Here is a 121,965-nt window from a genome sequence, read left to right on the forward strand (position 1 = left end):
TAATGGGTATGGGTTAGTTTCCCAGAATTGTTTAAATTTGTACTTTTCTGATAAAAAGCTATTTAGAGCTATTTTATATGACTATAGATAGATTTGATTTCTTCTGAAAATTACTTGTTGACATCTTTTGACCACCATCAATTGAAAAATGACTCATATTCTTACAAATTTGACTCCATTCCCTATATATTTGAGAAATGAGGCCTTTTCACAGAAACTTGCTGTAAAATTTTAAAACCAATTCTTGCTTTCCTTTTAATCTTGGCAGCACTGGTTTTGTTTGTATGAAATCTTTTTAATTTCATGAAATCAAAATAATCCATTTCATATCCCATAATGCTACCTAGCTCTTCTTGGTCATAAATTCTTCCTGTATCCATAAATCTGACAGAACAAATTTTCTATGCTCCCCTAATTTGCTTATGATATTATCCTTTATGTCTAAATCATGCTCCCATTTTTATTTATATATATATATATATATATATATATACATATATGTGGCTGTGCATATATGGCACATACATATATTTATATAACATGTGTGGTGCATATATTCACACATACATATATATGGATATGATATGAGATGTTGGTTTATACCTACTTTTCTGCTGAGGCCATATTTAAATTAGGAAAAAAAATGCACAATATGTTTGATATTTTAGAAAATTTTTGAGCTAGAAGGATTTTAGTTTAATTCTGTCATTTTACAAATGGTCCAGAAAGGTTTTTGTTTTGACTAATGTCAAATAGGTAATTATTAACAAAGCTGGAATTTGAACCCAGGTCTACCTGACTACTAATCCAGGGCTCTTTTTACCATGCCACAATTTTGATTATTTTAGCAGTTGATTCAGAAAAACTCATAAAATTTATCATTGGTAGAGAATTCTCTCCAGTACTCTAAAATTATGACCTATATTGGGTCATATTATGTTGAGAGATAGAAAGGAATAATGCATGATGTATTGAGCTTAAATTAGAAAAACCTCCATTCAGATTTTACCTCTGACACTAATTGGGTAATTGTGATCAAGCCACTTATTAAACTCTAACCTTCACTTTCCTTCCTACAAAACAGGAATAATAATACCAATGGTACATATCTCTTCAGCTTGTTGTGAAGTTCAATTGAGATAATGAATATAAAATGCTCTGTGAACTTTAAAATGTTCTGTAAATGTCAGTGATCATTACAGTTATGACTTGTAATGATTGACAAACATACACAGTTTGGACTTGAACCTAAGAACACTAATTTAAACCATAAGCCCAACTGTAATGATGCTGAGGGGTCATGAAGTTCAGAGTAATTACCGAGATACTTGGAAGCTTTCTTACAGGACAAAGTTCCTATGCATATGAATTAGTAAGGCCCAGATCATTACAAGTGATTTTGCAAAGATCATAAAACTTTTCTGTTATACACAGGAGGAAAGAAGGAAGGAAGGAAAGGAAGGAAGACAAGAAAAAAGGAAGGAAGGAAGGAAAGAAAGAAGGAAAAGAAATGGAAGGAGAGAGGGAAAAAAGGAAGGGAGGAAGGAAGAAAGGGAGGAAAGGAAGAAGGGAAAAAGAAAGGAAGAAAAGAAGGAAGGAAAAGAGAGGGAAGGAAGAAGAAAGGGAAGGAGAGAGAAAGGAAAAAAGGGAGGGGAAGGAAGGAAGGAAGGAAGGGAAGAAGGGAGAGAGAAAAGGAGGGAGGAAGGGAGGGAGGAAGAGAGAAGTAGGAAGGGAGAGAAGGAAAGAAGTAAAGAAGGAAGGAAGGGAGGGAGAAAAGGAGGGAGAGAAGGAAAGAAGGAAGGAAGGGAGGAAGGAGAGAAGAAGAAAGGGAGAGAGGGAGGAAGGAGGGAAGAAAAAAAAGTAAATCAAATGGGCCTTTGGATAGGATTGCCAATGCTAGGGTATTGGCTCATTTCAGTCTGTCAGTTGATAGCATTTATTAAATGCTTACTCTGAGCCTGACAGTGTGCTAAGCATTGGCAATATGAAAAAAGCAAAAACAAAAACAAAAACAAACAAACAAAACAACAACAACAACAACAACAAAAAAAAACAAACCAGCATCTGTCTTCAAGAAGCATCTGTTTTAATGGAGAAGAAATATGTAAATGACTAAACATATAAATGAAATATACAGAGTAAAAGGAAAGTAATCTCAGAGGTGAATTCACTATTCTTGAAAGGAGGTTAAGATATAGGAATAAGAGGGCAGAACATTTCAAGTCATACTTCTTCTCTCAGTATTCATACTGGGCTTTGTTCTCCCTCTATTTTGGGTGATCAGGAGATAGCTATTGTAAAAATGTACCTCTGTGGGATACATTATTTGCTTCCATTATTTCCATTATGGATAAGTAGTTGGGAAAGTCAGGCAATTACAGAATTTGGGAAATATCATCTGATGTTCTTTGTCACCCCATTGGGAAAATTGAAATAATCTTGAATTATTTCTTCAAGTAAGCAAAACAATGTGGGATCTCAGAACCAAGAGTGAAAAAGTCATTGAAAGATTCCTTTTTTTTTTTAAATGATGGAGTATTTCTCTTCTCAATGAAACTAAATTACAATACACTTCACTGCATATATTTTATCATTTTCTGTCCAGTTATAAATGTTCCTTTATACATTCTCCAGAAAGATAGTGAAAGTAGAAGCAAGTAATGTTCAGTCAATTTAGCCTCTCAATTTTTTAATTAGTGGACCAGATCAGAATTCATCTTTGTATAAAATAAGAAGTTTGAATATTGATTTATTCAGAAGCAGAGTATTTTTTACAGCACTGGTTTTCTTTTTTAACCACGTAAGACTCTTCTCCCTTTTGATCTTCCAATATTGATTTACAAATGCCTTGTGGCATTCTGAATGGAGAAATGTTGACATTTTAGAAAGCTTAACAGGATAATCCTTAAAGATGATAATTTGCTGTAATTCTTGACTGCTACAAGGGTAGTAGTGAAATCACTCCTTAAAGATGGAGCAAAGCATTTTAAATAGAAATAGATTAACCAACTGTCTATATTGTTTTTATTCATGGGCATCAAGAGACTGGCAGTCACAAGAGCCACCTCCTGCCATGTCTAAACACTAGAGGGCTCCAGTGTCTCTTCTCTGAATTCACAAACATCAAAGCTGCAAATAAATTGCACAGGAAAAAAGACATGTGGTTTTTTGCAATGCCACAGTGACTGTGACACAGATGAGAACAAGTCTAGTGGAAAAGGACTCTATGACTTTACTGAATGAAGGTAGAGAAGGAAGAAAGAAGGGAGGGAAGGAAGGAAGTTTGGGAGGGAGAGAAGAAGGAAGGAAAGAAGGAGAGAGAAAGGAGGAAGAAAGAGAGGGAAGAAGTACTATAAACCATTACTATTCAAGATTCTAAAAGGAATAGAAAAGAATTATAAGATGTGGCACTATCTTCAAGGAGTTTATCATCTAGTTGGGGAAAAACAACAATTGAAGGGAGAAAAAAGGCTAATCTGTGTGGTGCCAACTGAGAATGCAAACAAGTGGTACAATAGACTTTGGGTTGATCTATTGAGTCAGGAAGACCTGAATTCAAATATGACCTCCAACACTAGCAGTATGATCCTGGGCAAGTCACTTAACCTCTGTTTGCCTCAGTTTTCTCAAGTGCAAAATGAAGATATTATTATTTTCAACTTGTCAAGTTGTTATGAGAATAAAATGAAAGAATATTTGTAAAAATGTTTGGCACAATGCCTGGTAAATCATAGGTACTATATGTAAAAAAGGATGAGCATTTTGTTTCCACAGTTTTGAGTATTAAATTGGAGAAATGAAACTTAAATTAGAAAATTGAAACCCCCCCAAGGACATCAAGAAATAACCAAAGGTGGAATTTATTTTCCCCCAAAACTGGGGACAGGGACTGATTTTTGTAGTCAGGGATGGTGACCTAAGATTTGAAAAGAATCTTTTATTCTTTGCCTTTAGCCCTCCTCTCTTACTGTTTCTTTTCTAGAATGTAAGCTCCTTTAGAGCAGAGTCTAGCTATGTAATGAGGGAGGGAGATTTATGTCTTGTAACTTCAGTAATATCCAATTAATGGGGAATCGGGGGAGGGACTTGTGCTTCGAGATAGAAAATAAAATGCTGCCTTTGGAGTTTCAGAGCTGTGTCTGCTCACCTTGGCACCCATTCTTGCAAGAATGTAAAATAAATCTTTCCTGCATTCATCAGTGAGTCAGTGGAGCTCGTGGTAAGATATTTTGTTTCTTCCAAATGGAAGCTCTGTCTGAGATCCAAACATGAGTTCAGAGTAGCCCTGTCAAAGCACAAGGAGATGTGCCCCATTGATTTCAATAGCCTTGTAGCTTGGCTCAAGCTTCTCTTATTCATAGACTCTCCAAGATCCAAGGAACACATTGGTAAGTAAGATCACTGATGAATCCAAGAATCAGGAAGGAAACTAGAGTAGGTTCTGCAGCAGCCAGGTAAACTCTGTACACAGAGCAAAGGTAAGACTGTGGACTAGTATTGTTTTTGGTGGCTGGGGCCATCTTACAGAGTCTAAGGTATCAGACAGGTTAGTAAGATGAAAATTTAATGACACCAAGGAATGGAAATTCCTAAGAGATACCTTCTTTATAGTTCTGAAAGAGAGAGGATGTCAAGAAATATTAGTGATCTGGGATCACTGGAGTGTGAGATCTCCACACTGGGATGTAAGAAGGATCTGCACAAGAAATGTATTTACAAGAAATTCTAGGAGAACTGGAGAAAAGAAGTGGGGCTCTAGAAAAGAAGAGTTTCTTCAGGAAGTAGGGAAGGAACAACTCTGTATTAGAGAGAAAGAAAAGGAATTTAAAAGCAGTTTGTGTTTGTGTGTGTGTATGGTTTTTCTTCTATGTTTCTCTCAGTTAGCTGTTATCAAAAAAAAAAAAAGTGGCCATTTTAGGATTTTAAAAGCTCATAAGACATCTTGATGCAAACTAATCTGAATTTTTCTTAAGCTTTCAAGCTTCTGTCTCTAGAGGAGAATGGGGATGATCAGAGCCCTTGTGTGTGGACTTATGTCCAGTCCAGCCTCTCCAAAAAACCCATGCTCTGGAGTCAAAACGCAACTGGAGTCAGTTTCTCTCTAGATGAGTCCCTATGTTCCCCAACCCATCCACAGTCCCAAAATAGTTCTCTGGAGACTGTAGTCTGTAAAATAGTGTACTATATCTCCACATAGCTTGGGGAAATCTAGGAGAATCCATTTTACACTTTAAAATCTTTCCTTTCTCAATACAGTGGTCCACATAGGGAAGAATACAAACTTTAGGAGGGAAAATAGGAGTCATTGACATTTTGTTCCCAGGGGCTTTGTTTTCCTCAGGTCTCAAATAGTTTGTTGTCATTTCAGAGGTTTTGGGAATTCTAAGAAAATGGATTTTTTGAGATAGAAGTTTTCTCCTAAAAATGTGATTTAAATTTCTGTGTATTTAAATTTAAATTATATGTGATAGAATTACTTTCAATTGTTGTATTTGGGGATAAGATTTTGGAAATATATGTACATTAATATATTTTTTATTTTTATATTATTATGGCTTTTTATTTACAAAACATATGCATGGGTAATTTTTCAGCATTGACTCTTGCAAAATCTTCTGTTCCAACTTTTCCCCTCCTTCCCCCCAACTCCTCCCCTAGATGGCAGGTAGTTTAAAACATGTTAAATATGTTAAAGTATATGTTAAATCCAATATCTGTGTACATAGTGATACAATTATCTTGCTGCACAAGAAAAATCAAATCTAGAAAGAAAGAAAAAAACCTTGGAAAGAAAACAAAAATGCAAGCAAACAATAACAGAAAGTGGAAATGCTATGTTGTGGTCCACACTGATTTGTGGTCCACACTCATTTCCCATAGTTCTCTCTCTGGATATAGCTGACTCTCTTCATTACTAAGCAATTGGAACTAGTTTGAATCATCTCATTGTTAAGTAGTGCCACGTACATCAGAATTGATCATCATATAATTTTGTTGTTGCCATGTTGTCATAATGATCTCCTGGTTCTGCTCATTTTACTTAGCATCAATTCATGTAAGTCTCTCCAGACTTCTCTGAAAGCAGCCTTGTTGGTCATTTCTTACAGAACAATAATATTCCATAACATTCATATACCATAATTTACTCAACCATTCTCCAATTGATGGGTATCAATTTCCAGTTTCTAGCCACTACAAAAAGGGCTGCCACAAACATTTTGGCACATGTGGGTCCCCTTCCCTCCTTTAAGATCCCTTTGGGATATAAGCCCAGTAGAAACACTGCTGCATCAAAGGGTATGCACAGTTTGATAACTTTTTGAGCATAGTTCCAACTGCTCTCCAAAATGCTTGGATCCATTCACAATTTCACCAACAATGAATCAGTGTCCCAATTTTCCCATATCCCCTACAACATTCATCATTATCTTTTCCTGTCATCTTAGGTGTGTAGTGGCATCTTAGTTGTCTTAATTTGCATTTCTCTGATCAGTAGTGATTTAGAGCACCTTTCATATGACTAGAAATAATTTCAATTTCTTCATCTAAAAATTGTTTGTTCATATTCTTTGACCATTTATCAATTGAAGAATGGCTTGATTTCTTATAAATTTGAGTCAATTCTCTATATAATTTGGAAACGAGGCTTTTATCAGAATCTTTAACTGTAAAAATGTTTTCCCAGTTTATTGCTTCCCTTCTAATCTTGTCTGCATTAGTTTTGTTTGTACAAAAACTTTTAAATGTAATATAATAAAAATTATCTATTTTGTGATCAATAATGATCTCTAGTTCTTCTTTGGTCACAATTTCTTCCTCTTCCACAAGTCTGAGAGGCAAATTATCCTATGTTCTTCTAATTTATTTATAATCTCATTCTTTATGTCTATATCATGAACTCATTTTGACCTTATCTTGGCGTATGGTGTTAAGAGTGGGTCAATGCCTAATGTCTGCAATACTAGTTTCCAATTTTCCCAGCAGTTTTTGTGAAATAATGAATTCTTATCCCAAAAGCTGGCGTTTTTGAATTTGTTAAACACTAGATTGCTATGATTATTGACTATTTTGTCCTGTGAACCTCCCTATTTCACTGATCAACTAGTCTATTTCTTAGTCAGTACCAAATGGTTTTGATGACCACTACCTTATAATACAGTTTTAGATCTGGTACAGCGAGGCCACCTTCATTTGATTTTTTTTCATTAGTTCCCTTGAAATTCTTGACCTTTGTTCTTCCAGATGAATTTTGTTGTTATTTTTTCTAAGTCAGTAAAATAGTTTCTTGGGGGTTTGATTGATATAGCACTAAATAGATTAGTTTAAGTAGTATTTATTATATTCACTCGTCCTATCCAAGAGCACTTAATATTTTTCCAATTGTGTAGATCTGACTTTATTTATGTGGAAAGTGTTTTGTAGTTTTGCTCATATAGTTCTTGACTTTTCCTGGGCAGATAGATTCCCAAATATTTTATACTATCAACAATTACTTTAAATGGAATTTCTCTTTGTATCTCTGTTGGGTTTTGTTAGTGATGTATAAAATGCTGATGATTTATGTGGGTTTATTTTGTATCCTGCAACTTTGGTAAAGTTATGGATTATTTCTAATAGCTTTTTAGTAGATTCTCTGAGGTTCTCTAAGTATACCATTATATCATCCGCAAAGAGAGATAATTTAGTTTCCTCATTACCTACTCTAATTCCTTTAATCTCTTTCTCATCTTTTATTGCCAAAGCTAACATTTCTAATACAATATTGAATAGTAATGGTGATAATGGGCAACCTTGTTTCACTACTGATCTTATTGTGAATGATTCCAGTTTATCGCAATTACATATGATGCTTACTATGGTTTTAGATAGATGCCCCTGACTATTTTAAGGAAAAGACCATTTATTTCTATACTCTCTAATGGGTATTGGAGTCTATTAAATGCTTTTTCTACATCTATTGAAATGATCATATGGTTTTTGTTATTTTGATTATTGATATAGTCAATTATGCTAATAATTTTCCTAATATTGAACCAGCCCTGCATTTCTGGTATAAATCCTACTTGGTCATGGTATATTATCCTGGGTATGATTTTCTGTAATCTTGTTGCTAATATTTTATTTAAGATTTTTGCATCAACATTCATTAGGGAGATTGGTCTATAATTTTTTTTCTCTGTTTTTGTCCTACCTGGTTTAGGTATCAGTACCTTGTCTGTGTCATAAAAGGAATTTGGTAGGAGTCCTCCATTCCCTAATTTTTCAAATAGTTTATATAGTATTGGGATTAACTGTTCTTTAAATGTTTGGTAGAATTCACATGTAAATCCATCTGGTCCTGGGGATTTTTCCTTAGGGAGTTGATTAATAGCTTGTTCTATTTCTTTTTCTAAAATGGGACTATTTAAGCATTTTACTTATTTTTGTAGGTATTCCTTCATTTCACTTAGGTTATCAAATTTATTGGCATAAAGTTGGGCAAAGTAACTCCTAATTGTTGCTCTAATTTCTTCTTCATTAGTGGAAAGTTCTCTGTTTTCATTTTTAAGACTAACAATTTGATTTTCCTTTCCTTTTTCTAATCAAATTTACTGAAGGTTTATCTATTTTCTTGGGTTTTTTTTTCCATAAAACCAACTCTCAGTTTTATTTATTAAATATTAATCTCTTTTTTTATTTTTAGAATTTCTAATTTAGTATTTGAATGGGGATTTTTATTTGCTTTTTTCTAGCTTTTTAAAGTGCACTCCCAATTCACTGATCTTCCCTTTCTCTCTTTTTTGCAAGTAAGTGTCTAGCTATAAAATTTCCCCTTATTACCACTTTGGCTGCATCCCATAAATTTTGGTATGTTGTCTCATTATTGTCATTCTCTTGGATGAAATTATTGTATCTATGATTTGCTGTTTTACCCATTCATTCTTTAGGATGAGATTATTTAGTTTCCAATTACTTTTTAGTCTATTTCCCCCTGGCTTTTTATTGAATGTAATTTTTATTGTATCATGATCTGAAAAGAATGTATTTACTATTTCTCCCTTTCTGCATTTGATTTTGAGGTCTTTATGTAATAATATATGGTCAGTTTTTGCATAGATTCCATGAACTGCCAAGAAGAAAGTGTCCTCCTTCCTGTTTTCATTCAATTTTCTCCAAAGATCTATCATGCCTAAATTTTCTACTATTCTATTTACCTCTTTAACTTCTTTCTTATTTATTTTGTGATTTGATTTATCAAGTTCTGAGAGTGCAAGATTGAGATCTCCCACTATTATAGTTTTGCTGTCTATTTTTCCTTGCAACTCTCTTAACTTCTCCTTTAGGAATGTAGATGCTATACCACTTGGTATATATATGTTTAGTATTGATATTGCTTTGTTACCTATGCTACCCTTTAGCAAGATATTGTTTCCTTCCTTATCTCTTTTAATTAGATCAATTTTTGCTTTTGCTTGATTTGAGATCAAAATGGCTACCCCTGTTTTTTTTTTTCTTTCTTCACCTGAAGCATAATAGATTCTGTTCCAGCCTTTTACTTTTACTCAGTATGTATTATCCTGCTTTAAATGTGTTTCCTGTACACAATATATTGTAGGATTCTGGCTTTTAATCCAGTCTGCTATCTGCCTCTGCTTTATGGGAGAGTTTAGCCCATTCACATTTATGGTTAAAAACTACTAATTCTGTATTTCTTACCATCTTACTATCCTCAGATTATACTTTTCTCTTTCCTTTTCCCCTATTCTCCTCCCAAGTATTTAACTTATGGGTACTACTTGCCTCAAGAAGCCCTCCCCCTTTAGACTCCCTCCTTTTTTTTATATCTTTCCCCTATTATTTCTGTATTCCCTTCTATTTAGCCTACCCCTTACCTTTTCACTTTCCACTTTTCAATTAGGTGAGAGAAGTTTCTCTGTAAAGCAAATATGTCTAATATTTTCTCTTTGAGCCAAATCTGATGAGAATAAGATTCACACAATGTTCATCCCTCTCTCTTCTTTCCCTCAAATACAATAGGTTTCCTTTGTCTTTTTGTGAGAGATAATTTCCTTCTTTTTACCTCCACTTTTCCCTTTTCCTGGTACCATCCCCTTTCCACCTCTAGTTCTTTTTTTAATATTATAACAGTAAAATCAAAGTGTGCATGTACTCTCTACATATATCCATAAAAGACATACAGTTCTCAAGAGTTCTTTTTATCTTTTTATGCTTCTCTTGAGTCTTCTATTTGGAGGTCAAATTTTTTTGTTTAGCTCTGATTTTTTCATCAGAAATAAATGGAATTCACCCATTTGATTGAATGTCCATCTTCTTCTCTGGAAGAAAATGCTCAGTTTAACAGGGTGGTTTATTCTTGGCTGCAGTCCAAGTTCCTTTGCCTTTCAGAATATCAGATTCCAGACCCTTTGATCCTTTAATGTAGAAGCTGCTAGATCCTTAATAATCCTTATTGTGGCTCCTCTGTAATTTGATTTTTTTTCTGGCTTTTTTCCTGGCTCCAATAGTTCTGAAATTTAACCATAATATTCCTTGGAATTCTACTTTTGTGGTTTCTTTCAGGAAGTGTTTGATGAATTCTTTCATTGGCTATTTTGCCTTCTGATTCTATGACATCTGGGCAGTTCTCTTTATTGATTTCCTGAAAAATACTGTCTAGGCTCTTTTTTCATCATGGTTTTCAGGGAGTCCAATAATCCTTAGATTATCTCTTCTACATCTATTAACAGGTCTCTTGTTTTTCCAAGTAGGTATTTAAATTTTTTCTCTATTTTTTTCATTTTTTTGGGGGGGTGGGGAGGTTGCTTGACTGATTCTTGATGTCTTATCGAGTCATTCATTTCCACTTATTCAGTTCTGATTTTTAACGAATTATTTTCTTCATTTACTTTTTTTTAAACTTCTTTTTGTATTTGTCCAATTAAGTTTTTAAAAGAATTGTTTTGTTCTATGGAATTTTTTTCCATTTCAAAAAAAATTTTTATGGAATTATTTTCTTTTTCCAATTCACAAATTCTGTTTTCTTGGGAATTCTTTACCTTTTCCAATTCACAAATTCTCTTTTCCTGGAAGTTCTTTTACCTTTTCCAATTTACATATTCTGTTTTTTAGGGAGTTATTTTCTTTTTCCAATCTATCTTTTAATGAGTTATATGCCTTTTCCAAACCCTCTTGCAAAGTTTTCCTTTCCTTTTCCCATTTTTCTTCTAGCTCTCTTTTAGGATTCTTTTAAATTTCTTCTAGAAGAGCCTTATGTGGTGGGGGCCAGGTTATATCATCCTTTGGGACTTCATCCTTTTGGGGACAATCTACTTTTAGTCTCCTCAGGGTTTGAAACCTGTTCTTCTCTTTCACTATAGGAGCTATCTATATGTAGAGTTCGCTTTGCCTTTTTTACTCATTTTTTTTAAAAGTTGGGATCTGCTTTTAGGGCAAGGAAGTTCCAAGCTTCCTCTACAGGTACCAGGAAGTGGCAGCGGCTGTGCTGGGATCAGGCTGAGTCACTCCCGGTGCTGGGTGGCCATGTCCAGGTCCCGTGACACTCCACGCTTTGGGGTACACTCTTTACCTTTATTGTTTGTGTTGGATGTTTTATAACTTCTCTGCTGCTCTACTGGCTTGCAACCAGGGCAGAGTAGCTAACACTGTGGTAGAGTCCTCCCCATAGATTCTTCATCCCATACAGATTGCATTTAGCCCTGGGTCTGCTCAGTATGTACTGGCCTCCGTGCTCTGTCTCCCTGCCTGCTTCTGGCCACCTTCTCCTGTGGTCACACCCCACCAAAACAGATCTTTTCTGGTGTTCTTTGAAATTATCTTCTGCTGGTAATTTGGTGCATTCCCAATATTCATGGATTTTGCCAGTCTAGCACAATTTCAGAGGCTGAATTTTGTAATTAGTGTGAATGAGGAGAAGTCAGAAAGAAATGTGTGTCCTCTCTGCCATCTTGACTCCACTCTATGTTCATTAATATTGAAGTATTGCTACTAGAAGTTTAAATCTGCATTTGATTTGGAGTAAAAAAATGGTTATTAAAACAAAGTTCTCTAATAACTTACCTAAAAAGATGACATGTTTGTATACTCTAAATAGATGAAATATGTTTCTTTCTAAATTGTATATTGAGCAAGTTTAGGAAATTCAGGGGCTCCTAGATATAGATAAACCTCACCCAGAGCCCTTGATGAATATAGGGGGTGGCAGCAAAGTCAATGAACTGGATTCCTGATAAATTCAGGAGCAGCCCAGTCATCAATCACACGCCTACCTCTGCTTTCTCCATCCCATACTCCAGAGGAAAAGCTGAAAGCACAGAATCTTAGAGCCCAGGAAGACGAGCAAGGGATTATGGTTCCTCCCCAATGGTTGAGAGCTATTGACCAAAGCAGGTATGAGGCAGGTTTTGCAATACTTGCACCAAGGCAGCCATTGGGATATCCATAACCTGTATGTTTTGATGTTCAAAACCAGGAGACTTCTGAGGCTTAGACCTTTTAAGAGCATCCAGGTAGACTTTATTGAGTTGACAGCAATAAGCCTTCTCAAATATCTGCTGGTCATAGTAGACCACCTAACCTTGTGGATGGAAGCCTTCCCCTTCCCTCAAGCTGCTGCTTTTTCAGTTAGCAAAATCATATTGAAACAGATAATCCCCAGGTATGGGATGGTAGGAATGTATTTCACTGCTAAGATACTCCAATTTCTCATGAGAGTCTTAGAGATTTCTTGGGAGTTTCACATCCCTTGTTACCCTCCTTCCTCTAGTAAGGTCGAGAGAATGAAGCAGGAAATCAAGAGACAAATAACTAAACTGCCCCTTGAGACTTAGCTGTGCTAGACTAAGTGCTTGCCATTGGCACTTATCAGAATAAAAACAAAACCTTGCAGGGACATTGGATTATCGATTCCCTTATGAGCGTGCTTTATTTATTTATTTATTTACTCACTCATTCACTTATTTGTTTGTTTATTATTATACTTTTTATTTTCAAAACATATTCATGTATAACTTTTCAACATTAATCTTTGCATAACCTTGTGTTCCAAATTTTCCCCTTCTCCCCACTCCCTCCCCTAGATGGCAAGTAGTCCAATATTTGTTATACATGTTAAAATATATGTTAAATCCAATATGTGTAAACATATTTATACAATTATCTTGCTGCACAAGAAAGATCAGATAAAATAGGAAAGAAAATGAATAAGAAAACAAAATGCAAATGAGCAATAACAAAAAGAGTGAGAATGCTATGTTATGATCCACACTCAGTTCCCATAGTCCTCTCTCTGGGTATAGATGGCTCTCTTCATCACAAGATCAATGAAACTGGTCTCAATCATCTCATTGTTGGAAAGAATTATATCCATCAGAATTGGTCATCATATAATATTATTGTTACCTTGTACAATGATTTCCTGCTTCTGCTCATTTCATTCAGCATCAGTTCATGTAATGTCTGTCTCTCCCACCCTCTCTAAAATCATCCTGATGATCATTTCTTCCCCTTATGAGCTTTTTTATGGACATCCATATTCAGGCATCTCTAAAAAATTGGAACCCCATCTTAGAGAGTAAAGATAGATATATAAGGGGGTTATGTAGCCACTTTGGCTAAACATCTGCATGAAATCCAGATTAAAGATATTATCACTCAGACACCCCTTCTAGGATTTCCTATACACAAGGTCAATCCAAGATACTGAGTTCTGATCCAGACATGGAAGAAGGAGAAGCTAGTCCCAATCTGGGAAGGCTCCTTCTAGGTACTCCTAAGCTCAGACACTGCAATAAGAACTCAGGAGTTTGCTTGGACACATGACACCATAGTGAAAGGACCACTGGATCCTCTGGCTGAATGGACTGTTAACCCAGAACAGTCCAAGAACTTGAAACTGCACTTCTGACACAATCCCCTCACTTGGGTGACCCCTCCATAACCCATAATTGGGGTTAAAACTATTGGGTTGCTTAATTATTGCTATATCTATTCTATTGACTGTATCCATGTTCAGCCTTTTTCTTTTTCTTTTTTTCTTTTTTTCCCCAATATTTTATCTATTTATTTATTTTTAATTATAATAACTTTTTATTGACAGAACCCATGCTAGGGTAATTTTTTACAACATTATCCCTTGCACTCACTTCTGTTCTGATTTTTCCCCTCTCTCCCTCCATCCCCTCCCCTAGATGGCGAGCAATCCTATACATGTTGAATATGTCACAGTATGTCCTACATATAATATATGTATGCAGAACCGAGCAGTTCTCTTATTGCACAGGAAGAATTGGATTCAGAAGATAGAAATAGCCCAGGAAGAAAAATAAAACTGCAAACAGTTTACCTTCATTTCCCAGTGTTCTTTCTTTTTTTTTTTTATTTTATTTTATTTTTTTTAATTTTTTATTTAATAATTACTTTATATTGACACTCGTTTCTGTTCCGATTTTTTTTCCCCTCCCTTCCTCCACCCCCTCCCCTAGATGGCAAGCAGTCCTTTATATGTTGGATATGTTGCAGTATATCCTAGATACAATATATGTTTGCAGAACCGAATAGTTCTCTTGTTGCATAGGGAGAATTGGATTCAGAAGGTATAAATAACCCGGGAAGAAAAACAAAAATGCAGATAGTTCACATTCGTTTCCCAGTGTTCTTTCTTTGGGTGTAGCTACTTCTATCCATCATTGATCAATTGAAACTGAGTTTGATCTTCTCTTTGTCAAAGAAATCCACTTCCATCAGAATACATCCTCAATCAGTATCATTGTTGAAGTGTATAATGATCTCCTGGTTCTGCTCATTTCACTTAGCGTCAGTTCACATAAGTCTTGCCAGTCCTCTCTGTATTCATCCTGCTGGTCATTTCTTACAGAACAATAATATTCCATAACATTCATATACCACAATTTTCCCAATCATTCTCCAATTGATGGGCATCCATTCATTTTCCAGTTTCTAGCCACTACAAACAGGGCTGCCACAAACATTTTGGCACATACGGGCCCCTTTCTCTTCTTTAGTGTCTCTTTGAGGTATAAGCCCAGTAGTACATGTTCAGCCTTTTTCATTTGTACATGCCATATCCTCTTCCCTAAGGAACTCCTTCTGTCGCTCCCCTAGAAATTGTAATTCCAACACCACATTATGAAAATTCTCTTGGTCAGTATACTTCTCTTTACACCTTTTATTCACTTGATACCCATCCCATGGCTACCCCAGAGAAAAAGTTTCAAGCAGCTAATGGCAAATATAGCTATAGCCTTTAACCTATCTAACTATTGGATTTGTGGGGAGCCTCAAAGGCTATCTCAATGGCCCTGCATGCCTGATCCTGAATAATAGGTCAACATTACATAATAGAACAGAATTCTGAAAGGATTGAGGGAAACTTTCTAGGTCCCTGTCAGAGTATTGAAGAGAATATTGCCTTAATCAATGGGAGGGGAAATAGAATTAGGGAACAGACAATGTCATTGAACTTATAGACATGGGCCAACAAACAGGACTATTAATTGCACAACATCCCTGTATAAACAGAACTGGACTTACATCTTACATCACCATCGATTAGGGTCGATATCGATCTAAGTCTTCTCTGGGCTAATATTTTACTTCATTTTGGAGTACACATTATCTGACTGGGATGGGAGAAGAGGAAATTGATGGAAGTGCTTGGAAAGTGAAGCAGTTTATACACCACCAACAAAATCCAAGAGCAAGAGATACAAAGAGAAATTCCATTCAAAATAACTGTTGATAGCATAAAATATTTGGGAATCTACCTACCAAAGGAAAGTCAGGAATTATATGAACAAAATTACAAAAAAGTTTTCACACAAATAAAGTCAGACTTAAATAATTGGAAAAATATTAAGTGCTCTTGGATAGGCCGAGCGAATATAATAAAGATGACAATACTCCCTAAACTAATCTATTTATTTAATGCTATACCAATCAGACTTCCAAGAAAATATTTTAATGATTTAGAAAAAATAACAACAAAATTCATATGGAACAATAAAAAGTCAAGAATCTCAAGGGAATTAATGAAAAAAAAATCAAATGAAGGTGGTCTAGCTGTACCTGATCTAAAATTATATTATAAAGCAGCAGTCACCAAAACCATTTGGTATTGGCTTAGAAATAGATTAGTTGATCAGTAGAAAAGGTTAGGTTCACAAGACAGAATAGTCAACTATAGCAATCTAGTGTTTGACAAACCCAAAGATTCTAAATTTGGGGATAAGATTTCATTATTTGATAAAAACTGCTGGGATAACTGGAAATTAGTATGGCAGAAATTAGGCAAGGACCCACACTTAACACCACATACCAAGATAAGATCAAAATGGGTCCATGACCTAGGCATAAAGAACGGGATTATAAATAAATTAGAGGAACATAGGATAGTTTATCTCTCAGATTTGTGGAGGAGAAAGAAATTTGTGACCAAAGATGAACTAGAGACCATTACCGATCACAAAATAGAAAATTTTGATTATATCAAATTAAAAAGCCTTTGTACAAACAGAACGAATGCAAAGAAGATTAGTAGGGAAGCAACAAACTGGGAAAACATCTTTACAATTAAAGGTTCTGATAAAGGTCTCATTTCTAAAATATATAGAGAACTGACTCAAATTTATAAAAAATCAAGCCATTCTCCAATTGATAAATGGTCAAAGGATATGAACAGACAATTTTCAGATGAAGAAATTGAAACTATTACCACTCACATGAAAGAGTGTTCCAAATCACTATTGATCAGAGAAATGCAAATTAAGACAACTCTGAGATATCACTACACACCTGTCAGATTGGCTAAGATGACAGGAAAAAATAATGATGAATGTTGGAGGGGATGTGGGAAAACGGGGATACTGATGCATTGTTGGTGGAGTTGTGAACGAATCCAGCCATTCTGGAGAGCAATCTGGAATTATGCCCAAAAAGTTATCAAACTGTGCATACCCTTTGATCCAGCAGTGTTTCTATTGGGCTTATACCCCAAAGAGATACTAAAAAAGGGAAAGGGACCTATATGTGCCAAAATGTTTGTAGCAGCCCTGTTTGTAGTGGCTAGAAATTGGAAAATGAATGGATACCCATCAATTGGAGAATGGCTGGGTAAATTGTGGTATATGAATGTTATGGAATATTATTGCTCTGTAAGGAATGACCAGCAGGATGAATACAGAGAAGCTTGGAGAGACCTACATGGACTGATGCTAAGTGAGATGAGCAGAACCAGGAGATCATTATACACTTCGACAACGATATTGTATGAGGATGTATTCTGATGGAAGTGGATTTCTCTGACAAAGAGACTTAACTGAGTTTCATTGGATAAATGATGGACAGAAACAGCTACACCCAAAGAAGGAATACTGGAAAATGAATGTGAACTATTTGCATTTTTGATTTTCTTCCTGAGTTATTTTTACCTTCTGAATCCAATTCTCCCTGTGCAGCGGGAGAACTGTTCGGTTCTGCAAATACGTATTGTATCTAGGATATACTGCAACATATTTAACATATATAGGACTGCTTGCCATCTTGGGGGGGGGAGGAGGGAGGGAGGGGAAAAAACGAAACATAAGTGATTGCAAGGGATAATGTTGTGTAAAAATTATCCTGGCATGGATTCTGTCAATACAAAGTTATTATTAAATAAAATTAAATTAAAAAAAAAAAAGATGAGTAAAACAATTAAAAAAAAAAAAGAAAGTGAAGCAGTAGCTGTGGAGATATAACTTTCAAAAGAGAGTGGAATAGTGGGAGGACCCCTAGGTTATGAGGACCAACAGTACTACCCAATTGTTAACAGTGGGTATTTACTGTCCATTTTCGATCATAAGCAGCCTAAATGCCTAAAGAGGCATTATTGGGTCTGTGACCTGATTGCCTACACACACCTCCCCATCAATGGATGGAGTCCTGTTACATAGGATTAATTTGGCCCAAGTTTTTCTTTTTACCAGGATTGGAAAGCCATCCAATTGTTCCAGAAGTTAAACAATATCAAACTCCATCCTACATTACATAGGTAGGTACGTGACCCTTACAGTCCCTAGAGTTTGGAATCTTTCACCCTGCCTTGAGATTGATCTCCAGAGATAAGGGGCTAGTATAAAACATTGCAATGGAAAGTTATTTTGGGAACAGGAGGAATTCACTCTCATGTTCTTCCATACCCAAGGGGAATGGTACTATCTGAGTATGGGGTAACCTGTAGCACAAACATAGAAATTGCTTTTTTGTTTGGACTCTTTACAAAGTACTTTACCAATTCTGTCCAGGCATTAAATCTTTGACTTGATTCCAAACCTTCCTAAGAGATCTATCTAAATGTCTCTTGTAGCAAATCAAAATTATTCCCAATTGGACAAGCAGTTTCATACAATCCTTTCTTTATCACAACACAAATACCTATTTTAACTATTTGTCAACTGCTAGTCAAACCTCCACATTCTATAATTTGATAAGCATCAAACTGAATTGTTTATGAGATATCCTTTTTCAGTAATATTAACTCAAATCTTAATCCAGTGTCCCCATCCTAAATCCCAAACACTATTGCAACAAGGGAGTAGCATTAATCCTATATAACTCCCCCTCCCCAGACATTGGATAGTTTAGGGTCCATTCACCAACCAATTCCAGTTCCTTCCCAAATAAATGGACCCCAAAGTTTTTGGGGGTACAAGGTGATGATCTCATCTTTTGAAACTACTTCTTGCTGAAAATGGGCATTGAGTTGGGCCATCCTTCAGGGTCGCATTTAAAGGGGCTTGAGCTGATTGAAGATCCAGTAGGTTGAGTGAGATCCCTGAAGCTGATCAATACAGCTATCTAGTGCTAATGAATTGCTCAAAGCCTAGAGGAAAACAAACTTAAGAGAACTATAGAGAGGGTAAGAGAACACTAAGGGCAGACTTACATCTTCCCTGAAGATTCTATAAATAGCTAGTAAAAATAAATAGGTATCATCTCTTTTAATAGAGACTATATTATAACCAACAGCAATTTTCAGAAAGGGGGAATCCCATTAGAATAATAGAAGTATTCACAAAATCCTTCCTTAACAGGTCTCATTTATCTGTCAAAAGCAGGATATTGAGATACAGAGATTAACCTAGACTACTTCATGAGGCATATGCCTTTCTGCCAGTTTTTGTTTTATTTTTTCCCTAGACTAGTAAACCCTCTTTTGCCAGAGTCTGTTGTAGGATGACCTGGGAGGGGCCAATTAGCCAGCAGCTTTTCAATATAAATTATTCAAAAGAAAATATATTTGTGTGTTCCCACATTAGTAACAAACTTAAATAAAAGTGACTTCTTTACATTCTCCATCTTTACAGTAAGTAGTTTTTTGATAACATGGACTATTTTTTTATTTCGCCAATGCCTAGCACAGTGTCTTGCACTTAGCAGACACTTAAATGCTTATTTTACTGGATTAAATTCTATTCATTGAAGCATATGTGTTTAGGAAAACCAAACTGGGAATACGATGAGAGTACTAAGGATTTTTAATATCTGATAAGTGAGTTTGAATTTAATATAATGTGTAAACAATAGGGGGCCATAGAGTAGTTTAGTAAAAATGATATTTTAGGAAATTAATATAATATCAGTACATAATATGAATCAGAAAGAACAGAAAATAATGAGGGAGACTAACTCTTTAAGAAATGTCAAAGGTAAAACAAAATAAAATCAAAGAATAATTGTGTTATTACTAAATTACTTATAACAACAAATAAGAATCTATTTAATTTTGATTATACACAAAGAAAAAGATCTGAAAAATATATACATGGTAGATATGTGTGTATTCGTATATACATACACACATATCAAACTTCTAAAAATCTTGTCCATTTTGAAATCCTTGAAATTTCATATTTAAGTTTCTCAAACACTATTTTCTTCACAACTGTTTTGTGAGAAGCTTTCTCAGATGGGATTTAATTGCGTTAAACAAAGTTTAAGTGCCATGAAGTTTGACTCTGGACTTCTTGTGTTTGTACAGTTTCAAAAGATAAATATAGTAACACCTCATCAATCCAGATAAGTTAAAAACTTTAACTATCTGGAGAACAGCCAAGAGCCTGGGAGTGGCCCAAAAAGTGCCTAAACATCAACATTTGTTTTTAAAACAGCCATTTGCTAAAATTTTTATAGTTCATTCATAGAAGAGGTCCTTCAATCCCTCACTGAGAAATTTTCTATTCTTATTTCACATACAGTTCTCACTATCTGGCTTATTTAGACTTCCTACTCTCAGGGAATTAGAAATAGAAAATCAAAAGAGAAATAGGACTACAGAGATTGCAAGAGACACACAGAAACATGTTCTATTGCATACAAATCCAGAGAATATAATAGCATTATTTTCTATAGCACCTTTTACATTTATAAAACATTTTATATACATTATCAAATTTGAACTTCTTGAGAACTTTATGAGGTTCTAACATTATTATCCCTACTTAACATATGAGAAATATTAAGTGATTTGTTCATAGTCTCTGGTAAATAAGTATCAGATCTGAGCATCTATCATTTGGAGAATGGCTTAACAATTGTAGTATATGAATGTAATGGAATACTATTGTTTTGCAAGAAATGATGAGAAATAGCATCAGAGGAACCTGCCAACTTTTTTATGTACTAATGCAGAATAAAGTGAGCAGAAACCAAAAGAGTAATTTTATTTAAATCAACATTGAAAAAAATTGTAAGACTTAAAAACTCAGATCAACTCAATGATTAACTAAGATTCTGGAGGACTGATGATGAAGAGTCTTACCAACCTTCTACAAAGAGGTAATACATAATAAGACAATTTTTTAAAAAAACATGGTCAACATGGGAATTTGTTTTGCCTGACTGTACCTATTTGTTACAAGAGGTTTTATTTTATTTTATTTGTTTTCAATAAGAGGAGATAAGGAAAAAAAATGCTTGATAATTGAAAAGCAATAAAAATTAATTTTTAAAAACAAGACCTGGCATTTGAACCCAAAAGTTTTCCTGAAACCAATTCCAACATCATTTCCCTCACAACAACTGCTTCATAGAAAGCTACCTAAAGATGGGATTTAATTGTTTTTACAAGGTTATAGATAGCATGCTGTTGATCAGGGAGAAGATACAAAAGTAGATGTGATAATTTTAATAGTACATAATTAGGCTATTTCATGTGGAGATGAAAAGTACCATACAGTTTAATGGTTTCAGGCATCAATAGCTAAGTTTTAGCACAATTGAATGCTTATAATGAAAACCCTGAGAACTCAAGCAAAGACAGGGTCTAATGCAAAGATTTACCTTTGGTGAAAATGGAGTTGGACTGGAATCAGAGAACCAAGATTCAAATCTCATCTCTGTCTTTTACTACCTGAGTGACCTTGGCAAGTCATTTCTCTCAGCCTCAGTTTCCTCATTAACAAAATTAGAGGGTTTGAGTAGATTGAAGGTTCTTAACCTTGTAGACCATGAGCCTGAAAGGGGGGAGAACATAGATATCAGGTAGAAAATTTGATTTTCAAACACAAGATTCAAAAGAAGCATAAAAAGATAAACAGGAAAATGAAATTATAAGGTTAAATTGTTTATATTCCTAAATGTGTAAATGATACTTGTAACTCGTAAGAACTTTATCATTATTAGGGCAAATAGACAGAAGGCATAGATGTGAGTTGAATATGAGGGGATGATATTTAAAAAATGAATTAAAAAATGTGTGAGAGAGAAATGCACTGAGAAAGGGAGAGTTACAATGGGGTAAATTATCTCACATAAAAGCTTTTACAATGAAAGGAAAGATGAAGGAAGTGATAGGGAATGCTTCAACCTTATTCTCAATAGAATTGGCTCAAAGAGGGAATAACAGACAGCATCATTTGGATATATACATCTATCTTACTTTACAGGAAAGTAGGATAGAAAGGAAATAAAAGAAGGGAAGGTGGAACTGATAGAAGGGAAGGCAGATTAGGGGAGATGATAGAAACAAAATACTTGAGGAGGAATAGGAATAGCTGGAGAGAGAATAGCATAAAGAGAAGGGAAATAGGATGGAGAGAAATATAATTAGCAATTATAACTGTGGGAAATTTTCTGAAGTAAGTTTCTGTGATCAAGACCTCATTTCTCAAATATATAGAAGTCAAATTTATAAAAATAAAAGCCATTCCCTAATTGATAAATAGTCAAAGGATATGAACAGCCAGTTTCCAAATGAAGTAATCAAAGCTATCTGTAGGTATATTAAAAATACTCTAAATTAGTAATGGATTGAAGAAATGCAAATTAAAACAATTCTACCTCACACCTAATAGATTGGCTAATAGGACAGAAAAGGAAAATATTGAAGAAGATATGGGAAAATTTAAATACCAATGCTTTGTCAATCTAGTTATGAACTATATTGATGCAACCATTATGTAGAGTGATTTAGAGTTATGCCTTAAAGGCTATAAAACTGTGCATACCCTTTGATCTAGAAATACTACTACTAGATATCTATCCCAAAAGAGATAAAAAAACAAAAATATTTACAGCAGCTCTTTTCTGGTAGAAAAGAATTGGAAATTGGATTCATGCTCACCAATTGGGGGATGACTTAACAAATTATGATATATGATTGTATTAGAATATTATTGTACTATAAGAAATAATAAGCAGGATGCTCTCAGTAAAACCTGGAAAGACCTACATGAATTGATGCAAAGTGAAATGAGTAAAACGAGGAAAACATTGTACACAGTAACAGCATATTATAAAATGATCAACTGTGAATACTTAGCAATTCTCAGCAGTACAATGATCCAGGACAACTCTGAAGGACTTATGATGAAAAATTCTATCCATCCCTAAAAAAGCTACTGAATAGAGATTGAAGCAAACTTAAAAAATTTTTTTTCTTGGTATTTTTGTCTGTTTTCTTTTGCAACATGACTAATATGTAAATATATTTTGCATGACTATATATGTATAATTTATACCAAGTTGCTTGCCTTCTCAATGGGGTAGAGAAAAAGGCCAGGAAAGAAAATGGAACTAAAAATTTAAAAACAAATGTTAAAATTTGCTTTTACATGAAAAAATAATCTACTAAATAATTTTTAATGAAATATATATATATTTTTAAAATACCATACTAGGGAAGTAAAAAGGCCTACAGAACTGTGAAGATAATTTTTTTTGGTAAGTATTTTCCAATCAGGTCTCCATTTCCTTTCTGGACAATCCCTAATTTCCTCTGGCCCTATATTACAAAGTGCTTACCTGTATTCTAATTATTCTTATCTCAATTCCACCAACTCAATACCATTCAAGTAGCCAAATCACAACTACTTCTAGATTGCTTCCCATTTTGGGGGCTTTAGGAAGGAGCCTTGCTTAGATTTGGGAAGGAGAACATAGGACTGATTGTGAGAGCCAGGCTAGGTGATGAAGTACATAGAGAGTTGGCCTGAAGTTAAAAAGACCTGAATTTAGATGAGACACTTACTAGCTGTATGATCTAGGAAAGTCACTTAATTGCTATCTGCCTTAGTTTCCCCATCTGTAACTGGGGATTATAATGGCTCCTACCTGCAAGAGTTGTTAAAAGGTTAAAATGAAATTATATTTGTAAAATTCTTTGTAGATCTTAAAGAATTATATAGATACTAGCTATTACTATACTATTAGAGTCCACAAAAAAGGTAGGTTACGGGAACTAGCCAGAGATCAGGATGGGGGAAAGTAACATCCTCCTTATAATTTCTGCCAAATTTTGTGATAGCCAAGGCTCTTAGTTTTGCTATCTGCTTCTCTACCTGTCAGGCTTTGGTAACACATGGCAGATAAAAGCTGGGCCTACTGAGAACTGGAACTAGTAAAATTAATTACAGATTGCATTTCAGTTACTTCTTTGATCAAAGTCCAAATAGTTTTTTATTCTCACCCTGGGACGTAGGTAACTAGTATAATTTTGCCCATGTAAAGACATTGATTCTCAATGATTAATAAACAATGATGATTTTAAATCAAAATTAGCAATTAATTTACTGTCTAACCCCTGGATCACATTTTTTTTTAAATTTTATTTTATTTAATAATAACTTTGTATTGACAGAATCCATGCCAGGATAATTTTTACACGACATTATCCCTTGCAATCACTTATGTTTCGTTTTTTTTCCCCTCCCTCCCTCCTCCCCCCCCCCAAGATGGCAAGCAGTCCTATATATGTTAAATATGTTGCAGTATATCCTAGATACAATACATATTTGCAGAACCGAACAGTTCTCCCACTGCACAGGGAGAATTGGATTCAGAAGGTAAAAATAACTCGGGAAGAAAATCAAAAATGCAAATAGTTCACATTCATTTCCCAGTGTTCCTTCTTTGGGTGTAGCTGTTTCTGTCCATCATTTCTCCAATGAAACTCAGTTAAGTCTTTTTGTCAGAGAAATCCACTTCCATCAGAATACATCCTCATACAATATTGTTGTGGAAGTGTATAATGATCTCCTGGTTCTGCTCATCTCACTTAGCATCAGTCCATGTAGGTCTCTCCAAGCCTCTCTGTATTCATCCTGCTGGTCATTCCTTACAGAGCAATAATATTCCATAACATTCATATACCACAATTTACCGAGCCATCCTCCAATTGATGGGCATCCATTCAATTTCCAGTTTCTAGCCACTACAAACAGGGCTGCTACAAACATTTTGGCACATACAGGTCCCCTTCCCTTTTTTAGTATCTCTTTGGGGTATAAGCCCAATAGAAACACTGCTAGATCAAAGGGTATGCACAGTTTGATAACTTTTTGGGCATAATCCTGGATCACATTTTTGCTCTTGCATTTGTAATTATCTTCAAGCAGTATTTATGAAATGCCCGTCTAAACATGGCGGAAGGTTAAGCTATTTCTAAGTATGTAAAACTTCATGAGCCTCATCTCTGGAAATGGATATAGAATTCTTTCCTCATTGTCCCTAACCTTTCTGCTCTGATGGAGGAAGTATCAAGAGTTCTCAAGAAAAAGAAAAAATATATTTTCTGAACTAAATTGTTGAGAGTGTCTAAAGTAATTACCAAGGGAGGATGATAGACCCTCCCTTAAGTATATTAAAAGATCCATGACTTCATTGTCATATGCACTCATTCTACCAACACAGAAATACTTACAAAAAGTGTTTTTAAATAAAATATATCTACTGTGTGTGGAATACTAGAGAGAGATACAAAATGAGATAAGTTACAATCCCTGAACTTAAGGAATTTAGAGTTTAGTAATGGAACTTGTAACTTACATACTTAGTTAAAATATTACATGATAAGCAAGATAGGGGATAGTCAAGTGAATGCTTTTTAAATTTTAGATTTTTATTGATATATATTATTTTAATTTTATCTTCATTTCCACCTTCATCCATCTAGCATTTTCTTAAAATGATTAAGGTAAAAAAGAAATTTTGCTAAATTATCTTGTGCATCTTTTGAGTCTGTTTCATACCTCTGCAAAAGTGTGACAAAAGTAGATTTTCTCATCATTAAATCCTGGTACTGTTGTTGAGAAGTGTCTGACTGTGGGATTTTCTTGGCAAAGAATGGAGTGGTTTATCATGTTGTTTTTCTAGTGGATCCTGTAGTCAGACAATCAGAGCTGATTTATTTGCCCTGAGTCACACAGCCAGGAAGTTTCTGAGGCTATATTTGAATTCAGATCCTCTTGACTCCAGTCCCAGTGCCCTTATCCACCTACCTTGAGTCACCACCTACCTTGATCCTGGCTCTACTACTTACTTTATGACCTTAGATCTTCATTGCCTTAAAGCTATTTCTTCACCTGAAAAATGAAGAGGTTGGACTAAAATGACCTATGAGGTTCCTTCTGGCTCTAAATCTCCGAATTGTTTGGGTCTTATAGATTTGTATCAGCTTTTTACATGTCATGGAGCTTTGTGAAGCAAAGGTTTGTTTTCCTCTTTTAAAAAAAAAGAATTTAGAATTTAAAAGAATTCAAAAGGGAGAACATGTCTAAAGGTAGTGGGAGAGGGATCCAATAAAGAGGAAGATCAATGGGGCTTTTGAGAGTTAGAAAATGGATTTCAAGCTCTCTAAAATGAGTTGCTATGTCCAAAAATAAAAATCAATCAACAGCTCACTGGTCCTCTGAGAACAGATACAGGCAATTGGGTTCATATCAGAAATCGTTCCAACAGAGTAGAACTCGCCAAACCTTTCATTCTGATGGCCATAAGCTTTGAAAATCCAGGCACTGATCATAGAAGCATCTGAGAAGGGTATTGATAGACATCTCAAGAAATGTTAAAAGAAATGGAGAGACAGAAAACTATGACATATTTTCCAAATTTAACATGAAATACTCAGATAGGTGGCTCAGTGTATAGAGTGTCAGGCCTGGAGTCAGGAGAACTCATCTTCATGAGTTCATATTTATCCTCGTTCACTTACTAATTGTGATCCTGAGCGCTTAACCCAGTTTTCCTGTTTTCTCATCTGTGAAATGAATTGCAGAAGGAAATGTAAAGCTACTTTGCTATCTTTTTCCAAGAAAATTTCACAGGGGGTCAGAAAGAGTAGGACTCAACTTAAATAACTGAACAACAACAAAATGAAATACCAAGAGTGAACCCATTCTAGTAGATTTATCACACTGTAAAAACCAGCTTCTTAATCTCTGGTTCATGACTCCCCAAGGGGTCTTGTAACTGAATGTTGGAGTTGTGAAATTATGATTTGTTATCAGCAAATGTTTGGTTTGTATACCTATTTTATATATCTATATACCTGGGGTCACATAAACATTTCTTGGCTGAAAAGAGATTAGGAATAGAAAAAATTTAAGAACCCTGCTGTAAAAAAGTATATTTTTCATTTGTGATAAAAACATATATTTTTATATTTGATCAGTCAATTAATCAAAAAGCATTTATTGAATACTGACTTTGTGCCAAGTACAGCGCGAAGTGCTAGGGATCAAAGAAAAAGCAAAAAATAATTCCTGCCTTCAAGGAATTATAATGAGGAAGATACAAAATATAGAAATCAGAATATACAAGATAAATTATAGTGGAAATTTCACATGATGTGGAAAATAAGGAAGATACTTTGCAATCATTGAACTTGCTGACATGCTCATCAAATTTTTGGAAGCCACATAAAACTGAGAGAGATGGGTAACATTGTATGATTAAGTCAAGTTTCAAAGAAATGCATGTACAAAATCTAATAAAATGAAATTCTGCAATGATAAATATAAAACCTTATACCTAGGCTAAAAAATAACATCACAGGGGGAAGCTTGGTGGCGCAGTGGATACTGCACCAGCCCTGAAGTCAGGAGGACCTGAGTTCAAATATGACCTCAGACATTTAAGTCCTAGTTGTGTGATCCTGGGCAAGTCACTTAACCCCAGTTGCCTTAGCCAAAAAAAAAAAAAAACTCACTTGTGAGATAGTATTAATTGAGATAAATAGAAATTTAATAGCTAGACACCAATTTGTCTGAAAAAGACCTGGATTTTTAATGGACTGCTATCCCAATATGAGTCAACAATATAATGTGGTGGCTAAATAAGCTATTATGATCCTAAAATGGATTAAGATAGACATATCTTATAAGAATAGGCTGTTGAAGCCAGGAATTCTGGTACACACCTATAATTCCTTTTCCAGGAGAGGCTGAAGCTGGTGGAGTTCTGACCTAGGGATGAGCCCAGCACCATGAAGATAAGTCCTTAGGTCTTGAGAGGTGGAGGGCAATATAAGCAGGCTGCTAACGTAGTGACAAACTAACTTCAAAAAAAGAGGTCAACAGTGGGAGTGGACTTACTGGCCCAGAGCTTTCAGTTATAATGAAATTGGGAGATACAGTCTCTAAAATAGAATAAAATAAGGAGTTCATAGTCAATCTATACTATGCCCTGGCTAATCCCATCTTGAGTATTTTATTTAACTCTTCACACTATAATTTAAGAAAAATATGATTTAAAAGGAGGATGACCAGGCTGACAAGGACTGGAATGTTTAATGTTGATAAGAGAGACCCAGAAGGGAACAAGATATATAGTTTCCTTCAAGTATGTGAGGGGCAGATTAGACTTGCTCTATTTGGACCAGGAATAAAGAGTGCAAGTTACAAAGTGGCAAATTTAGACTTCCTGTCTGGAGGAAAAAAGCAAAACCAAACATTAACAATGTCCTAACAAATAGAACTGTCTAAAAGTAAGGTGTGCTGCCCCAGAAGATAGTGGGTTTTCCCCCTTCACTGGAAGTCTTCAAGTAGAAAGGACAAATGATGTCTCAGATATGTTATAGTAGAATATACTTTGGGGATATAGATTGGACTTGATGACTGCTTAGGTTTCTTCCAAATATCAAATTCTATGATTAGATGATTTTAAGATTTTCTGACCTTTGCCTGGTTTCTTTCTAATAATTTCGATACTTTCAATCCTTGTGTTTTGGATTGGTTTCCATCCATGAGTTTTCTCTTAGTTAAATCAATCTAGAATTAATTCTTGACTTTCTCCCTATCTCCCTCCCAATCCCCATTACACCTTCTATTTTGTTTTTTTGTTTTTTTTTGTGTATGTCTATGTCTTTATTTCTACCAGTAACATCATAGGTCTAGTTTCTATCCTCTGTGTCTCTAAAAGCCTAGGAAAGGACACTCAACCAGATGTTTTCTGGTTAGAGCTTCAGAGCTTTGGAATTATTTTTTTTGAGAAAATAATTTGCACCAATCAATCACACAATGTAGCAACTAACTAAGTTAGAATTTCACAAATGCATCATATTCCAGACACCACCCTAATGTCTAGTTTTTTTTTTTTTTTTTTTTAAGGTAAGGAATGGAGTTGATCATTGAGGAAGATTTCAATGTAATCAATCCTCAAAATGCAGGTGTTGAAAACACCTGTTTCCTTCCTTTTACTCCCCCTACCCCCTTCCATTCCTTCATCTGTAGGTTAAAATAATTAACTTACCCTTTTGGAAGGAAAACCCATGAGAGTCCAAAAGACTGCTAAAGGCAACATGTCTCCTTTCTCTGTCCTGTCAGGATTAAGAGATCCAAAATAAAAAGGCTCATGGGTGGTCCTCAAACAGGATAGAAAAAAATCTTTTCTCCCCTTAAAAAAATAAAAAGACAACTCAAGTAACAAGGAGTGCATTGTCTCTCTCCTGCAAATCAAATGTCATGCCTGGCTTCAGAATTCTCCTTGTGCTTTGTGAGAGACAAGCCCAGGGTAGCTCAAGAATATGAAAAGCCCAATTTAAGGGATATTTGTGTAAAGAAATAAATCAAGAGGGAAGCAATTTTGCCTGACCTGCCTCTTGTGAGGACCTGGGACAACCAAACTCAAAATAGGAGACATTTGGGACTTATCATGAATTTTAAAAGATAATTGAATCATCCTTGAGAATGCAAGTCATTTTTGAAGAGTTTCAAGTGTGCCTTAAGTAAGATTTGGCCTTTGCGTTTTTTCATTTTTATTTCCAGTATTAGAGTTTATTAAGATTAGAACTGACTATTACCCTAAATAGGTGGGGAAAGCAGAAGGGACAAAAATTTTATCTTGAAAGTAGCTGGAGGTCTCTCTCCTCATCTCTGGTAAAGTTATAACATTTTGAGAACCTAAGCTAGAACCTCCATTAAAGAAAGCATGGAATAGCCTGAAATGATGGGAATGGGAAATGCTATTAATATTTCAGGAGTTGGATTTACACAAAAGATTGGGGCGGGGGAAGAGAGAGATCTCATTCTGCCCTGTTCTCATATGGATTGTGCATATAAAACAATTTAAAAATTAAAAAAAAAACAAAAAACGAATCCCATATACACAAGCTACCAAATAAGCAAGTCCTTGGTCTTATACCATCAATTGTTCTTTCTCACTGGACACCATGTTCTTTTACATCTCATTTTTTTCAATCACTGGATAAATATATCAATGTTAAAGTCAGTATTTCTACACAGATGCATTAAATTGGGAGGATCATAAATAGAAGCTGCCAGCAGATGGCAGAATGTGTATCCAGAATCCAAATTGAAAATTATTTGAAAATTGATGGATGAAAATGGTTTAATGAACTAAGGACATCTTAAAATTTGATTCAAAGTTAATATCTTTCATGTAAATGTTAACAAGAACAATAATTATGCTTCTTTTCAAAAGTAAAAATATAATTAACTTATTGATATGGAAAGTTTAAATCCTGACTGAATCACTTCCTAGTCACTAGGGAAATCTCAGTTTCCATTGGACTTGAAAAATCTGGAAAAGATTGTAGAAGTGTCCTAGTTCAGTTGCCTCATTTCTAGATATGGAAAGTGAGGTCCAGAATGGGTAAATGATTGACTCAAGTCTTTGAGCCTTAGTGAACCTTAGTTTTAAGATGGGAATTTTTAAAGTGGAAGTAATAATATCATCTCTGCCTATCTCATGTTGTATGGGAGGATCATATAAGTTATTCTACATAAAAGCACTTTGAATATGAATTTCTTACACAAAATATTATCAATATTTTACTCCCGAGAAATCTGTCACATAGATACAACATTTAAAAATTCAGATTTTCCTTTTCTTCTTGCAATGTTGTCAGGTTGTTTTTTTTTCCTAAATTAATTTTTAGATTTTTCTAAATTAATATTTAATTACTGTTGGTTTGAAATCATCCTCCACTACCCCCTACACACTAATAAATCTATATAGGATTTGACCAGATGCTACATTGGTGGCTAGATTGCATCTTTCTGTGCCTAGGATGGTCTTCATTAAGTCTTCATTGATTCAGTGCAGGTGTTGAAGTCCTCTCAGCATGGCATTCTGGTTGGTTAAGCAGCATCCTGTTTCCATGCCCAGGAACTGCTCCCGTCAGGTTAAGCCCCTTTCTGGAAGTAGGAGCAACTCCCACAGCTCAGCAGGATTCAGAGAGCCAATTTAAAAGAGCTATATCCAGGAGCCCCTTCCCTCTGTCTGCCCACCCATCAAGCTGTTTCCACCCCTTTAGACACCACTTACAATTCAAAAGGCCAACAATTTAAAGGGACTGTAGCCTTGAGCCTCTAAAGCCTCTTGTCTAACACCTTAATCACCTACCTCAGTCCCTCCTAGGTATTTGAAGAGAAAAGGGGGCACTTATACAAATCAACATGCATAGTTCACTTATCTGCCTGTCTTTTTGTTCATTCATTCCTTTACTTGTTTACTTATTCATTTATTTAGCCTGAGTCTACCTGTCTTATCCGGACATTCCCCCATTGCCTGTCAATGAAGAAGCTTTGACTCGCTTACTTTGGTTACGGGGGGCCATTTTGCCTCTTCCTAGACAGCTTGGTGGGCACAATTCCTTATCCCTCCTGGAATGAATTGATTGTGGACTTCATCTGAAGATCTTTTTGGACATAATAATGAGGCAATATCTGCCTCACCAAGTCATTATAAGAAAGATACTTTGCAAATTTTAAAATGTCTTCTTAATATGAGTTACCATCACAGACATATATATATCCTATGTGTCTATATGGGCATGTATTTGGACATGAGAATATTAATAGTAGTCCCATCTCTGCTACAATTTGTTATATAACCATATTTATTACATGGCAAGGAACCCAAGGCTCTTGGGGACTTGGAATAATGAGATTTTTAAGGTCTTTGAGATGTACTATTCTTTTTCTATGAATCTTTCAGTCAGCCTCTAAAACCTCAGGGTTCCCTGTTGAGGTCTGCTAGTAAATGTTTAACAATAGGTTTGAAAGAGGAAGATATCCATCAAATATTTTTAAGTTTAATATGAATTATTAATATTTTTCATCACTTTCTTAAATCTAGGCAATCAACAAAAGAGTAACTCCAATCCTGATTTTTAATTTACTGATTTCCAAGGTCTAAATAATCACTGAAAATTTAATGATCAGATCTCCTGAGTCAATGTAATTGGGCTTTAGGACACCCTGGGTCTCTGTCAATGTTTCTGTCAGTATTCTTTGTCAATATGGTTTGTTTGTTTTGGTATGGATCTGTGATTTTATCAGTGTAGGAAGTGAAAATTCCCTCCATAGATTAAGAACAGTAACTTATTAGGAATTTATAATTTTAGAGCAAGGATTCTAAATCGGAGGTCCTTTAAACTTTAAAAACCATTTTGATAATTATTTCAAAATAATTGATTTCTTTCACAATCTTAGTACTTTATTTTGCACATTAAAAAAAAATCACCATTATTTTGAGAAGGAGGTCTATGGGCTTCACCAAAACTGTGATAAAGGGGTCTGTGACATAAAAAAGATTAGCAACTTCTATCTTTGCTTTTCCTGGGTCAGTAAGAGCTCTTGTCCTTTGCTCACAGTCACACAGCTTAACATATATTATTATCATTAGAACTGAAATTCAGGTCTTACAGTCTGGGGTTCAGCCTTCCCATGACTATGTCACATCATCTCTGTTGTGTGGATGCATTTATATAAGAAACATATATACTCAAACTTGTGGAGCAAGCCTAAAATTCCTGCTCCTGAGTAGGCTGAGACTGATGAATCATTTGAATTTGGGAGTTTGTAGTTATACAATAGGATTAATGCCAATGAAGTTGAATGAAGTTCAGTACCAATTCTGTGACCCCTCTTCCCAACCCAGGAAGGACTGGAGGGCTTTACCAGGCTACCTGAGAAGGGGCCAGCTAGCTCAGGTCCCAAATTGAGTAGGTCAAATCTCCTGCATTGATAGGTATCATTATATCATTTTACAGATGAGGAAGTAGAGACTCAAAAATTAAATAATTTGCTTGTAGTCACAAAGCTATAAGGCATCAGCCAGGGTTTGATTCCAGGTCTTTCCTGATGACAAATCTTGTATTCTTTCCTGTGGCAAAAACAGGTGTCCCATAAGTTGTGGTTTTAAGCTATTAAGATTCAAAATATAAATTAACAAGCATTTACATTTTAACATTGTTATATATATCACTGGTATTTTATTTATGGTCACGGTGGATAGAGTACTCTCCTTGGAGTTAAGAAAACTTAAGTTCATATGCCCAAAGGACTATCAAACTATGCAGACCCTTTGAACCAGCAGTGTCTCTACTGAGTCTATATTCCAAAGAGATTATAAAAAAGGGAAAAGGACCCAAATGTGCAAAAACGTTTGTAGCTGCCCTTTTTTGTAGTGGCAAGAAACTAGAAACTGAGTGGCTGCCCATTAGTTGGAGAATGCTGAATAAGTTATGGTATATGAATATTATGGAATATTATTGTTCTATAAGAAATGACCAGCAGGATGAATTCAGAAAGCCTGGAGAGATTTACATTAACTGATGCTAAGTGAAGTGAATAGAACCTGAATATCATTATACACAGCAACAGCAGGATTATAAAATGATCAATTCTAATGGATGTGGCTCTTTTCAACAATGAGGAGATTCAGGCTAGTTTTGTGATGAAGAGAGCCATCTGCACTTAAAAAGAGGACTGTGAGGACTGAGTGTGGATCACAACATAATATTTTCACCTTTTTTTAAATTATTGTTTGCTTGCATTTTATTTTTCATTTTTTTCTTTTTGATCTGATTTTTCTTGTGCACCATGATAATTGTGGAACTATACATAGAAGAATTGAATATATTTGCAATATATTATATATATATAGTGAATATATTCATAAAGTTTTGCAAAGGTGAATGTTGAAAATTATCTATGCAGGTGTTTTGAAAATAAAAACCTTTACATTTTTACATTCAAAGGTTCTGATAAAGGCCTCATTTCTAAAATATATAGAGAATTGACTCAAATTTATAAGAAATCAAGCCATTCTCCAATTGATAAATGGTAAAAAGGATATGAACAATTTTTAGATAAATTGAAACCATTGCTAATCATATGAAAAGGTGCTCTAAATCACCATTGATAGAGAAATGCAAATTAAGACAACTCTGAGATACCACTACATACCTCTCAGATTAGCTAAGATGACAGGAAAAGATAATGATGAATATTGGAGGGGATGTGGGAAAACTGGGACACTGATACATTGTTGGTGGAATTGTGAACACATCCAGCCATTCTGGAGAGCAATTTGGAACTATGCTCAAAGAGCTATCAAATTGGCATACCTTTGACCCAGCAGTGTTTATACTGGGATTATATCTCAATGAGATCATAAAAGAGGGAAAGTGACCCACATGTGCAAAAATGTTTGTGGCAGCCCTCTTTGTAGTGGCCATAAACTGGAAACTGAGTGGCTGCCCATCAATTGGAAAATGGCTGAATAAGTTATGGCATATGAATGTCATAGAATATTATTGTTCTATAAGAAAGGATCAGCAGGATGATTTTACAGAGGCCTGAAGAGACTTACATGGACTGATGCAAAGTGAAATAAGCAGAATCAGGAGGTCATTGTACATGACAACAACAAGATTATTCAATGATCAATTCTGATGGACATGGCTCTTTTCAACAATGAGCTAATTGATGCCAGTTCCATTGATCAGAAATTCCCCTTTCTGGTCATAATATACTGGCTTTTCACCTCTCCTTCTGCCTTCCCTTAAAAAACCTTACTCTTCATCTATATCATGACTTCCAATCCCTTTTCCCCTCAGCTCTCTCCCAGGCCATTTCCCCTGTACACATTCCTCTTTTCCCCTAAGAATCCCTTGATAGATAAGACAATTTAATTGCCAGATTGAATGACCTTTTCTTTATCCTCATTCTCCTTGATCTCTCTGCAACCGTTGACCCTGTTGATTACTCTTTTCCTCCTTTCCTTCTCTGTAGGTTTTTTTTTCTCCTGGTTCTTCTCCCACTTACCTGACTGCTCCTTCTCTGTCCTTTTTGCTGGATCCTCATCCAGAACAAGCTCTGTAACTACAGGTGTCCCACAGGGTCATCCTGGTCCCTCTTTCCTTCTCCCTGTTAACTCCTTCTCATCCGCTCTCATGGATTTAACTATCATCCTTATGTTGGTAATTTTCAAGCTACCATCTTTCCCCAAACTCTCTATTGACTTCCAATCTCACATCTCCAACTATCTTTCAGACATTTTGAACCAAACATCTGGGACAACAACAAACATTTTAAATGCAATACACCCCAAACAGAACCCATTATTTTCCCTTCTAAATTCTCCCCCCTCCCACTTTCCCTGTTACTGCAGAAGGTGACATCATCCTGCCAGTCCCACAAGCTCACAGCCTAGGAGTTATTCTACATTCTTCACTGTTTCTCAGTCCCCCTATTGAAGCTGTTGACAATGTCTATTGATTTCACCTTTGCAACATCTCTTTAATTTGCTTCTTTCTCTCGTATGACACTGCCACTACTTTAGTATAGGCCTTCATCACCTTACACCCTGATGATTGTAATAGCCTGGTAGTAGGTCTGCCTACCCCAGTCTCTCTCCATTCCAATTCATCTTTCATTCAGCTCTTAAAGTGATTTTCCTAAAATGTAAGTCCAATCATGTCAACCCTCTATTCAATAATCTCCAGTGCCTTCTTATTGCCTTCAGGATCAAATACAAAATGCTATTTGGCATTCGAAGCCCTTCATAACCTAGCCCCCTCCTATTTTTCTGATCTTCTTGTATGTTATTCTCTAACATATACTCTTCAAATCGGCAACACTGGCCTCCTGCCTGTTCCATGAATAACACATTTCATCTCTAAGCTCTGGGGATTTTCTCTAGTTATACCCCATGCCTAGAATGTCCTCTCTTCTCAGCTCCAACAGTTGACCTCTCAGACTCCCTTTAAGCCTCAACTAAAATCCCATTTTCCACAGGAAGTCTTCTCCTATCACTCTTAATCCTAGTGCCTTCTCTCTCTTAATTATTTTTACTTATCCTGTATGTAGCTTGTTTTATATATTCTATATATTTCTTTGCTTACTGCTACATATACATATATACACACATATATTATCATTACATATATATTTGTTTACTTATTACTTATTGCCTTCCCTCATTAGATCATCAGCTCTTTTAGAGCTGATTTTTTTGTATTCCCTGCACTTATCATAGTGGTAGGCATTTAGTAAATGTTTATTGATTAATTAATTGATCAAGAATGAATGCCCTTATGCTCTGAGAAGACAAATCATTCCCCTTGTTGACAACTGTAAGGAGAAAGAACATCTCACTTAGTGGTATTTTAAGCAGGAATGTCCACTTCTGCCCTCTCTTTTCTTCCCATTTGCAGAACTTGTCAGAAGTATTAAAGTCTTTGCCTATAGGAGTAGAGGAGAGAGCTGGTGCTCTTTTCATGCTGACTAATCCAAATGGCAGCTCAGATCATAGCTAAAGTATATATCTGTAGAAAGAAGCTGGATTTTAGAACTTTGGCTGCTGCTTCTGTTTGTGCCTTTTCTTGGAATACAGGTGACTGAATATCAATCTCTAGGTGGACATATGGAGCGTTGGAGGCAGCCTTATGAGTTTAAGAAGTTGGGAGACAAAGAAATCATAAAAAAGGGAAAAGGACCCAAGTATGCAAAAATGTTTGTAGCAGCCGTTTTTGTAGCAACAAGGAATTGGAAACTGAGTAGATGCCCATCAGCTGGGTAATGGCTGTATAAGTCATAATATATGAATGTTATGAAATAGTATTGTTCTATAAGAAACGATCAGCAGGATGATTTCAGAAATGCCTGACGAGATTTACAAGAACTGATGCTGAGTGAAGTGAGTAGAACCAAGAGAACATTGTACAAGTACAAGAAAATTATGCAATGGTGAATTCTGATGGATGTCTCTTTTCAATAATGAGGTGATTCAGGCCAAACCCAATAGACTTGGGTTGGAGAGAGTCATCTGCATCCCGAGAGAAGACTGTGGGGATTGAGTGTGAGTTGCAACATAGTATTTTCACGTGTTTGTTGCTTTTTGCTTGCTTTCTTTTAATCTTTCTCATTTTCCCTTTTTTGATTTGATTTTTCTTGTGCAACATGATAAATGTGAAAATATGTATAGAAGAATTGCACATGCTAAACATAAATTGGATTACTTGTTGTCTAGGTATGGGGAAAGGAAGGAAAAAAAATGGAACACAAAGTTTAGCAAAGGTGAATGTTGAAAACTATTTTTGCACGTTTTTTGAAAATAAAAAGCTATTATTAAAAATTAAAAAATGTAAACAAAAAGAAATAAATTGTATAGCATAGATTAGGTATAGAATGACTATTTCATTTTACACAGAAGAAATGCTAAACCTAAAAGATAGAAGTGGACATAGAAAATTTAAAGTTTTTCTTTCTCTCCCTTTCCTGGGAAGTTGAATCTATCATGAAGCAGATTGGAAGACTACTGAAGAGATGCTTAACTTTTCACTTCAGTTCTGTACCATCTTCCTCAAAGTAGATGTCTTATAGCAAGTCAGCTATTGAATTCATCCCTCTGCTGGTGGACAGCTTCTCCTTTAAGAAATGCATTGATGGTTATAGAGTGGAGTCTCTATGTACTGACAGATTCTTAGAAACAGATTTTCCAGATTCTCCCAACTTTTTTGGAAATTATTATTATTTTTAATAATTATAACTTTTTATTGACAGAATCCATGCCTGGGTAATTTTTTACAACATTATCCCTTGAACTCACTTCTGTTCTGACTTTTCCCCTCCCTCCCTCCATCCTCTCTCCCAGATGGCAAGCAGTCCTATACATGTTAAATATGTCACAGTATATCCTAGATACAATATACGTGTGCAGAACTGAACAGTTCTCTTATCTCACAGAAAGAATTGGATTCAGAAGGTAAAAATAACCCGGGAAGAAAAACAAAAATGCATACAGTTTACATTCAGGAAATTATTTTTAAATACAATTTAGTACTTTTCAATTCCTGTCTTTTAAGGAGACATTAGACATGAACTAACTGAAGCATTAAGTGATGGGGGAGCTAGGATGGAGGTATAAATCACCGAAAATGAGGCTTATTCCTTCTTTTCCTTAACTTGGCTCCTCCAAGTCCGAACCTGATCAACTCTCACCCAAATCCTAAGCAGAAGAATCCCATAATGGAGGACAGGGCACAGGACCCCAACCCTTGAGCCCAGGCTATAGCATTAAACACTAGCATTATAGCCCAGACTATAGTATTTAACTATAGCATTATGGATACATATGATCTTCCTTTGCTCTATGATGGCAGGGGCCATTGTACATTTTTGCTTCACATCCCCAAGACCAAGATAGCACCTATTGCACAGCAGATTCTTAACAATGCTTGTTGCTTGATTGTTCTATCTGGTTGTCAATTTTCTTATACATGAAATGAGGGTACTTTATCCATTAATGTATTTCTTGGAGCTAAGAGATTTATTTTTCATTTTCTATCATAAGATCCAAATATCCATGCAAATTGCCCACTTAAATAGAAGATAACTTTTCCGATTGCATTCTTGACTGCTTGCACTATGCTGTTCCTCCTTGGCTTCAGTTTTTTTTTTTATTATAGCTTTTTATTTACAAGATATATGCATGAGTAATTTTTTAGCATTGACAATTGCAAAACTTTCTGTTCCAATTTTTCCCCTCCTTTCCCCTACCCCTTCCCCCAGATAGCAGGTAGACCAATACATGTTAAATATGTTAAAGTATATGTTAAACACAATATATGTATACATATTTATACAGTTATCTTGCTGCACAAGAAGAATCAGACTTAGAAATAAGGTAAAATTAACCTGAGAAGGAAATAAAAAATGCAAGCAGACAAAAACAGAGGGATTGGGAATGCTATGTAGTGGTTCACACTCATTTCCCAGAGTTCTTTCAATGGGTGTAGCTAGTTCTCTTCATTATTGAACAAATGAAACTGATTTGGTTCATCTCATTATTGAAGAGAGCCATGTCCGTCAGAATTGATCTTCATATAGTGTTGTTGTTGCTGTGTATAATGATCTCCTGGTTCTGCTCATTTCACTCAGCATCAGTTCATGTAAGTCTCTCCAAGCCTCTCTGAAATCCTCCTGCTGGTCATTTCTTACAGAACAATAATATTCCATAACATTCATATACCACAATTTATTCAACCATTCTCCAATTCATGAGTATCCATTTATTTTCCAGCTTCTAGCCACTACAAACAAGGCTGCCACAAACATTTTGGCACATACAGGTCCTTTTCCCTTCTTCAGTATCTCTTTGGGGTATAAGCCCAGTAGAAATACTGCTGGATCAAAGGGTATGCATAGTTGGATAACTTTTTGGGCATAGTTCCAGATTGCTCTCCAGAATGGTTGGATTTGTTCACAGTTCCACCAACAATATACCAGTGTCACAATTTTCCCACATCCCCTCCAACATTTAGCATTGTCTTTCCCTGTCACTCTAGCCAATCTGACAGGTGTGTAGTGGTATCTCAGAGTTGTCTTAATTTGCATTTCTCTGATTAATAATAACTTGGAGCATCTTTTCATATGGCTACAAATAGTTTCAATTTCTTCATCTGAAAATTGTTCATATCCTTTGACCATTTATCAATTGGATCTTATAAAGTAGAGTCAGTTCTCTCTATATTTTGGAAATGAGGCCTTTATCAGAACCTTTGACTGTAAAAATGTTTTCCCAGTTTGTTGTTTCCCTTCTTATCTTGTTTGCATTAGTTTTGTTTGTACAAAAGCTTTTTAATTTAATATAATCAAAATTATCTATTTTGTGATCAATAATGATCTCTAGTTCTTCTTTAGTCATAAATTCTTTCCTCTTCCACAGGTCTGAGAGGTAAACTATCCTATGTTCTTCTAATTTATTTACAATCTCATTCTTTATGCCTAGATCATGAACCCATTTTGACCTTATCTTGGTGTACAGTGTTAAGTGTGGGTCAATGCCTAGTTTCTGCCATACTCATTTCCAGTTTTCCCAGCAGTTATTGTCAAATAGTGAATTCTTGTCCTAAAAGCTGAGGTCTTTGGGTTTCTCAAACACTAGATTATTAAAGTTATTGACTGTTTTGTCCTGTGAACCTGACCTATTCCACTGATTAACTAATCTATTTCTTAGCCAATACCAGATGGTTTTGGTGACTGCTACTTTATAATATAGTTTTATATCTGGTACAGCTAGTTGGCCTCAGTTTTTTTACTTAAAGTGAGACCTATGTAAGACACTACTTGCCGCTTATTACTTTCCTTATTTTTCTTTTTATTCATGTTATGTGTGAGCACCTTGAGAGAAATGCAACTGTAGAAACCAATAAACAAAGCGTCATCTCTGTCAATCAACATCAAAGGATTTTAAATACAAAGAATATTTCAAGTATATGTGCTGAGATGTTCATTATTGCAAAACTGTATTTCCCCCAGTTTTTCTGGTGGTGACAACTAATGGCAAATGATGATGGAATTGTCTCATGAGAATCAGTTAACAAAAAACAATATGCTAGGCATTGAGAATGCAAAGAAAGGCAAAAGGATGTTCCCTGTCCTCCAGAAACTTGCATTCCAATAGGGAAGACAACATTGAAAGACACATATGTATGTTCATCATATATGTAATATAATATAATGTAATCTCAAAGGAAAGGCAGAACCTGATACTGACTTAGGTTGGGGACCATGAGGGTAACATACTATTTGTGATCAGATTCAGTTGATGTGTCGGTTCATTTTGCTGAATTACTTTTGTTCTCTTTTGTTATTTTTTTGTCAAAAGGCATGACTTTTGTTTTAATATGTAATAGGGGAAAATAAAATATTATTAAATAAAAAAAGGAATGACTTGCTAGGAAAGATAGGGGGAGAAATATAGATGACTATTGTGGTTTCTTAAATACTTATTCCTAAGTTGGTATCACAGTTTCAGGTTACCTAAATGTTTGAATTCAGAATAATCAGCAAATTGATTGAAGTTTAAAACATTTTTTAAAAAAATCAAATAAAACATAAAACATTTTTTTAAGAGGAAGAATGTCCAGACCTATCATTTTATCTATGTAGAGACTCCTGGTATGAGAATTTCTTCTACTGATAAAGATTGATAAGTAACATATAAGAGTAAATAATTGCCCATTAAAAAGTATATTGTCACAGGCCCAAGTCTCCCTGACGTTAAAGCTACTACACCAGGGATGCTTTTCATTTTTAAAAAAGAAATTTTTATCAAATAAAAAAAACATTTGATCCATGTATCCCTAATGTATATAAAAACAGTTACTAATTTAATTCATCACTTATACAGAGAATTCTCATAATTTTTACAAAAAATTGAATATTTGGTATCCAAATCTTCCATAATTGACAACATTGCCATATAAGTATTTATTTTTTCTGTGTAGTTAGGTTAGATGACCAAGTATCATTTGAGAGTCCAAGCAATGTAAATCTCATTAGCTATCAGTCCAAGTCATAAATCATAGATTTAGGGCTAGAAGGGCCCTTATAAGTAAGTAATCTTGTCCATTCACCTCATTTTTCTAATGAGGAAATAGAAGCCCAGAGTGTTAGATATGCAAATTAGATAGGCCGAGATTACACAGTTAGATTGTAGCTGATTCTAAATCCAGCATTCTCTCCTTGCATGATTCTATCATTCTATTATGATTCATCAAAGCAATATAGTATAAGTTCCCCAAAATCATGTTCTTTAGCTGGAAGAGATATCTAATTATTTTACAATTAAGACAATTTAGGACAGCTAGATGGCACAGTGGGTAGTGAATTGGCCCTGGAGTCAGAAGGGCTGAATTCAAATTCGGTCTAAGACACTTAGAACTTGTTTAGCTGTGTGACCCTGGGCAAGTCATTTAATCCCAATCACCTGGCAAAAGAACAACAATTGAGAAAACTGAGTCCCAATGAGGTTACAGATGGAAAGTGAGAGGAACAGGACATCTTTGATTTCAGAAACAGCATTTGGATTAATAAATTGTGAGTGTAATTTCTGGGACAAAATATATACCATTGCCTTCTGTTCATTTATTTAACATTCATAAGCATTGACTAGATGCAAAGCACTGTTTGACCATTGAGGTGATACATTTAAGAAGCAACAGAGGAGCTGAATAGAAAGATTTCAACTCAAACCCACTTATCTAAAGCCTAGCTTCTTGAACTATGGTTCATGACCCCATATGGATTCTCATAACTGAATGTGGGAGTCATGAAGTTATGATTTGTTATCAACTCAAGTTTGATCTGTATACCTATTTTATACCTATATATACAAGTCAGGGTTATGTAAAAAATTGGGAGATGTAAAGGGATCAAGAGTGGGAAAAGTTTAAGAAACTCTGATCTAAAGCATATAAGCTTCCAATCCAATTTTGTTAAATCTCCATATTGTCCCACACAAGCATATACATCTCTATACACGGCTGGTATGTCATTTACCCATCTGAGCCTCTGGTAGAAAATAAATATGAAGAGTTAACATTTTTGCAAACTGACAAGAAGATAGAGAAACAGGTATGAGATGTCTTTAATGAGGATGTTTCATACAGTTTTATTTATCTCAAAAGGTACAGTAAATGTTATGGAGGAAGAAATAAAGCCCTCTTTAGATAACAGCAAAATGATTTAGTGCATTTAAAACACACACACACACACACATACATTGTGGCTATTGCTAATTAATTTTGAGGGGAGATGTACACAAAAAAGTAATATTTTGACCAATTGTCTGAAATAACACATACTTTCATTGAAAATGGTTAATTAGGAATTGAGCTCTGAAGTTAATTTCTCGAAGGTCAGCTGCTGCTCTATTGGGCCCTGTGACCCTGTCTCAAGTAATCACAGCATTAACATACAAGGTTATAGCTTTCCTTTCAGTTGATGACATAATCTCTTTAATTGGTGTCAGGAGGCATGCTTATGAAAGAACCATGCAAAACACCTAGAGACTATAATTTTACTCTCTCCATTCACAGGGCAAATGAAACAAGCCTTAAGAATGTACTAGAGACTCATTACCACGCCTGAGGTTGTCAACACAAAGCCCTCACATTTCAACCCAGGGCATTCGGGATGATCAATTCTATTTACTTCTAACTTCTCCTGGTGAACTATTAACCTTTCCAGTCAAACTTGTGAATAGTAAATGTCAGATAATCCTTGCGGGAAAATGTACAAGGAACAGTTTAGGGAGGAAGGATTTGTGTGCAAAAAGGAACATTTGATTAAATATTGAGAGAGGAACCCTAGTACTTCTGTGTGTTCTCAATAGGACTCTCAGTGGATGTAGAAGAAGTTGAATATTTTTTCAATCAACAAGCTTTTATCAATATTGACTGCATGCGGAGGGCTCGGCTAGACTTGGGCAAGACAAAGACCAAACTGAAATGTTCCCTGCCCTCTAACCTTTTCCACATCCTTCTACATAATTGTGCTCAATAAAATCATTTACAACCAATCGCCTAGGTTCTGTATATGGCCTCAGGTTTTTATTTGAGAGTTAATATTTACCTTTGTATGAAGTGTACCTGCTTGTGTTAGGTCAAGGTTACTAAGAAAATGGAAGCTGTTTGCTCTGAGTTTCCTCTTTTCTCCTGCACTTCATCTCAATACATTCATGACATTCTCCTCTTTTTTCTCTTTTCTTTCTCCAGTCTCTGACAATGAAATGATCCTTCCACTAAGGCCAGTCCTTCTACATGTACTTCTACAGCAGCAAAAATCCCTGCCCTCATCTAATCTTCAACATTTTTCTATCTCCCAGTTTCTTCCTTGGTAACTTCAAACATATTTATCTCTTTGATCCTTAAAAGACCTTCATTAGACCCTACCATTTGTTTCAGTCAGAGTTCTAGGCTTCCACACTTATCGCCTCCACTTCTTTTCTTTACTCCTCATGCCTTTGCATATTGGCTTCTGACTTCATCACTCAACAGAAACTTTTGTCTTCACAAATTGTCTGTGTCTGTCTGTCTGTCTGTCTATCCCTCCCTCCCCACTCTTCTCCATCTCTCTCTCTGTCTTCCTCCCTGTCCTCCTGTCCCCTCCCCCACTTTCTCTGTCTCTGTTTCTTTCTCTCCCTGTTCCCACCCTCTTTCTTTCTCTCTCTTTTTCTCTGTCTTTCTGTCTCTCACTGTCCCTCTATTCCTCTTCCTGTTTCCTTCTTCTCCCCCGCCCCGTTTCTGACTCTGTCTCTCTCTGTTCCCCTGTCCCCCTCTTCTTCTCCCTCCCCCTCTCTCTTTCTGTCTCTGTCTCTGTCTCTCTATCTCTCTCTGACTCTGTCTCTCTTTTTTCTCTTTTCTTTGGCAGTGGGAACAGTGGCTTGCCCAGGGTCACACAACTAAGTATCTGAGGCTGGATTTGAATTCAGGTATTTTCTTACTTTATCTACTACACTACTTAACTATCCCTCAATGATTTCTAATTGTTAAATTCAATTTGTTCTTATTTTTATTACTTCTTGGCCTCCCTGCTGCATTTGAGTTTGTTGATGCCCTTCCCCTCTCTCCTCTCTCTGTTTTCACAACTCTTTCTCTCTTGGTTCATTTCCTTGTCTGTCCCCTCTTTCTCAGTCTCCTTAATTAACCATATTATACCCATAACAAAGGAGATACCCCCAATACTGGGTGAGTACCTCTTTGAGTTCCCTCTTCTGTTTTCTTCCTAAATTCTCTCTCTTGGTGATCTTATCAGATCTCATGAGTTTAATTATCATACCTCTGCAAATAATTTACTGCCTCGGTCTCTCTCCTGAGATCCAGTCCACATCACCAACTACCTGTGTATTGAACATTCCACACTGGATAGAGAAGTGGCATCTCAAACTCAACACATCCAAAACAAAATTCATCCTCTTTACTCTTAAACTCCTCTTAAACCTTTCTTTCTATTCCCTATTCCTCTGTTTTTGTCCAAGAGTCTACCATTTATCCAGTTTCTCAAGTCTGTAACCTTGGCATTGCATTATGTTTGATTCTTCACTCTCTCTCATCTCACATTTCCAATCAATTGCCAAATCTTGCTATTTTTATCTTTACAACTTCTCTCTACTTACTTGGCCACCTCTTATTCATGACTATTACAATGGCCTGCTAATTAATCTCTCTGTTTCAATTCTTTCCCTGTTCCAATAAGTGCTCCACACAGTTGCCTAAAGGGTTTTCCTTAAATGCAGACCTGACCATGTCATTATTGCCTCTAGGAGCAGTTATAAACTCCTTTGGTTTTTAAAGCTCTTCACTACTCAACCACAAACTATGTGTCCATCGTCATTATACATTACTCCCCTTCTTATTCTCTGTGGTCCAATCATGCTGGATCTCACTCTCTTCCCTGCTCCATCTCTCCTCTCCATACAAAGGTATTCATTGGCTATCCCTGATGCCAGTAATGCACTCCCTCCTCACTTCTCCCTCATATAATATAATCTCTAACTTATTGCAAGACATAGCTTAAGCATTAATTTTACACTATGGTTTTCTTGATCTTCCCAATTATTAAGGAGCCTTCTCTCCTTAACTACCGTGTATTTAACAACTTTAAATTTTTATTTTGTGAAAATTCATTTATTCTGTAAGTATTTTACTATCTATGTATGTTAGATGCATGTTAAAACCCCCATAAACTTTGGTCTCATAAGTATCTGCTCAAATGGAGAAGTGAAAATGATATGATGAAAAATACTAAGGCCAGAATGGTGCAGAAAACATAAAACATCATTAACTTTTATAAAAAGAAAGGGAAATGATTTCCTTAACTTTATCAGCTGTGGGACCTCTTTCTACTGTCAATTTTACTGAGTCTTTACTTATGTTCACTTAGCTATGTAGCCCCCACATTATTCTCTCATCCTCTACTTTCCTCTTCAAATAAAATGTATTTGTTTTTAATGAGAATTATCATTCAAGAAAAAGGAACTATTCCATGGATGACTTGTCTGTATACCTCATTTAAAAATGCCATCTGTATAGGAGTCAATCTGGGGAATAATGACACAATAATAAATTGAAACCAACTTTTTGGATCTACTTATCCTTCACTGTTACTTTTCCTTAGTTGCTGATTCCCCACTCAGAACTATATAGTATAATTCAAGGGTTATTTCAGTCAGGAAATACACTTGCTTTCCTGAAAGATTCATTAGGAAATTACCATATACAGAAAAGTAATGGCATTATATTTTTATCTTTCTGACTTTGTCTCTGAATGATCAAAGATTGGGGTATTTGTTTGCTTGTTTGTTTTTGGTGAAGGAGAAGGTGCCAGGGAAGGAAAGATACTTCTGATTTCTTGTATGAAAAAGTAGATTGGTTAAAGCGGATCCAATTTGGCTACTACAACAGCCCAAATGTATGAACTTGGCTGTTTTCAGGAATTGAATACTAATTTTTAAAAAAATCTATTTTGTCTCACTATTTTAATTTAAGAATTCCCACCGTATTTTTTCATCAGACATCATAATGATGAACTGATTCCTATTATTTATTCATACCACTTGTTAATCTTTATTAGATATTTTGCTCTCTTTCTCTTCCAATCAAATGATTGGAATCTTATTCTGAATTCCTTCAATCTAAACTTCAACTATCTAAAATATTCTTTCCCTTCCTCCATCCAACAAAAACAATTATTCTTTCTCCTGCTTGGTTTTTACTCTGGTTATATTGTGTATTTGGAACCTGAAGCACATTGTCCAACTTAAATGGCAATTCGTCTGGAGCAAGAACTCTCTTCCTTGGTTCCCTGGGAACTTTTTCCTCAAATAGTGACAATAATTAATAAAACCATAGTACTGCATGAAAAGTTTTCTCAATGGAAATGGAGATCATTTTTTTTGCTCCATTTTTCCACAGAGACCATTTTTTGCTCCATTTTTTCTTTGTGTGGAACAATCTTAATTCTTGCCCTAATGATGGAGTAGCCCAGCCATTGCTAAGAAAGTCATTCCATATCTATCAATCTCTATTAATTCCTTAAAAGGTTGACTTTTAAAATAGAAAACTGGCCAGCATGTGATAAATTTTCTCTTTGGTTATGGCACCTCATGACTATCCACTAAGGTGTAGAGGGCTTGCAATTTATATTGCTAGGGGTAGCAACACTGATATAACCTGATATGATTTCTTAACATAGTAAGGAAGAAAAAAATGATATTGGTTTTAAAAGTTAATTTTTCTGTGAAATAAATATTTCTATATTAGATGAATCTCCCCAAACCATTACTCCCTAGGACACTGGAGAAGGAAAACAAACTAAAGTTGGCCATTATGCCCAGAAGGTTAGTTATTTGACCCTTTTCTACTTTCTTGGCCCCTTCTGCTTAGTTGATCATTCAAAGCCCAGTTTGTGTTTTAACACACATATTTGAGACAGTGACCGAGTTTTAACTAGCAATTTGCAGCCTCCCAGCAGAGGACCGTGAATCACAAAATCAAGAGTTTTTGTCATTTGTATCCATTTGTTGTCTCAGAGAATGGCCAGCCCTCGCTTGCGTGCCTTTAGCAAAGCAGGCATTTATGGTAGAAACTCTGAATAGAAGTTTTCCTGTTTTGTTTTGTTTTTTGATCACTTGTTTAAGTTCTGAGGAGAGAGACCTGGCCATTTTATTATAGAATGGGGTGTTTTCAATGCAAAGAAAAATCACAGTTTTGAGTTTTTACAATGTTTGCCCCTTTTCCCAGCAGGGATGTGTTTTGAGTGCCAGGAGACAAAAAGTGTGGCCTCAACAGCAGAATTCTAAAAAGAACATCATTTTCATTATGTAGTCAATCTCAATTACAAGCAAATGTTTTCTCTGTGGAGACTTTTCCCTTTTCAGAGCATTATGCAAGCCTCTTTTGTGGATTGAGAGAAAGGATCAGTGGTCAATAGGGAGCAGAGTGTTGTGTACAGTGGATTTTTGTATCCTTCAGTCGACTACATAATGCGTTTTGTCAGGAGAACAGCCCAACATCCTGAGCAGATTTGCTGAATTAAAGAGCACAGCGGGGATAGGAAACTTGTTGCTAGGTGACTGACAACTGCTACATGTCAGTATCTCTGTGCCCCAGGTTACTCATTCCTTTTCTTCTGCTACTTAATCTTGCCTTTTAATCTGCATCTATAATTAACTCTGTTAATACCTCCTATCCATTTGTTTCTCTTTTCCTGCACTTCAGTAAGACAATTTGCCACTATTTAGTCTTCAAACTCAGAACACAAATAATTTTTTGGGCTCTATTAGCTTCCTAAGAGGCAAGATGCTCCAGCCCCCAGACATAGATGCACTTCTAGCAGATACTGCATGGAATTTTTCACCTCTTCTGACTTTTTAAAAGGATACTTTTGCTAAACTGAATGGAAAATGAATTGTGGAAGAAATGCTCCTATTTTCCATTATTTCCAAAGTTTTATTGTGCTTGGATAATGCACTGAAATATTCTTCCCTGTGCCAAATTGCTAACTTTGAAACCTCCCTCCCCGTTAACACAACTGAACAGTTAAAAATGCTTCACTATCTTAGGTGTTTCCATCACTCTTGTCACTCAGAGACTTGTCCCTTCAAAGATGCTGGCAGGAATTGTTGCTTATGTTTTCCATCAGTTCTAAAAGGAGCTTCAGAAAAAGCTGGGAAACTCTTCATTTCACTATTTCCCTCCTCCCCCCGACTTCTGTGTTGCCCAGTCCATGGAATAAGTGGGCCATTTCATCGTTTAGGCAATTGCAAAACACAAATAAACAATTTGGTTCTGATTCATTCTAAACTTTTCTTTCTTTCTAGTTAATACCTCCTCTGGGTTAAATAAAGTAGTTAACTTTTTTAAAAAACATCTGGATTTCTGCCATGAGAGATTTTTGCAGTGTGGGGAAAATGCTTTTTGACAATTCATAGCTAAGGTTCATGAAGACGTTCATATGGTAGGGAGTGTGAGTCATACACACAAAAGTCATACATCTAGAGCTAGTAGGGATCTAGAGCTAATAAGAGAAGAATATTTCAATACATTACCCAAGCACAATCAAACTTTGGAAATAATGGAAAATGGAAGCATTTCTTCCATAATTCATTTTCCATTCAGTTTAGCAAAAGTATCTCGTTAAAAAAGAGATCATTAGAAAGTAGTTAGATGGCACAGTGTGCTAGACTTGGCGTCAGGAAGACTCGAGTTAAAATTCAGCCTAATATAGTTACTTGCTGTGCAAACCTCAGCACATCACTTAACCCTGTTTGCCTTGGAGGCAACAAGATAACTCAGTGAGTAGTGCAGGGCTGGAGTCAGGAAAATTTGAATTTAAATCCAGCCTCAGACATTTAATCTTTGTTTGCCTTAATCTACTGAAAAATAAAATGGCAAATTATTTCAGTATTTTTGCCAAGAAAACTGCACGGACAATATTGGCATGCTGTATGTAGTCTATGAGGTCATGAAGAGTTGGATACATCTAAATAACAAAGAGATCATTGAATTTAATTTTCCCATTACAAAGATGAAGAAGCCTAGAAAATGTAAATGAAACTGAGACCTAGGGGCAACTGGGTGGCACAATGGATAGAGCCCAAGCCTGAAGTCAGTAGGACCTGATTTCAAATCCAGCTGTGTGATCCTGAGCTAGTCACTTAAGCCTGTTGAAGAAGAAGAAGAAAGAGGGAAAAAAACTGAGATTTAGAAAAATTCAATGATGTGTTTAAAGTCATACCATCAATATTTGTTAAACATTACTCTAGGGAATTACTAGCATCTGGGAAACAAGAAATGGACTTATGTGGAAGGTTTGGAGTAAGTTTTGATGAAACAAAGCTTCCCAAGAAGTGGAGTTGAGAAACGAGTACATTCCAATAATGGAAGAGACCAAAGACAAAGATTAAGAGATAGGTGATGGAAAGCTATGTGTTAGGAAACTTAGAAGGCCAGTTTGATTGGAAGGCAGAGTACATAAGGGGACTGGCATATGATAATTTTGGAAATGCAGGGCAAGCTCAGATTGTGAAGAGTTTTAAGGTCAAAGTAGTTTTTATTTTATCCTAGAGACATTAAGGAACCATTGGAGTTTATTGAGTAGGGAAATGACATGGTCAAACCTGAATTTCAGGACAATCAGTTCTTTTTTTTTTTTTAATGATGTTTTATTTTTCCAAATACATGCAAAAATAGTTTTCAACATTCACCTTTGCAAAATCTTGTGTTCCAAATTTTTCTCTCTTTGGCTTTCTTTCCCTCCTCCCTAAGACCTGAAAGCAATATGAAGCAAGCAATATGAAAATCAGTTCTGTGGAGATGGATTGAATGGGGAGAAACTTGAGGCAGGGAGACATATGAGGAAATGTGCAGGTCAGAGGATATGAGAACTTAAACAGATGTGCATGTGGAGAGAAGGGACTGGATTCATGAAGTAGAAATAGCAAGATGTGGAATGATGAAAAGTAAGGACAATATGGAGTTTTGGAAACATGATGTTGTCCTTGACAGAAATAGGGAAATTCAGAACCAAGATAGACTGGAGCGGGAGGGAGGGGGGGAGAATATGATGAGTTCTGTTTTGGTCATATTGAGTTTGGGAATAACTACAGAACATTCAGTTTAAATGTCTCACTAAAAATTGAAGATAAATGATGGGAGATCAGATTAGAGATTAGAACTAGATCTGTAAATCTGAATCATTTGCAGAGAGATGATAATTAAACTTATGGGAACTAATGAGGTTACTAAGAGTGAATTGGGAGATGAGGTGAGACAAAGAAACAGAAATAGAAAGAAAGAAACAGAGAAGAGGGCTGCCCTTAGTGTTTACCTATGGTTAGGGCTATAGTATGAATGATGAACAAGCAAAATATACTGAGAAGGAACAGTCAGATATGTAGGTGAAGAACCAGAGGAGAGCAAGAACATGAGAACCCAGATTTTCTAGTGGTTAACAGTATCACATATATTGGTTGTTGTGCTTCATGCTCAAAGAGGACCAAAATGGTATCATTATGTCAGTATAATCAACTATGACTGATCAGACCAATACAAACTTGGAAGACTCTATGACAGATCAGGTATAAATAGTTCACATGAACATTTAGAGTGGAGAAATGTCTAATTTAGCTTATCTCATTCCTTTTTAACTACTGCAATTCTGCTTTGCTCATTGAGCATAGTGCCCTGGGACACTATACTCAGACCTCATCTAGAATCTTGGGACAGGTATTTCATCTGGATGTTGGCTGCTTCTGGGTCTGTACTAGGATAAACTTTGTGATACCTGGAGGGTTATGCCATTCACTCAAGAGCAGGGGCTTTCTTCAGATGATCCAGGAGTAGATACCCACAAGTTTGACAGCTGTAAGAGTAGTCGGAAAGATCTTCTAGGGCTTCTTAGGGAAAATACCTTGGATTAATCTTGGATCTGAGTTTCTGGTCAGTATAACATAGGTCTTTAGTTACGGATCTCTGAACAACACACAGATGGTCCAGTTTTCCAGACATACAGATCTAGGTTCAAACAATGCAATTAAGCTTTCTCATAATTCCCATAATTACATTGTCAGGTACAAATCAAACTACTTAGGGGTCTCAAAAAGGACAAATTCTTGGAAGGGGGATTTACATATCACTAAGGAAACCAAGAACTTACTTAAACATTACCAATATTAACTAACACCAAGTCTCCTTATATCCTAGTGACCCATTCTCAATATCCATTTAATCAGCACATTTTTAGTCCCAGATGTCTCATGTAATTATCTATTCCTTAGATCTCTTTTCTTGGACAAAAGGCTTTATTCTCAAGATAGATCTAAAGGAAACTCTGTTTCTCTGGTTCCAAATCTATAAAATTCCTAGATAATTCTACCTTAATATTATTTAGTACTCTCACTTAAATCTGGTTCTTCAATTTTGAAACTTCAGAGAATTTCAGTTTATATATTATTTGCTATTTCTATCCTTACCTAAATCCTTTACCTGATATAAGCATCTTTTAAAAATTTATGAGAGCCCAACTCCAAATGAACTCTTCTGCCTTTTAAAATTATCAAGCAGATACTCAGATAATGGGAAAATAATTTCATTTTCTTTGCCATTATCCATACAATTTATGTATAAAATTAAATTTTGAGAACTTATTACTAAAACACTCTAACAGTCTAGATTTCTATGATAATTTTTGGAAGCCAATCATATATATCACTATATAGTTCTTAGAGAAAGTTTAATCCTGTTGGTTTTCTCAAAATTTACTATCCCATTTAATTGGAAAACTGTCACTTAACATCTTTGTCTTATTACTTTGAATAATCATTTTGCCTCAAAAGAGTATCATCACTATATTATAATTTTATCACAAATACAGATTAAAGTTATAAGATGTTCATATTTGTATCCTATTATAGTAACTCAAAAATATTCCAGGATCAATCTATTTTTGATAAATTTATCATTGTATTTACAAAACTTCTTCATTATGGAAATTTGCCATAAAAGAAAAAAGAGGGACATAGTTATAAAAATGTCATGGATCATAACAAGTGGAAAAACTCTCTTAACTCTGTTTGATTCCAGGCATAAGTCATATCTGCCAGCCAATCTCATAGTCACATGGAATCAAAAGTAGGGCTCAGAATTAACCAGATAGGGAAATTTCCTTTTCAAAAAGGAATTAGTACAATGGGGAAAGAGAGTCAGAAAGATCCTACCTAGGCTGAACCAAAGCCATCCAAAAACTTTTCTCAGGCACAGACATAGCACCATAAGCAGTTCCCAGATTATAGCAATGCCATTTTCTATTATTGACTTGACAGTTCAAACAAATAATAGTAAATAACAGTCTCAAGAATGTTTACATTAAATGGTAAAATTTCACTAAGTACAATTTAGGATTTGAATATCTTTTTTGATGTTTCCATAATAGTTAACATTTCTTATCTTTTGCTTATAAACTAAAGATATATAACAGAAACCTGATAGTTTACTCATCATTAATATGTTGAAACTATACCCTTAAATCATCCTATAGATTTTCATAGTAACCAAGAATTTCCAATGAAAACTTGCTATCATGGTATATTTATTATTACTTCATAATAAAATATTCCTCATTAACATTTAACATTTTCAAATATCTATTTTTATCACATCTTTTTAAAAGTTCAATTCATATGTAACAGCACCCAGATTAAAAAGTTGTTTTGTCTAAGAACATTTGTTACAATAGTCTCTCAAATTTCACAATATAAAAGAACTTAGAAATACAATAACAACACAAACAATAAGCTTCAAATGACATCAATTGTATTTACAGATTATCACACATAAAAGTCATTGATCTTATTACCTCTGACATTTTAAAATCACTTTAGAGTTATTAGGTATGGAACAATTACATTAAATTAAACAAATAATAATGTGGTGCTTAGCATTTGCCTGACACTGTGTTAAGCACTTTAAAATCATTATATCATTTTAATTCTCACAACAAACCTAAAAGGTGGGTAGCACTATTATGCAAGATCAGAAACTGGAGCAGACAGAGATAAAATATCTTGCTTAAGATTACACAGCTTTTAAATTTCCACAACCAGAACACAATTCAAGTTTCCTTGTATTTTTTTAAACATCTGTATTTGGGAATCTGATCTGGGATGAAAAGGGTTAACAAGGACAGGGTTTCCTGACATAGGGAAGCATTTTCATTTAAATAATCTTTTCTCTTTCCATGGTCAGATATGTCAAGGAAAAGTTAATGAGAGTTTGCTGTAAGGTGCAAACTATTTACTATTTTAGTCTTTCTTTACTCTGGAATTACTTAAACTAGGTGCCTTCCTCCACTGCCGTAGAACAATGAAGCTATTAATCTAGCCATTTATTTAAAAAACTTATAAAATCTAATCTTTATTTTTTTCCCTTAAAACCAATTATACAGAGTGATACACCTAAACTTATTAAGATATTTCAGAAAGGTGTGAGTTCTTGAAATTAATCCCAAAGTCACTGGAGTTCTCTCCTACACTCTTAAAATGATTAATATACAAACTCCTTAAACTGCTCAAATGTTTTTAGTGGTTCCACAAACTATGATTATCTGACTTTATTTATGTAATTTCCACATAACCAAAGATGAATGACAGAAAAAAAAGTGTCTTGAAATTTTTTTTTCTCTTTTCTTATAACCTAGTCTCCCTCAGAAAACCTAAACTTCTTCTTACTGGGACAATTGCTTCAACTATGAATGTTCCTTAATCTTTCTCAGTTTTCTAAACTCTCAGGCCATAGCTCTTAGAAGTTTTTTCTGACTGAATGTAATTTAAGTCTTTCAAGATGAATCCAGTTCACAATACAAACATGACACAGACATTTTACAGTTTACAAAAACACAAACACAGAAAAAAATGATAAGACAGATACAAACACAGAGAGCTTTTTTTTTTTTAAGTGCACAATTTTGATTCTAAATTTACACTGGCACATAATTACTGAGGCTTGAAGTTTAAAAACAATTAACAGAGGTGTGCAGTTTAAGGAAAGATATCTTTACCAGGATGATCTGAGATAAACTGGGTCACCAGAGGGGCCCTGGAGTTTTCCTCACAAAGAATAGTGAGTTCAATAAAGGAGGAAGCTTGGAGGATTGGAACAGGGATAAGAACAGAAGACTTGCCAGACAAGGGGGAATCGAACTCTGGAAAAATAAATCTCTGATGGTACCTAATTTATTGCCATTGGTACTGAAAAGTCCAATGGTTTGGTTCCATGTTCAATTTTACCTCTCATGTTTATTAATATCAATTGGACTGATATGGCTTGCTAACCTGTGTATGTCTGCAACTGAATAGAACAGACCAGAGAGGGTCTACTAAAAGCAGCAGTAGCCCTTAATTCTCCATGGTGGTCAGCTACAACCCTAACTCTCCAGCACAATATTGAAGGGACCCACAGTTGGCATTGATCTTGGTATTACTTACTCCTACATGAGAGTCTTCCAACATGGGAAAGTAGAGATCATTGCCAATGACCAAGGCTATGTCGCCTTCACCTATACAGAACATTTAATAGATGCTGGTGCAAAGAATCAAGTTGCAATGAATCCCACCAGCACAGTTTTTGATGCCAAATGTCTGATTGGCCAAAGATGTGATGATATAGTTGTACAGTCAAATATAAAGCATTGGCCATTTATGATGCTGAATAATCAGGCAGGCTTAAGGTTCAAATTGGGAGCAAAGAAGAGACCAAAAGTTTCTTTTCAGAAGAAGTATCTTCTATGGCCTTGCTGAAAGAAATTACTGAAGCTTACTTCAGGAAGACTGTTGCAAATGCTGTGATCACAGTATCAAGCTATTTCAATGATTCCCAACATCAGACCATGAAAGATGTTGGAACCATCACTCAGCTCAATATGCTCCAAGTGATCAATGGGCCAGCTGCTGCTGCTATTGCTTATGGCTTGGACAAAAAGGTTGGTGCTGAGAGATTTTGATCTTTGGTCTTGCAGGTGATATTTTTGATTTTCCATTGTTACCATTGAAAATGTCATTTTTTTGAGGTCAAGTCCACATCTGGGGACACCCACTTGTTTGGGGAGGACTTTGATATCCATATAATCAACCATTTCATTGCTGAGTTCAAGCAAAAGCAGAAGAAGGACATCAGTGAGAAGATGTTCACTATCTGTGCACAATTTGTAAATGTGCAAAATATACCCTTTCTTCCAGCACCTAGACTTGTATTGCTTTATGAAAATGTCAGCTTCTATACACCAATCACCCAAGCCTGTTTCGAAGAGCTGAATTGCTCTCTTCCATGGCATACTGGATGCTATGGGAAAGGCTTTAAGAGATACTAAGGTAAATGAATCACAGATTAATGACATCATCCCGGTGGATGGTTCCATTTGCATCCTCCAAATCCAGAACTTCAAGAAATCTTTAATGGCAAGGAGCTCAACAAGAGTATCAATCCTGATGAGGTTATTGTCTGTGGTGCAATTGTCCAGTCTGCCATTTTATTTGGAAATAAATTTGAAAATGTGCAGGACTTGTTGCTGTTGGATGTCATTCCTCATTTTTTGGAATTGAAATTGCTGGAGGAATTATGATTGATCAAACATAGTACCACCATTCTCACCAAGCAGACACAGACCTTTACTGCCTATTCTGACAATCAAACTGATATGCTTATTCAGGTTTATGAAGATGAGAAATCAATGACAAAAGATCACAACCTGCTTGCCAAGTTTGAGCTCACAGGAAATCTTCCCAGAATCCTGGGATATTCCTCAAATTGAAGTAACATTTAACATTGATGCATATGGCATTCTCACTTCTGCTGTGGATAAAAGCACAGGCAAGGAGAAAAAGACCATTATCACCAATGACAAAGGTTGTCTGAGCAAAGAAGACATTGATCATATATGATCCAGGAGGTTGCGAAATACAAGGTTGAGGATAAGCATAAAGACACGATGCCTTCCAAGAATTCTCTTGAATTTTTGGCTTTCAATATGAAGGTTACCATGGAAAATGAAAAATTAGTGATAAAGACAAACAAAAGACAAATGTAATGAAATAATCAGCTGGTTGGATAAGAACTAGACTGCTTAGAAGGAAGAATTTAAGCATCAGCAGACAGAATTGGCGAAGGTCTGCAAAACCATTGTTGCTAAGGTGGGTTCCCAAGGGGTGGAGCAGTTCTTCATTGAAAAGGTTGACTAAGCAATTCATAAGAAAGAGCGTTCCACACAACTTTATACCTACCTGACTCTTTTGGGATGTTAAATCCCTTTTAGGATTTAACCTGTCAGCTAAGGGCATGCCGCAGCTTCATGGGATGTTCCCTTTCTCTTGGGTAATCATAAGTTCCACCAGGGAACTTGTCTTTTTCATCATTATTAAAACTCCTTTCTTGATAACTATATGCTCTCCCACTCTGTTTCATATTTTACCACTTCTAGTGCCAATTGTTTCTCTTCATTTTGTCTGTAATCTCCTAAATATACCTACCTTTTACCTAAGAGAATGGCCATTGTACATTTTTCATATGTACTGAACCCCAACATTTGATGCTTCTCCTAAAGCACATCATCTGGTGTCACATCATTTACTACGTCAGCCACATTAGTAATAAGAATGCTTTATGCTCCAAAGAACAATAGTTCATATTCTGCTTCTGCTTCCCACTCCCTATGTTATACCAGGTAAATTATTTTTTCTCCCTAGGCCTCAATTTCCTCATCTGTAAAATTAGAAGATTGGACTAGACATAATCTAAATTTCCTTCTGGTTCCATATCTGTAAAGGACTCAAATTTGTAGCCAAGGAGGTAGCAGTTTAAAAGTAACATTTAAGCTACTGTGTAAATCTGGGCATTCTAAATACTTGAATGTGTTTAGAAGAAAACAACATTATACTTTATTAATACTGTAATAAGCAAGCAGAATGAATTATTGTCCTGGAGAATAAATTCTATTTAAAAATTGGTGCGAAAAAGAAATTTAATTTCAAAGTGAGGGAAATGGCTTACAAGAAAGGATACATGTGCTAGATCTGAGTTGTAACCCAACAACAATGAAACAGGTTTGATTGATGATATAACTGGAATATGGATACTTGTCTGGTGCTTATCTAAGATCAGAAAACCTCTAGTGGTGGTCAAAGCAATTCAGTAATTATATGCTTTTGCCAGAGGGTGAGATCACCCAAAGCCCAAAAGTTTGTTGTTATGTCAAGCTCAGGACACAGTTTGCTTGTTGAAGCTTAGCTATAGAAAATAGAGTATCTCCTAATATCCTGACATGTTAAAAAAAAAAAAAAAAGATTTGGAAATGACCATTATGATCACGAGATAGCAAAGTGATTAGAAAAGTGGAAGAGGATTGCTTTGCTATAGTGAGGGCCCACTTGAGATTAAGAAGTCAGTCAACATGATTCCATGTTGTTGTTTTTTCCAGGTTTGTTCAGATTTAATTCTGGAATTCAACTCTGGAATTCAGTAAGGTATGATTAGTAATAGAACAAAGGGACAAGGGAGTTGAATATGGAGGACAGTATAGAATTGAACCAAAAGGTTAAGGTAGGAAGAGAATACAACCAACACAAAGGTAAAAGAAATGAGAAGTATAGGAATTGGAGGATGATGAAGATGAAGAACAAAGTCTAGGGGTATAAAGCATAGCAAAAGATATAATGATAAAAATTAGAAAAAAGATGAAAATGAAAGTCAGAGAAAAGAAGTTAAAGATCCAGAAATATGCAAATGGAACACTTATGGGGAATGACAAGATAAAGAATGTGTGTGTTTGGGCTTGAGTAGAGGAATAAATCATAGGAATTGAGTAGGTTGAGGAAGTAGGAAATTAGGATATTGGGTGAGCATTGTTTTCAATACTGAAGTCTCACATTTTTAGATCTTAAGATATGAGTCTTGCTTCTGCTTCTCACTGGCTTGCTATTAAGCATTGCTTTAGACTTTGCTGTCTCTTTAGTGTCCTATAATCTTTTTATTTCTTGTGGTTCCTCAATACCAGAACCATTAGTACCTAAAACAGAAATCTTTGCCAGTTCTTTGCCATTTCTGTCCCTATCCCTATACCCAAGAGAGGCCAAGGGAATTAATACTATATTGATTTCCCTTTTAAATTACAGAGGACCCACCAGCTACAATAGAGTCATGTAGCTCTATCTAGTATCAGATAGACACAAATCAGTTCCAGAATTCTATATGTTAACAAAAATCAAGCCAGGCCATGACTGAGAATTTGACCCCTCATAGAAGGAATGCTATTCAATGAGAGAAAAATTCCTGATCACAGTTTCTGCAGGATGTGTCCCAAGGGAAACTTGTAGCACATTAAACATCCCAATTTTTCATGGGCATGAATCCCTGGAAATTATGCACAAAAAATTTTTTTCTGGTGCACTAGTCAATAGAACTATGTCTGTCTAGGGAGAGGAGGGACTAGATTGGCATTAAAGTATGAAAGTATGTTCTGGGATTTAGTATAGGACTTAAACATAAATTCTACCTTAGTGAAAGTGATAGAAACTTTTTCCAATTCCATTAAATAACTATCTGATAAAAGACCTGCTTTGGCATCCAATCACAGCTTTATTGGAGGCTATACCAGCCAGTATCTTATTTCTCAATTTAGAAGAGCCCATGTTTTTCAAAGCAACAACGTCACCACCCTAAAAACTTGGCATCTTACTAAGGTCATGGTTGTCCTGTGGACCAGCAGGGCATTTTTCATTTTGGAAAAGAATATGGGAAGCTGGTGGCAGTAAAAGCTGTAAGTAGTCTACAGAGAGATAACCTCCAGGAGAACCAAATACTCCCTTTGAATCTCACCAACCAAGTCCTTTGTCCTGCCTGTTCTTGCTCTTTAACCTTGAACTTTTAGGGGATCATAACATTCTAAATTCAAGCTTTTGTGAACTCCAGGGCCTCAGCCAATTTCTGGATATGAATGCCAAAGCAATATTCCTTAAGCACAGATTTGACTATGTCACTTGTCTATTCAATAAGCTGGCATGGTTCCCTATTACTTCTAGGATCACACCAATTCCTCTCTTTGATATTAAAATTCCTTCAAAATCTGACTATATGCATTATTTTTCATCTCCTAATACTCTCAGGAATCTGGGTATTGTGGTGGATGCAGAGTAGGGCCTGAAGTCAGGAATTCTTATCTTCCTGAGTTCAAATCTGACCTCAGACACTGACTAACTGTGTGACCCTGGACTTTATTCTATTTGCCTAAATTTCTTCATCTGCAAAATGAGCCGGAGAAGGATATGGCAAATCACTCCCATATCTTTGCCAAGAAAACCCCAGATAGAGTTGCACACAACAGAAATGACCCAAGAACAATAAAATAACATCATAAGTTCTGCAGTCTGGCCAAACTAGTTTCCCTCTACAACATGCTACCTTCTATCTTTGTGACTTTATACAGGAAGCCCTCCATTCCTGCAAGTGCCCCCCCTTTCACTCCTCTACTTCTTAGTCTACCATTTCCTTTAAAGCTCAACTACAAGAAACTCTTCCTGATCCCATCTGCTGTTGGTTTTTCTCCCCAAATTATCTTGAATTTATTCTGTATATATTTGTAGATATAATCATTTCTCACAATAGAATGCATCTTCTGTGAGTACAAAGAGTATTTTATTTTGACTTTGAATCCACAGTAGCTGGTATAGAGTAGTTTGTAATAAAACCTAAGTGGTTTAGGTCACTGAAGGATAACATAGCCAGGCAATATTGGAAAACAATATAAAGGAAGACGTCTCCTTTAATTTATATTTTAACAGATATGGAATTAGATTACATTTAGTCCAATCTTCTAATTTTACAGATGAGGAAATTGAGGCCTAGGGAGAAAAAATAATTTACCCAGCATAACATAGGGAGTGGGAAGCAGAAGCAGAATATAAACTATTGTCCTTTGGAACATAAAGCGTTCTTATTACTGATGTGGCTGACGTAGTAAATGATGTGACACCAGATGATGTGCTTTAGGAGAAGCACCAAATGTTGGGGTTCAGTATATGTGAAAAATGTACAATGGCCATTCTCTTAGGTAAAAAGTAGATGTGTTTAAGAGAAGAGGTTACAGACAAAATGAAGAGAAACAATTGGCATTAGAAATGGTAAAATATGAAACAGAGTGGGAGAGCATATAGTTATCAAGAAAGGAATTTTAATAATTAATGATGAAAAAGACAAGTTCCCTGGTGTAATTTATGATTACCCAAGAGAAAGGGAACATCCCATGAAGCTGGGGCATGCCCTTAGCTGACAGGCTAAATCCTAAAAGGGATTTAACACCCCAAAACAGTTAGGTAGGTATAAGAAGAAAAGAGACACCATAAAGCATGATGGGAAATCAGAGGAGAAATACCATGTGGCATAGGGAAGGGGTGAAGGAGTGGACTGACCCTAATGGTCTTGAGCCGTGGACAGATTTTATAGGAGAAATTTAACCTCAGAGAAAGGACTGGGATTTCTGACAGGACATAACTGGGCTGCCCATGACCTCCACAGAGGGTGATCCCTTGGGATTTGACATAATTTGGATTTCTTGGCTGGACACAACAAGACCAGGCTGTAAGGTTAAGCTCATTCCCAAAGTGCCCTTCCTTGTTTGCCTCAGGTTAATACTTCAGACTTTCTCTGCCAAAGGCACACAGTCATCCAGTACCTCATTACCACACTACCAGCCTGGATTTCTCTATCGTAACCCAGAAAGTCCTTATCAAGGAAGTTCACTTCAGGGCTCATATCCATTCACACTTCAGAAATACCTGGGGTTTCTTCCTCTGATTGGCGGGTAGAGTGCTCTTTCTATTTCCCACCAAACTGCACTTATCCAGACTTCTCTCCATTTGCTCAACATCATTTCCTTCGACTATCTCTCCCCTCTCCCTCATTTTCAACTTCCTTCTATGTGTTGACTTTCCTGGTAGAAATGTAAGCTCTTTGAGGGCAGGAACGATCTTTGTTTGTATTCTCCAGTGTTTAGCATTCAGGTCTTGGTACATAGTAAAAGCTTAACCAATTCCTGTTGACTAACTTACTACACTGTGCTGCCTGAGCTTCTTATTTCCTTTTCTTCTATACCAACTAATCATTTTGCAAAGAATTCTTAACATTTTTAAAGAGAATTTTAAAAAAATCTTTGCAGAACACAAGCCTTGTATCCTTCCTTCCTCTATTCCTTTAACTACTCAGTCATTCATTTATTCATTCAGTGAGTACTTATTAAATGCTTATCAAGCTTAATATGTGGCAAGAACTGTGCTAAGCTTTGAGGATATAATGACAAAAAAAGAGAGAGCACATTATAATTGTAAACAAATATCCTGATTAAATTTATATATGTGAACCAACTTTTGATGTATTTTAGTTGGGGGGGGGCATGCTGAGGGAAGTACAATTCCAGAAATGATTTTTCAGTACAAAACTTTGTTCACACCTTAAATACCAATGAGAATTCTTGAGATACATGTAATACTGTTCATTTAGGGGTGTGGAGTGGTTTTTCTAAATTCACTCTCAGATCGGCAAGACTCCATTGGAAGAGTAATAGGAGAGGTCAATCTGTCCTCAGATACAATGTATTGTCGATCTGGGTACAGGATGATACAAAAACGCCAAAGGGTTTTAAGTGCACATTTTCTTACAGTCTTGTATGTACTATAGGTAATACTGTTTTGCCATAGCTGCAATTTTTTAAAGTGCTCATTCTGACCTTTCCAAATGAAAAAAACCACTGGTTTACTATGGCTTTTTATCCCTGTTAGACTTTGTAGCATTAGCTATAATTGAAGTAACTGGGGGCTAGTTGAAGTCTATGAAGGTCCTGCTTCAGTGGTGCTTAAAAGCACCTTCTGCTTAGAGAATTAGGAGGTCAGAATAATAAGGGCCATTAGGATGTCATTTACTACATTTTCATTTTGTCAATTTCTATCTTTTAATGTGATGGCCTGTTTGAATCCTGTGTGCAGGTATTAATTTTGTTCCTTTGAATTCCTTCTCTATTGGGATAAAAACCCTGTGTTGTAGATAGTATCTGAGGATTTTTGGAAGAACACATAGTAAAAAGGACAAAAAAGTGTATGGTTGTGAATAGTGGGTCCAAATAAGTTCAACTATTTGCCTTGGCTCCAGGATTGATGAAATTAAGAGTTGGATTTGAAAATCTTATTCTTTTGCCTCTTGAGGATAGAGATTTAAAAAAAAAAAAAAAAAAAAGCAAAACTCTCTATTCTTATCACCATCCCTTTACTCACCCATGGAATTAAACTGGGTGGACTCACTCTTAGTATATTGTTCCCTTTTCTGGCCTATTGACCAGAAATGATCACAAAAAAGTTAACAATATCTTAAAATTGGGCATTTTCTCTAAATAATACCCATATGGGCCACGATTCCTCAAAAGTCGTCTAAGAAGTAAGATCTAATCTTTGTTAGTAGTATTTTATTTACCAAATGAAGAAACCAAGGCAGATGAACGATTTACCCAAAATTATGCAGTAAATCAGGTACAGAATTGGGATGAGGCAACTACATTTTCCATTACCTAACATTGTGTCTCTGAAGATCCCCTTGCTAAACCTAAGTCTTGGATCACATAACAATTCACTGTTTGTCCCCATTCTGGCATTTTATATGTGGCTAAGCTGGTGGCAATGACTCCCTGCCCACATGTTTGTAAGAATTTTCCCCCAGTAAAGCAAATTGGAAACCCTGAGAAAAGCACATCCAGAAACCAATGAGAAAGGCTTGTGAACACCATCTTCAGTCACAAGACCAAATAAAACAATCTATAGTCTAGTAGACAATTGTCATTCCACTACCATTCTACTTTCAGAAATAGGTTCTCTGTGAAATCTATTATGTTTCAGTAGTTTTCCTAAAGTATTGAAAATTGTGAGGGCTATATAACATGGCTGTGTTAAGTGGTGAGAATATAATAATAAAAAATGAAGAGCAAGTTTTCCTTTTTTGAAGAAAAGCAACTAGAAATTTGGAATGCTTTTGTCTTATGGGTGTTGACTACCATTACCTGGTTTTCACATAAATATTAACTAAAATACCTAGTACAACATTAGATATTCACAATTTAAACTGTAAGAAGAAAAGTTGGAATTTTGCTTTTTGGCTAATGAAAACATCTAGAAAATAAGCCAAATACTTTGCTAACTACAATAATAACCAGTGAGCTATTAAAATCAGTTTTTACATGCTAACATAATTATATAACAGCACCAAATAATGTTCACTAATAAATTGCAGTATTTGGTGGGTATTCACATCTGCTTTTGCAGAGATGCTGTCTTTCACATATTTCTTAAATTTATCTTTCTCCTAAAATATGTAACTAATTGACACAATTTTGCATAATAAGTCCAATGCACTAATAGAATTATATCAATATTCCCTTTGCATCTCTAAAGACCTAACAACATCAATTATTAATCACTGAACTTAAAATAATTCTTAGTAGCTTTTCAAGAAACTGATGCAATTTTATAAAAAAAACCAAAAAAAACCTTTAATAGCACTTTCTCTTTTTGCTCTTTCTCTCATATTGGGTGTCTATTCCATATGTCAATATAGCTTCAAATGTGATTATATTAATAACAGATAAATGTCTTGAGATGCAGAAATAATAGATAGTAAACATAATCATAACTAGATTGGAGTGAGTAGGATTTTGACCCAAATTTTTTTCTATATCTGTGGGGAGAAGGAGAGTACATTTACATCTCCATTCATTGGCTTTTGTCACTTTGTGGTGCAACTATCCCCAGAATGGCACTAAATGACAGCCTCCCCCTCAGAGTCCTGTCACCGTGGTACTCTGTTCCCGGGGCACATTTCTTCCCAGCAAGCATTTCAGGGGTGAGAGTTGGATTATCTGGGGGATGGATTTGTCTCTTTCCAGATACAACTATATCCATGGTCAGACTGTCTTGTCTTCTACTTCTGCAACTCTTATACAGCTGTTTGTGTCTCTAGTAAAACAATTCCTAATTATGGTTCTGATAGTGAAAGTGTTTTGTGACTGCCCTCATTTTCAGAATACTAGAGGATAGTCTTTAAAAAAAAAGATTTCTCTAGAGTAGAAGTTCTTAATTATTATTATTTTTTTGCATTTGATAAACCCCTTTGGAAATGTAGTAAAACCTGTGGACACCCTGAAATAATTTTTTAAAAAATAAATATCATTTTATAATGATTTCAATTATATTGAAATAGTTATCAAAAGCTTTAAGTTAATAGTTTAAAACTGCATTTGAGACACTTTGTATTTGAAACTAAAGCAAAATAAGTTCACAAATCCCAGGTTAAAAACCCAGGCTCTAGGATTAATAGAATTAACACTTGCATACAGGATTTAAACCAGACAAACCAGAAGTCTTAAATTAGCAACATTATACAATCATATATATCACATTCTAATTTAATCATTTACAAGTCATGGCACAGACTTCTTTGGAGTAAGCAGATCCTTTTTGTTTTATTTTGTTGATCATTAATAAATAAATCCATACAGTCCTAAAAATCACTAGAAATTCTTTTTATCAACTATTGATAGATTGGGTTGAGCACAAACCTATGAATTCATGCAAAATACCTAAGATTTTTAAACCATAGCATTTCATTCTCTCTGCAAATGACAAGAATGCTGCTTATGGGCTTAGCTGAGTATCTTCATAGGGAACTATAGCATCAGCTTGGTAGGAGACCCCAGTTATTTATGGACACATATTCCTGTGGGTTATTCAATAGTTATGCCTAAAACAATCTTTCTGGTCTACAGACTACTAAGGATGGACACCCACTGTTCCTTAAGTTATCTGACAGAAGAACATCCAATTGATGACCCTTTTAGGGCAGCAAATTAATCTTACTCTTCCTGCTCCAAAGAAGGTTTATTTAACTTTTTCCACTTACTATCCCTTTTTGCCCATGAAATTTTTATGGAATCCTGGTATATAGGTATACAAATGAAACATTTACTGAGAATAAATCGTAAAGAAATTTATTTCAAAACAATTATTTGGAATATATACATATATATAATTTTACCATTTATTAAAGATGAAAACAAATTTACAAACTAATGAGATGGATTGCCTTTTTATTTTTACATAAAGAATTAAATCTTGACAGAATATTTGATACTTTTAATTGTTTTCATACATTTTACAATCCCCACATAGAGTTATGCAACACCATATGGGGCTACAAACCATATGGGACTACATATGGGGCAAGTTTAAGAAGCTTTGGAGAAGACCAAAACAGTCTGTCTCCTGGCCCAGGACATATTGGCGCCAGGGATTGGCTTGTTTTTTTGTGTTCTCAGCACCTAAAACAGTTCATTGAATATAGTATGCAATTTGTAAATGTTCACTGAATTCTTATTGAATGATAAGGCAATATTAATATTATCCTGAAAGTCTTCAATAAAGTCATAAATATTCTCCCCATCTCAAATTTTACTCAGTTGTCAAACTGATTTTCCTAAAATGCAGGTTTGTCCTTTTTGTCAATTTGTTCATTCAATAAACTGTACTCTGTACTCTGTGATCTAATGACATGGACTTCTTTGCTATCTTTCCTAACATGATTCTCCATCTCCCTACTTCAAGTGTTTTCCTTGGCTGTCTTCCATGCCTGAAATGTTCCCTTCTTTTTACCTCTGCCTTCTGCCTTCTTTCAAGTATCAGCTAAAATTCAATCTTCTTTATGGAGCCTTTTTGCTTATTGCTGGTGCCTCTTTCTGTTATCTCCAATTTTCTATACACATACATATGTGTATGTATATTGTTTGCACATAGTTGTTTGTATGTTGTCTCTCCTATTAGATTGTGAAGAGCTTTCTTTTCATCCCCAGCATTTGATATAATGTCTGGCACACAATAGTTTCTTTTTAAAAAAACTAAATTTTTTATTTTCAAAATACATGCAAAGATGGTTTTCAATATTGACCTTTGCAAAATGTTATGTTCCAAAATTTTTCTCCCTTCCTCCCTCCACCTATCCCCTAGAAAACAAGTAATCTAATGCATCTTAAACATGTACAATTATTTCATACTTATTTTCACAATTATCATGCTGCACAAGAAAAATCACATCACAAAGGAAAAAATGAAAAACAAAATGCCAGTAAACAACAATAAAAAAGGTGAAAATACGATGTTGTGATCCGCACTCAGTCCCCACAGTCCTCTCTCTGGGGACAAATGGCTCTCTTCATCACAAGACCATTGGAATTGACCTGAATCACCTCATTATTGAAAAGAGCCATGTCCGTCAGAAATGATCATCGTATAATCTTGCTGTTATTATGTACAATGTTCTCTTGATTCTACTCACCTCACTTAACATCAGTTCATGTAAGTCTCTTTAGGCCTTTCTGAAATCTTCCTTGTGATCATTTCTTATAGAATAATAATATTCTATAACATTCATATACCATAACTTGTTTAGCCATTCTAAAACAACTGATGGGCATCCAATCAATTTCCAGTTCCTCACCACTACAAAAAGGGCTGCCACAAACATTTTTGCATATGTGGGTCCCTTTTTCTCCTTTAAAATCTCTTTGGGATATAGGCCCAGTAGAAAGACTGCTGGATCAAAGGGCAAGCACAGTTTGATAGCCTTTTGGGCATAATTCCAAATTATTCTTCAGAATAGTTGGATTAGTTCACAACTCCATCAACAATTTATTAATGTCCCAGTTTTCCCACATTCCCTCCAACATTCATTATTATCTTTTTTTGTCATCTTAGCAATATGAGTTGTATAGTGGTACCCCAGAGTGGTCTTCATTTGCATTTCTCAGATCAATAGTGATTGAGAACATCTTTTCATATGACTAGAAATAGTATCAATTTCATCTGAAAATTGTCTGTTTATATCCTTTGACCATTTGTCAATTGGAAAATGACTTATATTCTTATAAATTTGAGTCAATTCTCTGTAGTTTAGAAATGAGGCCTTTATCACAACCCTTATATGTAAAGATTTTCTCCTCCCTTCTAATCTTGTCTGCACTGGTTTTGTTGGTATAAAGCCTTTTAAATTTAGTATAATCAAAATGATCCATTTTGCATTTCATACTGTATTCTAGTTCTTCTTTGACCATAAGTTCCTTCCTTCCCCACAGATCTGAGAAGTAGACTATCTTTTGTTCTTCTAATTTATTTATAGTGAGACTCTTTATGTCTAAATCATGAACCCATTTCAACTTTATCTTGGTATATGGTGTTAGGTGTTGGTCAATGCCTAATTTCTGCCATACTATTTTCCAATTTTCACAGCAATTTTTGTCAAATACTGAGTTCTTATCCCAGAAGCTGGAATCTTTGAGTTTATCAAGCACTAGAATACTATAGTCATTGACTATTGTGTCCAATAAATAATTTTTAAATATATGATAGTCGACAACTGAGAGTTAAGGACTCAGAAGAAAGATTAGGACTAGATACATAAGTCTGGAATCATCTGCACAGAAATGTTGCCTGAACCCAAAGGAGCTAATGAAATCACTGAGATAGTGAAGAGAAGAGGACCCAGAACAGGGCAATTAATGAGAAGACATGGATAAAGAGCTAGCAAAGGAAATTGAGGAGAGGTCTAGACTGAGAAAATGCAAACTTATTCTCATATAATTTTTTTTGTTATTTTGCTAGTTAAATGATTATTTATGCTAATAACTTTTTCCTAATATTGAACCATCTTTGCTTTCCAAATATTTCCAAATATTTGTTCATAATAAATTATTTGAAGGCATATTGAAGTAATTAGTTGGCTGAAATTTCCTTAAAATTTTTGCAGTGGTTTTCATTAGTGAGATTGTTCCCTTCACACTTCCCTGTTTTGTAATATGTGGTACTATTTATCATCACAGTTAATGAACTACCTTACTTCTCAAAATAGTGTCTTCAAAAATAAGTTTCTACAATCAGCAGGATGATTTCAAAGATACCCCTATAGACTTACATGAAATGATGCTAAATAAAGTGAATAGAAACAGAAGAACATTGTATATAGCAACAGCAAGATTATACAATGATCATTTCTGACAGACATGGCTCTTTTCAACAACGAGGTGATTCAGGCCAATTCCAATGGTCTTGTGACGAAGAGAGCCATTTGTACCCAGAGAGAGGACTGTGGGGACTAGAGTGTGGATCACAACATAGTATTTTCACTATTTTTATTGTTGTTTACTTGCATTTTGTTTTCTTTTTCATTTTTTTCCTTTGTGATGTGATTTTTCTTGTGCAGCATGATAATTGTGAAAATAAGTATGAAATAATTGTACATGTTTAAGATGCATTAGATTACTTGCTTTCTAGGAGATAGGATGAGAGGAAAGGAAGGAAACAAAATTGGAACACAAAGTTTTACAAAGGTGAATGATGAAAATTATCCATGCATATGTTTTGAAAATAAAGAGCTTTAATAAAAAAAAAAAACAAAATAAAATGAATAAAAAATACAAAAATAAGTTTCTAGGGAAAGACAAGAAATCTATCATGTAATCCTAAATTTTTACAGGTTATATTATACATACTTTGCAGATGAGTTGTTCCATTTTTTCCTCTTCTTAATTTCTGGGTTTAAAAGTATCTTGAAATTTACTCATATTCAATTGATTTTTTAAATTTTCAGTGTAAGCATTAATATCTCAGAAATTAGCAAAGACTACAAATGAAGGATTGATTTGTTGTTTTGTTGCTTGTCTAGGCTTAGGAAAGTGAAAGAGAAAAGATTCATTTAGATTACACTTAAAAGATTGTTGTATAAGCACTTTTTTCTTTGAAGAATTGGTTATTAAATATTTATCACAAAATTAAAAAATATTTACCAGCACACCTCTGCTGCTAGTTTTTAGTATACCACTCCTATGTATCTCCCTTCTGATATGTTGCTGGCCTCAGTGAGCTTTATCTGTCATACAAATTTAGCAGACTTCCTCTTCTATCCTGAAGTGTATTGAAGCTCCAGCTATTTATTTTGAAGCCTCACTTTCCAAACTTCTTTTGCACTATTAAAGATGATCCCTTTGCAAATGACTATTAAGTCACATTTACATCTTTACTTTAAAATAAATATAATCTTTTTTTATAAACTGTGGACACTTTGAAAGTTTTTCACTGTAGGGATACATTGCCCCTACCCCAAAAGTGTGGGATCATCATTATCTGGCACTTCCTCAAGGATAGACACCATCTTTTACTGTAACTGGCTCGAGTTCAAAATTTAAAAATTGCTTTTACAAATAATTGACAAAAATTATAATGACTAATTTTGGCTTCAAAGAAGAGATGAAAAAAGACTCCCTAATAATGACATTTATTTAATGTGATTTAATAATTTAATAATAATTATTTATTTAATGCATTAAAGTTTGAAAAGTGCTTTACAAATATTACTTCATGGATGCTCAGCACATTTGAAGTGACTTGCTCAGAGTTGCACGACTCAGAATTGCATTGTGATTGAGGCAGGATTAGAATTGAGATCTTAACTTTTTTCCACTGAAAAGTAGTATCCAAATGCTTATATCTCTGTCTACAAAATGTTTACATATTCTGTCAGATGAAATCAGTATTATAGTTGGTTTTGTTTTAATTGTTTTTCTTTATTTACTGGTTGTAGAGCTGAAACGTATTCTGAAAAACATTGCAATCTCTCATCAAGGGGATTTCTCTTTCCTCACCTGCTACCCCAATTCTCAAACAAGAGTTTCTGTGACTTACAGAACTATTCTTGGAGGGTTGAGGCTTGAAGCAAGATTGGGGTTATTGTCTGACCAAAGATGCTCTTTGTTTTTAGCATGTCAGTTTTGTCCCAGCACATCTCAACCTGTTACCTCTGACTGTTCCCTGTTATTCTCTACTCTGTCTCTTGTCATTCCACAGCAAGAAATAAGCACTCATCATAAGATCCTGCCCTCTGACATCATTTGCAGTTTAAAAGACTTTTTTAAAAGTTCATTGTGAACTTAATCAACAAACACAAACATTTTAAGAATAAGAAAGATCTTGGTTCTTCACATTTTTCTATGCATTAGTTTATGTATCTCAGAATTTATCATGTGTAAATGTATCCTATCATGTGTAACACAGATCACATATATATACACATATGTATCCATATGCATCATAATACCTTTAAGTGTACATATTATATATGTATATACATCTATACCTACATTTATCTGTGTATATAAAGTTCCTATCGGGCTTCCTTGAAGCACATACCAAACAGTAGGATCTCTGAATCAAAGGTTATGGAATTTTTACTCACTCTAAAACATAGTTTCACATTGCTTTCCAGAACAGTTGAATAAATGCATGATGTCATCAAGACTGTATTAGTGTAATTGTCTTTCCATAGCTTTTCCAAAAATGACTACTGTCAAAACTTGTCAATTTGTTAGGTATCAGGTAAAAATTTCAGGTTTCTTTAATTTGTATTTCTCTTATGTGATATGGAAAACTTTTGTATATGATTATTAATAAATTGTGGTTCTTATTTGGAAAACTGTTCATGGTTGTTGGGTTTTTGTTGTTGTTGTTGTTCTCTTCAAGGTACAGCTTCTTTTAAAAAGTCTTTCCTTTTCCTTCCTGTCATTACTCCTTGGTTGTAGGGACAGCTAAACTAACCAACTTAGTGCATTCCAAAATACCTGTCTTGTAGCTGTCATAGTTACTGTTTTTCATAATGAAACCAGGATATATTTGCTTTTTAAGGTATAGCTGCAAATGCTCTGTTTCCTTTGGGACTGTAAATGAATTGATGCTATTTACTAGAAAATTTATATATATACATACACATTTATATATAACTATAATAGAGTTGAGGATCCTTTCTCCTATTGTTCAGGCCTCTGGAACTTTTTTTTTTCCCCAGAGAACCTTAGCATTCATAAAGAGAAATCACTAGAGAAAACTCAAATTCCTTAAAGCCAGGCTCAATTGTCCTTTCATTAAAGAAAATGCCTCAGGGCCATTTCCTTTGGATGTGATTAAAGCTATTTAAAGATTAAAAAAAAACTCATTAGGATATTCTATTAGGAGTTCATTTCCTACTGAGAATTCATTTTACTGCTAGTACAATTTGTAGCTAGTTCTTACAATCATAAATTGCCCAAAACATTATGAAAAGGGAATCTCACCATTAGTAAATTGTTGATTTTTTTTTTAAATAACAATTTGTTGCAAGAAAAGTGAGAGTCATACTCTCTAATCAGTGAGTGCCTTAGAATCCTGGCAAAACAGGAAATGTAAACATTATTTAGATATGTCAGAGTGATGAGGTCAAATGACCAATTCCTAATTAAAAAAAAAACAACAAACCTTATGGCAAGTTCCCAATGGCCATTCTCTTTGCCAAAAGGTAAGTTTATTTAGGATAAGAGATTACAGACAAAATAAAAGGTAAAATAGGCACTAGGAGTGACAAATATGAAATAGATTTGGGAAAGCAATAGGATTATCAAGGAAAGGAATTTGAAAGAATCCACTAAAGGAACATACCATGAAGTGTGAGTACACCATTGACTGGCAGGTTAGATCCATAAAGAAATTTAGCAGACTAACCAGAATTAGCTAGAGAAAAACAACATTAAGGGAAGACACTAAAAGGGGGAGAGAGAGTGCCTCATAATGTCTTAGTCCTAGAAAGAATTTAGCAAAGATCTTCATTACGATCAGATCTTTTATAGGGGAAATATAGGCTTGAGGGTTTCACGGAGAAACCGGGGAAGTAAAGGCAGAATCTCTGAGGGAGGAATCAAGGAGGAAGGGAAATGCCAGGGAGTTCAGAGGGGATCAAAAAGGAGCTAGATGGAATACTTGGTAGACCAGGTCTCAGATCTCCCTAAAGATATGCTAATCAATACCTCAAAGGATGTTTAAAGATGCCCGGAGTTTGGGAGATAGACAATGGAGGCTTGATAAAGAGTTCCTTCCTCACAATCACTCTATACAAAAGGGATAGCCAGGGACTTGGTTATACCTGATACTAGATAGATGGGCTTCTTCCTGAGAGGGGAAGAGGGCAAATCCAAATCAAGAGGTGGGAATATTTCTGTAGATTGGCTCCTGTCTAGGGGATTTCCCTCCCAAAAAGAACTCCAGTTCTGAATATGAGTATAAGGCAAGGTACACACTTAAACTGATTTACTATTATAGATCATAATTAGTATAATATAAATATCTAGGTGATGAAGTGGATAGACTGCCAGGCTTGGAGTCAGGAAGACTCCTTCTCCTGAGTTCAAACCTAGCCTCAGCTAATTTACTAGCTGTTTGACCCTGGGCAAGTCACTTAAACCTATTCGTTTCCTATTCTGTAAAATGAACTGGAGAAGGAAATGACAAACTATTACAATCATCTTTGCCAAGAAAATTCCAAATGGGTTTATGAAGGATTGGACATGACTGAAATGACCAGACAACAATGAAGTATATTGTAAATATCAATTAGACTCATACTTCTTAATTGATGAATTCAATACCTTCAACACATTATTCTAAAAATAAACTTCAACCAAATTGCTTGGAGGTTCTCATAAAGTTTCTCATAAGGTTCCTTCTCTGACCAACCATGAGCCTGTGGATCTCCCTGAGAGGGAGCATTTTTCCAAGTCTAGGTCATATACGCTCTGTTCGCCATCCAACATGGAATGCTCTGATCTCCAAGTGGAAGGAACATGGGATCTCTCATGAGAGGAATATACTGATAGTTAGGGTCTCCAATGGGTTTTTATGTTTTTGGCCAGAGTCTTAGAGATGGCATCTGAGTTCAGGTGGATGATCAATGGCCTAAGCTTATAATGAAAGGAAACTATCAATAATCAGCAAATGTTTATCAAGAATTTATCGGATACAAGACTCAAACACATGTACTTAGTAGTTGTTTACCAAATTCAGGCGACAAAAATGGTTGCCTTATTCTTGTTATGCTTGCTCAAATTCTTGTTATTATAGAAAAAAATGGAATTCATTTGTATTTATTTGGTCTAATTGGTATTTACAATGTAAATTTTTTTGTTGTTCAGTTATATTCTATTACATTCATATACAACAATTTGTTTAGCTATTCAGTAGTCAATTGGCATCTACTTATCTTTGTACTCTGGTAATTCACTTAGTTTTTCTTTTATGAATTTAGATACTAAGGCATTTAGCATATATAAGGTAAATATTAATATTGGTTTGTTATCTAAGTTACTTTCAACATAGATTTCTCATATAATATAATATTCCCTTTAAATGTTGTGATTGTTTATTTTTTACTTTCTCTAATAGCATTAATGCAACTCCTGCTTTTTTGGATTCACCTAATGCAGGGTACATTTTCTTAAAATCTCTAATCTTTATTCTATATATGTCTTTGCTTTCTAAATTTATTTTTTTTATAAGCAATAGATTGTGTAATTTTGTTTTCTAGTAATCTTTTTCTTTTATTAGATTGTTTAATCCACTCATACTTAAAGTTATGAGTATACTTTTTTCATTTGTGTCTTCTACTCTTTTTCTGAATTAATAATTACTTTATTGTTATTGAATTATTTAATAACTGAATAGTTACTGAATTAATTACTTTGTCTCTTCAGTTATGTTTATTTAACCTACTTTAAGTTTATTATACTATACTTTCATTTTTTATTCCCCTCGCTCTCAAATTTTTCCTTCCCATTTGTCATCCTTTTCACCTTTTAGGCAAGTAAATAAAATCTCCTTTCTCCTGATCTTCAAAACTTGTTTTGTTTATTAATTTCCCCCCATCATTTTTTATGAATTTTTCTAAAAGGAATTTCTTTTCCTCATTCTCTTCATTAGTTTTTCCCCCCATCCTAGACTTTTATTCTTTCTTTAGCCTCTGTATTTCTCCTTGAATTAAATTTTCTAAAGCACATTTATGTTATTTCATAGTAGATATTTTCCCTTTCCTCTCTTATTTCCTTCTATTATAATGCCTCATTCTTAGAAGTATCACTTTCTACAGGAGACAGAGAGAACAGGGTTATTTCCCTTATAGTAGAAAATTTCCTGGTTCCCTTACTATGTGGTTAATTGCTATCCCCTGACTTCTACATGACTGTTTCTTCTTCTCCTCCCTTCCTCCACCCCCCCCCCCCATCCTTCCTCATTTTTCTTGAGCTCTTCTCTGTGGATCTATGCTTTCCAACTCTTCTGAATGTGTGTTGTCCCTGAGAGCTCTAATTCCCTTTCTTTCAAGGGAGTTGCTATCCCTGGAGGCATAACAGTCTCTTAGAAGCAATCCTCTAAGTATTAAATCCTGGAGGATTATACATATCTAAGGTCCTCATCTGCAGAATCGCTTTCCCTTTTGTGAGTGCTCTTCACTAGTACCAGTTGCCAACATTTCCCTTTCTTTCCTCCTGTTTCACTTGGAAATAATGTGGTATGTGGAATAAGATTCTCATTTAAATGTATTCTTTTACCAAATTTTTCCGTTTGTTCCAGGAATTCTCGTCAAATGGAGGGTTCCTTCTCCAAACAGTTTGTGCTCCTGAGTCTGCCTAACACCAAGTGACTGATTTCATTGTTTCTGGGTTACGTTTATCTTTTTTGTTGTGAATGTCCAGTCATTTCAGTCATATCCAACTCTTTATCACTCCATTTGAGATTTTCTTGGTGAAGGTGCTGAAATAGTTTGCCATTTCCTTCTCCAATTCATCTTACAGATTAGGAAACTGAGGCAAACAGGGTTAATTTGACTTGCCCAGAGTCACATGTTTAGTAAATATCTGAGGTCAAATTTGAACTCAGGTCTTCCAGAGTCCCATACTCTAATTATTGTGCTACTTAGCTGCCCTTGCTTATCTGGTCTATTCTAATATATTCTACTTTAAACTTTTTAAACCAGTGTAAAATATTTTTAACGATTACTGCCTTATAAGTAGTTTGAGATCAGAAAGTGCTTGTGACATGTGTGTACATGTGTATATTTCCCACACATAATTTATATCAGTAGTCACTGAAACAGCTTTTCAATGATGTTTTACACTATACTCTACATATTACATGTTTAGTTGATTTCTACTTTTCTGTGAATGGCAACCTCAAATAATAACCCAGGATGCTAGAATGATTAATAATTTTTATTTTGTTAAATGCTGGTGTTTATTTTGATGTTTATTTGGGCGCCAAATGTGTTGTAGATAATTTTGCAAGGAACTTAAAAATTTCTGACACTGGGAGGAATGTTTCATTCTTAGTCTTGCCAAGAAGATTTGGTTCCCAGAGATGTAAATTGGACTGGTCAAAATGTAAATCCCCATTATTCCCTTTCCTGACACCACCACAGACATGCTTGGCTGATAAATTAACTTTCATTTCATGATGCAAAAAAAAGAGAAGACTCTATAGTCTGACCTGATAGATATTATATACAGGTGAAAGCTAGCATGGGTTCCTATATAGGCAGACAGTGTTCACCATCATGCTAAAAAACCATTCTTGGGAGACTGCTGTGGATCACGGGGATTAGTGGGACCTGGTGGTGAAAATAAGAGAAATCAGAAAATGGAGAAGTAAGGTCATTGTTGGAGACATGGCTGTTGCTGTAGATAAAATACAGGAGGAATGAATGCCAGGACACCAAAAAAAGGATTATATGACTGAACTATGAAAGAACCACACCATGCAAGTACTGAGTCACTGACACTGTTCAGATATTCATGAAATCAGAGTTCATGATTCCTCACTTTTCTATTCTTTTTCCTTCCCCAGCCCTTCTTCAACCTCTGTTTCTGAAGCATTTGTTTAATTTCTGTTTTTTTTTTTTTTAAGTTAATTCTCTTCCTCTAGGGTAAATGGGGTTTATCAATGTATTACTGATTTCAGTGGTGTACAGATGTAGCCAAAAAAGAAGCAAAAGGACAGTGGAATCGAGACAGTTGGATTAACAAATGGGTATAATCAGACAGAGAAGAAGCGATAGAGAGAAAAGAAGAGAAGATAGCAGACAAAGAGAAACAGAGATAGTCTGAAGGGGAAAAAAAAGAAACAAAGAGAGACAGGGAAGGAGAGAAAGAACCAAAGAAAGACAGAAAAATCCAGAGACACAGCCAGAAACATAAAAAGACATAGAGACAATAAGTGACACAGAGAAATACAGAAACAGAGAGACCCAGAGTGATACAAAGATACACACAGAAAGGCACACAGACACAGAAAAAGAGAAAGAGACACAGTAAGACAGGGAAACAGAGAGAAAGATACAGAAAAACAGAAGTACACAGATTCATCGAGAGTCTCATATAAAAACACAAACATATTTATTTATATTTGGATGACACAGAGAGACAGACCCATGAAGACACAAAGAGACATACATACTTACAACAGGCGAGAAAGACATGCAGAAATCTGCTGGGACCTTTTCCTGGAATGAGGGTTTAGGGTTGAACCAAAGGGAACTTTTTATTCATATTTTATAACTACAAAATATAAAACTGGGATCCATAACATCTAGACAAATGAGTCAGAAGTTTTGTTTGAGATAAGTTCAAAAAATGAGGAGAGGAGCAAAAGAACTCTGGGAAATGAGTGTGAACCACAGCACAGTGAATAATCCCTCATTTTTGTCTGCTTGCATTTTTGATTTCCTTCTCAGGTTAATTTTGCCTTATTTCTAAGTCCGATCATTCTTGTGCAGCAAAATAACTGTATGGATATATATACATATATTTTATTTAACATATACTTTAATATATTTATTATGTATGGGGTCTACCTGCCATCTGGGGGAGGGGAGGGGGGGAAGAAGGGGAAAAGTTGGAACAGAAGGTTTTGCAAGGGTCAATGCTGAAAAATTACCTGTACATATAGCTTGTAAATAAAAAGCTATAATAATTTTTAAAATGAGGAAAGGATCTGGGGAAAATCAGCACTGACTACATGAAAATTGTCCATTCCTCTTCATCAACACAACTCTTTCTCCCTTTCCACCTACCCCCAAACACACACACACATATTCACACACACACATATATACATACTTACACACACATTTACACACACACACACTACTGCTAGACACCATTATACCAAGTGATTTTGGAGAATTGAAGATAAAGAATACAAAAAGAAGGTTTGGCTATTCATAACAACTTAAATTTCCAAACAGTCCTAGTGCCTTCCTACTCATGAAGCCACAAATGGAGTGATGGCTGGCTATGTGGAATTTGATGACACTCTAAATATAGGGTTTGTATAGTAATACATAAAATGTTAATCTGAGACATCTCATGGAAAATGCTATATAAGTCTCAGATCCCCTAAGGCACCTATGAAAACCTGTGATTGTTAAAAACCACAAAAACGGAAAGGATTACTTATTGAGACAATTCTTTCTTACTTAATGAACCTATTTGATCTCTGGTTAAGCATTTTTAATTTTTAAATGAAGTCCACTTGACATGCAAGGTACAATGATCAAATAATGAGACTATTAAACCACTATCAAATACCTAGAACTTATAACATTCAAATAAATATTGTACATTGAAGTAACCACTGCCACAGACTACTTATTCCAGTCCTAGAGGCAGGAAGACATAAATTCAAATCTAGCCTTAGATACTTACCAGCTATGACCTGAATATATCATTTAACTTTTGTTTGTCTCAGTTTCTTCAACTCTAAAAGGAATAATAATAGCACCTGCTGTTAATTAAACTAATATTTATAAAATGCTTAGTAAAGTACCTGACACCTAATAGATCCATATAAAAGCTTTTCCCTCACTCCTAATCCATAGTGGTACCATTGCTCAAAACATTTAACATTTTCTTTTTGGAAGTGTATTCACAAGGAGTTTACAAGATGGATTAATAAAAGAAGGCTTGTTGCTTTTTAACTTTTCTTTCCTAAAATAGTATTGCCCAGCTTGATCTCTGAATGATTTCCAAAAATCAAATTCAACTTGAAGAATGGGCATTTTCTAAGTAGAGAAAAAGAATATATCAACAATTCTAAAATGAATTCCCCAAATGGAATAACTCCCAAAATGTTTGAGCAGAACACATAGCTAAAATTAATAGATCATTATTTAAGAGGAAACCCTCTGAAAGAGAAAGCATATATTTGCATTTAGAGTATTAGTATGTTGGACTATTGTTATTATATAAATTATTTGTGTCTGACCTATGATAGAGCCTTCCAAACTCATATTGGTCTGATCAAGCCCAGTTGAACATGCTGTATCTTGACCCTTTCATAGTGATTTGTTTTTATATATCTCTTTGAGAACAAAGGACAACAACCAACCAACCATCTGATATCTTGAATTTTTAAAAAAATCTAATCATATAATTATAGTCATAACTTGTATTTGCACAGGTTTTTTGGACAGCTTCCTTCCTCACAAATATTTGGTAGCTTGCTACTGCATATAAAATCAAATATGAACTCCTCACCCAAGCATTTTAATGCCCTCTATAATCTGACTTCAATCTGCCTTTCTAGTCTTATTTCATATCACTTCCCTTTGTTTTTTTAAAAAGCTTTTTATTTTCAAAACATATACATGGATAATTTTTCAACACTGACTCTTGCATAGCCTTGTGTTTCAGATTTTTTCCTTCCCCCCCACCCCTTCCCCTGATGAGTAAGAAAACAAAATGCTATTGAACAACTACAAAAAGAGTGAGAACATTATGTTGTGATCCACACTCAGCTCCCACTGATCTCTCTCTCTGTGGGTGTAGATGGCTCTCTCCATCACAAGATCATTGGCACTGGCATTATCACTCCCTTTTATACACTATATTTCAGCCAAACCAAGCTACTACTTGCTCCCAGAATTCATCATGTCATTTCCTACCCTCATACATAAAGAGAAATCATCATCTAAGCCTAGATTTTACTTTTTTTTATCTCTACCCTTCAAAATCTTCTTTGACAATAGATGTCATTAAATAAAAAATTTTAAAGTTTTGTGTAGTGTCCAGATTAGCTCTCTGGAGGATCTTGTCACCAGACTTGGTCTTCGTGGAGAAGTGAAGTAGGCAGGAGAGCCACCAGGAGGATGGTCAAAGATGGAATGTCGCTATTTGGGGTTCTCTCAGCCCTTAAATACCCAATTACAATTACATCATTACAGCATACTGAATATATGTAAACTAGAGAACCATTACATCATCATACCAAGTACTAAGTACATATAAACTAGAGAACTATCATTTCATCAATCCCACTGAGTTAACACCTTGTTGTAAGTATCCCTTGTTGTAAGTATCCTTGTTTCAAGTATACTTCTCCAGAGTTCCAGACCTCTACCGTTTTGGAGGAGGGCAATAAAGGTAAGTCATGGGGTAAGAAGAGTTCAGTTTTGTCTACGTTAAATCTGAGATGTGAATGAGACATTCAGATCACATTTTCTAAGGCAATTGGAAATCTAGGACTGGAGGTTGTGGCAGAGATTGGGAGTTGAAATAAAGTATCTTTTGCATAAAGGTGATATAGATTGGGTAAATCATCAAAGTAGGAAATACAGAGTTGAGAAAAGGGACAAGAATAGAAATTTGGTGGATACACATATTTAAGGTAATTTTAGGCTGAGGAACAAACAAGTAAGAAAAGGAATGGTCAAAGAGGTAGGAGGAGAACCATTATGCAAAATAATGGGGGGGGTATTAAAAGGGAAAGGATGGTTCAGTGTCAAATGTTACAAAGCTCAAGGATAAGGACAAAAAGAAGCCATCAATTTAGAGAATTAATTTAGTGAGTTAATGAAAATTTAATGATAATCTCTAATAGTTCATTATGGTCAAAAAGCATGGATCTCTTAAGCAAAAGAAAAGAAAATAAAAAGTTTGCATTCATTATGATTGCTTTGCTAGTGATTATAACACTTTGAAAATATTAAACATATAATGTACTACATTACATTGCCAATGACAATTAACTATATCTAAATTTCTATTTTTTTCTAATCAAATGATAATTATATGCTATATGATAATCAGGGGTGTCAGTGAACAAAATGAACTAAAGTAGAAATCAGCCCTGTTCATATTACTATATTGAATAACATATGTTTATAATCTTAGAGTTAATCCTTCAAATAATGTAACAAATAATAATGTAATCAATTGGTGTCCTTACAGAAGTCTTGGCTTAGGTTTGTTTGTTTGGTTTTTTTTTTTTTAACAGATTCCTCCAAAGAAGATTCCAATCTTATGAAGCAGAATATGTTTGACAAAAATGTTTGCTGCTATCATGAAAGTTCCTCTCTTTTTAGGATTTTTTGTGTATAATTTTCCCTCAAAAGAAGTTGAACAGTCAATTTACTTAGGAAAAACCAAATAAATGAAGATTCCCTATTGCTCAAATTAGGTCTAATGCAGCTTGATAAGCAATCCAGTAAGTTACTATGTCAACACATATATTTAAACAGACATTAAAAATGGACAGTAAATTAGGTTCAGTATTGTGAATTGCTTTAAGTTTGAGGTGGATTGCATATTTCAAATTGTATATACAGCCCTTTCAATAGTCTCAAACTACCTACGGACATCAACAATGAAATACCACTTTTCTTTCTTTTAGTTCTGATCTCTGAGGTAACTTATAATTCTAACTACATAATCCAATGATTCTACAATTTTTTGAATTTTTATGGGATTGCGTGGATAAAATTCTACAAAATGAGTTGCGGGTTTCTATCAAAGAATATGGAGCCACTGAAATGTGAAGAAAGGAAGAAGGCTATTTGAAGTCCTACTTTTGGAAATTTGACCTGTATCCTCTCTATCAAGTGATTTCATATCATGTAACAACAATTTCCAAAGAATTCAAATTGTGAATGACTCAAAGGACCATGAAAATTCTCATGAAAATGCTAGACATAAGTAGGTTAGGACATATTACCAATGACAACTTAAAGGCAAGAAGAAATATAAAGTGTATCATCCAAGAAGCATATGAGTAGAAAGAGAGTGGGAATGGTCATGTTGTAATAGTGAAGGATGGCAGGTGACTAGACTGGGAACAACACTGAAATTCAAAGAATGTTAAAAGTCCTTGAGAAAGAACTCCAATATCACTGGGGAGATCACTACCACAAGAATCAGTGTGATACTATGAAAAATGTGTGGGATTTTTTTTTTTGAGTTACAGGGTCTGGGTTCAATTCCAGTTCAGCCACTTTTGGTTTCTGTGACCTTGGGCAAGACAGATGTCTTGGATTTCAGTGTCTATTAGAAATTGAGGGATTCTGAGAATTCTGACATTCTGAAAGAAAATATAGTCAGTCAGTAATTGTTTTATTTCAAAGGGGCCCTCTTCACATTATTTGCAAATCTTTTGAGAGAAGAAGACAATCCCATCAGGAAGATGAACCCAAGCTCTGGCCTGATTTGTTAGAAAACAGATCTGGAAGATTTACCAATGAAGAACCAAGGTTTAATAAAATACCTATTTAGCAGCCCCACAAATTGCATGATGAATGGACATTTTAAGTTTCAGTTTCCTAGGAATATATATTAGGTGGTTATATTAATTCTGTTGGTTGTGTAAGTTTTTCTGATAATGTATAGTTGTGGTTCTTGTGCATGTTAAGTATTTCTTTTGCATAAAAGAAATAATAGCTGTCCCATACCTTATCTAAATTATACACTGAGTAACTTTCTTCTCCTTCCCTTGTTTTAGAAAGACTCTAGACATGAGCCCAAACCTAAGCTTTAAATAATTTTTTCCCTAGATCTCTAAGGTGGTCACTCAAAGAGCCAAAGTGTAGAGGGGAAAAAAAAGTAATTCTTCTTTAGGTGACTGGGCTCCCCAGGATCTGAACCTAATAGGGGTCCAGAACCAATAGGAGTCCCTTGACCAGGGAGACAATACAATATCCCAGACTCTCATCCTTGCTTTATAATATTTATTATTATTAATAAAAATAATGAATCCCCTGTGGTGGAATATTAAAATTTATGTTTCATATTTCTATTGAGCATTTACCAGTGATCATATTTTATGTCATTATAAAATTATAACTACTTCAATTCAATATATATGACCACTTCAGGGGATTCATTATTTATTCTCATTGGGACCTAGTTGTATTGTTGCATGGATATTGTGTCTTTGGTCACCCCAGAGAGTATCCAGTCATTGTCATTAATAAACAATGTCTATGGCTCCTTTCTGATTTGTTAAAGAAACTTCTTACCTTTTAAAGGAATCATCTAAGAATGGCTTATGTTTCTAGCTAATTCAGTACCTCATTATCAGGCCCCTTTTCTGTAATTAGGTGCAAGCCTTTCAAAGACCAACTTCTCAGATAGGAAATAAATATAAGGAAATTAAGGGGTGTGGAGGAAAGATGCTAACAGCTTGGAGGTGGGGTAAGGAGAAGTCAGAAAGGGACTCTATGGAGGTGGGTATTTGAGCTGAATTTTGAAGAAAACTATAAATTTCATGGATTCTAAGAGGTCAGAATGAGGAAGGGGTATGTTCCAAGTTTAGGAGTAGCTTATACAGAGGGAAAGAGATGGAAGATGAATATCACATGGACAGAGAAGCAAGAGGAGTTTGGTTGAACCATAGAGTATATGACAGTGATTGATGTCTAATGGAGCTAAGAAAGTAGGTTGGGCCCAGTACTGAAGGGCTTTGAATACCACAGGAATTCACTGAGCAGGGCAATGATATAGTTGAGCTTCAGGAACATCAGTTTGGCATCTATAAAAAATATAAAGAGATAACTCAGACAATGTACATGTAAAAATGATAAACTATAAAGGAATGATCTAGACAGAGAAATCTAAGAGAGAGAAAGTTCATTTACAAGTGGTCATCAGAGGGTGATAATGAAGTTTAGTGGAGGTGCTGGGCCTTGAACAGGAGGTATTTCAAGCGGGGTAAGATGGGATCTGTCCTATCAATGGAGATAGAAGAGCAAAGCAGTAGAGCTGGAGGACTGCAGAATGAGAAAAAAGGGAATTAATTTCAGTTGGGCTAGAGCAAAGTTTCTTATACTGTGATCACAACCTCATATAGAGTAACTATTGTGGGGGTCATGAAAAATTTGGCAATAGTAAAAAGTTTCTGAATGTGAAATAATCAAAAATAAATTCAAAATCAAATATGTAGTAAATCTGGGAGTGTTTGCCCATGTTGCATCTCACAACTTCATTGCAGCCTTGGTTCTGAATGCACAGCAAGCACACTTTGCACCATGCATTTACGAATGTATGGATAAGTCAGAAACCCCCTGACTCAGATTCGAGATGGGGTAGTGTAAAAATTTCTCAGGCAAAAAGGGATTGCGAGTGGAAAAAACTTAAGAAATCCTGGGTTAGAGTGAAGATCTTGTGAAGGGAAGTAACATGAAATAAGGCTGGATAAGTATGATGATGCATGATGGTTATGGACCTTAAATACTAAAATCCAAACCAATTCAGTAGACAGTAGGGAACCAACAAAGATTTTTGAGGGCAGGAGTGAGATGATTATAGTAATCCATTGAGAATATTACTGGTCTCTATTCATCTAGGCACCCATTTTTACAAGAATGTAAAATAAATCTTTCCTGCATTAAAAAAATAAGATTATTTCTACCTGGCATTATGATAGCCTAGGTGAAAAAAAGATGACAGCCTGAATTAGAGTTATTGAATTGAAAGAAAAAGGAGAGGACTGATGTGAAAGATAGTGTAGAGGCAGAATCATCAGGACTGAAATGTATGGGATGAGGTAGAAGGAAAAACTAAGGATAACTATGATCACAAACTGGAGTGATTGAGGTTGGTTCCATCAACATCCTATTTAATTTCTGGAAAAGACTGAAGGACATCAACTATTTGTTTGTCTTTTCTTGTTCAGTTTTGTTTTAAATAAAGAGAATGGCTAGATTGCCTTAATATCATTTAGCCTAGAACTATGATTATCTTTTTTTAAAATAATATTTCCCCCGGTTACATATTAAAAACAATTTTTAACATTTTTAAAGTCTTGATTTCTAATATCTATCCTTTCCTCCCTTTCCTGCTTCCTGAGACAGTGAGTTACATGACGTAGGTTATACATATGCAATCATGGAAAACATTTCAGTATTACTCATTTTGTTTAAGAAGATTCAAACATACAAAAAGAATGAAAGGAAGGCAGGAAGGAAGGAAAGAAAGAAGGAAAGAAGGAGGGAAGGAGGAAAGAAAGAAAGGAAGGAAAGAGAAAAAAGAAAGGAAGGAAAGAAGGAAGAAAAAAGCAAGAAAATAAGAAAGGAAGAAAGGAGAAAGGAAAAAATAAGCTGTACTTTATATTCAAATAATATCTGCTGTTTTTCTGGAAGCGGATAGCATCATTAATCCTTTTAGTTTGTCTTACAATGCTTTCCTGGATGCTGTACAATGTTCTCCTGGTTAGAATCACTTCACTTTGCAGGCTATGATTATCTTTCTGTAATGTAGTCTGCCAAGTTTTAAAATCTATATTTGAATGCATATCTTTTCCCATTATCCTATGAAGTATGCACTTCCAAATCCAATTCTTCTACTTTCATTTAGACCTAGACATGATTTTGAAGAAAAAAACTTAGGAATGCTTCTAGATGATATGCAAACCTTTATTGATGCCAGAAAGTTGAGGCTACAAACTGTACGGTAGAATTCAGAAACCTGCCTTTCAAATTTCCCAAGCTTCCAAAAATACTACTTAATCCTTGGGCTTTGGAAATCGAACTAAAGCAAAAAAACCCATCACAATATAAAAGGTTAGCTGAAAAAGTTTGGGTTCCAAGAATACAGCTTTTAGTGCTATCTTTTACTTACCATATCCTTTTGCCTCACATGCTATCTAAGGCCCCTAAATTGTTTTTGCTCTCTGAAGTTAACAGGAACTCCACATTACCTAAACATATGTTTCACCCCTGAATACTTCCTGCTGTTAAGTGACATCTTAATTGTTTTTGGCACATTCTTCCACTGGATGGGGCTCATTTCTCCCTTCTGTTTCTATGTTCCCCTCTGCTATAGCCGCTAATACCACAAATAGAAGGCATCTGCTGTTTCATACGGTGCACTATAAGAAGATAGAAGTACTTGGCAGAGAAGCAAATCACAGGATCACTGGGAAAGCTAGGAATAATCTGGCTTTAACAATGCAACCAAGGTTGCTTTCCCAACCAGTGCTTTTATAGAGGAGGAAAGAAGGAACTATGAATGCATGCAGAAAAGTTACTCAATCCATCTTTCAAGAAAATCCATTATGTTCACTATCCAAGAAGCAACAAAATTGGAAGTATGTCATGACAGAATGTAGGAGCTTTTTAAGGCAGGGACCATTTCATTTTAGTCTTGGTACTTCCAATGCATTTAAGAGAGCCTAACTCAAAGTAGATATTTAATTGTTAATTGTTGATGTTTTTAAAGAAGGAAATATGATTATAGTATTTTTCTATTAGATAGAGATTCCTGAGGAATCCAACCTTTATTCTTAAAGAAAGAGAAGAAAAAAGAAGGGAGGCAGACAACTAGATGCAAGGGGTAACTTCCTTACTATTAGCATTGGCCATTGGATTGACTGCATGAGAGCGAATTCTCCATTACTAAAAGTACTTAATCGAGTACTTAATAAAAGTACTAAATGCTTATTTTCTTGGTAAGGATTCATGATACAGGAAGAATTAGTGACCTTTGATCTCTATTTAGAACTTTAAGTTCAATAAATCTGTGAATTTCAGGTTAGCAATGAAAATATATCTGGATATTTTAGGTGAAAATTTTCTATTTAAATTATGCAATTTTCAAATTAAATTATGCATAGTATTGGTCCATCATAAAGAAATATGAGTTATTAACTCTAGAGAAAGATGATGGTGATTAAATATTCTTAAAATACATGAAGCATACAATGAGAACTATTCTGATCTGATCCATGTCCCTCCCACTCTAGATTTTTTTTAAACAATTTTTTATTGCTCTTATTTGTTTTCATATCATTTTTATTTGTGAATATCTCTCTCATTTCTCTTAATGTGTTAGCCATCCCATTCCTAGCTCTTACTCTATATTGACTATCTTTTCTTGTTCTTTTTTTTTTAATAAAGAAAATGACTAGCCTGCCTTTGTATCATTTAGCGTGGGACTATGATTATTTTTCTGTGATGCATGGATCTGCCAAATCTTTAAAAACTTCATTTTGACTAAGTTGTTCAGTGATTCAATTAGTATTTTTTATGAGTCCACAGTGAACAAAACCTCTCATTCATATATTATTCAAAGTTGAATAAGTTATGACAGACTCTGATGAACCAGAGTAGCTTAGAATACTTTTAACATAGGCAAAGCTGATGGTCTTTTATCTAGACAAGAACAGAACAAGAACAAAGCAAGCTTTGAGACTCCAGGAAAGCCATTTCATCTTGTGTTGTATATGCTATCACAGTTCTCGCTGCTTTTAGATGGCCTTTGTCATTTCATAAATGCTAGTCCCTAAATACCTTGAATGATAAAGCGAGCTGTTCTGTTGATTTTCCAGTGAATTCATTCATTTAATGAATGTTCTGAACATCTGATTAATTAAATACATTATGTGCAGTGTACCTTTAAGCTGAATATCAATGTGTGGGGAGTATTTGGAGACTAATCTCTGAGGACAGAGAAAAGTCTTCAGTATCTAGCCATGTGGGTTTCTGGGAGATATAGTTTAAAACACACAATGTTCCTGTCTTTTGTTTTTTTAATGTTATTTCCCCCAATTATATGTAAAGACAATTTTTTCAGCATTCATTTTGTACAAGATTTTGAGCTCCAAATTTCCTTTCTTCCTTTCCCCTCTCCCTAAAATGTAATTTGGTATAGATTATATATACACAATCACATAAAACATATTTCCATATTGGTCACAGTTGTGAAAGAAGAAACATACCAAAGGGGGGAAAAATGAACAAAACAAAATAAGTGAAAACCATATGCTTCAATTTGCATTCAGCATGCATTAGTTGTTTACCTGGATTTGGATAGCATTTTTCTACCATACTCTTTTGTAATTGTCTTGTATCATTGTGTTGCTGAGAAGAACTAAGTCATCCATAGCTATTCTTTACACAGTATTGCTGTTAACTATATACAGTGTTTTCTCAGTTTTGTTCATTTCACTTTGCATCAGTTCATATAAGTCTTTCCAAGTCTTTTCTGAAATCTGCTTGCTCATCTCTTCTTATTGCACAGTAGTATTCCATTTTGTTCATACTATTGCTTCTTTTGACAAGAAGAGGAATATGTGTCCCAAAAACCCAGGGTTGAACAGAGAATTTGAGTGTGCTATTCAGTTAGGAGTCAGGCAAGTAAAAATGTGGAGACAGAATGGAGGCTGACAAGAAATACTAGAAGTGAGATAGCAGAGATGATGTTACCGGGCATCTGCTTTTGCCACTGTCATTTCATTCACTGGGGCAAGATGGGATAATTTAAGATCTGCACAAGAGAGTATCCTATCAGTACTGAACTTCACTAAAGAATTCATATAGACAGCAAAATAATTGTCTTCCTATCCACTCTCCTTCTCTCTTAAGGGGAATATTTTAATCCAAAAATTCCTTAGTCTTTAAAGTTTCATTTATAATTTCTTTAATTAGTGTGGAAGTTACCAGGTAAAATGATCAATCATAACTGTTATTAAGTGCCTCAATATTTGTGAAGGAAATTTGCAAAAAAAAGGGAAGAACAGTGACTGTTATATAACATATGAGACAAAAGGACAAAAGCCCTTTGTCTAAATCATCAAAATTCTATCTTCACTTGGGGCTTTATAAAAAAGAAAGGAGTATCATATTAACAATCATATTTTTTACTCTCCTTAAAAAATGGGATTGAACCATGTGAATCCATTCCTCTTTCTCATGGGCAAACAGAAACCCAATCTTTCAAAATCAGCTTGACTATTAAAGAGAAGGTGTTGCTGTGGTGGTTATCTAATCATTTCCCCATTATTTTCCTTTTATTTCTGCTCATAAAGATTATTCTGTAGGAAGTAAAGTCAAAGACAGAATATGTCCTGCCCAGTGAGAAGGAAAAAAAAGGAAGGTCTGGAAAAGTATGGTGATTACCACATTCCAAAAGTGAGAGCCATCCAAGCACTCTAGAATAGTTAGCTTTTTTCTTATCCTTATATCATTATAATCATTATACCTAGCACCTGACCAAAAAAAATGGTATTGCTTCTTAGGATTTGGTTAATTCTGACATGAAGTAGAATTTTTCTTAAGGTAAATTTTGGCATTTCTTTTCTGATAGGAGGAAAGAAAAAAACTAAAAGTAAATGAAATCAAAAAAGCTTTTATCATTAAAATAGTACTTTTCTCTAGGAAAAGCTCAAAAGCTCTTGATAGATGATTGGTGAACTTTGGAACACAAGAGCACTGAATAATAAAATGTTCTAGGGTAAATATTAAGTGTTGGGATTTTCAGAATATGTTAATTGTTTTTTCTCATTCTTTGAAGAGATGGTACTCTATATGATAGGAATATTTTGAGCAGGACTTCCAAAATTGGGGGTGGCTCCTTCTCTACAAAAGTAACATGGTAAAAAGTCAAGATAAAGTCAGTATCTTTGTCTTATCTGCTTTAGTTAATGTATTAATAACTTAATTCAGCTAATGAGTTTAAGCATGCAAAATTTTATTATGTAGTGTCAGTAGTCAATAGGAGTTAAAGAATGTTTGTACATTTATTACAATTTGGTCCATTATGTCTCTATTTCTCATCAAGATTCTTTTTCCTTCCCAACTTTGCATGGACTAAAAGAAAAAAAAAACACCTCATAGTTTATAAAATACATGAAATCAAAAAATAATAAATTATAATATTAGGACTTTCAAGTTTTTGCCTCATTGTATCCTCAACTCCTTTTGCAATTTCACCTTTTTCAAAGAAATTAACACTCATAGTAGCGTCTGGGAGAGCAGAGTATTATTCATCCACTCCCAATATCAATCTCAGGATGGTAAATTATGCCATTCCACGACAATTTGCCTAACATTGGGTAGTTAGCCAGAGGGATTCCTCTCATTATGGTACCTGGACATATGTGGTATGATGCCAGCAAGCATTTCCCTTGGATTTTTAGCTTCTCGGTTTGAAGTGACAGTGTCATCATTTTACAATTACTAGTACTTCCTCTAAAGTCCCTATTCTCATTACCCCAGATGCACTGAGTATAAATTATAGGCATGCAAAGAAGTTCATCTCAGATAAGGAGAGTCTTTAATGAATAGTATTCACCCTAGTCTTAGAATCAAAAGACCAGAAGTAATTTAATACTTCTATCACCCCTTCCTACTTCTCTTATTTTTTTTTCCTAATGTTTCTTCCCTCCTTTCTATCCAGCCCCTCCCTTTTCTTTCCTCTTTCTCCTACTTTTTTTTTTCTGAGGCAATTGGGGTTAAATGACTTGCCCAGGGTCACACAGCTGGGAAGTGTTAAGTGTCTGAGACCAGATTTGAATTCAAGTCCTCCTGATTTCAGGGCTGGTGCTCTATTCACTGCACTGCCTAGCTGTCCCCTCCCAACCCCCCCCCTTTTTTTTTTTAATAATAGAGCCCTGCTCCTGGGGTAAAGGTAGTGCTGTCCCAAGCTTCCTGGGCAGCTCAGAGCCTTAGCTTTGAGCACAGGGGCCCCTTGTGTTTGCAGGGGATACCTCTGCCTGCTCTTTCTAGAAAATAGCTTGGTTTCCCAGAATTTGCCTTCTAAGCTGGGATTGGAAATTGCCCCACTGGTCTGCTACTCCATTGAATCAGTATCAAGGGTTTCAATTGCTGATCTGCTGTGATTAAAATCCTCTCACCGGCTTTCCCAGACGCTGCCTGAATTGGGCTGAACACCCTTTTCACCCCAGTGGGACTGGTCTTGAAGTCTTTCCAGTCAATCTTGAGCTGGGGAGTGGTTTCATTCCATTAGACTTTGTTCAGATATTTTGTTTCATGTGGTTTTCAAGGAAAACTGGGAGAGTTTGAGCAACTTCCTAGCTTCACTCTGCCATCTTGACTCCATCTCCCTAAATATTTAATACTTCAACAGATCTGTCATTTTTTCATTCCCTCCAGTGATGCTGATGATACATCATCAATACCTGTTTATATCCTCCTTTAAATGCCTTACTGAGGGTCCAGCTGATGTTCCAGGGGCTTAACCCTGGAGCTCTTAGCATTGCATTAATACCAGTGGAGTACCCACACTGTCCATTGGCTATCTTTCAATCTAGCCATATGACTAGCTCATTTCCCTTTCCAATCATTTTTCTCTTTGTCAACATCATTACTCTCTTGCTCCTGTGTAATTTTTTTTTAAAAATTAGTATTTTTCCCAATTACACATATAATTTTCAACATTCACTATTATAAGATTTTGAGTTCTACTGTATAATTTAAATTAGCACTATGTTGTTGCCTGATCATCCCACCATGTACATATATATCTCACTTTGTTGGGTGACCTACAACAATGAGTTCATTTTTTCATTTACAAGCTTTTTCCTATGTGTACAGACTGATCTCCTTTGAGTAATTATTAAGCTAATTTAGGTTGATTTTCAGGGCTTGAAGAAAAGCATAATTTCTATAAACAGGAATATCCAATGAATAGAGGATTTCTCTTCCATGTGAATTTTGCTCCAGATATCCAGCATGACAATGATAAATATCTTCTGGAAGGCATATAGATATATATGTTTTACTTGACATTAATAGCTAGGTGGTTGTAAAATAAAGTTTTCTTTATTGTTACAATATTCTTTAAAATACTGCAAGTCTACAAAACAACTGTGGTAGACATCTTGATAGAGAAGAGTCTTTAAATGGTGTTTTGATATTTTAAAGGATATTCAAAAATAAAACAAAAATGCTTTGTTTTATTGCACTTTATTGAGTTTTGCTGATACTATATTTTTTACAAATTGAAATTTTGTGACAATTCTGTGTCAAGCAAGTCAACTGGTGCAAATTTTCTAATAGCATATGCTCACATTGTGTTTCTGTATCACATTTTGATAATTCTCTTTTTAATTTTTTTTTCATTTTTAAAGCTTTTTATTTTCAAAACATATGCACAGATAATTTGACAACATTGACCCTTGCATAGCCTTGTGTTTCAGATTTTCTCCTCCTTCCCCGCATTCCCTCCCTTAGATGGCAAACAAACCAATATATGTTAATCATGTTCAAAATATATGTTAAAACCAATATGTATAAACACATTTATACAATTCTCTTGCTGTATAAGAAAAACCAGATCAAAAAAAGAAAGTAAATGAATAAGAAAACAAAATGCAAGTGAACAATAACAAAAAGAGAATGATAAGTTGTGATCCACATTCAGTTCCCACATACCTCTCTCTGGGTGTAGATGGCTTTCTTCACCTCAAGATCATTGGAACTGGCATCAATCATCTCATTGTTAGAAAGAGTCACGTTCATCAGAACTGATCATTGTATAATCTTGTTGCCATGTACAATGATCTCCTGGTTCTGCTCATTTCACTTATCATCAGTTCATGTAAGTCTCTCCAAGCCTCTCTGAAATCATCCTGTTGGTCATTTCTTAGAGAACAATAATATTCCATAGCATTCATATACCAGTTTCCAGTTTTTTGCCACTACGAAAGGGGCTGCCACAAACATTTTTGCACATGTGGGTCCTTTAAGATCTCTTTGGGATATAACCCTAGAGAAACATTGCTGGATCAAAGAGTATGAACAGTTTGATAACTTTTTAAACATAGTTCCAAATTGCTCTCCAGAATGGCTGGTTCTGTTCACAATTCCACCCACAATGTATTAGTATACTAATTTTCCCACATCCCCTCAAACAGTCATCATTATCTTTTGCTGTCATTTTAGCCATTATCTTTTGGTAATTCTCACAATATTTCAAACTTTTTCATTATTCATATATATATATACATATATATGTGTAGATATATATGTATCTAAGTACACATACATATATATGTATATCTATTATAGTGATCTGTGATCAGTTTTTGATGTTTCCATTGGTACCTTTGTGATTGGAGAAACCTACAAACCATACCAATATAGATAGTAAACATAACAGATAAACATTTAGGTGTTCTGATTGCTCCACCAACTGGTCCTTCCCCTTTCTCTTTCCCTTTCTTTGGGCCTTTCTATTCATGACTCATAACAATGTTGAAATGAAGTCAGTTAATAATCTGACAGAGACTTCTAAGTGTTCAAGAGAAAGAAAGTCAATTAATTAAGCAAACTTTATTGTTGTCTTATTTTAAGAAATTGCCATAAGTCACCCCAACCTTTAACAACAATCACCCTAATCAGTCAGCAGCCATCAATACTGAAGCAAGGCAAAAAAATTATGATTTGCTGAAGGCTTAGAAGATGTCTAGCATTTTTTTAAACAATAAAGTATTTTTAATTAAAATATATATATTGATTTTTAAGACAACACTATGATAGACTTCAGTACAATATAAACAACTTTTTTAGGTTCTAGGAAACAAGAAAACTTGTGTGATTGTGGCAATTTAGAACCAAACACAATTATCTCTGAAGTAATGTATCTCTGTGTAAATGTAGGACAGTATAGGTACTCTACTCATAGAACTTATGTTGATACTAAGAAAAGACTGCTGAGTGTCTCCTTAGGATGCAACTTCTGGGCAATCCTCCACTTAGTTCTCCAAATTTGAGTTGCTACAATTCATTTTCCTTTTACAGGATCCAGCAAGATCTAGCCATTCCAAATTCTGAGTCCTTAATCAGTCCCTCTATCCATGAATAAATGGAACTTACCTTTTCCCTTCAATACCTCTGCAGCCTCTTCTCTAATGTAAAATTAAAATAATTTAATCCAAACATAATTTATAATTAGTTTTTCTCATATACCTGTTTCCACAGGACCTTAGTTTCCTTCCTAACTTCTCATGATCCAAAAGAATTACTCACTCATACATAAAATTTTTGTAGTGTTATTTATGGTATTGATAGGGGTAAACCCTGAAACTATGTCCCCTTTAATTTGTAAAAGAAGGGTGATGTGGGTCTCAAGCTCTCCCCTGGGAAAAGCATATCTTTCCCAGACAACGCCCTTCTCCCCAAGTTAAGTAGTTTCATTCTGTTGGAAATCTGGCCAGAGATATGATCACACCCTTTATTAAGTTGAAGATTAATCCAGGACCACTCCCAGTAGTTCAACTCCTAAAACAAGCTATCTCTTTTCAATCAGAGATCTAAACCCTGATCATTGACAATATTGAAGCCCCAAATCTCAAAAGGCTAATAAAAAACAACTCTGAACCCCAAATCTTTTCAGAAGTCCAAACAGGAATTTGCTTTGCCAAGGAAGCCCTTTTTTGGCAAGGCTGCCTGCCAGGATTTTTGCCCACTATAAAGATATTCTCTTCTCAGGGTTAACTTTTGTTATTTTCCTAACAGTACCTTTTATCTACCAAGAAGTCTGTCTTCCTAGCAAAGCTGGCTTCTCAGTGCCAATAAAAATCCCTTTTGCCACACAGACTTTTTGGATTTGCGAATTCTTTCTCATTGGACCTACACTGACTAGAGTAGATGTGGAAAAGCTTGCTGGTAATTATCAGACTACATCTTGTTTTATTAATTTCATTAATTGCAAGAAACAATGAACTATATAGTGAGCTAAAAATAAATGCCAATCTTCAAGAATGTCATTAATGTAATCTTTAATAAACCATTCTATCATCTACAGGCATATATTGAAAGGACTGCTGTATTACTTGAATTGAGAGCAGTTCTTGAATTTCTAGACTCTAAAATACCTCTTCTCATTTCAAAGAATTCTATGCCCTTATCATCACCATAGGTACCTTTCTAGAAGGTAACTTAGCACATTAAATTATGTCCAGATGCTACATTGTTGGAAAATAATAGTAAATAGATATAAGAATCAAATGGCATTTGATTGTAATCTTGTCAACTATTAATCCTTGGAGAAAAAAAAAAATCTTATTCCTCTCCATCAAAGTAATTATTGATTGGCTTAAAAAAAAGTACTGGCTAACCATATGGAGAAGTCCCTTATCCCAATGGATTAGTACTTAAATCCAACTCTCTTTCATTTGAGACTTAAGGATAAATAGAAAATTGGGTGACAGAGGAAAATCATTAGCCTAGGAGAATTAATCTGTTTTTAGAATTCTTCAAATAAAATAGAAACTGATAATGAATGATACTTTAGAAAAATCTGTTAATGTTCTTTCCCTTTAAGGGAAAGGGAGAAGGAATTAATTGATAATGATTACCCAGTGAATATAAATGAAATTAATCCCACTTGTCCATTTCTGTTCTATTGTTTGAATCTCTGTGTATACACATTTTTGGGGGAAATAAAGTCTTTAAAATATTTTTTAGGTTACACATGTACATTTACATATATATATATGTGTGTGTGTGTATATATATATATATATATATATATATATTTCCATATGAGTCAACAAAAAAGAAAAATCAGAACAAAAAGGAAAAACCACAAGAAAAAAAAAACAGAAAAAAGATGAAAATTGTCTGTGCTGATCTACAGTTTCCATAGTTCTCTGGATGTGGATAGGGTTTTCCATCCAAAGTTTATTGCCTTGGATGATTAAATTGCAGAGAAAATTCAAGTCAGTCATAGTTGATCATCACACAATTTTGTTACTGTGTACAATATTTTTCTGGTTCTGCTGGTTTCACTCAGAATCAGTTCATGTAAATCTTTTCAGACTTTTAAAAAATCAACCTGTTCATTTTTAATAGAACAATAATGTTCCCTTATATTTATACACCATAACTTAATCATTCCCCAATTGATTGTCATCCGTTCATTTTTCCACTTCTTTGACAGCACAAAAAGAGCTGCTACAAACATTTTTTCACATGTAAGTCTCCCCCCCCCACCCCAATTTTTTTTTTTAACAATTTCTTTGGGTTACAGATACTGCTGGATCAAAGGGTATGCATAGTTTTATAGCCCTTTCATAAGTTCAAAATTGTTCTCCAGAATTAGTTCAGTCCTAACTATATATTTTTTAAAATACTGAAGTAAAAAAAAATTATTTAAAATTCCCCAAACACAAATTTCCTGGGTTAGTTTCTTCTTCTGTTGTCAGCACACACATGAATGAGGAAGTTGAAATTGAAATTATAAAGCAAATCAGTCACACTAAAATTCAGGAGAATAGAGAATTGTGGAGATTCAATTTGGGGAAAAAAGTTATAAAGAAATAGTTTATGTAGTGGATACACTATAGCTCATTCTCCCAGCTACATCTTTTTTTTTTTTTATAAATTTTATTTTATTTAATAATAACTTCGCATTGACAGAATCCATGCCAGGATAATTTCTACACGACATTATCCCTTGCAATCACTTATGTTTCGTTTTTTCTCCTCCCTCCCTCCCCCCCCCCAGGATGGCAAGCAGTCCTATATATGCTAAACATGTTGCAGTATATCCTAGATACAATACATATTTGCAGAACCGAACAGTTCTCTTGTTGCACAGGGAGAATTGGATTCAGAAGGTAAAAATAACTAGGGAAGAAAATCAAAAATGCAAATAGTTCACATTCATTTCCCAGTATTCCTTCTTTGGGTGTAGCTGTTTCTGTCCATCATTTCTCCAATGAAACTCAGTTAAGTCTCTTTGTCAGAGAAATCCACTTCCATCAGAATACATCCTCATACAATATCGTTGTCGAAGTGTATAATGATCTCCTGGTTCTGCTCATCTCACTTAGCATCAGTCCATGTAGGTCTCTCCAAGCCTCTCTGTATTCATCCTGCTGGTCATTCCTTACAGAGCAATAATATTCCATAACATTCATATACCACAATTTACCCAGCCATTCTCCAATTGATGGGCATCCATTCATTTTCCAGTTTCTAGCCACTACAAACAGGGCTGCTACAAACATTTTGGCACATACAGGTCCCCTTCCCTTTTTTAGTATCTCTTTGGGGTATAAGCCCAATAGAAACACTTCCCAGCTACATCTTGAAGCACCTTGAAAGCTGATGGGGGGCTTATTTCTTCACACTACATTGGCTTTAATCTAGGTTTCACAGGTTACTCCTGAAAGTCACACTGCTCCTTAGGGTATCAAGGTGGAACTGAGTGCAAAATCCAACTCTTAGAATTTCATTCTCCCTTACTTTTTGAAACTCACAATTTTGGAGCCTCCAATCCTTTTACATAAAATAAGAAGGAAAAATGCATAAGTCAAGAACCAACTCCATTTCACAGGATCAGTCAGCCTCAAGATGTCTCATTGGATACGATAAACAAAAGAATCAACTGAAGGGGGAAACAGTTGAAGAAAATGATAATTGCTGAGGCTTTGGTTACTAGTGTCTTTTTGAAGGCAGGTTCTTTCGATGAAGCCAGATGGAGAATCTTCTCCTAGTCAAGTGTCTAGCAGATCAAAACCAGTTACATGTCTACACATGCTCTAAGATCTGTCAAAATCAATTCACTGTCCCTGAAACAGGCTCTCTGGTCTCTCCTATGTGGGAAAGATTCATTCTGTATACCAACCAGTCTCTTTTATACTTGACTATACTTATTTGTTACAAGGGAGGACTTTTATTTTGGGACGAAGTAGGAGAGAGTTTTGAGGGAAGGGATAATGTTAAAGAAGAAAAAAAGAAAAGAAATAAGTAACAACAAAAAATAAATAAGAGAAGGAAGTTCAGGAGGGAAAATATACAACTCAGGACTACTATAAGGTTAAATTTAAGATGTACTTAAAAGAAAATCTATTTATCTATCTAAGAGATTCACTTTTAAAGATAAAAGAAAGTTTAAACTTGATAATTTTGTACAAAAGATATTGCTAGTATTCTATTAGAAAGAAAGTCTAAGTCTTTAAGTGGGGGAAATGAATCTACATGTCATTAAAAAAATCACTAAATCCTATCACTGGGAGCAGATGTGGATTGCACTATTAATCAAGGCAAATCATTAGGCATTAATTATACTTAGTAATAGAATAATTACTTGGTTAACCCAAACTTCAATAAGAATCCTACCTCTAGCCTCCACCTTCCCCAGATCAGGATAAGCTTTTTGAAATTATGTCACAACTTGTATTTATAGCCATTAAATATATTAAGTCTTAGAAAAACTGCATTTCCTCTTGCAAAGATAGACAATTACTTATTATAAAAGAAGTATCATGTTCATGAACATCACAACTTCAACAAATTTGTTGATAATTCAGCAAATATGGTTAAAGAAGTAAAACTGTATCACAATTTCATGAGTAGGTCAAGCTATCTCTTTTTGCTAAAAGTTGACATGCTTCCAGTGCTTTAGTTCACCAAATGTTTTACGTACATTACCCCCAAATCCAATTTTTATCCATTTTATGATTCAGTATCTGAAGCTTGTGGTTTAATGACTTTCTAAGCACTACTAACAGAACTAAAAAATAGAATTACAATTTATTTTTTCCTTCCTTTCAGTGCCAAACTTTTCAGACATACATTATATAGCCAATTAGTCTTTTACCACTTACATTCTGACTTCTCTCCTCAGCAATCTTCTGACATAGTCCTACTAGAGGCAATCTGGGTGCACAAAATTTGAGAGAAAAACAAAAGTGAAGACACTGCTGAGAGAACAAGAGAAAAGAAAAGGCCTTATTGCTGCCATTTGTGCAGGACCTACAACTCTCTTGGCTCATGAAATAAGTTTTAGAAGCAAAGTTACAACCCACGCAGGGACCCAAGACAAGTTGATGGATGGAAATCATTATATCTACCCAGAGAATCATGTGGAAAAGGATGGCATCATTCTTATAAGCCATGGTCCTGGAACCAGCTTTAAGTTTGGGATTGCACTTATTGTAAAACTGATGGGAAAAGAAGTAACAGATCAAGTGAAGGCTCCACTTGTACTTCAAAATTAGTGAGAAAAACTTTCTTGATTAATAAGCTTAATATTTCTTTAGAAATCACTAATATTTAATTTTTTTGGATTATGAGGACCAGTTTAACAGATCGTTTGAAATGTAATTGTTCTCAAGGATCACATATATGTACCAATTGCTATTCATTAATTTATGTTTAAACTAAAGGAAAACTTAGAAAAATGTTTGCCTGCTCGATAATGTGACTACAATGGAATTGCCTGAGAGACTGAAGATAGTTGCATGCACTTGTGGCTCAGTATTATGCTTTCCTGTTCACACATTTCTGAAATTTTTTGGCCAAATAAAATATAATACTTGGTAAATAAAAAAATCAGAAGGTCATTAATGATTTCTGGCTAAAAATACCTATCCTAACACTTTTTACAAATCATATGAGAAATGACAATATGCCACTGTTTGTTAATAATAAAAAAGATACATTTGATTTGGTAAAGCAAAATGGCACCTTACAAGCTCTTTTCCAAGATGTCTTCCGTGTATATGTTTAAAACATATCTGATTTCTTGAGGCAACATAGACAACTGTAAAAATGACAGGATTTGAGAATTGGAAGGAACCTCAGTGGACATCTAACCCAATTGTAGGAGTTTAATAATCTCCACTAACAAATGATATTCACCTTCTGCATTAAGACCTCTAAGGAAGGGAAACCTGATAGTTCTCAAGAATGATTATTCTACTTTTAAATATCTCTAATTGTTAAGAAGTTTTTGTTTTTTGTTTTTTCCCCCCATGTACCAAGTCTAAGTTACTGTTTTTGTAACTTGTTCCCATTGCTCTTGCTCCTGTCCTCGGGGGCCAAACAGGAACAAGTCTAATTCTTTCTCCATTTGACAACTATTCAAATAGTTGAAAACATAAATATCCTTTCTAAGTCCATTATAAGTTTTTCCTCACACCTTTTGAGATGTAAAAATAAGAAAAAAATATTTCTTGCAATTTTGTCAAATCAGCAATGGCCTCAACATGGATAAGCCCCTGATTGTGTGGATTGAAGGAGCAACCTTTATTTATGGATGTTTTAGGTGTTTAGGTGTTTAGAACAAAGTAATTTTAGGTGTTATGAACAAAGTAATTCTTACAGGATTCTGATGATAATAAATGTTGGAACAAAGCATGGAAAGAACAATGCATCTGGAGTCAGAGGATTTGCATTCAAATCCCAACCCAAGCAATTACTCCTAGTATAACTTTAGCTAAATCCCTTAACCTATTTGTCTGCTAGTTCCCTGGGAGTTTGACTATTTAGTCTCTAAGGTCTCTAAGGTCTAGCTCAAAATCTATGACTCTATGATCCTATTAATTACCCAGTCAATTTTTTAAAAGTTTATGATTCTATCACATACACCTATTCAATTATATATTTGTACATATATAATCCATGACTACCAGCAATGACACACTCTTGATGGTACATTCTAGTGATATCATCAGGGTATTTTCAGGTAGAGTGCTCAGAAATTTTTCTCTCCTTTTATACAAAATAAATGATACTTAAATCTGTTACATCATCCTTCTCTGTATTTACTAACACACACTCATTTTTTATCTGAAGTTTCTGTCACCTCTTTTATTGATGTAGTATTGGACAGGAGCAATCATCTTATGCTGATGTCTTTCTTTGATATAACATCTGGATAAAGATAATTTTAAACTTCTTCTTATGATGCTATTTCTATGTCTTTAGCCCAGAAGAATGAGCTTTTTGGGGGTTTCCTTATCTGGATTACACTTTTTTATTCAACCAATCTTTACTCTTTATTCATCTCTAATTTTTCTGAACTTAGCAGATATGTAAAAAGAACATTTTTATATACAGAAGGAACAGAAAAGAAAGATAATTATATGTGAAACTATTAATCTATTACATATAGTTTGCTTTTTAAAAGTATATACTATACTGAAAATGTTAGTTTTAAAGCTGTTTTGCTTGTTTATATTTTCCTTCTGATATATTTTCTGTTCTCTTTTATGCATTTTTCAAAATATTTCAGACCTTTCTTTCTTCTTTTCTTCCTTCTCTCCCTTTTTTCCTTCCCTTCCTCTTTCTTTTCTTTCTTTTTTGAACGAAGGCTTTCATGAGACTAGTTCTCATTTTGTTACATTTTAAATAAATGCATATATTTAGCATCCAATTTCATTTCTTAACTTAAAATGATATGATAAAAGCAGTGACCATCAGCTGTCACCTCTTATATGCTGATGGCCAAAAAAAGTAACTATATTTGAAGCCTTGAAAAAAATTGCTAAGCCATCAGCACTCCCTTGTCAAAATGATCAGTATAATTGACAATATAAGTAATAAAAGACACAAAGCAGAAATGCAAATCATTACTTTCCATTGTGCTGATATTTATAAATGGTCCAGTCTCTATATCTAGTCTTTAACAATTTTGGTTCAGGCACTACCACTTTTAACATGGCTTGAGAGCATACATATATATGTAACCTATGCATCAAATGGGATTCCTGTATTCCTTTCCTCCTAGCAAATGAAACAGGTCCAATCTTGGGGACTCAAAGAACAATTGGTATGCCTTCTATTTGCCCCCCCCAAAAAAAAAATCTTCCAAAAAATTTGGATTTTGTTAATTGCTAGTTCTCATTTAGAAACGGTAAAATTTCTACAACATTATGTTCATTAAAAAATTCAGGTTACTTAGTCTATAATTTCATGATTTAAAATATCTCCAGAGGCCTCAAAATCCTATATCCATTTCTATCTGTCCCTTAGAAATAATATATTTCTTGTGTAAGTATTAATCTCTATTAAGCAAATATAAAATCCAAAATATCTAAAGACTAAAAAATAAGGATTCACATCCAAGTACTAGTAGCAAGGTAATGCTACTCTTTTCTTTTTTGCTCACAACTTAAATTTTTAAAATTGTTTTTATTTTTTATGAACTTAACAAACATCAACATGAAGTAACACAAACATTTCTCCATACAAAAAGAAGAGGGAGACTTCTTATGAAGCAGAAAATACATCATTTTAAAAAATAATTATTTTAATTTAATTTAGTATTTGTTAATAACAATTAATGTTATTAATATTATTACAATTTAAATTGTAAATTATAATTACAATTGTAATTAATATTACATATTTAATTACAACATTAATTACATATTACAATTAATATGGGTTTATAGGACATTGCTGAGAAAGAACATACAAAAAACTTTTTTGTACATTTCAAACTCAACATGGTAGTTTCAATGCTGACCTGTTGGTTTTTGTCTCCTTCTGACCTTTTCCTGATCACTTCTATTTCTTAATGATTCATTAATGTTTTCTTTCTCTTTTTCATTTCCTTCCTTCCTTATTTTTCTACTGCTTTCCAACTCCACTATTCCCATTAAAGTTCATCCTTATAACAAATAAATATGCTTAGGAGAGCATTGGCCAGATCCAAAGTTATATCTCATTTTGCAATTCTACTCCATTACTTCTCTGAATGGAGTGGGAAATGTTTTATTATAAATTTCCTAGAGTTGTTCTTTTTTTCTAGTTCTGTAAAGTAATCATTTGAAAATTTCATTGGTATGGGACTAAATCTGGAAACTAATTTAAGAAGCATCAACATTTTTTATTATTTGGAATTGCCCAACCATGAAAAATTAATATCTCTCCAGTCATTTGAGTCTGGTTTTATTTCTGTAAACATAACTACAATTATGTTTTGTAGTTTCATGCATATAAGTCTTCTATATATGTTTTGTTACATGAATTCTCAGATATCTAATACATTCTATAAAAGTTTGAAATAGGATTTCTTCATCTATCTCTTCCAATGAGCGGTTGTTCATAATACATAGGCTTTTATTGGTTTGCTTTATAATATCCTGCTACCTTAAAGAAGGTTTTTTTAAAAATTTTATTGGTTCTCTAGAACACTTTAGGACAAAGTAAACCATTATGTCATTTGTAAATGTGATAATTTTATTTCTCCTTGTCTACGCTTATATTTTCCATTTCTTTAAAAAAAGATCTTAATATTTCTAAAACTATACCTGAAAACAGTATTGACAATTCTTGCTTTGCCATTGTTCTTATTGGAACATCCTCTAAGATTTCTCCATTTTGTATTTATGGCCTTAGATAGATACCATTTACTATATTAAAGAAAGGTCCACATACTCAAGAAAAACAAGTTCCCACATTCATTGAGTCAAAATATGTATGTCTCATTCTGCACCTTGAATCCATTACTTTTGATAGGAAGTAAAGAATGTTTCACTATTCGTCTTCTGAAATTGTGGTTGCTTAATTTATCAAATGCATTGCTTTAATCTTTTCTAAAAATTTCCCTTTTATAATGCTGTTTTAATTATATAAAGTGTTCCCTTTATTTTCCCTATGTCACTATGCATTAGTTCTTCAGTTTTACCAACTTTATCTGAAATCATTCCTGTAGTCATTTCTTAAGTCATTATAATACATTCATATACCATAATTTGTTTATTCCCCAATTAAATGGAACTCCCCCTCCAATTCTTTGCTGTAACAAAAAGAAATGTTGTAAATATTCTTATATCCATAGATTCCATTCTTCTTTTTTTAATTTTTTTGGGGAGATGAGCCTAGTTCCAAGTTGCTTTCAAAACAGTTGGACCATTTTACAGATATATTAATAAGGTACCAATAGGCTTAATTTCTAGTACCCCTCCAACAATTGTTATTCTGCTTTTTTTTTTTTGGTTATTTTTGCCAATCTGAATGCTCTGAAATGAAATCACAAAGTTTTTTAAATTTACAATTCTCTAATGGTAATTTAGAGAATTTTTATATAGCTAATGATGTCTTACATTGTGTCTCTTGAGGATTGCTTGGTCATATTCTTTGATTTTTTAAATTGGGAAATGTCGTTTGTTTTATTCAATTGAATTAGTAACTTCTTGGATATCAGAATTTTATTAGAGAAACTTTCTGCAAAGATTTCCCATTCACTGTGCTCCCTCTCCCCCGCCTTTCCCCCACCTCTCCAGTTAACTAGTTCCCTTTTAATTTTAACTTCATTGATTTTGGTTTTGCAAAGCATTTTTTTCATCTTATATAATTAAAACTGTCCTTTTTATCTTCTATAATCTTTATCACTCATTTGATCATGAATTTTTTTCCTTATCCATGATTATAAAATATATTTCTTTCCTTGCTCCTCTAATTTACTTATGATGTGACCTTTTATATTTAAGTTATGTCTCAATTTATAGCTAGTCTTGGTGCATTACAATGAGTTGGGGACTTCCAGGATAAGGACAAGAAACCTCTGTCTCAAATGTACGAAGCAGTCTACTCAGAATTCAAAGATTCAGGAAGACTGTGTATTCAAAATTTAGTTGTGTCTCCAGTGCATAGCATAAGAGAAAATACATAAATGAGGTGGGTTGGGAAAGGGTAGAAACAAAGATAAAGACAAGTTCAGTCATGTAGGCCAGTCATGTAAAGAAAAGGCACAAAGTATAAGAGCTCAGGATCCCTGCCTCTGGAGATTGTCCCATTCTTGACATAAGGGTTGACTAGGGAGATTCTTAAAGAGTGAGTGGTATGGAGGTCTTATTCACACCACGTTAGAGAGCTTTTTTGGGTGAGTCATATAGAAAAATAACAGAGAACAATTTAAGGCGTACATTAAGGTCATATAGCATAAGCAACACCATTTTACCACACCCAATATTAATTAAATTTTTAAAACATTCTGTACTTGCTTTGAATTGAATTTCTCTTTTTCTCTTTCTTTTAGATGTTGTTGGTAAAAAGTGAAAGGAATGATTGTTTATATGGATTTGCTTTGTACCTGCTACTTTATTGAAACTAAAGTTTAAAAAGCATTTAACATATATCTCATTTGGTCCCTTCAACAATTCTGTGAGATAGGTTGTATTATTATCCCCATTTTATAGATGTGGAGAATGAGGGCTGAGAAAAGTTAAATGACTTATCCAGGATTACACAGATAGTAGGTATCTGAGACAAGATTTCAACTCAGATATTCTTGACTAGAAGTCCTGGTAGTTTCCATTGTAGTTGCTAAGTTTTGTGATCCTGATTGGTTCTTTGGTACTTGAACTCTTTCTTCTTGCTGATTGTATTTTTTTTTTACTTTGAAGCTATGGATTTTGGCTATATTGTTACAGATTTTTTTCAGTTTGGGATTTCTTTTAAGAGATAATTGGGGAAATTTTTCTGTTTTCACTTTTCTAGCTGGTTCTAATAAAAGTGGGTGTGTTTCTTTTATGATTTATTGAAATAGCTACTAAAGATTTTTTGTTTGGTCAAGGTTTTTGTAGAATCTAGTGATTACTAAATTGTCTCTTCTTGATTTGTTTTCCAGGTCAGTTACTTTTAGATAATAAGTATGTTACATTTTCTTCTATATTGCTAGTTGGCATTTAAAAAAAGTATTTGTTGTCTCATGGAATCACTGAATTTGTTGGCTTCTATTTTTTCCACTTATTCTACTGCTTTGGTGAGGTTTTTCATTGTTTAGTTTAAGTTATTTATTTCCCATTTCATTTTTTCCCCTCTCAATATCTAATTTCACATCTAATAACATTTTTTAAAAAATCTCTTAACTTCATTTCTTCCAAACTGTCTTAAAGTTGTTGTGGCCAACTCATAGTTTTCTATGACTGTCTACTTGGAGGATTATTCTATTCTTCTAATATTATCTCTTCTGCTCTTAACCCATAATATTTCATTTGAGGCTTAGTATTTTCTTCTGCTTACTCATATTGTCAGCTTCAGTTATTAGATTATAACCTTGTGTTCAGACCAATATCCTCTAGCACTCTCAGGTGGTTTGGTATGCTAGGGCTTCCTTGATCCTATACCCTCTGTAGTTGCTTTTGCTGCTGTTGATCTGGATGATATAGACAGGTCCTATCATTTGCCTCAATCTGAATTTTCAGCAGATTCCAGTGGGGTGTTGTAGAATAATATGGGTGTGGGCTTCTTGCATATGCCCCAACATTGATGCCAAGGTATTAAGTTGATATTATGTCTCTTGTCCTTCCCAGAGCTTCAAGGACTGTAGTCAGTGAGGCATGAAGGCTAGTCTTGTCTTCCACTGCTATTCAAATGAGTCAGAGCTGAGATCTGGTTTTGAATCCCTGATTACTGGATCTTTTTTTTTTTAACTTATGGAATAAAACAAATATTTCCATAATATATTATAATTTAAATGCACATGAAACTGCAAATGTATTATGTATATAAACCCTGCTATCCTTTTAAATATAAAATAAAGTTATCACATAAATTTTTTTTATTCTTCCCCTTTCTTTGCCCTAAATATGGCTGCCATTAGACACAAATGTGTCATATATATATAAAATGTGTGTGTGTATATATATATTCACATATGTATATATATGTATTATGTACATGTATATGTAAAATCATTCTATATATCTATTTATCAGTTTTCTGGGTGAAGATAATATCTTCCTTCATATGTTCTTTATAGTTAATTTGAGTATTTATAATAGTTTATTAATTTTAAAAAATTTTTTCTTGTGTGTGAGGCATTTGGGGTTAAGTGACTTGCCCAGGGTCACACAGCAAGTAAAATATTAAGTGTCTGAAGCCAAATTTGAACTCAGGTCCTCCTGACTTCAGGGTCAGTGCTTTATCTTTTTGCACTAACTGTCCCCTCTTTTGTAATTTATTAAAGTAATTCCAAGGTGTTGGACTAAATATTATATTTTATTATTTTTACATAGAAAAACTGGATGCAAAATAAGAAAAAAAATAACTTTTTTTATTGTGAAATTTGCCATAGTGATGCCCAACTCTTTGTGATCTCATTTGGAGCTTTCTTGGCATTTGCTATTTCTTTCTCCAGCTTATTTTACAGATCAGAAACTGAGAAAAAAAGGGTTAAGTGATTTGTCACAGTGGTTCTCAAACTTTTGTTTTCAGTATCTTTATCCTAGTAAAAATGATTGAGGATCTCTCCAAAGCGGTTTTGTTTATCTGGACTATATTTATAGACATTTACCATATTGGAAATAAAAACTATTTTTGAATTTGTAGACCCTCTGAAAGGGTTTCAGAGATCCCCAGGATTCTCTAGACCATATTTTAAGAACCACTGTTCTTGAATCACACAGTTAATAATTGTCTGAGATCTGATTTGAACTCACAAAGATAAGTCTTACTAATTTCAGGCTTGGTTTTCTATCTACTATGTTATCCAGTTGCCCCCAATCATATGCATAGACATTAATAGATATATTTTTTCTAAAAGTTCTTTTTCACCCATTTGTCAAAAATTTGAGTCTAAATCAATCATCATAAATGTTTTTTAATCTAAATGGCAAATTATACATTTACATTTTACTTAAATCAGATTTAACTATTGGGAGCCACAAATGTCTTCTGGGGGAGGGGAAAAAAAACAAAAGAATTTCCCAAAAAATCATAAATAGAAACTTTTCACAAATTACCTTTCTAAAAGGTAAGGTTGTTTAGAGTGCTCAAAAGAGCATCATCTTTATATCAGATCAAGCAAGGTCCAGGACAGAAGAAAAATTGTGCCAAGAGGCGATTTCTCAGCAAGATGTTAACATCTGAACACAAAGTGATGTGTCTAAAAGTAGAATCACTGAGCTGAAAACAACCTGGGTGTGAGTCAGAGAATATTAGGACAGGCCCTGTCCACCAGAAATACAGACTTGATTGCATGTGACTTCTGTCATGTCTGGAGAAATCAAGAGCTAAACATAAAAGCAAGGCAACAGAAATGTTTCCAAATGAGCCATGCAAGCTCTGAGGCACGTCATCTGGCAGCCAGTCAAATTCAAAGGGAAAGCATCAACATGCCTCATTTAGAGTCTTCAGTCATGATGCTTCTTCATTAAACCTTCAAAAAGGAAAAAGGGAAACTTCATTTTCCAAGTTGTGATCATTTCCTCCGTTATGATACCTTTCCTCTTTGGCTAACTAGTATCTGTGAGAGCTGGCTCAGGCTCATTAGCATCTTTAGAATCCTAATGACCCACTCAGTAGCAATAAATGAAAAACTAATCCTCATTTCATACCATTGACCGAAAAGGATTTACTAACTCATGCTACCCTGCAATCAGGCTTGTAAGAGGGAGATTACTGCCAGTTAATACAGTAAATCTACACATTCCAATCTGCTCCAGTAAGGAGTATTTAAAGCTTATTTCCTTATTATGTCTAAGTGTCTTAATGCTAAGGCATAAAAGTTTTGATAAGGTTCATAACCTTATGAGTTAGATGGTGGTAGTAGATTCACATTGGACTTACGCAGGAAGACAAGTTCAAATCCTTTCTCAGACACTTAAGAGCTACATAACCTTTAATCTCTGTTTACTTCAGTTTCCTCACTGAAAAATGGGGATAATAATTGCATCTGCCTCTCAAGGTTGTTGTGAGAATCAAGTGAGGTAATACTTATAAAATGTTTAGAACAATACCTATTATATCAGAAGTGCCACATTATTTATTATTATATATGATCATAAGCTATTATTATTTATTATTTTTATTTTTTTAATCCTACATTATCATTATTATTAATAATTATTAAGTAGTAAATAGGACATGGGCCCTCATATCAGGAGGACCTGAATTCAAATCCAGACTCAGACACTTCCTGGCAAGTCATTTAACTTCATCTGTAAAATAAACTGGAAAAGGAAAGGCAAATTACTCCAGTATCTTTCCCAAGAAAACACCTAAATGGGGTCATGAAGATTTAGACATGACTAAAATAACTGAACAACAACAAGCTTAGTCTGGTACATTCCATATAAATATTAGCTATTCTTTTTATTAACTATTATTTTAAAAACCTATATTATAAGATTGTCATGAGGATCAAATGAGAAAATAATTACAAAGTGCTTAAAACAGTGCCTGATACATTGTAAGTGCTAAATAAATGTAATTTATTATCATTAAATGATCAATTATTTATCATTAATTAAATTGTTATTGTTAATTAAAGCCCTGTATCACAAGACTATTGTGAGGATCAAATAAGATAATTATTACAAAGCACTTAGCTTTATAATATAAGTATAAATAAGTTATAAGTTTATAATAATATTAGTCATATAATATAAATAATGTAAAATCTTGTATTATTATTATCTATAAAATAGGGATTAAATAATTCATTGGGACAGCTATATGGCAAAAGTGAATTGAATGCTGGACCTTGAATCAGAAAAACCTGAGTTCAAATCTGGCGCAGACACTAGCTATGTGACCTGGGAAAATCACTTAAGCTCTGTTTGCCTCAGTTTCTTCCTCTGTTTAAAAAAAAATTATAATAATGCCTACCTCCCAGAGTTGTTATGAGATAATAATTGTAAAATACTTGGCACAAAGAAAGTGTTGTATCTATGTGAACTGTTATTATTATTAAGCACCCACAATGTGCCAGGTACTGTAGGATACAAAGGTGAAAATAGTATCTGCTTACAGTTTAAATGAGGGCAGGGAGGGATTTAATAATTTATTTCATTTAATTATTTTATAATTATTTTTAATTTAATAATTATGTTCAAACATGAGACATACAAGATGAATTGGGAATGATCTCAGTTTGGTATCCATGTATTATGGGCCACATGTATTGGGACTCCCAACTCTCCAAGGGGTTTGAAGAAGGCTAGTTCTAGAAATCCTCTCAACATTTGTCAGAGCAGAAAGCAGCTCTGGTGATTCAGACATGAGATAAGATGGTTGAAAACATCCTGGGAAGCCTCTGCATCCCTACCAACTGCACATCACCACACAGGCTGGCTGTCCTTTCACAGCAGTGCCCAACAAAAGCAGCCTCAGTGCCAATTCTCTCCCCCCACATGAGCTTTTCCTCAGCTTCATTTTCCTCAGAGCTCTCTCTAGAACGACATCTATAGGTCTATGGAATAATCCAGACTCATTTTCCTTCTCATTGCTTCCAGTGCTTAGAACATGGTAATTGATTAATACATACAAATTGATTTGATTTGACCTCTCTCTTCCATCCTATCTTCTGCTGAAGAGGAAACTATCTTCTATCTTATTAAAATATAGGATTTGGAAAGTGAAACTTTATTTTTTCTTGTTTTCTCTCTCTCTCTTTTTTGCAACATGGCTATTATGGAAATACAGGCATAAATTGATAAATTGTCTTCTCAATGGGGGTGGGCCTGTAAAAAGGGAGATAATTTGGAACTCATAATTTTTTAAATGAATTGTTAAAATAAAGTATAATTTTTTTTTGAAAAGAAAGGGAACTAAAGATAAGAATTTCCCATGTATGATATGCTAGGATAAAATTTCCTGGGTAAAAAGAGTCTACATAAATAGGGCCCAAACTATGTTATAGATCTGCTGAAGTTCTGGGAGAACAGGAGCAAGTGACTGGCAATAGTCAATTGCAGCCCAAAAGCCCCAATACCTACCTAGGACAAAGCTGAAAGTGACCACCCCCTCCCCACTCAGTAGCTCCAGTGCCCCCAAATTCACAGCTTTCACTCAGTACAATGCTTCTCCTTTACAAGTATGTTTGCCTCAAAGGCTTCTCCATATTTAGTCAAGGGGATAATTATGGTTCAGTTTTATATGATCTCCCATTTATGAGAATCTAAAGAGGCACCTTCTTGATTCATTTTCTACTTCTTAGCTTACACTGAAAAGGGATATCTACCAAACTTTTTATTCTGAACTTAACGCCCCCAAATGAGCATTTCAATATATATATAGTACACAACATTAAGATAGTATTTTATGTGAAATCATAAGTCTTTTTCATGTCACTTACTTAAAAAAAAAGTTTAAATGAGTTCTACAAGTTACTTTTAAAACTTTCCTGCTTGTGTCCTTTTGATGCTGCTCTCTTTTGTGTCTTAAAAAAAAAAAAGTCTCAAGGGCTGTGCTTTGGACAAAATTACTGTTTAAGCCCAACTCTTTCCTCTAACTTCTCACCACTACCTCCCTCCCTGGCCAATTAAAGACAATCTTATAACAAATCCAAGCCCCAACCTTAAATAACTCCTACCATCTGTTGTCTTTACCCCTATTGATATTTTTTTGAACAAAGCTGGAGGAAATCATAACACTGTGCTACTGTATCCCAGTACAAATTTACTAAATAATTTTAACTGGGTCCTCATTGCAGCAAGGCAATCCTAATTAATTCACTGTCCCACTCACCTCATTGTCTTTTCCTAATCTATTCATCCTGCCTCAAATCTCCCAAAGCTTCCCTTCCCCCACCCTCTCAGCTGAGAACCTCCTCTCATGTTTCATTGAAAAAAATTGAGGTCATTTGCCTAGAGCTGCCTCTTCTCCTCTTATTTCATCTCGCATCACCCAAAAGCCTTTCCTCATTATGTCTGGTGACATATGGTGAGATATCACCCTTGTCTCACATAATGAGGTAGACCTTTTTGCCCAAGCAAGTCCTACATGCATAAGAGATGTCATTCCATCCCATCTTTTCCAGCAAATTGCCCTCTTCCACCATTCCCACTTTCTCACTAATCTTAAATCTTCCCTGGTCTGCTCACTGTTTCTCTACTGCCCATGAAATCACCTCTGCCTTTCCTATCCTAAAAAAAAAAAAAAAAATCCCTCACTTTATCCATCCATTTCCATTAGCTATTATCCTCCACACCCTTTTTCCCCTCAGCTTATTTCTCTGTACTCTGCCTTTTGACTGCATTGTTCAACTGAAAAATTTCCCCCAATTACTAATGATCTCTAGATTGCCAAATCTAATGACCTTTTTTTCAATCCCTTTCTTCTTGACTTCTCTACAGCCTCTGATCACGTTGAAAAATGCAGATCACATTTTTTTCCTTGATAGTCTAACCTTTCTAGATTTTTATATAACTTTCTTTCCTCTATCCTCTCTCATCTGTTCAACCTCCTCAGTCTCCTTTGCTGAATATTAATTTAGGTCACAACCTGTAATTGTGGGTGTTCCCAAGACACTTGGATCCTCTTCTATTCTCCCTCTATACAGTTTTTTTTTTTTGGTGATCTCATCAATATTTATTGTTAACTCATTTTTCTGTCATATCCTATTCTTCATGACCTAGTTCAGGTCTTTTTGATAGAGATCCTGGACTAATTTGCCATTTCCTTCTCCAGGTTACAAATGAGGAAACTGAGGCCAACAGGGTCAAGTGACTTGTCCAGGATCAAACATCTAATAAGTGTCTCAGACTAAATTTGAATTTAGGTCTTCCTAAACTACAGGCCTAGTGCTTTATTCACTTTCCACCTAGCTGCCCTCTCATCAGCTCCCATGGATTCAATTATCATCTCAATCATCCAGATGATTCTTAAATCTATTTATCCAACCCTCTCTCCGTTGACCTCTAGAATTTCATCTCCAAAACCCAGTAGACAACTGAATATCTTCAGGATCAGAAAGTGCACTCTACTTTCAGAACACACTAGACAGGTAGGTAGTATACTGAGCTTAGAATCAGAAAGATCCAAGTTCAAATCCCACCTCAAACACTTACTAATTATGTGATACTGGCCCAGTCACTAAACCTCTGTTTGCTTCAGCTTCTTCAGCTCTTAAATGAGGATGATAATAATAGGATCTACTTCCCAGGACTGTTGTGAGGATCCAATAAGATAAGAATTGTAAAGTGTTTAGCCTAGTGCCACATTGTAAGTACTAAATAAATATTAGCTATTATTATTATTCCCTCTCTAGTTTTATCTTGTCTCTTCACCCTTCTTTCCATACTCATTTGTTTCCCTGTTGAATATATTTCTATATCAAAAGTGGTGTGTATATGTGTGTGTGTGTGTAGAGGGCTGAAGTCAGGACAGCCGAGCACTTGAGGCTAACTACCAATTGGACTATAATAATCTATGCAGGGGTCCTCAAACTATGGCCCGCAGGCCATATGCAGCAGCTGAGGACGTTTATTCCCCTCACCCAGAGCTATGAAGTTTCTTTAACTTTAAACTTAAACTTTAAGTTAAAGTTTAAACTTTAAACTTTAAAGGCCCACAAAACAAAGTTTTGTTTTTACTATAGTCTGGCCCTCCAACAGTCTGAGGGACAGTGAACTGGCCCCCTATTTAAAAAGTTTGAAGACCCTTGCATGGGCATATGCTTGGAAAGTGGCCCTTCCCACTATCCTATGCTGGCTCGACAATTGGTGTATACAGAGGATTGTAGGAGGGACTAGGGGGTAGAGTAAGACTAGCAGAGTCATTTTGACCATGGACTGGAAGAAGGTGGTTGCAGAGATCCTACTTCCATCCCCTTCATTTCTACCCCTAAAGACCTAGAATAAAGACTAAGGACTTTTGCTTATCCTGACTCCAGCTGATTCTAAGGTATCCTGGGTGCTAGCACAGTCATCACGTGTGTGTGTGTGTGTGTGTGTGTGTGTGTGTGTGTGTGTGTAGCCTTTTTTTTTTTTTCCAGTTTAGACAAGACTATGGTTCATTGAATGGCTATTACCCCAGCCCCCTTCTCCAGGTTTGTAACTTCATCTTTATTATCAACACCATCTCCACATATGTACATATACATATGCATAATAGAGATACTAAGTTATTTAACTGATGAGATCACCAAGTGAGACAAAACAGGTCAAAAAGAGAAAGGAACTTAAGCCAGGTTCTTGGAATACTTATAGTTAAGAGTGTGACATGGACAAAGTAGCAGCAAAGGAGACTATAGGACAAAGAGGAGGAAAACCAGGAGAGAGAGAAAATCCAAAAGAAGGTAATTGATAGCATCAAAAATGCAGAGAAATCAAGAAGGATCAGTATTGAGAAAAGGATGTTTGATTTGGCATTTAAGAGATCACTGATAACTTTGGAGAGGACAGTTTCAATTGTATGAAGAGTTTGGGAGCCAGGTTACAGAAGGCTTAAGAGAGCCAAAAGAAGCTTAAATTATAGACTGCTTTCTCAGGGAGCTTAGTCTTCAAGCATGATACCTAGCAGGATATTTAAATAAAGTGAGAATAATTTTAGGATTGGGGGAAACACGAGTGTGTTGGTGGACAGCAGAAGAGAACCCAATAGATAGTGAGAGAGTTAAACTCATCAAGAATTTTTTTAAAAGGCTGAGAATCTCATTAAGTGTGGAAAACAGGAACAATTTTGTCATGATGTGTGTTCTTATGACACAGTAAATGGAGTATTCTATGTCCTAAGTATAGACTAGTCTTTTTTCCATAAAGAAAAGGTGAAGGGATCAGAGGAGCACCTCCATATATTACTGAATCATAGCTTAAAAATTAAGAGTCACAGACACTGGACAGGGATAGAATGCCCCTAATAAAGACTGGCAAGAATTTATTTGCTTAAAGATGTGAAAATCAGAGGGAAAGATTTTTGAAATAAAAATTTTGACTCTGAAAAACTCTGAAAATATCCCCTTCGTTATTTATGTTGCAATACTATTCCATCTCATTATCTAGTTTATGGGCACCCCTTCAGATTCTCATCCTTGGTCACCTCCAAAGAATTATAAATATTTTCCCCATTTTCTCCTATTTCTTTTCTGAATGAAATTTATTTCTATATCTTCTTCCAAGATGCTAATTTCTTTCCCAAATCTTTCTTTCTTAATTCTCTTAACTTTTCCAATTTTTTCCTTAAGCGCTCTAATTTTATTTATAAAAACATTCATTTTTTTCAATTCTTTCTAAATTTTTTTTTCAGAAATTCTAGATGAGTTTTCCTCTCATAATTTGCAATCATTCTCTTTTCTTGTGTTTGTGTGTCCTAGCCACCCTAATGGGTCTTTATAGTGGGATTCTTTTTTTGTTTGTTCATTCTTCCATTCCATTTTCTGACTTCAGATTTGACTTCAGACTTGAGGGGTATGGTCTGCTACATCTCTGCAGATGGTCTTATTATTTTCTTAGGGGTTTAAAAGATTGTGCTTTTCAGAATCTCAAGGGCAGACTGGGCACCTGAAAGTTTTCTGTTCCCCTGGACTGACCTCTTCCAAGTTCTTCATCTGGGTTTGGATCCAAACAATAGTAAACAATACAAGAAGCTCTACTGGTTCAAAGTTACGGAACTATGGACTCACTTTTGGTCTGGGATTCCTGGCCTGATTATTTCTTGGCATGCCAAACTCCTGGGGTCTGAGTCACACTGCTGCTGATTGCTTCTGAACTTCCTTCTTTCTTGGGACAAGGCCTGAGCCCTCTCTACTTGGGAACATCACCCCTGATGCCAGTCCTTTTCCATTCTACCTGGATCTGTGAGTAGTGGGCAACAAGGTTCCCAGATGATGCCTGTTCCTGTCAGTGTCTCAGTTTGCACAGAAGACCATATCCTGCCTCTCCCTAAAGAATGGAGTGCTCTGCTCCTGGTCCAACCCTATCCCCCCACATTTTTGTATCCCTTTGCTAACCTGGTTTGAACAAGATTCACTTTTTCTGAATTTTCCCATCAGAATTCAGTCTGGTTTATTTTTTAAATATAATTGGAAGAATTTTGCGGCAGCTATGATAGCACAGTGGATAGAGCCCTGAGCCTGTAGTCGGTAAAAGCTAAGTTTAAATCCCACTTCAGAAATGAAACCCCAGGCAAGTAATTTGTCTCAGCTTTCTCAACTGTAAAATGGGGTCATTATAAAGATCAAGAGATCATATATAAAAAGTGTTTAGCACGGCATAGTGGGTACTATGTATACTTATCCTCCTTCCCACTCTCCCTGACCCCCTACTCTTAAGAACAAAGATTGTGAATTATTAAATTCATTCAAACATTCCCAAAGTGCATTTTATAAATATCCTCAAAAAGTCAAAAAGCTTTGCTTATTTTTTGACTTATAACTTTATCTACAATTGTATCTGCATAAATATGTATGAAACAATTTTTAGCAACACTTTATGATAATATAAGTATGAAGCTTACTTCAATCAATAAATTATACCTCTACCTATTAGGATTCTTACAAGGTGCTAAGTTAAGTGGAATTGAGACAATGGTTAAATCTAGCATTGATTTAATCCTACAACAAATAATGGTTTCCTAGTGATATAATAATTAGTATATATACTCAGTATGGGACAGATAAGGAGGAGCTTTCAGGACCAGGAGGACAAGCCCACTAGAAGCTCTCCGAGGAGGAGACAGATTCATTTCATCTTCCACCTTTGTGCTGGCTAGAGGCTGAAGCTGGCAGAGGCAAAGGACTAGTGGCAGGAGCTCTTGGAACCGAGGAGAGAGATAGGCCTCTAAGAAAGCCCAAGGAAGGAGACAAGAGTTTGAAGGAAACAATAAAGGATTTGGACTTTAACTCCTGGCTGCATTTGGGGTATTTACTGAACTGAAGGAAGGCTGCCTCCAGAAGGCCCCCAAGAAACCTGCTCTCAGAGAACATTATATTTTAAAGAATATTAATCCCCTATCCATTTAAAGTCATTAAGAAGTTGTTTATGTTTATCAAATAAAAATATTTCTACTGAATCAATCAATCAAAGGTATTAAACTAAATGGGGAAAAAAAGAAAATCAAACAAATCTAGTAGACCAAACTAGAAAGGAGAAGAGTGCTATAAGCTGTTAGATGAAATAAAATGACAATACACAGGAAGAATGTAGATATGTTGAGGCTCAGTCACATTCTAGCATTTGAGTGGCGATAGTTCCAGCCAAGTACCTGAGAGAATTACTTGGGGATAGTGAAGAAAAGAAGATACTGTTTCTTTCTCCTTCCTCTCATCCAACTCTGATCTTGTGAACTTCAAATTAGGAAATTTTGGACTACCTAACAGCATACTAGCAGTGTCTTTGGGATGAAAGGTCTAAGGACAAACCAGACACTTGGAGGAAATGTGGCTTCAAGACTAGACAAGGAGCCCACCAGAAAGCTACAATAAGGACCATATGAAGGAAAGAAAAGGACTTCCAGCAACCATCCAAATCAACCAGTCAACCAGCATTTATTAAGCACCTACTGTATGCCAAGTATTATGTTAAACTCAGAATAAAAAAAGGCAATAGCTGTGTCAGACCTAAAATTATATTATAAAGTAGCAATCATTAAAACCATTTGATACTGGCTGATTGCTCACAGGACAAAAAAAAATGATAGAGTAATCTAGTGTTTGACAAACCCAGAGACCCTAGCTTTGGAGATGAGAACTATTTGACAAAAACTGGCAGAATTGGAAATTTTGGTATGGCAGAAACTAGGCATTGACCCACACTTAAAACCATATAAGGTCAAAATGGGTTCATGATTTAGAAGTGAGTGGTATCATTAGCAAATTAGAAGAATAAAGGATAGTTTACCTCTCAGATCTGTGGAGAAGGAAGGAATTTATGGCCAAAGAAGAACTGGACTTCATTATTGAACACAAAATAATTTTAATTATATTAAGTTAAAAAAGTTTTTGTACAAATAATGCAGACAAGAGTAGAAGGGAAGTAATAAATGGAAAACTTTTACATTCAAGGATTCTGATAAAAGCCTCATTTTAAAATATATAGAAAATTGACTCAAATTTATAAGAATTCAAGCCATTCTCCAATTAATAAACAAAAAATATGAACAATTTTCAGTTGAAGAAATTAAAACCATTTCTAGTCATATGAAAAGGTTCTCTAAATCACTATTGATCAGAGAAATGCAAATTAAGACAACTCTGAGGTACCACTATATATCTCTCAGATTGGTTAAGATGAAAGAAAAAGATGATGAATGTTGGAGGGGATGTGGGAAAACTGGGACACTGATACATTGTTGGTGGAGTTGTGAACTGATCCAACCATTTTGGAGAGCAATTTGGAACTATGTCCAAAGGGCAATCAAAATGTTCATACCCTTTGATCCAGCAGTGTTTCTACTGGGATTATATTTCAAAGAAATCTTAAAGATTTGCACATGTGCAAGAATGTTTGTGACAGCCCTTTTTGTAGTGGCAAGAAACTGGAAACTAGATGCCCATCAGTTGAAAAATGGCTGAATAAGTTATGGTATGTGAATTTTATGGAATATTTTTGTTCTATAAGAAATGATCAGCAGGATGATTTTAGAAAGGCCTGGAGAGATTTATATGAATTGATGCTAGGTGAATTGAGCAAAACCAGGAGATCATTGTACATGGCAACAAGAATATTATAGGATGATCAATTCTGATGAATGTGGCTCTTTTCATCAATGAGATAATTCAGGCCAGCTCCAATGATCTTGTGATGAAGAGAGCCATCTACACTCAGAGAGAGGACTGTGGGAACTGTGTGGATCCCAATTTAATATTTTCACTGGTTTTTTGTTTGCTTGCATTTTATTTTTCTCATTTTTAAATTTTTGATCTAATTTTTCATGTGCAGCAAGATAATTGTATAAATATGTAAGTATATATTGGATTTAACATGTTTTTACCATGTTTAACATATATTGGATTACTTGTCATCTAGGGGAGGAGGTGGGAGGAAGGAGGGGAAAAATTGGAACACAAGGTTTTGCAAGAGTTAATACTGAAAAATTATCCCTACGTATTTTGAAAATAAAGCTTTAAAAAAAAAAAGGCAAAACACAATCCCTGTTCTCAAGGAGCTCGCAGACTAATAGGGAAGACAAACAATTACAAATCAATTATATATAACGCTGAATGTATATGTGTATCAATGATAAAATGTAAGTAGACTCAGAGGGAAGGCGTTAAGATGAAGGTGGTCTGGGAAAGACACTTCTGCTGAGATTTCAGGTAAACCAAGAGGTAGAAGGGGACAAAATGCTATGAGTTAGTAACTCCTTTGAAACACATACTCTTTAAGCTTCCCCTTTTGACTTTCTATGTATTTGTGGGAGAGTGAACTTGGCGTTTGGGTTTGGGTGATATTTTATACCAATTGTTATTATACATTAGCAAATATTTGTTTCTAAAGCTAATTAAGTCTGGCTGACCAATTGGTATCAGTGGATAACAGTCAATGGGGGAAAACTCATGAACCACCTTCAATTCCTCAGAGTCTACTAGAATGCTGAGGGAAGTAGTAGTATGTGTGCACATATGTATGTATGTGTGTATATGTATATATGTGTGTTTATATTATAGGCAATTATCCAACATACATAATTTGCATAAACATATGTTCATGCGCAAATATTTACTATATAGTCAAACACAAATATTCATATATGCCTATAAATACATATTATATGCACATACATATTTACATTTTTCAATGTTGACATTTGCTGCTATTTTGTTGTAAGGTGCTTAATTTAATAAACGCTTGTTGACTGATTTTATTGCTGAATCCTATCTAATGTAGAAAATAATTGGGGTTTGTTTTCTGGTTAAATGAATAATATAACTGTATCTCTTTTTTTTTTTTGAGCACATGAGAGTCTCTGCAACCTCTCCTTTGAACTTCAACTTCCAGTGGGGATAGATGAGTGAGATTTCTATAATCTATTCACCAGCAATTATGACAACTATGATCACATGGCAATGAGAACCAATGTTCACTGACAAATCTCCCACTTTGGTATTTCAAAAAAAAAAAAAAGATTAATTATGGTAAAAATTGTGGCTTGCAAGTATAGATTTTTTACCCCCAAATTAGGAAGTCAATAAGATACTCAATATACAATTATGAAACAGAGATGGGCAGATGGGATACATGATTTCTATGTTGTTTATTCTTCAGTTGTGCCAACTTTTGTGACACACGAATGATTGTGCAGCAGGGCCTCCTAAAATCTGCCAAGTCTCTCTTTGTTGTTCCAATGACACTATTTATCTCATCCTCTGCTGACCCTTTTTCCCTTTTATTTTTTTCCAACACCATGGTCTTTTCCAGCAAGTTCCACCTTTTCATTATGTAGAACTTAGGCTTAGCTTCAGTGTTGATCTTGCAGTGAATAGCCTGGACTGAGTCTTTAAAGACTGACTGATTTGACTTCCTTGCTGTCCAAGAGTCTCTCAACAATCTTCTCCAGCACTACAATTCAAAAGTGTTAATTAGTTTTCCTCATAGTCCAACTTTCTCAACCATACATTGCTGCTGGAAAAACCATAGTTTTGATTAAATGAACCTTTGCAGTAAGGCAATATCTCTGTTTTTAGTATGCTGTCCAGATTTTGCCATAGATTTCCTTCCAAGAAGCATTTTTTAATTTCAAGGCTGTAGTCACTGACCACAATAAAGTGCTAACTACAGCACAAGAAAATAAAATCTGACACTACTTCCATTTCTTCTCCCTCTATTTGCCAGAAATTGATAGGACCAGTTGACAAGATCTTGGGTTGGTTTTGTTTTTGTAAGTTTCAAGCCAGCTTTATTCCTATATACAAAGAAATTCAATACATGGGAAGAATCAAGATGCAATTTAATAATTAATAGCATTAAGTAAGTTGTGATAAAAATAGTTCATGGGCTAGGAGGCTAATATTTAAGTTTCATTAGAACATAAAATAGTTTTGCAACACTAATTATTTCAAATATTTTTATATTTTTCCACAGCACCTCACTCTCCACTAGTTATGACACTTGGCTGCTGCGAGCAAAGCTTGAGCAAATACTTGTCCGTGGCCTTCCTCTCCAATGTAGAAGACTGTTCCTATCACTGTTTGTCCTTGCAATAGACCGATCTAATGGATATTACCAAATTCAGAACATTTTAACTCACAAGGCCATCCATAGTATGAAGGGAACCAGGCCTAAATCTGCATAATTTTAGCTTAATAGCACAAGTGGCCAGGATCATCATGAGACTATGCTAGAGAAGAATCTTGCCTTTCCCCATCCTTCAGTGGAATCACTAAAAAACAGTAAATAAAGTACAGGACATGGAGTCAGGAAGACCTGTCTCCAAATCCAACCTCAGACAGTTAGTAACTATGTGACCCCGATAAAGTTCCTGTCCCTGCTTTATCTATTAAATGAGAATAATAATATACCTCCGTGGTTGTTTTGAGGGTCAAATAAGATATTTGTAAGGCTCTTTGCAAATCTTAAAGAACAATAAAGGGGTAAGCCAGAAGTTTTCTATTTCATCTTTTAACAAATGCAACACTCCATCCCACTATTACTTTCAGGGGACATTGTGGCTCTTCCCTTGTAGATTTAGTTCTCAAACCTGAGACCATTTAGTTCAAGCTTGCAAATTTAATTCCACTCCAGTCTCTGAGACCATTCAAAAGGAATATAAGAATCACAGGCCCATAATTCAGGGGATACCATCAGGTTGGCCATACTGTTGGTTCAACTGTGACCTTGTTCTCTGGTCCCCATAATTCAGCCTTGTGGATTGTGAATAAGTTTTCTTCTCATTCCCCATTTCCAAAAACTGAGTCCCTGACTTTCTGTTTCCAAACCAGACCTTGGAAATCTGCTTAGTATCCTAATTTCCCTTCAAGGTTTTTCTTTCTTAGTGACCTGGGGATGTTTAGATTCGAGATGAGAAAACTTAGAGGATATATAATAGCTATCCTCCTAAGTCTCCTCCTAAGTATTTAAACAGCTGTCATCAGATTTGTTCTGGTTGTACCCAGAAGACAGAACTAGCAGCAGTGGATGGAAGAATAGAGAGGCAGCTTTTGGTTTAACATAAAGAAAAATTTTCTACTAGAAATATCCAAAAGTATAATGGGTTGCCTTGAGAATCCTTTCTTATTCAAAGTCTTTAAGTAAAGATTAAATGAAGTAAAGGTTAAATAATCCCTTTGGGGGAATGTTGTCAAATATGAGCTTTCCAAATATTTCCAATCATGCTGACTGCCCTTCATTCCATTCGGACTACTCCTTCCCACCTGAGAATGGACTTTATCACTGACGTCATACTGGGCTTTGGTAGTCCTACTTTGGCCTTATCTTGCTCTGTTTCAGGTCTTTACCACACTTCTAAGATATTGCCAATCATATTACTTCATATGTGTACCCCATCCTCTTCTTTCCATTTCCCCAGTTACCCTCTCTTGTGTTATCCTCCGTTAAAAGATAAGCTACATGAGAGTAAGAACCAGACATAACCAATATTTTTAAATTCTGACTATAAATCATAAAGAATAATCAGCCTTTAGTAAATTAACATAGGGAATACAGTTTTTACAGGATTTCTACAAAGAATATAATAAGCATGTTAACAATCTCACTAATCGTGCAATAATTTTCTCAATTATATCAGAATTCTGTTACATATATAGAATTCTATATATTCTGTTGATAAAAATAATATAACAAAATTATTCTTCCTTCTTCCATTTTCTCTACTAAAAAAATTATATAAGCTTTTTTTTTCTGTTGTCTTCACATCACTTTTTGATAACAAGACACATTATTTGGAGGCATATTTGCTTTTGAATAACACTATGGTACTACTTGATAGCACTTAGAAGCAGAAATGCTCCTAGTTCACTAGTGCCTAAGCACCTGACAACACTAATAAATGCTATGCAGGATGCAGTAAGCAGTATCACAGTGGTCTTGAAAAAATCATGCTGCTTCCAAAGCACCTAATAATATACTGATTTATTCCCATTTCTGTCCTATCTTTTACCAAAGTATGATGGTCCAATCAGGCTCAATACTTATCACTAATATCTACAGAAGTGAGTGTAATTTAGCCTTAAATAAGAGCCATTGGATCACTTTTAA

At 34.9% G+C, this 121,965-nt stretch overlaps 1 pseudogene; it reads left to right on the forward strand.

The window, feature by feature from the left end:
- The first annotated feature begins 4,303 nt into the window (after positions 1-4,303).
- Positions 4,304-56,601, forward strand: LOC127546671 (heat shock cognate 71 kDa protein-like; annotated as a pseudogene).
- Positions 56,602-121,965: the final 65,364 nt, after the last annotated feature.

Source organism: Antechinus flavipes, chromosome 2, assembly GCF_016432865.1.
Source record: "Antechinus flavipes isolate AdamAnt ecotype Samford, QLD, Australia chromosome 2, AdamAnt_v2, whole genome shotgun sequence".
In the NCBI taxonomy this organism is placed as follows: Eukaryota; Metazoa; Chordata; class Mammalia; order Dasyuromorphia; family Dasyuridae; genus Antechinus; species Antechinus flavipes.